This window comes from Patagioenas fasciata, chromosome 3, assembly GCF_037038585.1.
Source record: "Patagioenas fasciata isolate bPatFas1 chromosome 3, bPatFas1.hap1, whole genome shotgun sequence".
NCBI classification, from domain to species: domain Eukaryota; kingdom Metazoa; phylum Chordata; class Aves; order Columbiformes; family Columbidae; genus Patagioenas; species Patagioenas fasciata.
The window spans coordinates 9676649-9780960 of record NC_092522.1 but is presented as its reverse complement, the minus strand read 5'-3'; the positions used below and the strand labels follow the sequence as shown (position 1 = coordinate 9780960).

At 45.3% G+C, this 104312-nt stretch overlaps 1 protein-coding gene across 11 annotated transcripts; it reads right to left on the bottom strand.

Moving 5' to 3' along the window:
• Positions 1 to 13576: 13576 nt before the first annotated feature.
• SERTAD2 (SERTA domain containing 2) lies at positions 13577 to 98150 on the bottom strand. 11 transcript variants are annotated; one of them, XM_071805722.1, is made up of 6 exons: positions 97658 to 97758; positions 40800 to 41196; positions 39633 to 40003; positions 38954 to 39061; positions 36857 to 37016; positions 13577 to 19133 (listed from the first exon to the last, which is right to left on the bottom strand). In XM_071805722.1, the coding sequence occupies exons 4-6, from the start codon at positions 38958 to 38960 to the stop codon at positions 18185 to 18187; spliced, it is 1116 nt and encodes a 371-aa protein (XP_071661823.1). In that variant the 5' UTR covers positions 38961 to 39061; positions 39633 to 40003; positions 40800 to 41196; positions 97658 to 97758; the 3' UTR covers positions 13577 to 18184. The 11 variants fall into 11 exon arrangements, 10 of the variants coding, with proteins under 10 accessions (XP_071661823.1, XP_071661822.1, XP_065690861.1 ...); XM_071805721.1 differs by lacking the exon at positions 97658 to 97758 and having other exon boundaries at positions 39735 to 40003; positions 40800 to 41172; XM_065834789.2 differs by lacking the exons at positions 36857 to 37016; positions 39633 to 40003; positions 40800 to 41196 and adding an exon at positions 70712 to 70824 and having other exon boundaries at positions 97658 to 97785.
• Between the last annotated feature and the right edge of the window lie 6162 nt (positions 98151 to 104312).

Here is a 104312-nt window from a genome sequence, read left to right as displayed (position 1 = left end):
TAGCAAGAAAATCCCCTCAGAATACAAGGTTTCTTACCAGGATTGTTACCATTGTGTGAGCTTTGCCTCCTGTATTTAAAGCAGTGAAGGTATTAAATGGGGAGGGAGGGGAGTCGGGGGGGAGTTTCATCTCAGCAGCCTTTTCCGTGCCTTTGTCCCTGCTTTTCCAATGAAATGGGCTTCAATTGCTTTTAAATCTTTAAGCAGTAAAACACTTGGCGCTTGTTTCCCTCAGACAGAACTGCAGTGAGGGCAGCTTACTGAAGCCAGGTGTGGTTTTCAAGACAGCCTTAATCTTCCAAACGGCAGGAAGTGTTGTCTCACCTGAGCTGCTCTTCGGAAAGCATTACAAGGGGAGAAAAGCAAGTTCTTTGGATCCGACTTTAATCTGTTGACTGGCCTCCAGCTGCTCAGGATGACTCCTAGGAAGAGCTCAGGTAGTTGTGACCTCCTGCCACCACAAACCTGGTTGTGGTACAAGCCCTGAAGACCACCGTGGTGTTCAGCTCCGTCCTAAGGAGCCGTGCTGTGTTGGAGCAGGCCTGGCACTGCAGAGGGGTAAGGCTTCTGGACTCAAGTTGTGTCTTTAGGAGAACAAGCCCTCCCATCCCACACCAACCACTTTTGGTGTCATTGTTAAGGCACCTCACACATCTTTGGGGAATTTATCTGTAACAGGGTCCAGCTCTAGTAGAAAAAGGAACAGACAAATTGGCTTCTCCAGGGCTAGTCCTGGTGGTATTTCTCATTGTTAACGGCAGCCTGTTTGTGTAAATATCCAAAAGAACACGCTAGGCAGGATCTGCCCTGTTAATTGGGATAGCAACAAGTCTTGGCCACAGTGGCACAGGGAAAGGGAAGCCAGTCCTGCTGTTCCTGCCCCACAACTTCATCCCGGTGTGCTTTTCCAAAGTCAGTGGACAGCTGTGTGGTCAGAGGAGCAAGCTGATGTGTGGTGGGATGTGCAGAAGATGTGTGTGGCCATGGCAGACCTGGCTCTGCCTGCTGTTCGTGCTGGTGTCCTCTCTGGCTGTCACTTGGGTCTGCAGAGCTGTGATATTGGCTGAATTGTAATTTTTGCTGTGGTTGGAGCTGGTTTTTCAGGTCTTTTTCAGCTAAGGAAAAGAAGGGTGTCAGGAGACTGTCTGGAAAGAACAAGTGAACACTGTCAGTTGTGTTCAGACACAGAGTAGTTGGGCTGCTGATTTTCTTACTCTCTTATGCTCAGCAGTCCAAGGAGTTTACGGAAGATGAGGCAACAAATTCTGCTGGATCTCTTCCTAAAGGCACCCCAGCTCCCCACAGCAGCCTTGGAGAAGAGTCTGGGAGCAGCTTCCAGAGGAGTGCAGAGCACAGTGTCTAACAGGCTCCTTCAAAAAAGCAAAGATTGGCTCTTAAACTGCAGGAGTCTTAGCACAAATACAAAAGTGTGGCTGTTTTGGAAACAAATCAAAAGCAGACATGAAGTGTCACACACGCCCCTTCAAACCGTTCCTTTTCCCTTCCCTCTCCAAGCCCCAAATCTCATCAAATGTTTTGTCCAAATCTCAGCAAGTTGGACATGAAGCCTGTTTGCACGTGAATTCTACTACCAGAAAGGGTTTTTTCATTGCTGTGTTATTTTACTGAGCGCAGGGACTGTGTTTTCATTAGGAGCACTAAAGCCTCTTGTCATGTAGTTAATGCTGGAGTGTGTTAAGAATCAACATGCAGCTGGTGACGGGCGTTTGCAGCTGTTAGGAGTGTACAGGTTACTCTGCTTTCTCTTGGACGGAGCTGCCTCTCTCTGACAATGGCAAAATGAGCAGTGCTATGACTGCTTTGTACTCTTAAGGGTACAATTTTCCCTCCTTTTCCATTTTGAGGGGGTGTCCTCTCCCTTTCTCTCTATCCTTGTCCACCTAGATGAAGCCTGTTCTGGCAACGTTCCTCCTCGTGCGGCCGGGAAGGAGGAAGCAAGGTGGAATGGGAGAAACAAACAGCTGTCCTTTAGGTTTCCAATCGATGCAGCTGCTTAGCAGGCTGGCAGTGTGAGCTCAGTCATTAGGAAAGCTGCTCTTTCATTCAGGAGGCAGCCTGAGCCAAATCTCCCCCAGTCCAGGACCAAAGAGGTGGGGAGTTTGGCCCTTTCCAGCTTGCAGGACCATTGTAGCTGGCACAGGCTCCTGTTCCCAGTGTCTCATTCATGTAGTGCACTGGAGGGCTACACTGGTGCTTTGGAGCTTAGCCTTTCTCAGAAAACTAGTGAAATATTGTGCTGTGCATGCTTAAATTCCCTCCCCTTCATGAAACCCACCTTCCCCTGAGACTGGGAGTGAATGCAAGGAGGAGATCTGGATTTTCCAACTGAACCCTGCTTGACTTAGACCTCTGAGTTGAGCAGGTTGTAATAAAACGAGATGGATGGGATCAGCCCCTTGGGTGCTATTAGTCCTGTAGTCCCCCATGGCCTGCATGGGCCAGGGGTCCTGCATGCAGGGACAGGGATAGTTAATACCAGAAGCTCCAGGTGATACCTGCAGGACGTGGAGGCTTTACCTCAGTCCTGGCAAGAAAGATGGCATTTGCCTTTGCATTCCAAAATGTGTGCTGATCCTTTTGCAGGTTTTTTTGTAAACTGCATATGGAACTGGTATGTTACGTGTTGGGTTGTCTCGTGCCATTTATATGTGCTGGAAAATATACTGAACCCCTAGGAAAAAATAGACCAGAGTTGGACTGATGCACACTTAGACTAGCACTGGTGAGGTTTAGTGCTGCCCAGGCCAGGCTAATGGCACAGCAGCATTAGGGGGGATAGTTCGGGACTTGCTCCCAAGCTGATCCTAAGTGTTCTGATCTGTGAGGTGTGTTTTGATCTCGGAGAAGTGAGTGGGGAGGTGAAACCTCTTTAGCAAATAATAGGCCTTGTGTGCTGAATTCTGCCTTGCTGACATCTTGATCTTATTCTGCCACTTCTCATCAGCACAGCTGAAAACTCACTCTTGTTTTGCAAGTGTGAACACAGCGTCACTGTCCGTGTTTACAAGTGATGGTGGAAAGAGCTGTGTGCAGCACCAAGGGGGATTTTAGCATGTTTGCAGGAGGAATTTTACGGATCTCCTAGTGTTGCTGCTGTGGAACTTCATTTTTTTTGAGGGAGACAGAAAGTGCTGTCTACAACTACAGGCCTGGAAAAATAAACACGCCTGTAGTAAGGCAGCAGATCTCATTTAGCTACAGAAAGGTTGGCTAGTGGAAAAACTACTTCTTTTTTAGGTGCTCTGTTGTTTTCTCCGTTAATTTGGGTGTCTAATACCCTTTTGCCACCTGGCACACTGCTAAGCGATCCCTAAATCTGAGAGTTCGTGAAGTGATGGCATTGCTACTGGCAACAGATGAAAACGAAGTAACGCTGTGCTCTGCTCCCCCAAATTAAATATTTCTATCTTCAAAAGAGTGGGCCTACTCTCCCAATTTTAAAGAAAGCTTTCGAGATGCTGTTGTGCTGCAGACAGGGACATATTTGCGGTGTGTTTGAACAGCACAATGCACGCGAAGAACTCTAGACCATACCTCAGCACATGCGTCCCGAGGTAAAGCGACAGGAGAAGCTGTACAGCCGTGGAATTGCATCACATTATATATACGTGCATATGATTTTTCTGGCCGTGCAAGCTTCCTGGTCTTCTGTGCTTGGGAAAGTTACGCTGCGAGAAGATAAATATCAATAATGCCATCAGCTCCAGGTCGGCTTTCCTTGAATTTGCAGGGTTGTAAGTGAAGGTGAATTCTGCAGATGCTGAGGTTAGCAGGGTGGTTCTGATTGCAAGGAAGTCCTCTCAGCAGCTCTCCAGAAGTATGGGGTGGGTTTTTTAACCTAAATAAATAAATAAATAAATATATGTATGTATATATACATATATATGTATAAGTGGGGGGAAAAAAAGCCTGTGCATTGCTCTGTGTGGGCTGCATTGGTTCCGCAGTGACAGTGGTGTGACAGGCAGAATACAGCAAAGATGCAGTAAGGGTTTCTCTCAGCCTGCTTCCCTGCAGGAGCCTAGCTGACTTTCTTGAAACAGAAGTATTAAGGTAAAGCTAAAGCGTGGGGAGGCGGGGAAAGACTTTGATTTATGCGCTAGTAGGGTCTGTTCGATCTTTGGTCTGCCTTGTGCTCTCATTTTCTGTCTGCGTTGCTTGTTTTCGTCTCCCTGGGTACTTCTCCCAAGACTTCTTAGCTCATTTGTGTTTAATCTTCCTGATTTGTCTACAGCCTGGGTTGCTCTAATCTCTGCAGGTCACTGTGCAGTTTGCATGTTTGTTACTCTTTGGCTGTTTGCTGCGATCAGCACATTTGATCATGGTTGAATTTACATCAAAGAAACACCTGACAAAGAGGCAAGCCTGATAATGGGCTCTAGTTTCTTCTCAGCAACCCAAGCAGGTAGAGGCGGATGAGGGAGCGCTGGCAGGATCACAAGGGAGTTCATGCTCTACTTTCAACGCGGTTCGCTTTGCTCTCCTGCCTGGCAGAGCACTGCAGACCCCGCTGCTGCTGTACGCTCCCCAAAAATAGAGCTGGGAAAGAGGAAAACAAGACAGCGGTAGGCCTTGCTCTTCTCCTGCAGAACAAACCCACACCGGGGAAATTCTAATTAACTAGAGACGGGGAGGAAAAGGCTCTCCTGAAGTTGCTCTTGTAGCTGCAGAAGTGCAGCTTGTGAATTGCAGGTGACCTTTCCCTGCAAGGAGAGTTGGTTCAAATGCCAGGGCCAAGAGAGATGCTGCAGCCACAGCGTGATTGTCACCTGCTGCTTCGAAGCTGGTCAAAGAAGACACTGATAAAATCAAGACTGGCTTCTCTAGCGAAACACTTCAACTTAAGTGTCTAAATAGGGATTTTGCATTTACTTTTGTTCGTATAATTTATGCTACCCAGACCATTTACCGTTTTCCATTAGGAGCTGATTTCATATAATGACCACATATAGTTACATACAGTTACACAATACACCAATAGATACACAGATACGTGTGACATTTGATGCAGTTGGGATTATTCTGTGAGGTACTGGATGCAATTCAGGTAGGTGCCAGGATCTGGTGCAGAGATATTTCGTGCTCAGGGTTTTGCAGCACATGGGAGCGGCTCATTTTCAGTGTCACAGTGGTGTTTGGGGTGCTTACAGAACCTCAGCCTCTGGCCCCGCTGTGCCCTGTGCTCATAGCCAGCTGTCCAGGGATTAAAAGTGCTAGTTCAAAAATAATAATAATAAATCAAACCTGCCTGCAGTGTTTTGAAGGGACTCCAGTATTCAAATCAACTCATAATAAATGGAGGTACTGGCTCATTTAATATTGCTTTGGAGTTGGTCCTTGGAAGGCTGCATTTTCATAGTGTAGTTGTGATTTGAGATGGGCCAAGTTCTGCTTTGTTTTGTAGTGGTGTTCTTTTTTTTTTTATTTATATATTCTTTTTCTTCCAAGGATTTCTCTGGGTTCGAAGCCACTTTCAGCTGTGAGCTGTTAAAACAATTGCCAGCAAACTGTTGCTGCCCATCCTTGTGTGTTTATGAAATGGAAAAACCACTTCTATCTTGTTTTCTACTGTTTTAAAACCAGGCTTGGGTGTGACATTTGGAATATCCGCCCTTTGCTTTCTGCCATTTCCAGTGAGGAGCACGGTGGGATGTCCGGAAGCTGTGAATTACGAAGGCAGGCAGTGCTAAAGCCTGGCTTAATTTAAAAATACAGCAGGTAGAAAAACACATCACCTCACTCCCGCTTCTTCCCCGGCATGTGAAGCAATTGCATTCTGAATGAAAATGTGGAGAAATCTGGATAAACCCTATCTATTGCTTTGGTCCCACATGAAAGGCGCCACTCCTGTCCCAGCTGTGTCCCCACTCGAGGCATCACAGCCATCCAGCAGCCTGGACTAAACTCCCAGAAAAAGGCAAAACAGGAGGGGTGAGGCCATCCTGCTTTCTGGGAGTGTGCATGGATGGACGGACGGACGGACAGACAGATGTTAGATGCCTTCTCCACCTCTGTATCCCAAGGGTTTAACTCCTGCCTGCCCTGGGTCCTGCTGCAGAGGTAGGTGCCGCTCCAGAGCACAAATAAAGCAGAGGCTTCAAATAAAACAAATCAGGGAAACGAAATTAGAACCTCACAGCGGCGTGGCGTTAAATCCTTGAATTGTGTTAGTCCGAGTGGAAAGTCAGGAACCTGCATCCCAGCGATTACAAATAACACCGCCTTAATGAGAGCAGCGAGAACGCCCGTGATTTGTTGGTCTACAGGAGAAAAGCAGAAACACGCTGAAAAATTGGCTCACAATAGCCATTGCTGTATCATAATCTCCTGGTTCTGTTCTTGCCTTGCTAATAAGAAGTAAGACTAATTTAATTTTTACAACATCCCAAATCTGTGGCTATACAATTCAGGGACTTAATAAGATTCTCCTGCCAAGCCAAGAAGAGCTTAGTGGTTTTTAGCTCACTTTCTTCTTCTGGGTTTCAGTTTCGGGACATTTGTACAGTGGCTGAGGCCTTTTTTCTTTTAAACCTATATTTCATCAGGATTACTAATGTCTCTGTGTAAGTTGTTATAGGTGTAAATTGGTTTTGTGGGAGCTGGGCAAAATCTTGAGCAAAAAAGGCAAATTTTGACAAAATGAAAACATTTTATGAGTTGTTTTGATTTGCCAAACTTTTTTAAGGGGGGTGGTGGGAAAACTTATTTTGTTTCAGCGTTTTCCAAATGAAAGGCTTTGAAATTTTTTCCTCTTTGAAGCAACTTTTCCTTTTGAATGATCTTCAGAGGTAACTTTTGTAAAGGGCTGAAGAGTCAAAGTGAAACTTTTGTTTCAGTCGACCCCAAATGGTTATTTATTTTTTTTTAACCTTTTTTTCAGGATTGCCAGCGAACCGAAAAATCAGTTATTCACCCAGCTTTATATACCATATACTGATAGAAACTTCAGAGCACCCCAGTGACTGTTTATGTAGTGCAGCTGCTGCTAAGCCCTCCATTTATACATTGGTAAATTATTATGCTTCTCAGGGTTGTGTGAGATAGTAAACCATGAGTAAGCGCCTGTTTTTTCTCCCCAGGGTTAGCAAGGAGGCAATGCTTTACAAAATACATTTCTAACTTTATTCCCATTGTGTGGCAGGTATTAACTTTGGCTGATGTACAGTTGCAGGACCTGTTTTGTGCAGAAGACACAAGTTAAGCTCTTTGGAGACTTGGCTGTGTTAGGAGAAGGCGTCGCGTTAGGAACTATTTTAAAGCAGCAGGAGTTGAGCTTGGCTTTGGGGATAGCTGTACTGCAAAAAGATGAGTATAATAATAATAATAATAAAATAAAGTCCCTAATTTCAGGGTTAACCACAGTTAAAAACCACATTTAAAATGTACTTGTCCTATGGTTACTCTGGGCAATAGATTATATATCAGATGAAGCTATTTATTTAAAACTGGTTGTTTTAACCCTTTTCCACAGGATGCATTCTCTCTGTATAAAGATTTGTCTGCAGAGGGCATTTTGGAACAACAGGGCCAAATTGCCAGTCTTACTGAAGCTAATGGCAAAAAAGTTTAGATTAATTCCTGCAGAACAGACACCGTAACCAGAAATTGTTGGTTCTTCCCTGGTACGGATTGCAAGTCTGCCAGAGAGAAAGAAGTCACAATGAATAGGTTCTTCTTGCTGTTCCGCTTAAATCTTAATTGAAGCTTAAATCTTGATATTTCTCAGTTGAAGGCCTTTAGCATTTAGAGCGGAGCAAGGAAACGGGCTTGGTGTGTTAACTGCTCCTGAGGCTGCAGTTTTTCCTTCGTGCCGCTGTCCCACCAAGGACTTACCAGCCAGCCGGGGTGCATTCCAGCGCCCAGCCGTAAGGCATAAAGCCAGGCTTAGCTAGGCGCGGGTGCTGGGCAGGCCGGAGCTGCCGTGCACGCTCTGAACCTGGCAAGTAGGGCCAGGAAGGCACCAGCTAGGTGGGGATTAACTTGAGAGGGGCACTCTTTATTTTTAAATCATCATTTTTTTAATCGCTTTGGAGAGCACTGATCCTGGCTCAAGGTCAAAGCACAAATGAAGTCAGTGGGAGCCGAGCGGATTCGCTACCCCCCAGGACTAGCCTGTGAACTGTGGAAAGGTCAGTTCTCCTTCCCTGGTCTCATTGACTTCATCCCCAACACCTCCTCTCCTCCTGGAGACCTGTTTTTTAGGCTCCCGTTTGCCCTCCAGGTGCCAGGTCCAGCCTGGAGGCAGCGGCAGCCATACCGGGGCGGGGAAGGTCACGGCAGGAGCATGGAGTGGGAGGAGAGGCAGGAATAGGAGTTTCTGGCAGGAGGGAGCAAGCTGGGACTTGTTGAGCCCACCCTCAGGGCCAGGTCGGAGAGCCGTCCCTCCTGCCCGGCACGTTTCTCTCCCCATCTCCCCCACTCCTTCGGCGGGGATTACACAGTCCCGGGGTGTCTTTGCTTTCGGGTGTGGGACTTAAAACTGGTTGAACCGATTCGTAGTGGATGATTCACGGGATCCGTTTCGGCCCTCGCGTGGTTCCCGCAGCGTCTGTCAGCAGCTTGCAATTTTTACAGGCGTGCTGGATGTTGTTCTGTATCGCTGCTGGCCCAGGAGCCCCCGCCATGCACCAGGCGCTGCCCCATCGCACAGCAGGGATGTACAAACCATAATCGTACTCCTTTCTGCAAGTAATTCTGTGTGTCCTGATGATCCCTGACACATTAAGTCGAAGCTTTTCAGTAACAGAATTTGAGTGGCAGAGGTGATTAGGTGATTTTTTTAAATTTTTTTTTCCTTTTGGTTGCATTAGGGTTATTCACTTAAACTGGATAAACCTAACTATCCAGAACTCAGTTTATAGCACTCCGGTGAGACTGGCAAAGCCACACTGTGTTTGAGGAGTAATCTGTAGCACTGGAGGGATGGAGGTGGTGTTTTGAACTCTGCTTAGAGCTGCTTCTGCTCTCTATATTTGAGCCTGTTGCCAAATGGTGGAGAGGGCCATCTAAACAGGGGGGGCCTCTGTGCCAGCATCGCTTCTGCCAGAGCTGTCGCCTGCATCTGAGACCTCAAAACGAGCAAACTGCAAGCTCAGCTCTTCCCCAAGTCCCCTGCCCTGCTGCTTCCCTGAATCCTTTTCCTTTCCTCGGCGGGAGCAACCGGCTACCAGAGCAGCAAAATCCAGTTTTCCCTCCCTGGCTAAGGCAGCTGTGAGTCAGTGCGCTCGCGAGGTTCGCCAGCAGGAGGAACTGGTCTGGAGGGACTGTGGTGACCGTGACGCTGTTGGAGCACGGCCAGCTCGGCCCCGTGCTGGTGCTGTACCGTGGGCTTTGCTTTCTCGCAGCGTCCGAGGGCAGGAGACAGAGCAGCTGCTGCTTGTGGAGGCCACTGGGATCCACAGGTAACCCCCAAAGGCTTTAGAGATCCTGGAGTTGAGTTGCTCCCGTCCTGACCTCCAAGCCCCTCCTTGGACAAGAGCTCCACAGCTGGCATCAAGCCTTGCTGCTGGAGCTGGATTATTCCTGGGCTGCGCTGGCCAAGCCCCTCTGTGGTTTTTGGGTATTGCTGCTGCTTCCATTTGAATGTATTTCCTCCTGGGGAGATGATCTGAGTCCAGAGCCCACTCTTGCTTTCATCCAGTACAAGCTGAGGAGTTACATGCAGGGCAGATGTTCCCCAAATGGAGAACAGGTGCTCCTCAGCCCTGGAATTAGAGCATTAACTTGTCTGTGTTCTCTTGCTGGGGGCAGCCATCAGTGGCAGAGTTGACCCTCAGTCCCATTCAGGGTGGCAGAAGCACCTTCTTCACGTTTGCTGGAGGCGGGAGGTGTGAAAGCAGAGCGCTGTACTGAAAAATGGCTAATGAAATCAGTAGCCACTCGTGTCCATGTTCCGAGCCAGCTGCTTGGAAACGCTGCTGTCTACTAAAGCAGGCAGGACTCCAAGCCCCCCTCATCCACAGTCCCCAGATTCGTGGGCCCTAATGCTGAATTTCTCTGGATTTTTCCCAGTGGGGTCTCCTGCTTCCCTACACCCCTCCCTTAATTTAAGGTGATATTAGGCAGATCTCTTCACCAAGCTTTCCCACCGAGAGGGCAGGCAGGGGAAGAGATGCAGAGCACTAAGAGGTACAGCGCTGAAGGATTTAGGACAGGGGTGTCAAACTCATTTTCACCAGGGGCCACATCAGCCTCACGGTTGCTTTCAAAGGGCCGAATGTAATTTTAGAACTGTATAATTTATATATGGTTTAGGAGGAAACCCTTGATTGAAGGAAGGTGCCACCTTGGCTGCAATGATATTAACCCCTGGCAGGCCCGAGGCAGGAAAAAGGCAGCGGTAAGCGATGACATTAGGGCAGAGGGAAGGGTGTTTCACCCCTCTGTGCCTCCCAGCCCAGTGCAGACCCCCCCAGCAGGCAGGAGCGGGCAGCAGTAGCTGCCTGCCCACCTCAGCTCTGCCGAGGAACTGCGAGTGATACAATAAACGCTGGTTGGAGCAGCCTGAAAATCCCTTCCCCACACAAGGCAGCATGCAAAGAAACTGAGAGTGATGTTTCAGTGTTGTCCTGTAGCAAACTTCGGGATTTTGTGGGGTTTTTTTCCCCTTCTCTCTCTAATAAGTGCAGAGCTTGGTGCAAGCGTAAAATCCATGTCATTCCCACTCACACCAGGAAGGGAGAAGCAAAGGCAGCGAGTAACAAAGGCTGTAGGACAAACTGCACAAGGGAGAGAAAGCAAGGGGAGGAACAGGAGGAGGGGGAGGAAGCCCAGTGAATAGGGGGAAAAGGAGAGGAAACGTGAGCGGAAACAGTCTGGGGAGAGTAGCATGAGGTGGGTAAGGCAGGGCCAGAAGAATGGAAGGAAATCCTTGCAGAAATGGGCAATTTAAAACCTGTTCCTTCTGTGCCCTGTGATGTGCCTTCCCTGGCAGATGCTCTAGATCTGGAGATGTCTGGAGAGGAGCTGCTTGGCTTTGGGGTGCATGTTGGTTGGAAATGGGAATCCCGAGAGGACCTGAAACTTCCCTGCCCCTGAACCCAAAGCAGCTGGTGTACCTGGAGCGTTGTCCCTTCCCGCTGCTGTGGTCCATAGGGATGCTGGCTCCTGGTCTCACAGATCTTTCCCCCTCCCTGGTCGTCTCGTTATTTGGAGGAGAGGGGGAGTGGGAGGAAAAACCCATGATCTTGCTGGCCTGCTGCCAGTTGCTAAGGCAGTTTCTTCAAAAGAGAGAGGAGCTGTGGAAGGCGGGAGCTGCCTGGAGAGAAGGCAGACGATGCACACAGTGAACCTGCAGTGATGGAGACAAATGGGACTGTGGGCTCAGCTGGAGTGGAGGTGGAGGAGCCCAGAGGAAAGGGGTGAAGTGGAAAGGGGCATGAGGGGTGACGAGAAACAGCTCTGCCGTGGAGCCAGCATCCCTACGGACCTGTCTCAGCTGATCAATTAGCTGTGGTTCAGAACAGCTCTACGAAGCATTGCCTGTGGCTGGAGGCATTTTGTTGGTTTTTTTCCCAATGGCTTTACCCCTCTGTGGTTTCTCTGGCGAGTATGAGATGGTCCAGGGAAGCCAGCTCTGCTGTGCAGGCTGGGGGGTCACTGCTGTTGCCAACAAGGGGAGGAATGCACGTCCCTCCGGCCTGGGTTGGACACCAGGTTGGAGGCAGGGAGCATTATCCCCCCAAGGCAAGGGCACCAGGAGTGAGTGCCTTTTGCTGTCCCCTCCTCGCCTCAGTGCTGCGTTTGAGTGTGGTTTTGTCCACATGGCACATGCTTGAGCAAGGTTTATGAAAGCCAGTGACTCTGCCTGGCTGCGACACTCCAGTCTTAGTGGCTGTCATCGGCTGTGGAGTTGCCGCACTGGCTTGACGTGATACGGAGCAGCAGCAGAGCTGGGCCAGCTCCAGGCCATCGATCTCAGCAAGGAGCTGCTGCTCCGTGCTGGGGTGGCTCCTCTGCCTGGAGACCCCACTTCTGGGACACATCAGCCTTGTGCATCTGGGAGAGGGAGGGACTGTCCCTCAGTCCTGAGGGCACCCCAGACTTCTGTCACCCCAAGAAACAAGGTAAGTGTCGTTCTCCTCTGTGGCATCAGTATGAGCTACCTCGGGCCTGAACCTCGTCCACTGCAGACCCCAAACCTGCTTTCTCGTGCCCCCGCATAGGTGAGCTCAGAGAAGGGGCTGGTTGTGGAGAAGTGCCTGGCAGCAGCTGGGGAGCCCTCTGGCCCAGAGCAGGTACGAGAGGGAGGTGCAGCTCATCAGCTCCGAGCACAGGTACCCCATTTAAAAAGCCCAGAGCAAGGGCTTGCCCTTGCTGGACTGGGAAACTAAAAGGTTGGAGCAGGTGGGAAGTCACTCGCTGAAGAAAGGGCTAAGCAGGACTCCACCTGCAGCCATGGCGTTTTGGGCTGGAGGTATCTCTTACTAACAAGTCCCAAGTGAGAAAACGAGATCTTAAAAGGTAAGTTGCAGCAAAACTGGAGCACCTTTAGGAACCCAACAGTGGCATCTCCACATGTCCTGCATCAGGTTGTTGCAGTGACAATTGGAAATGTCTGTAGGGGAGATGGCAGTCGGTTGGTGCAGGGTGAGCACCGTAGTAGCCTCGGAAGGCAGGGAGCTGCTGGGGCAAGCGTTCAGTCCGCAGTCCCGGTTGTGTTTCACCCCTTTGAGCTTGCTGAGCAGACAGAAATTCAATCCCTGGGCTGGTTTTAATTCTTGCACTTCTCCTTTCTTTGCGTTTCTTGTGCCTCGTGTCCCCGCAGCCATTTGTCCCCGAGCGGCAGCTGGTGCGCAGGGCTCTGTGCCGCGCCGGTAACATGAGCCAGTTCGCTGCAGCCGAGATGCTATGCGCGGCATGTCGGGACAGGGAAAACTTGCCGCTTTTCTGTCTGGTTTTTGGTTCGCCGTAAATGCAAAATGGAGCAGTCGTGTTCCTATGGGTGTGGGAGGCCGGGTGAAGCGTGCGCTGGGGGGGCGGGAGGGGGGTGACTCATGCACTGTGCACCACAGCCGGGGCCAGCCCAAACTGCGGCCGGCCCCAGCGGCTCTCCCCGGCTACACTCACCGCTTTAGTGACACAAAAGGCTTGAGCCAAAGGCGGGGGTGAGATCTCCCTCCTGGCTGGCCCTGGAAGCAAACACCAGTCACCTGAGGTGCGGGGGGTCGGCACTGCTCGGTGAAGCAGCGATTTGAGGTATCAGGTGTTTCCTGCTGCGATTTAGTGCCCCGAAGGACAGCGCGTTGTATCTATTAAAAGCTGAGGGATTGTGCTCCCGGCTGGCCCAGCGGCACCCGCTGAGCTGCAAACACAGCCCAGCGCAGCATCCTCAGCATCCTCGTAGCCCAACATCAGCCACAGAAGGATGCGGCCACCGAGGGCACGCATCGGTGTCGGGGACGAGAGCCCCACACCAAGAACAGGCCTCGCACAAGGTGACTTTTCTCTTGTTCTGTCCCCAACTTGTCCCCTGCCACCTCCCGCAGGCTGCTGACTTGTGGGGTCCATCTCTCCCTTACCGTCCCATTTTGTGGAGGGAAAGAACAAAGCCAGGTTTTATTTTTAATTGTTTATTGTATAATATAAAACTACAAAAGTAAGACTGCTCATTTCCATGTACATTTGTCCAATTGGTTTTTGATTACAGCCCATACCTACAAGTGAATACAGTAATCTGGTTTCAGATGTATATGTCTGTAATATTGCATAGAAAAGGCACAGCTCTAAGGTCTGTGGGAGGGGAGGGGAAATACAGCCTTTTTTCTTATTTTTTCCTTATTTTTTCATTTTTTTCTTTGTTTTTTCTTTTTTTTTTTTTACAATAACAAGCCCTGTTCGAACAACCATGCACTGAACATGTCACACTATTTACACCTTTTCCAGAATTTGGCCTTTACAGGCGCTAGTATGGATTATGCTCAGAACTAGACAGGAGTTGAGGTCAGGATTTTTTATCTGCAACGTGTGTTTTCAAAGAGGTTCCAGAACTTACATGAGGCTAATTTTCAGGAAAAAGAAAAAGTGCTTATAAAAATAAGTAATTTATTCAAAAATGTTCAGTCTCATTAATTAACAGAAGCACTGAAAGCGACTTGCACAGAAGCAGGATACTGAAACCTGATGGAGGGAAGAAAAACAAAAACAAACCCTAAACCAAAACCAGAAGAAACCCTGTAACAAAGTTCACAATATGCCAGACTGAATTAAACCGTTTGTCAGACAGGGCCCATTACGATTTACTCAATTTAACGGTGCTAAGAGTGTAAACTTTGGATTCAAAACATCGGTTTTAAACAACCCAGGTTATTACCACACAGCGTTGAGGAAAAACCAAATTACCTTTCACAAGGTCCAGATTTATTCTTCCAGTGATTGCTTCAGAGGGCGGCTTTACCGCCTTGCTGCTCTGGCGGGCTCAAGGAGGTGCCAGATGGATGCATCAGAACATGAAGTCGCTCAGGATGTTCTCTTGAAGTTCCCCTTCCTTTGGACAGGGCTGTGGGGTCCCATTGGGCTCTGGAAGGGACCTGTGGTGGCCAAGGACCAGGTGGAGGGACACACAGACCAGTGCAGGGAGTTGGAACCCTCCGCAAAGTGTGCTCCTGACTTCTTGCTTGGCCTTACCTTCTGGCAATGAGGTGGTGTCAGCTCTGTCGTCACAACTTCAGGGGCTGGAGGTGACATCCTGCAACCTTATTCAGCCCTCCAGCCCCAGGCTGGGCTTCCCGTGTGTGTTTAAAAATATTAAATAATAATAAAAAAATCACCTTTTTCAAACATTTAGCAGGCCAGCAGGCTGGAGGCCATTGCGTTTGCTCCTGGCTCTGGTCACAGATTCCAGCAGAGCGCCAGGGGAGGCCCCGTCTCGAGAAGCTGACAGGGTTAGGAGCCGGGCTAGGACTGATTTTGAACATAAAACTGCCCCTTATCCATACCTTTTTTTGCATATTTCAAACAACCAGACCCATATTAGAAAAAAAGGGAGGGAGAGGAGGGGAGGTCATGTGAACCATGCATATCCTGACTGGAACTCAATTCATTTTCTCTGAATCTGGCTCCCATACCCTTTTTCATACAGATTTACATTCCTACAAGAGAATACATTCCTACCATACATTCTGTACATGTTACAATCCAGATGTTGTTAGCTTCACAATAAAATAAATATATTTACAGAAGAAAAAAAAAAAAAGAATAAATAATTTATGAAAAACAAAACCAAACAAAAAAAATCACTTCAAATCCAAAGCTCTTATTCTGCTCCCATCTTGTCACTTCATTGCACATTTAATGTCAATCTCCACCCCTGGCGCAGGTCTCGGAGCAATGCCACGCGTGGCTGCTGTTGGGACCATGGCGGAGGCCACGCTGGTGACAGTGAGTGACGGTGTGGGGACAAAGCCACAGCTGGGCCCTTCTGCTGCGGTTCCAGACCAGCACCACTTGCTGTTGGGAACGTTTGTGTCCCATGGGATTCCCGTACGGCCGCTGCCCCGGGACACAGATGATACACAGAGTCTTCCCAGGGGTAAAGGGGATTTAGAGCACATCTCCTGTTCTGCAGATGATACAAAAACTTCAACTAATCCCACCTAACAGCGTAGCTCTCCAAAAATGGCATTGATGTGAACTTTTCCTTAGCATACAGTATTTGTTTAAATGCATTAATTCCCCCCCCCCCCCCCATAAAAAGGGCAGCTTTAGCATACTGCAAACTAGTTTTTAACCATGGTAAGGCAAGCGTTTACCAAGTTACCATGTGAAACTGCTGATGTTACCGTGTGCGGACAGACACACAAACATCTTCCCGGTTACAAGAGCGCAGGGCACGGCAGGGCTGCTGGTTTTCCTACGAGGACTGAGCAACGTCCCACGGCTGCCGCGGTGAGACGGAGCAGCCCCCTCCTCCCCACCCCCTGCTTCTGATGGTCCCTAAAGCTACACTTGGTCAATGGTTTTCTGTATGAAGCAATGACTTTTTAAATTTATTTTTTTTTTTTAAATCTGTTTAAGGAAACAACTGCAAATCCATCAGCATCCTGCTGCTTCACTGAGTTCAGCTTGGAAAAGAAAAAACAAGCAAACAAACGCACTCCCTCAGCCAGTTCCTCCCTCCCCCAGCCCCACGTCTCACCCTGGCAGATGAATTAGGAGCCAGAAGCGCATTTCGTAATTGTACATGTTGCATGTCATTTCGGTGAGGAGTTCCTTCATTGCAAAAGACGTATTTGCTTTTATATTGTGTCTGTGTGCATATCTATGTTACATCTCTCTATCTACATACTAATAAATATATATATATGGCCTGTTTTAAAGTGCCAATTTATAAAAAGCTGCCTCCTGAAAAAAGGCAGACAAGACCCAATTTCATCCATGACAAGAAGGGAGCAGAACTGACTGAATATTGCCAAATGACGTAAAACATAATTTAAAATTTCTTAAATAAATATAAAAGTTATTCCTAAAGAAGCCATAGGCATGTCAACAATATAGGTTGTAACCGGCGCTCAACAGCTAAAGTACCATTGAAAAGAAACTAAAATGCCATAGCAACTTCAGCAATAGGCATGATACATTGCAAATATTTTTTTTTTTCTTTTTTAAATTAAATGTACACCGCAATGAACTTAAAAAAATGCTATTGGTGCAGTAATGAGAAGACTTCTCGGGTGTTACGGGGAATGGGACCATGCATAGAAAGCTGTGTCTGTATATTCGTTGTAGAACAGGTCTATAAAGTGTAAAGCAGGTAACACAGTTGATACAAGAAACCAACCCTATACGAGATGCCAAGTGATGTAACACGACTAGCTCCAGTTTCCACAGCAATGGATATTAAAGCGAGTCCATCCAGTGCAGGTCAGAGATGAGCTTCACTGCAGTAATACTGAAGTTGCCATTTTTTCAGCACTTAGCACAGTGAGGTGTGGGAGACGGGAGGAGAAATGCTCCAAGAAAGGCTCGTGGGCGCTGTCACGGCTCCTGCCCACTCGCACACGCACCCATCGGGGGGAAGGTTGACACGAGAGGTTGGTTCTGGGTGAGTGATGGGCACATCCCCCCTCAAAACCCTTCCCAGGAGCTGGGGGCGAAGCGCTGATCCACACCGCTCCACGTCGCGCGGGATGGACGGGCCCGGGGACGCTGCAGCCGCGGTGGCACTTGGGACCTCTTGGGGTGAAGTTCCACAACTGTTTCCTGCCAACTGCTTCACGTAGGTGTTGGAAAAGGACATGGCTCTAAGTTTCAGGAATCACAGTAGTGTGCAGTGGGTACAGCAGGGAGCAAACACTTGTGAAACTCCTACAGAAGCAGCTCCCAGCCCTTTCTTAAAGCACTTTTTTGTTTGTTTGTTTGTTTGTTTGCACTCAGGGAAACCGACTGCAGGCTTATTTGATCCAATTTTCTCTTTGCACCATACACATATAAAACATTACAACTCTGTATAAAAGTACAAGTGGTTCTTGTACATCTGAATTATGCAGGAACTATGTGAGCAAATCCTATCAAAATAGCTATTTTTTGTGTGTATAAACAGCATTTGTTTTTTAGAAAAAACAATATCATAAACTGCAGAATCTGTACAAAAATATAAAATAAATTTGGGCAGCAGTTTCTAAACAGCCATGTAAATGCAACACTTAAAGAGGAGCAGGTTAATGCCTCCAAAAGGCTGAATTGCTAAGTCAACCTATACAGGGCTAAAATGGTATTGAGATTATCTAAATAATAAAATTTTTTACCTCTTGCAATAAAACTTATAGAAAAAATAGACAAATATGCACATGCAATTTACAGCTTTCCCCAACATAATCCTTGTGCTTAGCTTTTACTTTTTTTTTTCTTTTTTTTTGTAATAACATAACATTGTCTACAATACATATTCTTTTCCTATACCAGGATATTCAGTCTTCCTTGAGGAACCACTTTAAAAAAAATACATTAGAAGTGGTCATACATGGATGAAGGCACTCCAACTCTGCTTGAAGCAAAAACTAGTGTGATCCTTTTCTTTTCAAAAAAGGCAAGCAAGGACGCATGCACAGTGCTGTGAATTGGGGGTGGGAGGGACTACGGAAATACTACCAAGTGTATACTACCAAGTACTGGTATTTAAAATTTAAAAAAAAAAAAAAAAAGAAGGTTGCTATATTTCTATATTTTAAGACCCAACAAGCACCTCCATGATGTGATCCAGTTCTGTGAGGTCCATTTTGAAAGGCTGATTTGGAGTTACTGGTTGACTGCTGTACGGAGCTAGAGTTTTTAGGAGCTCATCTGCTGAGACGGGAGCCATTTTTGAGGCAGCCCCCGTGGCAGATGTGCAGGGGTCAAAATCATACATGGACGTATCAATGTCAGCAAATAGGATATCATCCAGGGTCAAGTCTGTGAGGAAACCTGTGGAAGTTGTTATCTCAAAGTTGCCGGGTAGCGAGTCCATGAGTTTCGAGTCGGCCGTTCTGCTATCGGGGAAGCCCTCGGGCTTCTGAACACTGGACTCACTGGGGTGGTCTTTAGAGTCATCGGCTGCTGTTTCGGCTGCTACTGCCTCTGCGGAGGTAGGTGCTGGACAAAGCTCCTCGATTTCATCCAAGGCTGAGGAGAAGCTGTCCTTTACTGGTTGGAGAGCAGGAGGTGGTGGTTTCGTCGGACCATCATGCTGGACAGTCGGGGAAGTGCAAAAAGTGTCGTCCTCGAGCAAAGAGGCCGGGGTGAGGCAGGACTCCAGGGGCGTAGTGCTTATGAAGTCGGCGGGGAGAAGGGGCTGGGAGGCGAGATGGCTGAACGCCGGCTGGGCCTCGCGGAAGTTGTCGCTGAGAGGGTCAGCAGGCTGCGAAGCGGTCACGAACACGGGCCTCAAGCTGCCTTCTTGTTTGAGTTCTTCCTGGATTCGCCTCAGCATGTTGTTGATTAAAACTGTCTTTTGCAAGCTCGGCTCGGTTAATGGCCTGTGGTTATAGAGTTTCATAAGGGAAATGTTGAAGATAGTCTGACGCTGTAAGGTGTAAGACACCTTAGAGGGACCATCAGTGGGAGACACCACTTTGCCTTCCAACCCATCTTCATGCTCGTCAAACTTCCGCTTTCCTCCTTTCCCCAACATATATCTGAAAGGAAAGAAAAGAGGCTGATGAAGCCGGCAAAGCCTGGAACCTGTTCTTCCCACCTCAATCGCCACCCCCCGTCCACCATCTCCCTTGCACAGGTGCTGTGGACAGATCGGCCACTCTGTCCCCTCCTTGCTCACCCCAAACATTCACAAGTGGAAATCTGTCCACGTAAGTAACTCACTCCAGGCCCACGGTAGCATGATGAGGAGGCAGAAGCCGCCTTAACGGAGTGTTCTGGTCCCTTGTGCTTAAGCACAGCTACACTGGTAAATTCCAAGCAGGAATTCCATGTAAAACTCAAGCTCTTGCACCCTTGGTGGCGAATTTCACTGTTGCATATGTTAAGCGTATGGTTCCCAAATATCTGTGCATTAGGTGGACAAACTACAGATACTATTTAAACGTTCCTTTAAATTTCCTGACTGATGCACTACTATGTCTGGCAATACAGATGTAATACACCAAAGTTCTTACAACTAATCACCCTTTTTATTTGAAAGTGTGTTCACAAGGGGAAGGGCAGCGAGGCTCAAGCAACTGTATATGGCAAGAAAGCTCACGAAGTCAGGAGATTCAACCCTCTGGCACACCAGCATATATGCATATCTGACCCTGTGGGTTTATTTAACTGATCACATAAAGGCTAAACTACTAGAGCAGGAAATTCAATTATTACACTCAGAATTAGATAAATTACAGATGAAGAAGATCCGTCAGGTCTTTTAGTCTAATCTCCAAGACCATTCTCTGCACTGCACTCTGCTGCTGCAGCCAGGGCCTTCAATCCTGACAGTGCTTGGTTCTCCATCTGAGGATGGAGACATCTGCCTAGGAAAGCTCCAAAGGAGTCTGCTGTCTCCTGAAGCATTCAGCATCTCGCTCCAGGAACCAGGCCCCCCGCAACACCCCCAGCCCCACACCCTGAATCCACATGGGAGCAGGGGCTGTGCCTGCCCCTTGCACTAGGGGAGGATGTGCTGCATCCCACCTGTGCTGCTGCCCCGCTGTGCTGCATCCCCCCTGCACCGCATCCCCACCTGCACATGCCCCCCTGTTCTTCTTGGTATGGGAAGCATTTTCACAAGGCAGTGTTTGAAATCTTCAACTCCTGCCTGGCTAAGGCGATGCCAGCAGCCTTTGCCTCCTCTGGTAACAGTTTCAGGAGCCTGCCAGCCACAGCAGAAAAGCTTTTGCACCAGAGCAAGGATGCATCACTCCAGATGCACCATTTGTAATTCGCTTCTCCCCCATCAGAAGTGTGGTCCTCACTCAGGACTAAGTCTATGTCAGGTTTCATTTGAGAACAAAAGAATGCCGTAGGGCTTTCTAAAGAACAAAAGTCGGCATAAATTCATGTGATTTTCTCCTGGTTAGATGGCAGATTTTGAAGATGGAAACAAAGAGAATTTTATCAAACTTGCCCTGCGTCATAAATCATTTTTGAGCTAAGAGTAAGTAGGGCAGTTGAATCCCTGGTGCTGTCTCTTCCAGGATGTTTCAGAGCGCCTGAATATGTTCCTCTACACAGCACAGTCCCAGCCTCATTTTGTCACCATTATTTCTGTAACATGAAGATCCCTCCAAACGTAAAGGAACGAAGCAATTGCTGCGCTGTGACAGAGGCGCGACCCAACATTAGGGGGAGGGCATTAAGGTCAGAAACCCTCTGCCCCACACTACCATCCATCTTTGGCCAACAGGCAGGGTTCGGTTTGTTGAAATATCCGTGATTACTTGGGTGAGACAGCACGGTCCCCGTGACAGGCACTTCTTTCGGTGCCTGCGAGATGGCAGGTTCCCTCTGACTCTCTCCACTGCTACCTGCATGGACTGAGTTCACCAGACAGGGTGTTCCATCACATCTACATCTAAACCAAAAAGGAGCAGAGGCCGTCACTACACTTGACTCGCCTTTCCAATGGGCTGCGTCAAATCAGATGAGGTAAAGTCCTGCAGAGACAGGGGTAGGATTGCAGAGCAGCACCCTGTGTGTCTTCCACGTCTTAGGGCTGCTTGGGTACAGTGGCGAGGTGCTGGAGCACTAATCCAGTCACCTTTTTAATAGGATCACAGCTCCCTGTTCATCCCTGCATCCCTCCCTCCTTTTAAGAAAACATGAATGAAATGGCATGAAGAAAAAAAAGAAGTAGACAATGCTTTCCAGCCCCACCTACCCAGAGAGAAGCTGTAACAGGCATATAGATTTTTAACCCCAAACCTGACTCCTCTCATACAAGCTTTATTATGCAGCTATTGCCTAGCTATTGTCTACAAGACAAAACTCACCTTTCTTATTTGAGTACAATTCCCAGTTCTCCCAATGGGACCTACCCCTGTGAAATGCCTGCAGCAGGCAGGTCTAACACCAATTTTATCATCGCATGCCAGTTCCCCAGTGGCTAAGAACTTGCAAACATCCCAAAGAATGCCTGACAAACATTTAAAAGCAAAGAGCCCTTGAGAAGCAGGAGAGGGGGCAAAAGAAGTCAAGGTGTCAACGCAAAAAGAGCTTCAGAAAGCATTTGCTGGATGTTAAATCCAAAATCAGATTGGGTGAAGTGAGCCTCTTCTGGTTAAAAATAAGTCCCCAAATCCAGATCATTTTCTAGCATATTATGCAATTAAAAAAAGAAAGGCAGTAGGGAGGGAGCAAGCTGAGCAGAGCTGAGGAACGGGCAGGCTGCCATCCAAGCTCCTTGGCCAGCTACCAGCGATCCCCGCGCCTGGAATCTCGGGTGAACAAAACCTCTGAAATTTAGCACTACTGATGAAGTCTGGTTTTTCTCTGCTCCCTGGTGTCACTTCCATGGACTACTCCAGAGCTTTGCACGTGGGTTTGGGGTGCGAGGGGGGGGTTTGCTGTTCAAGTGCTCACGACAGACACGCTTCCTTCCACTTCGGACAGACAGAGCAAAAAAGGGAGGACCGGGCTGGCAAGGATCGAAACCCCTGCCCAAGTCCAGCGCGTTTTCACAGCATCGATGGGTTAGGAGGAGAACTAGCAGCTTTCTGTCCCTTCCTACTATCTCCTACCCCTGAAAAAAGACAGACTCTGTCCTAAAGACATACCAATGCTTCTTCCGCAACGCTCTATTTAAAGAAGAAATTTTTAAATGGCTTGTGGACTAGGAGAGTTTTGAAGTTTGTCAGGCTCTGCAAGGAATGTATAAAAATATTCACTGCACACAGAAAACCTCCTTCCCCGTGATAAAGAAAACAGCCCATTCGGGTGGCCACGCTCTGCTCCCTGCACTTGATTATGAATTGTCAAGAGACGCCAGCAGGCATTTCGAATTAACCCAATTGAGCCCATTTGCATTCAAGACTGAGGTGCTCGTAGTTAAAACATTTTTTCAAGCTGATCGGTAAAGGCTACAGGATCATCATTAGTAAACACAACTCACTACGTCATTTTCCAGGAAGCTCAGAAATGATTCAAGGTTTCCTGTATGTATGACTGTCAAGCTTTCACCTCTCACTTGATCTTCACGTAGTGTGGTTCAGAGCTTGTTCTTTTAAAAGATAAAATAGATCAGGCAACTTCCAATTTCACCCACTAGCTTTTCAGCGCAGCTTTCGGTTTCCTTTTCCCCAGCAATTCTCCCTGAAGCAAGTTTAACCATTAAAGTGGCAAACAAGGATGCTAACCTAACCAAGCAGATTTTATTCCCCAATACAGGGGGATCAAGTGAACACCTCCAGATTCTCAGCTTTATAGAGTTTTATTTTATCCCCTTCTCCTCTGGCATGCTAACTGGAATTGTAAAAACATTTTCCTCCAGTTTCCATAAATCACTTTGTTCATTTTAAGCAAAGCAGAGAGGCAGTATCTTTTTAGGCCAACTGATAGAGTTGGTAAAAACAAGACAGGCTTTTGGGCTTGCAAGCCTTTCTCTGGATCTCCATACAGGAATTTTATAGCTTCTGACTGCCACAGCTTCAGACAACATTGCCTGATTGTTCTTTACAGCTCAGACCAAATCAACAGTTTCATGCCTACATTAAAGAGATTGATTTTGTACATCTCAAGATACTAAACAACATTAAAGAAAAAAGGCGCAAGCTGTACAATGCCGACATTTGATCTGGTTCAGTTCTGTTCATCTCAAGCCTTTCCAGACAAAGCTTCTGCTGGGAAAAGCTTAGAAATCGGGTTGGCCAAAGATGAGTATGAGATGAGATATACTCGCACCCTCCCAAACTGGCCAACTAAGTCATACGGCCGTACCGGGGACAGCCAGACAACAGCAACCCACCAAAACACCAGACTGGACAAGACATGCCAAAGGATCACATCTGTGGACGGTCTTTTGTGCATCTATTTTGGCTGAGCAACAATCCCAGCCAGATGTATTTCTGCTGCAATCCTATTCGCCTGCCAGCAAACGTCATTTTGGGGCCAAGTGCTAAGAGTTGAGATGAGATGTCACTTTGGTTTTGTTGTTTCAATAAAGGGTGTTTTGATATACAAGTGAGTTTTCAATGTTACTTAGGTACGCGGAACCAGAACGCTGAAGAAAGGCAATGGAAAAACTGCATTTATTCAGGGACTGGGGTGGGGGGAGTTACTTGGAGATGTTCCCCAATTTTATCCACCAGTTGGCTTCAGCTCTGGAAGACCCAGACCCAAAAGCTGAACCATTGTTGCTCAGAAAGATTCGACTTGCTTTTTTGCCCATTTAGGGTGATTGCACGCGCCTCAGAGCCAGAGAAACCCCAGCATTGTCTGGGAGTTGGCTTTTCTTAATTGAAAAACAAAAGTAATATATATTTTTTTCATTTGCATGCCGTTTAGCTTCCTTTTATTGGCTCTGCATGCTCTTCAGACAGAGCTGGAAGAAAATGCAGTTGGGGCTCAGCAGAAGAGATAATCAGCCTGGAGCGGGTGGTTCTCTGGAGTCAACCATCATCGATTAAACACAAAAAAGCTTGTGCAATGCCTGACTATGTCTCTGAGCCCACTCAGTGACGAATCCTTCGCTCTCGAGAGGACAGAGGTACGTTCACATTGTGAGAGAAGCATTTATCGATTGTACTTGGGACGTTATACCTTGTCACTGTTGGACTGTTTCTGGTGTCTTTAATAATTGGGAGCCTGGCATAGGGAAGCGCTGGATTTATAACAATGGAGGAAAATAAGTGATCTGTTATCTCACTAATAATAAAAATACCTCTTAATGTTAATTCTCAAAGGCTTTTAACAGTTTAGTTTAAAACATCTCTCAAGACTAAGGGCTCTTCCTGGAAATCAATTCCACAACCCACTAGGTCCCTCCCCACTCATCGAGGCAGACAGGAGAGAAAAAAAGAGGAACCAAACACCAAGAGGGACGGCGGAAAGGGATCTCTAAGAAGTTAATTTTCACTCACGTATTTACACCACCGTTTCAGTTGGTCATGGGGTTGAACAGCTTAATACAGCGAGGTTCACTTTTAGAACAAACGCCACATTGCTCAAAAAAGGTAAAAGCATCAAACCCCAGAGTCCACAGGCAACAATTCCTCTCCACGCAGTCGAAAGCCAAAGGACAGATGTGAACCGCAGGGACTTGTGCAAAAAGCGGAGTTTAAAGCAGGACCGGTTACGTTCTGATTTCTTGGGTAATTAAAACCACAGGAGGGAAAAAAAGGAGAGAGAAAAAAAAGGCAACTTGGGGGAATTAAAAAGAACCACTACTTCACACACACACGTGTACAGAAAACAAAACAAACAAACAAACACGACAGAAGCTCCCCAAAACAAGAGAGTACTCAATTTGCACATTTCATGCCCAAAACCAAGTTTCCAAACCTCAGGTGTAAATGAACCTTACCAGGGCTTCTTGGAGACTCTATCCAGTACATTACGCAAGCGCTCTGTGTCACTTCTGGCACATGAAATATTATTTTCCTCTCCTCCATCCCTCACTCCTCATCCTTGAGGGTTGCATTGGTTGTATCCTGGCCCAACGGTAGTCAATGAGTGTTTTGTTACTGACTTCAGCAGGATCAGGATTTGGCATAGATAGCTGCAGGACCAAAATAAAAAGGCCTTTTGTGCCAACTGGGTTCAACTGGCAAGACAGGGCTAGATCCTCTGAGCTAGCAGAGGTGGCCCGGGTTGCCACGAGGCATTTCAGTGCCGCTGGGTCCAGCCTGAGGGACCACCTGAACTTGTAGCCAGTCCCCATGACTTCAAAGCATCTGTACCCTAGAGCTAGGGAGGCAAACAGGTATGCGTCTCTCTCCCCATCTTTGTTTCTGCATCCCTAAGGCCACAGCAGAGAGAGGGAGAGCAGTCACATCTTGAGAAGACCCCTCGGGGCATGACCATAGGCTCATCGGCCACAGAACAATGTTCCTTGTCCTGCAGGATCCTGGCAAAGCGGAGCAAACCTGCCCTGTGAACTGGGAGTCAGTCAGCCTGCCCTCTGAGAGTACAGGCAACCTCCTCCCGCTTAAAGCTGGAAAGGAAGGGAAACAGAGGAGGGGAACGCCAGTATAAATCTGGCACCCTCTCCCAGCCTCACAATAAACAAGGAAGAAAGTCGAAGAGCCCAGGTGTCCAGGTTTAAACTCCGGGACTGGAACAAATAAGTAATGTGGACTTTCAGAGCCGACAGCCACTGTGTGATGAAAATCATCCCTCCTTGAAGAGTTCACCCATTGACACCAGGGTTTTTAAATCCTGGCACGGCAGCATCTCTGGGAGCTAGTACAGCATGTACCACGCAGTAACACACGGCTACGTTCAATATGCTGCAGCTGGCTCACGATTTGTACGCTGATGGGTGGCATGGGGTTGTCTGTTTTTTGGGTTTTTTTTCCCTCTTGCAAGGCTGCCTCTCGGGCTCTGATGCAGATTTTACTTGTTCAAGGGTAATGTGCCCATGTTGCCTCACTAGAGAGGGCTCCTGACAACTGCTGCCTGCTAAGAGCTGGGTCTCACATCATGCGAGTTAGAAAGCAAAACCCCCCCCACCCTAGACAAGAGATACAGGGAACAGAGCAGTGCTGGGGTTTCTGCCCTCTCCAGACACAGTGCTAGACATTACCTATTTACGAGGTTTATTTTGCCTGACACTTACATTTTACACTAATTCTGGCTGCCTTTTTTTTTCTTTTAACTGAGTGAGGTTTAATAAGCACTTACAAAACTCTCCTTTAGAGCTGTATCAAAAAATTGGCCTCCTGGGTAGCTCTGTGCTTCCAGAGAGTACAGGGAATTGTTTTTATGTTTGCAAGCCTTCGCTGCAAGGCTGTCAGTGCCAGCAGTAGCTCTGGCAGGTATTTTTCACATATACTTTATAGGGCTCTAACTCTTCCCATTCTCCTGTGGTGGACGGGTGAACCTCGGCTCTTCCAGAAGAAGCACAGAGGCAAGCAGAGCCACTTGGCACCCTGTTGGGAAGCCCCCCACTCCCCACATTTAACAAGAAAGGTGCCCCCCACACACACTCGGAAACGCAGCTTTAGGCATCCACAAGTAAAGACTGGGGGAGAGCAATCAGCAAGCTGACAGTGATCTTTTCTAGCCCCAAGCTAAAATTGAAATAAGAGGGGAAAGCATAGTGGGTGACTTTCAGAGGCTAATCTAAGCAATAATGAGGTAGCTACTGCACAAGGAAACCTCCGGACAAACAGGAGACAAGAAATCCAGGGAAACTCGCTCTCATTCGAACAGCATCTGAAGTCACGCAGTTCTTGAGGGGTTTGACTTTGGTACTCCAGGTCCCTGAAGAAACGTCCATGTTAATCAGAGAGTAAGGTGAAGCCTTCCCTAGCAAATAAGCAATGCAATTATAAAGTCAGTCAATAGTGTAACGCCAGCCAACGTGTTCCAGCGATATTTTGAAACTGTAATCTGATCCTACTGTTTCCATCCTCGTGCCTTGCCTGCTCTCCCTTGTTGCATACTGTACTATTTGAGGCCCAGAGGGCAAAGCAAGCTCTTGCTGTTTGTTAATGATCAGAAACTGCGTTTCGAGCGAGAGCTCTACGTGCGCCGCCCACGCTGCTTTCTTGATAGTTTCTTAAAACTTGCAGCCCATCGAAGCCTTGCTAGAAGGCTCTCTGAAAAACAAAAGCCAGCAAAACAACCAAAAACACGGCTACAAACTCCACTTCTGCCTTCAGTTTCCAGCTCCTTTTTATCTTGCTCAAAAAAGGCAAAGCCGCAGTCTAAGGCAATCTCCGACTCTGTAGTGTGTTAAGTCTTGCAGGAAACATATGCTTCTATTAAATTGGAAACAGTTTCTAATGCTGTCAGTTTGCTAAATGTAACATGTTCTCTTGGAAGAAGTGGAACAGTTTTAATGTTTTTGACTAACTGCACACACCAAGCAGAGTACGTCTGATAAAGCTGGAATGGGCTCCTATAAATATAGCTTATAATAAATTACTGCCTCATTAAGTAATTGTTTGGAAAAAAGAGAGCAGGTTTGCTAGATTATAGGTGTGTTATTAAGGGTGTTTATAATATTAGGAATTCTATCAGGGTAGCAGAACATAATGCAAGTTTAAATCAGACGAGCACTTATTAGCTCGTTAAACCATTAAAGACTACCCTGGCAGAATTAGGTGGTGAACAAGACTGCACAGGTTCTGTGCGTGGAAAGCTGGTTAGGCGGATTTCAAACCGCCTGCAAGGCTGAAGTCAAGAGCAAAAGCTCTGAGCAACTCTGACAACTTTTCAGTACGAAGCAAGGGGGGTGATATAGCTTTGTAACACACAGAGGCTAGAAAACATTTATTCAAAATAGGTTTTATTCATGTACAGGAAAGCAGTCATCTTCAGTGGAAGGTTTGGATTGCCCAGCAGAAGTCATTTCTACCTCATTTCTACCTCAAAAGGTCTCTCACAGCCAAAATGTCAGTTCTCACACATTCTGCTTCAGACACAACTTCCCATCAGCATCCTTACAACAGCACCCAGCAGATGCAAACAAGACGCCAGCTTGCTCCTTTTTGGCCCTGTCCTTAACTGGAAGCTTTACGAAACAAGCTTTCCACAATTGCTAATGTCACCTCAGCTCTTTGCAGGCCTGGTGCAGACGTGGCCCCGCTGACCACCAACCCCAGCAGCAGCTGCTTTGAGCCTGACTAGGATGTAGGATTCCCCCTTCTCACTACCAGGAGCTGTCTCGTCGGGTTTAGTCACTGGAGGAGAGAGATTTTCAGCAAGACGGCAAAGCTGCCTTCTCCTCAGGTCACCTCTGTGCCGAATCCTCTTTACAACCTTCTCCAGAATGGTCATACGCACCATCTACTCCCAACAGTGCCCGTGCCACTGCACAGGAGCCTCCTCACTCAGGATGAGCTTGGCTGAGACTCTGGGCTTCAAAGAGCCACCCAGAAGAGCTGGGGTGAGGTTATTCCAAAATTTGTGTCTCCACGTGGCAGCACTAAGGAAGCAGCCAGGCTTGCCAAGCGTGAATCAAATTACACTGTGCTGTGTACACACAGGCTGAGCAACTCCGCTGCCAATCTCAAAAGCTCAAGGACTGCGAGCTGCGTTACACACCTGGGCATCTGTAGTAGGAAATCAGAGCTGCAGTAAATAAAACCAGGCACAGCACTAGGCCAGCTCCTCAGACTTTACTACGTGATTAGCTGGTTATTCAGCAGACTCTGCTTGCTGTCACCTGAAAAATATGCAAGGGTTTCTACGCACAAGCCTCCCCGGGATCAGCCAAGAAGCTCCCCCTGCTCCACACCATGGTTTCGCTTCACGAGTCCGGCACTCCGGGCCTCCCTGGAGAGAAGCAAGAGATACCAGTGCTGCAAGCAGGACCACGGCACAATGAAATCTCCACACCAGTGGGCAAGGAGCCCACGGCACGCAGCTCCGCGCTGGGAGAACGAGGGATATCATTGCTTCAAGCCGGGGAGCAGCAGCAATTAAGGCAGCTGTGCACCGCTCCAGGGCCCAGCTCAGCCAAGGGCTGACTGCTTCCATTTTTTCCCGCTGCAGAGCCGGCAGGCATCGGCACAGCAGAAGCAGTGGCCAAAAAAAGAGGCAACTTACTTGTAAATCACAATTCAAAACAATCCGAAAAAGCTAGTGCGGTCACACAGGCTAGTGACCACAGTCTCCATTTCACTGCTAAAATCACACGCCTGCAATGACAAGATGCTACTGGTCAGACTGTAAGGGAGAATGATGAAATGGCAAGAGCGGCTATACATCCCTCCCTCCCTCCAATGTCGCTCTGAACAATAGATTACGGCAATATTGTGTTAGATTGTACAAGACATCTCTGTTTGCACACACGTGTCGTGGTCTAGCTGATATTTTTAGCATACTTAGGGACTGACTACTGTAGACCCATCTTCACTGGATGTGTATAATTCCTACAAAGGTTAATGAGAAATGTGCGTGCATCCAAGGGAGATGAGACCCCTTTGTGTATAATGAGTTTTTCTTGTGTATGTATAATTACTTGGATTGAATCTTTGCTTTCAAGCGTATCGTGGCATCTTTTCCCCAAAGATACCTTGTTTTTCCCCCTGTTGTAGACCCTTAATAAACACATGGGGAAAAAAATATACCCATGCTACTGTGGAAAGAACTGAATGGTTTGCCAAAAAGTAGGTTATTGCTCTGAAAACAGTGTTGAATAAATTATCACAGTCAAACTGAAAAGCAGTAAATGGCAGCGCGAAGAAGAAAATAAGGGAAAAAAAAACACCTCCAAAGAAATGTATACTGCAAAATGTAACATACATCCCAGCAATGACAAGCCATTTTAGTTTCTTGCCTGCAGGTTTTATTTGCTAACCAGTTTCTTGCTACTGAGAGTTAAGAAAGGAGGCAAGAAAAAGGTGTTTCCCTGGCATTTATTCAAGCAGCTATACAGCATGAATAGTTTTCAACATTTTTGCTTAAACGAACTAAACACAGCCCTGTAAACATATCTGTTTCGTGAAAAAGCATCCGCTCACCCCCAAGTTTCTCTTAAAGAGGTGAAAAAGTTCCACCAGCAGTGAAAACAAACAAACAAAAGTAGTTAAAGTTTGACATGAAAAGTTTGCTAAGATGGCATTAAGTGATGTTAGACGAGATGATAACTGTTGGCCTTGCCATCCAGTGTACTAAAGCTCTTGCTTTGAAATACAGCATTTGTTTTCATGAAGGAGCCTTCCGAAAACTGATAAAGGGAACTTTGGCCAGCCTTGAACTATTCTCAACCTGTAACAGCTCTGAGTTTGAGATGAAAGAGATACCATTTTTCATGGCACCCGCTTTATTTCACAATAAAAACTACTACACCAAAGTGATACCCTTTAAAACAGACACCATGGGATTCACATAACTTTTATGTGTAGTAATTCAAGCATTCTCAAATAAATCATTTTAACTTATATGGAGACACCTTTTTAATAGCACATTTTAAGAACATGCATAATAAACCTGTATTTTGAAGCAGGCTTAGTACAGGGTCAATTAACATGGAACAAACACACTTAACCACAAACTAAGCCTTTGGAAATTGGGAGTGGAAAACACAGGAGAAGAGATCAGGAAACTGAAACTCAGCGTGTTAAACTTCATTTCATATTCAGTCAGGCACAACCCACTCAGCTCACCCAAGATACTATTACACTGATTTTCCCCACAATGTTAAAAAAAAGCATTAGAGCACACACATATCACGTACGTTCCACTGCCAGCGAGGGGCGGCACAGCAGCAACAGGAAGCTTTGCGCTATATGTGGCACACACACAAAATATTCTCTTCTCCTCTACTTGTTCGCAAGCTGTTTCTGGAATACTTTAGCTAGGGGAGGAAAGGGTTGTTTAGAAACGCCGATTTTGCCAAACAGACGGAGTAGGAGGGGAAGGGAGACTCTGAGCTCGACCACAGGAGGGTAACCTAAGCAGGTTATTGCACCCCTGGGACAGCCAGAAGGAAAGTAGTCCTGATCAAAATCCCGTTGGCCGCAGCACAGACTATTAAAGTGTACGTCGCTCCTCCTATACAGGGACAGATGAAGGTACAAGAACCAAGCGGCAACAAACCATGCTATAGAAAAAAAAAAGCTTAAATAGAGTAGCGTCTTACATGCACACATATACACAGAGCAATAAGAAAGGAAAATGTTACCACTGTTCAAAAAAAACACTGTGGTTTTTGCATGAATGCCAGGCTCCTATCTTGATTAAATGTATATTTGAAAAATACGCAAATGATATGCATGCACGTGTACATGTATCTATTAAACACTTCTTCTAAGACTGAAAGACTGCCTGTGAAAACACGTGAAAAGTAAAGAGTTTGTGCAGGCACCGGAAGATGATGATGTATTTCTGAATTAGGTTCTAAAACTTCACTTTGCAGCTACTTGAAGTCAAGACAAAGCTGCCTTCAGGCATCTCAAACTAGTCAGACCTGCTGTAGCAGTTGCACAGTCTGCTTCAAATATGCCCTCCACGCTCCTTTCAACCTCCACCCCAACATATATCCGCATAGTTTACCTCCAATCACGGGTGGTTCTTTCTATAGCACAGTTCACTCAATCTTATTGCCTGCCTGGCACGACAGGAGTTTTTAACAGAATAAATGTTACAGGCTACTGTAAGAACCTGTAAGAAAACAGTCGATAATCGTCACGTTTCCATTAAAGGTGAGTGTGACTCAAACACCACAAGGGTTTCCTGCAGGGGACTGAAAATCCGGGATCAAGAAAACACTTTTATTCGCTAGAGATCTTCAGAGTAAGTTTTAGGGTGGATTCAGATCTTTCCACCAACCCAGCATTCCTCTGAAAAGGGAACTACTTCTGCTAGTTCCACATAGCGCCCAGTTTTAAAAATAACATTAAACAACCCACGTTTGCACTTTTCTCTTTGTATTCTACTATATCAGTAATACAATTTTTATCCTAACTTCATGGAAACACAAGCTATCAGATGAAATTCAATATATCTTACTGGTGTGAAAGCAAAGTAAACAGGCTTTGGCTCCTAATAATTACACAGACTGAGACCCATGTCATTCAACACCACTTAAAGCTCAATTCCAGAGTGATATTAATGAGAAATTCCTCTTTAAGCCCACTGCTCCTCAAGACACTGATCATGTCATATAGGTTGGGAACTTCAGATGTTATATGGCAACAGCTCCGGTTTTAGGTACCAAGCAGCCCCTTATTTGGAAGAATAATGGCTTGAACTCGCCTAAGACAGAACTCGAGTGCGGTTTTAGTATCACTGCAGCAGCCTGAGTCCACAGTCATTCTGATGTGGTGGTGGCTGCTGTCTCACTTGAGTCAGCTGAGCCGCCACCCTCAAAGAAGGGATACGTGTAAACCAAAAATCTGCTCTCCGGTGACTTGACAGCTTCTTTGGTCCTGTCAAGCCATCTTGCTCCTCACCAAAGCCATTTCCAAAGACCCATGAGGCTGTACTGCCAGCTGCCCCATGCCAATGGAGATGGGTCCTACTCTCCCACGTCCTGGCCACTTTGCAATGACACCCAGCATCTGACACATTCATCTGGAGCCACCAGCAAAGCAAACGTCGCCATGCACTTTCTATTCTACACAACACCACACCATTTAATACCCATGCGACCATGAGACAGAGGGCAGGGACCTGCTGTGATGGGTGCTGTACAGACTCAGGACATACAGGCCTATTTCTTCCACAATATCTGTGCTGTCTCCCAGAAACACATTTGCTTTGGACTCTGTTTTGCCCAACCCAACAACAAAGTGAGCACTGCATTTACAAGGCTTTCTTTCCCTACTTGCGTTGAATAATCAGCATTGCTATTTTTTGTTATCTAGTGTTTGCCCTGGTAATGCCTAACAAACCTGAAGCCTCCACTACAGCAAACACAAAAAATGAGTTTGTTTATAAAAATGAAACAACTAACACATGTTGAGGGTCTCTCTCCATTTACAGAGAACATGCACTTCTTCATGACAGCACAGTTTCTCTGACTGATCGAAGTTTAGAAATAAAACAAGTGGCAGAAAACATGTAATTATACCTCCCCGAAGAAAAGGAGAACTGTTCTCAGACTGACAAACGCCATTTTCTACAAACTATTAATTAGCAAGAGATTCATCTACACTAAAGATCTGTGCTTACTGCCAACCTGCTTACATTTAAGCTGGACCTTGCTCTCTCCTTTGGAACACTCCTGATCTTTGGACTTGGTAACTGAAAGCTGCCGCTTCTGGCACACATTTGTGTGCGTGTGAAGGAACCATTGCAACTGGAGCTGCCTCATTATGAACTGGTTACACATACAAAGCTGAGTTAAAAGATGGTGTCTCTCTTGCTACTCAGCCCTCATAGAAAGTAGATCACCAGAAGACTACTTACACTTTCAAAGTACTGCATTCTCCTTGCTTGACAGATTACACTTTAAGATGTTACATAAAAGCAAAAATAGTCACAAGTATTTTGGATCACCTGTCTAGTGTTAGCACTGCTGGAGATGAACTGTGCCAGGAGTGTTTTACATCAGTGTGAAAAAAGTCAGAGTTCCTAAAAAAGATCTTTTTCCCTATGAATTATTTATTGGAAAAATAAAAGCAGCTTGTGGAAATGATGGCAAAATCCTTCAAACTAGATATTGCATAAGATCTGTTGTACTTCATGGAAGCTAAAAAAAAAATTGAATATTAAATGTGAGGTTTTCCTTGATATTAGGGCATTATCTCAAACTCCTTGATGCTACTCAGGTAGACAATTACAGTGCTTGGATTATTTATATTATTATTTCTACCAAAACACTGAGAAACTGTCATTTTTTCATCTTTCGCATTAAAAAGAGCAGGTGTATAAAGGAATACAATTACAATTCTTAACAACCAGCACCTACAGACATATTTAATGCTCTTTAAGACTGCTTCATCTACAGACAAAATCTGAAGTACCTATGGCTAGCAAGTTTATTTTTGTTTGTTTCTAATCAGCTTCAGAGAGAAAGAAATCAGCTTGACATGAAAATCAAAGTGGTGTTTTAATATGCACGAAGTCTAGCTTCCTTCGTTAGCAGTCCTATCCGGTTCCTGCAGAAAAGGAGTGGGTGGTTTTTGCTACCAACTTAAATGGAAGCAGGATCGGTCACAAAAGGAGGAAGAGCTACAGCTGTTTCATTAGATGCTGCAGTACTTGCCTGGACAATGGGAGTATTCCCTAGAACACGCTCTCAGATACCTGTCTGGCAGCACAAACTGCTAATCCTCCTCCTATCTCTACCACCACCACTAGCTCATTATGTTAAATCAGATTCCAAAGATACCATCTTATGATGTAAAAACGTATGCATTTTAACTTCAGGCAGAAAGGGATACTCTCAATTTATCCTGCTTAATCAACTGCTTCATTTCTACAGCAATTTAAGTACATGAAGCAGCAATTTTTAGGAAAACACAATTTCTACAGTTTGTTTTACCATATGAAAGCCTCCCATCCACTTAGATGGAAACTGAGGTGCCCGTGTCAATTTTGTACCCTGCGAGAAGCCTGTAAGACACAATCACCTTAATTTTGGATTGAGTATTTTATGCAGGTGAATCCCTAAAAATCAGAATAAAAAGGAAGCATCATTTCAACTCTCACAAGTAGAAACAGTCTACTCCATTTGAGAAGACACAAGCAAAAAAAGTGATGTTAGGGGGCAGCCAAGCCCTCTACCACCACTGTTTGAGCAATATCTACAGTGGTCAAATCCAGCACCCACTGATGGCAGCAAGAGCCACCCTGTTGACTTCACCCGGCATCAGCTGAAAAAGCCTGGACTTTCCTGATCCCGAGACTTGTCTGGACACAGACTGCCACACGCAACAGCTCCGGCGAGTTGTGCTGAAGCTCGGCTAAAGGGGCTGACAGCCCCCCCAGACAGAGATGAAATGGGCACATTCGCTTTATTTTACACTGGCAGCTGACCCGCAGCTGTAAATCAGCCACCAAGAGTCCCAAGGGGACAGAACACAAACCCCTCCATAGATTTTCAACAAAAGTGGCCCTGGGTTTTCCAGCTGTGCTTCACCAAATGCAAGAAGTGACAGCAGGTAACTGCACTCCTATTTTCAAGCTTAAGGAGAACTTATCTTTCCAGATCCTGACACGCCGACATGAGTGAAGTAGCAAACGCTCTAAATGAAACTAGCATCGCAAAATGAGTTTTTTCAAGCCTTCGCTCACTCTGAAGAAAATCCCAATAAACACTTTTTTTCTCTTTTTGCCATGGCTTCCAAAAGATGAACCACCCTGCTCACAAAAGCCCCCCAAACGCCTGTTCCTCCGTGCTGGCGGTGCTCCCAAGGAAGACGCAAGTGCGGTACTGCTCAGGGAAAAGACCAGCTAATCCCCTGCCCTGCTGCCGCCCTAACACCAGCCCCTGGAAAGGTCCAGCAGCGGAGCCAGCCGGGTCCTGCCCAGCCATATGTCAGCTTCGCTCCACCGGAGTGAAAGTCTCCCCCAGGCCCTCTGAGCTCCCCCGGCACCACCGCACGCACTTTTAGGGATACCCTGAAGTCGCCGCTCTGGCTGAGAAAACGGAGCAAGGCTGTAGCCTCCCGCTTTAAGGGCCCCCCCGGCGCACACGCTGACTTACCGGGGTGAAGCCGTTTTCTTCGAGTGGGATGGAGCGTGGCTCTTGAGAGCACAACCGCCCGCACTATCGGCACAGCAGCCCCAATAAAAAGTATTACAACTACACACACGCACCTGCTCCGGCCCGGGATCCCCGCGCATCGGCGTTGGGGTGGGGGAGGTATTTTAAGAGCAACTCTGCCGCTCTCCCTCCTCTGCTCATCTGAAGCACGATCTGCCCCCAGAGAGGGGGAGGACACCCGCCCCGAGATCCTCTGCCCAGGCACAAATTTAAAGGTAGAGATAGACCAAGCCCCGGTGACTCGCAAAGCCGAGGCGGGGGGAGTGGGTGCCGCGGTCCCCCCACCCCCCTCGGAGCCGCCCGCCCCTGCCCCCCAGCCCCACTCACCACATGCAGCTCCACCTGAGAACTAACGCATGGAGGGGGGGAGGTCGCAAACTCTCGCCCTAGAGCAGCTCCATATGTCGCTCCCTCGCCGCGCCGCTCCGGGGAGGGGCCGGGTGGGATGCGGAGGAGGAGGAAGAGGTGGAGGAGGCAGGCGCAAGCGGCGTGAGGATTTAAGCCTCTGCTGTGCCCCGGCGGCTGTGATCACGCAGCATTATACAATGGAGGAGGAGAGGGGAGGAGGCACCAGCCCCGGCTCCCAGCACTTGCCGCCAGCACTGACGACAGGGGCGGCTCCGGCGAGCTCCTCGCCCTCCGCCCCGCGTCAACGCTCCGCCTCGCCCCGGCCTGCCTTCCTCCCCCGCCCCCCACCCCCGCTGCTGCTCCTTCTCCTCCCCCAGCTCCGCGGCTGCCGGCGCGGCTCCCCTGGCTGCCCACGCCAGCCTGTGCCCCGGGCGGGCGGCGCGGCCCCCGCAGCGCGGCCGCCGCCGGGGGTTCCCCGGGGAGCGCCGGGCCCCGCGCCGGGACAAAGGCGGGTGCCAACGCGCCCCGACCGCAAATATGACAAGTATCCCTGCTATCCGGCGGCGAGGACCCGGCCGGGGGACGGGGCTCGGCTGCCCCCCGCCAGCCCTGCTTCCCCGCGGGCCTGGCCCCCGGGTCACCCCGAATCCCGCCCCCCACCCCGGGCCAGCCCCCGGCCGGGCCAAGCAGAGCGGGTGTTGGGGGGCTGGAGAAAACCCGGGGCGCTGCCGGCCGCCCCCCGCCCCGGGAGCTCACCTGGGAGCCGAGGCAGGCGGCAGATCCCCCTCTGTGGGATCCTCGCTGCTAATTTGGGATGTGCAGATACCACCGAAGCACAAAAATGAGGCCAAACGGAGATGTTGGAGCGCACGAAGACTTGGGGGAAGGGAGGGGAGAGCTGGGCGCCAGGCGCTATCTGGAAAGAAGACGATTATTTTAAGTTACCTCAAATCCCTGTGTTTCGAAAGGGTCTGTAATCCCAGCCAGCGCTGTAAAAGGCGATTCAAACACCTTACAGTTTTGGCTGCAGCCCCAGGAGCATCTCGAATCATTCCAGCCTTTCATGTTCCACTAAACCGGTTGTACTTCGGGACAATAAAGCTTTAAGACCTAACATAAAGGCGATTATTAGTCATTAATACCACGACTCGTTTAGGTATTATGCTCGAAATGGTTCGTAATGATTTGCGATCAATCAAGCTGATGGTCTTGTTAGAAGGTAAGTTCCATTTTCAGCTAGAAAACAGAAAAGCGGGATACTTTTAGAGGGAAGATTTCTTTAACCTGGAAGTTTTATGTCAAAAAATCCACAAAGGAGAAAAAAAAAAAAGGTGAATCTGCCAAAACAGAAGATTAAATAGATGATTTTTAAAAATTCTTATACTTTAAAAGACCCCACCTAATTGGGGTTTAACACCAAGACTGGTATTTCAGGTGATACTTTGCTGAAGCCACTAAAACAGGATAAATGAGCATCAAGAGCTAAAGACTGGTGTTTGATTTGGCCAGTTCTGGAGGCCTCGGCACACCTTCCCCTGCCACCCGCGCTACCAGAGCAGGGTGTTGGATCTCTGACGAGATCCAAACTCCCTCATCCTCTGTCTGCAGTACAGAGGTAGCCCCGAACCCGACCTGCAAAGCAATTCACAGCCGTCGACTGAATTTTGACGAGTGACTTGTGAACTGCTCAGGAGCTGTCAAAAATTAAAACCAGAATTTCCCCTGGCTAGATACTTTCCAGCAGCCAGGCGCTGAAATTTGGTCCTTCTACTCGGGAAAACAAGCCTCCTCTTGAAATTACAGGAGTCTTTTTTTTTTTTTTTTTGCATGGCAGATCCACCAAATTTCAGGACCACATTCTGCCCTCCCTGACACCAGATTTCTAACGCAGCAGGATCTGGCCTTGCGTAATTGTGCTGTGGATGCATCCAGCTGAGCAGCGCCTGCCTTCCGGAGCTCAAAGTCCACAGCAGGTTTACAGTCCCTGTGCCTGGGTGTGTGCACGCTATCGCCAGCACCATAGGCATAACCACAAACATTTGCTAAATAAGCAGCTGGGCTCCAGTCCGATATCCATGGCCCCAGTCTTGCCGTGTTATACTCAGCAGTAAAAGGCTTGAGCCTATATCGTCTGAGTTTTAAATGCTTTTGACTTTGTTAGGTTGCTCCAATTTTACACTAGCGCAAGAGAAAACTCACCGCCCCTCTGTTTCCTACTGTAACTCCCCTGGGCCTTTCTTGGCAGGAGTTTATAGTCACGCTGTAACTCAGATTGTTCCTCTGAACACAACTAGTACAACCTGCATCCACACTCAGAAGCACTCTCAGCTGAGCACAGGTCATGATACAAATCGATAAAAGCAGAGCTCCTTCCTATGCTTTGCCCACAGCAGAGGCTCCATTGTGGTGGGACGACGTTAGGCTGTGCAACATGAATAATTTGACCACTTCTCACATTGCCTCACACCTGATTTAAGGAGACCTTTCTGGCCATAGCAACTCTGCTCTGCAGCCCCAGAGCAATCTGACCAGAAGGTGTCTGCAAGGCCCAAACGTGTTGGTAAGTGCAGAGAAACAGCCTGCAACTGAGCCACAAAACACTGTATGAGGAAGTGGGTCAGCACAGGCTTCCAGACCCTGCAGGAGCGAGGGAGAAGTCTGTGTCTGCAACAAGGAGCCACCCGAAGTGCATCCCATTTTGGAACAGGTGCACACAAGGGCTTCCCAAGGAGCAGTAGCGCACATGTAATTGTGTAGTCATAGCTTTGACACAGGCCATCCAACTGCTCACACATGACGACAATGTGCTAAAGGTGAAGGAACCAAACTGCATTTTTCTACAGTGGTACTGACCTGACATGGGCCACAGGCATAGCCTGAGTGCAGCCTTCTCTTTGAGCAAGGATGGTCAAAGCTTGCCTGATTGAGGCCAGGTCTCTCGTAGATCATTCAAAAACCCTCCTGTGTTAAAGATAAATAAATGAACAAACAAAAATCAAAGATTGGGATGGGGGAAACAGACACCAGACTTCATAGGGCAATTGCCTGTCAACACATGCGCTAATTAGAAAAGAGAGGCAACATTTAGTGTGCTGGAACATTGGCATCCCTCATGTTTTTCAAAAAAAGAGGCAGTGAACTGCTTCCTATGTTTCTAATTGCATCGTTAGCCTTTTTCTTTCTAATTGCAGTACAGGTTAATACTGTGAGATTTCATCTGGTAATTGTACGACATCTCCATTTTCTCCCTGAATGTTTTTGCTTCAGTGCGTGCAGAAGCTTGCAGGCAAATACCTAATACTGCGCCCAGAGCAGGCACGTTTTTTGCAAAGAAAGACCCCATCAGCACCAATAACTTGGCAAAAGCTAAAGGAAGGGCCAAAGGTGCTCATTCCGCTAGAGCAGCACTCCCCACCAAGCAACCTGGGTCTCATGGGTAGGGAAGTAAGCATGCTACAAGCAAAGGCGTGATTAAACACTGCTAAGACCTCATGCCATCTCCATTCAGGCCACCTCAGGGATCAATACTGACCTTCCACTGCGAGGCCCTTCTCACGTGAGGCTCAGCCGCAAATAAAAGCAAGCCCCTCAAAAAACAATTGGGGTGCTGCAGTACTGTAGTCTGCACCTGTACCTTGGCAGGGAGGGAGCTGCACCTGTGAGCTGGGCTCCTTTCCTTGAGATTTCAATTGCCTTTTCCCCTCTTTTGCTGGTGCAACTCTTCACTGTAACAAGGCTGCCACACACATCCCAAGGCACAGAGGAACCGGTGAAAACCGAATGAAGGAATGCTCCCTCCCTTTTCGTTCCAGTTTTAGCTTTTCTTTTCCTTCCTTCATTTTCTGCTTTAGCTCATGTTTTTCTCCTTTAATGTTTTTGTGGCAGTAGGAGAAACACCGTTCCCTAGAATGCATAATATGCTTAATTATCATTCTCTGTTAGTTCTCTAGGAAAAAAAAAAAAAACCTACAGGAGAAATCAGTTTAATTAATGAGTATGACCAAATGCAGCCTTAGTTCTAATGCAGTATCATATATTATATGTCCAGTTGGGCAGTTGTTCTTACTTGGGTAAAATGAACAGAGAGGCAAAAAACCATGGAGCTCATGAATCAATATTCTGAGTGCAACTATCCCCTTTTGTATAGTTATTCTAAGCCTTCCTACAGATTTCGATGCCAACGTCTGTTCCCAAATAACTGCTTTTGGCTTCAGTAATGCAGGATCGGGCCCATACAGTCTAGTAATAGAAAGCTGTTGCTTGGCAGTACCAAGGGTTGTGCCACATGGTAAATTCATTAAGTAATTAAGAAAAAAAAAAAAACAACCTTAATGCCAAGATAGTACTCAAACAGTCGTGCCCGTTAAAAATCCCCAGCGCGTGTCAAGGACAAGGGTGGCAAGATTTCATCTGAAAGTCAGACTTGGTGATTTAGATGCTTTTCAAAAGAGCTACTCTTCACATACTAAATTATTAAGGAAATATTATGGAACAGGATTATCAGGAAAGAAAAAAAACGCAGCGTGCATTAGCTGGCTTAGTCAGAGGAGGTTTTGCTGCATTCCTCCCTCATGCACGGAGATGACTCCCTCCCTCTGTAATTCCCTGTGCACTCCCAGTCCTCTGGAGACTGCTGGTGTGCATCATCCTCGCTCCAGCTGAAACACTCTGTCCTAAAGCAGACATTCGGGCTGCCTACCATTGTTGCAGATCTTCTCACATCGTTTTTGCCTTTTTGTAAACATCCATGTTCTTTCCCAAATCCCATTCAGGCTGTATCACCTGCAAGATGTGCTTCATTTTTGACCCAGGCCAGGCTGTTCACACTGACAGTCTGTACAGCACACAGGCTCCTAAAACAGTCTCTCCTCTCCACTCTTGCTTCTTGAGACGCAGTGGATTGTACCTTGCATTGAGCAGAGTTTTAAACAATTTTAGGCTGCTTTTCTTTCCCTTTCAGTGCTCCCTCTGCAGTCTCTATCAAAAGCACAAGTCATTCTTTTCTGGAACATTTGGTTACTTTTTTGAAGAGAGGCTTTGCTGGTGTCCTGATATTCATCTCATCCTGGGGCCAGTGGATTAAGAAAGAAAAAAATCTGCAGATAAAACCAAAGGCTCTGTTTTACAACCAAGGAGGGAATACTGTTCTTAAAGAAAAAAGCACAGGAACAGTGGGGAAAAATACAGAGAGATGGCCAGTCTTCAGGCCTAATTAACCATTGGTGTAAATAGATGTCACTGCAATCAAGCCAGAAGACTTCAGCCACCCACTAGTCTTGAGCACGAACCCAACATGAGCCTGAAAATCCTAACAATATGGGGCTGTGAAACATGCTGGCCACACAGGCGCTTCAGCACAAAGGTCGTCACCATCTCCCTTACGACGATGGACTAACTGCTCCTGGTTCTCCAGGGGAGAGCGGCTCTGCTAATGTGGCTTACCACGTGCACTGCACATATTACAACCCTTTTCTGAAGCAAAGCTGCTCTAACAGAGCTCTCCATGAATCCATACGTTTCTGGAGCGCAGATGCCCCCCGCCACACTCTTCTTAAACACTCCTGAAACCTGGAAGAGGCCTGGCTGCATAGGCAAGTTGGAGTACGTTCGGCACTGCTCAACCCTGCTGAGATGCCAAAGGCCTGACAGACCAAACAGGGCCGCCAGCAGGGTTACTGGAGGCTTCTAGAAGTAGATGTTCCTCCTCAGATTTGTTGCATTGAAACATTGTACAGCAGTAGCAATGTGTTCGAGGCTGGGAGGGCAAAGCCAAAATGGTGGTGTGGCTATTGTGTTGATATAGGGAGTTATGTAGCATCGCAATATGTTACATAGTACTTAAAACCATGTAACTAGAGTTAAATGCATTCATGCGCAGATGAATTAAAGGGGGACGGGGCAGGGGGAACACAACAAACCCCCCCCACCACCACACCACTATTTCAATCCTTGTTTATACAGAAACATGAGTTAATACATTGACATCCAAATGAATGCACCCACCTCTAGCATTTTTGCTGGCTGAAATACAACCTGTAGAGCATATTAATGCTTCTACTCCTTTTGGGGGGCTTGGGTATTTTGTTTAAAACTAGTTTCTGCAGCTGCTTAGAACCACTAGATTCAAGCAATGCTTACCAAGTAAGATAGAGCCTTTTTCAAGGTAATTCAAAGTTGCAATGACTGTCCCAGGTGCAAAATTCTTTACAGACGAGGTTTATCTGTACAGAGAGAGGTTCCTGAGAGTCTAATTTTAAGTAAACAGTGAGTGACCTACACAACTTCTTTAAAAAAAAACAACCCCACACAATAAAGCAGAAGTTGAATCTGCAGGGCCAAATTTAGAAGAAGGGGAAAAAAATTAAGCTGGCAAAAATCTTGCACAAGAACATCAAATGTAGCATAAACTCCCACTGCCATTCTGTTCTACTACAAATAAATGAAGATCATCTAGAACTGAACTCATTGAGTCAATGCAGTGAATGCACAAGTCTTTCTGTTTTAACCCTTCGCAAAATGTGTGATTTCTTAGATTATGTGCAGAGATTAAAAAAAAATAAAGATTGAATGAGTACATCAGATGCTTTTCCTGACTGCGCCTGTGGTGATGATTCATTTTGCTTCTCTACATTCCCTAGTGCTAGCACAGCTAAGAGTCAGCAAATGCTCGTACTGTACGTGCAGGTAAACAGACCGTGGGTGAAGTCTGTATTTGTTAACTTTACCTGAAACCACCCCTGTAACGGTCAGAAACGCATTTTAGCTTTCTGAAGAAAAAGGGAACTGTACAAGTTAATTTAGGTTCTCCTCTCATCTTTTTTATGCTCTTGCACTTTAAAGGAAGCTGTTCATTCATAGTAACCATTAACGAAAGGCTAAAAGAGGTTCACACCTAATTAGTGTTCCCAAGCAAAGATGAAACACTAAGTCACTGCAAACCCACCCAGTATTTAGGATCTACCACCAGGACAAAGAAAAAGCTGAGAATCAACCGCTGATCATCACAGTCCATATATCTCTGCCTTCCTTTCACACCTCTTATGCTCTCTTTCTTCCTCCATCAGTGGCTTTGGGGTGCTAATGTCCTTGAAATCTGGGAGGGGTTCTCTCTTGTACCACAGCATGGGTGGAGGGGGAAAAGAAGACATGTGAGCACAAGCAGGATGGCACTGAGCTAGGGAAGCAGATCCCACATGTGGCATACTGCTGCCTAAAGCCAGGAGTGGATTTCTGAGATAGCCATAAGTACCTCAAACAGTAATAATCCTCCTTTTTTAAAAATTTTAGCCTTGGTGAGAGAGCAAAACAGAGATATGATAGAAGTACAGAGGGGAAAGGGCAGAGGGAAATTAGTAGACCCAAGAAACAAAGGGGAAGAGCTGCATCCCCATTGATGTGGCTGCTACTGAGTTCGAGGCGTTCTCTGGTTTCATCTCTGGACAGCAGCAGGAGAAGAAAACACCAGGAGGAGTATCACTGAGGCTCCCCCTGTTTCTTCTCCCAGCACAAAGGGATGGGCAGAAGTCTCCCAGATCCCTCTCTCTTTTACGAAGAGTGCCTTTTTTCCTGCAGAGATCCAGCTTTACAAAGCGGCTATCAGTTTGATGTGTGGAAGGAAAGATGTGAGTGGCTGTCCTGACCCATAACTCTTGTCCTACAACCTGCCCGGGTACTCCCAGAAAGGCCTATTTGGAATAGCTGGGCAGGAACAGGCACCCCCCCAAGAGGCTCACAGCCAGCCAGGGGCCAGCCCAGTCAAGGAGGGATGATTGTCCATCTGCTCCACCTCATGCCCCAGGGCATTTTCTAATCATCCACATGCAAGGGACATTCCTAGTGTGAGTCCTGCTAAGCAAAAAAGGCCTAATAAACCCCCAGTTACTTTGTTTGCTTACCTACGCCTGTAGTCCAGCAAGATTTAACCTCCAGGCTAAATATTTTTATTAATTAATTTCCTATGCAACCTGGTCTTCTGCTAACTTTCCTTAACTCTTAATGGGACGTTCAGCCCCTGTCATGAGAGCAAAAGAAGTTGTTAAGCAGATGTCAAGGTGCTGATAATTTGACTACACACACACACAAACACCACTATTCCCATGCAGGTCAGCAGACAGAACCCCTTTTTTGCTGGTTGTGCTCTTCAAAGGAAACTCTCTCTCATCTGAGCAGCTGGGAAAGTGCAAGTGCCCACTCCTACTCTAGTTGTGGGGTTCTTAGAAAGAGATGCGCCCCCTCCCAAAAACACCAGTGTGTTACTCTTACCAAGCAAGAAGGGAGGCCTGGCATTTGATGGGTTTGTTTTGGTTTCAAAACCAGAACCACCTAAAACAAACCACCTCTGTTACAGAAACGACGTCTTCCATGAGTTGTTCAGGTGAAAGACCTCAGACTCCCAACATATTTTTGCTACCTGTCACAGCTGATGCGGGTGAAATCATGAGAAGGAAATGCATTTGTTGTTTTGAACTTTTTTCTTTCATTTAGCAAAGATTACTCTTAAATAAATGGAAGCGGGGAGATCTTGAAATAAGCCTTAGCAAGTTTTAATCACACTTTTTCTTCTTGCAAGCGAGCCGTCATTCAGTAGCTAAGGTGGTTCTAAATAAAGAACTCTCGTCAACAACAGGAAATAACTCCCACAGAAAAAAAAGAGCAGAATACAAACTCTCAGCAACTCTCGTACATAGCTTACAACGGCCTTTTGTTCCATGCACATTAAGTCTAAAATCTTTACTTTTCTGAACATGTTCTTGGTCTAAGTAATTAAAACTTTTTGCTTTTCACAAATATGGATACCTTCCTTGCCTTTCTCCCAAAACAGTCACATGTAAGAACTGGAAAATCATAAGCTATTCCCATTTCATTTAGTAAGTAAGGACATTCTAGGAACACCACAGGACCAGGATATTCAAAAGTTATTGATTGGTTTTTGCTTTTTTCTTTTTACCTTTTTTTTGGGAGGAGGGAGGACGTACGCTATTGTGTCTTCAGCTGTGAACAGTCTACATCCTTCTTAACGTTCGGAAACCACTTCATGTTCAGAAAGTAAAGAGCACCTGGTCTGTGGGGAGGGGCGTAAAGGAGAAACCATGTATCTCTAGCCACTTTGAAAAAAAAAATGAAGCTAGTGTCTAGAATCATCAGCTTTGAAGTGATAGAAGACTCACGGGCAAACATTACCAGCAAAGACCACCTGTCTTCTGCATAGTCTTCCCAAATTCCGCAGAACAGTTGGGCACCAGGATCTGACCCAGCCATAAGATGAGTGCCACACATGGGAAGCACCAGCTGCATTTTGTGGAGGAAACATTTTCAAGCACAACCTCAGGATTTCTGGAGTTTTGACAGTTCAGATTAACCCTGCTGGGCTGACAGGCCACTCTTGCCTTCACTGTATGGAGCAGGCAGATAGGACCACAGCATTCCCACTTGATCCCCCTCCTCAGTTCTCTCCCTCCCCCCAGCCTGTGGTTCATCCTCTCAGTAGGAACAGTCCTAGTGCCCAGCTATGGGAGAGAGCTGAGGTGTTAGCAAAGCTGGTTGGAGCTGAATGTCTTCAGCTTCTTCAGGCAGGAGAGTGTGAGAAGATGCACCTTGCTCTGCTCAAGAGGAGGTGTTCTGACACGGTCCAGGAGGAAATCCTGTGTAGTGTGGATTCAGGCAGAAGGGTGAGTAGGGTAAAAGCCTACTCACGGGACAAAAGCAGCACAGACCACCCTGGAACAGTATATAAACCTCTAGTTAAAGTTAGCTATACCAGTACTGGATGGATGAGAAACTAAGGGAATATAAACAGGAAGAAAAACAAACAAAACCCAGACACAACAAAACACAACAAGAGTTTGGTCTGGTTAAACCTCAGGCTGTGCAATAGCATCTAAAGCTGCTTTCACAGGAGCCTATAGTGCCCACAATAGATACACAAACAGTTCTATATTCTTGTAATGGGGCTCTGAGGAAAACCAGCATGAACAATCTGTTGGTTTTGTTGTTGTTTTGCTTTCTAATTTCTTAAGGTTTTCACTTGTAGTCTGGTGGTGTCAACAAGCAAGCTCTTCCCTTAAGTGTCATTTGGGAACACACCTCAGTCCTACCATAGCTTGCAGTTTATGTTGAACAAAGATGATCCCAGACTTCAAGAAAGGGTAAATCCCCCTTTTTCACCCTCAAAGAAACTTAAATGCAATCCCTTTAAGAGAGGTAAGATTGCCTTCTCACTGGAGAAGTACAACTCCAAAACATGTATATTGCAGACTCAGGCCAGATTCTCTCATCTCTGTTAGGATGCAAACACACCTTAGTTTATAAGAAATGGGAGGAGACTATCGCTATAAAAACCTGTCAGTATTGGATCAGAAGACAGAAGCACCAGGCAATCTGATTGATAGTCTACAAATGGGCCCCTTTGCTTTACTGAAGAAGTAGCAGAGTTAGGGTTTGTAAAAGAAAATTCAGATTGCAGGACTGAGCAAAACATACAAAAACACACAACCAAAATTCTGAAAGAATACAGCAGTTGACTCCATCTGAGGTCTGATGTGCTAGGGTAGGGATTTTTCAGGTGGCTTCTGCTTGTTAGCTGCCACGGACAGGTCTCTGCAGAAGGAGGGAGAGCTTCTTTAGGAACGTTGCAATTATTTACGGTGTCTTCTGGAGTACGAACGTGTAAACAGCAGATTTTAGTAGTCAGCTGTTTGCAGCATCTCTCCATCAAATCACCTGATGTGGCTCTGTCACACTACAACCTGTGAAACCAATTTCCATTTTAGAAATAAGCCATGTTTCAATGGTGCAGCTGCAAGAATCAAGGTTACAGATCCAGACTAGATTTTTGTGGCTGCAATATGTTAACTGGCTTGGTGTGCACGTGGGTGTGCCTGTGTGTTCATGTGCGTGTACACCTTCAAAAGTTTACAGGAAGAGTAAATCAAGTTTGCTTCCTAATGCAAAATGAACACGCAAGCCCACATTCAAATCTAGCCCAGAATAAATCTTGGTGGTTGTATTATAAAGTCCTCGAAAGTGGGTTCAAACCTGAACTTGCAATTATAGCCTTTTTCTTGTTTAGGAAATAGATGAGAGGTCCAGACTCCGCTTGAACTTTCAGAAAGGAAGAAAAATCAACATAGCAAAGTATTCTACAGCAGCTGTCCCACCATTTCCCAGCTCTCACCCATTAGGTTAAATACTACAATTTCAGTGGGACCAGCACACTTTAAAAGATGTAGTCGCTCTGTCTTTTTCTCTCTCTCACTGAATGATATTTCTGCCCACATGCACTGACACATACAGTGTCTAACAAGGCTGTGATTCATTTTCAGTTCTAGTCATGCTCACAAGTGATGTAGCACACTCGCTGTGCCTTCAGGATCTGCGTAATTTAGCTTCATTTTCTCTGCCCCCACCCTGCATTAAGTGAAGTTCCAACAAAGCCAAGTCATCTCCCACCAACTCACCCTCCCACCTGCTTGGGGGATGTGTACAGCAGGAATCTGAATAATAATAATAATAATGAAATTAAATTAATTTTTTTTTTTTAAGAGAGAGAAGGGATGAGAGCTTAAGAGATACTGTGAATTGTTAGAAAGCTTTCTAACATCTACGGGGAGTGAAGAATAATAATAATGAGATGTATACTACCAGATCACTGAAGAAGCTGTTTCAATCCTGAATCATCTCTCCTAATGTGTTAAAAGCAGCCATGTGTCTTGCATGGTGAATATCATGCATGTTCATGCTAAAAAATGATTGACATTAAGTCTGAATTCCTGATTTATAAAGGAGAACACCTCCTCAGCCTCTCCCCCACAGTAAGCTTGTAGTGACCATTCACTTCTCCTCTATCCTGTGGCAGCGACTCTGACCAAGCACAAACGTCAGCGAACGCCGTTAGCACATCCTAACTGCAAACCTCTCGTATCCAGTGGCTACCATCCATCACGAATTACACACGGTGGTTTTGTGATACAAATTACAAACGGCTTCTGAGCTAAACTCCATGTATTTGAGGCATGAGGCCAGGCTTGAACAAAGTGAAAGACAGGCTTTTTATTTGATAAATCTCATTATCTCGCTGGCATTCAAAATTCATCTCAGACACAGAAACGCATCACAAAGTAGTTCTCTAGTTACTTGGAAGAGCCAAGATGCTTTAACATGCAAGTTAAAAGGTGTTTACACCCCCATCACACTAACATTTCTAGTTCTCCCCCACCTTCAACCTGGAACTGTGTTTTGATGGAACAAAAATCTTGATTTGAAAAGAAAAACAAGTCAACTGCATTTCTTCAGCAAATGTCCCCAGACAAAAGTGAGTCACTGCAGACTCCTTCAAGCAGATCTTAGTGATCTGCAATATTTCCTTAATCCCTAACCAACAACACAGGGAAAGAAGAATTAGCCCTGAAAGCTAGAAGGTACTTCAACATTACGGATAAAATACTGAGGGTTGCTGTCACCACAGAGCTACAGCAAACTCAGAGGACATATACAGTCTTTCTCCATTTACATGAAACACGTGTACAAGGCTCCCCACCATGTAAGACACACACACCCCCCTCAGCTAAGCAGCCTCTCCTGTTGTTGACCCCCATTTACGACCAACACAAGCAAGCTGGAGCAGAGATTAAATTCCCTACCTGCTGAAGGGATCCATTGCTTCCTCCTCCTCACTCACTAAATGCTTACTCAGTCTGGCTGCACTATTGGTCAGCCCACTTACTTACATGTCCCCAGTTTGGGCACACTTAACCATCCTGCAAAGGCAGAGGCAAGAGGACATCAGAGGTTTGGGCCCCCCCAAGTCTGTCCAAACCTAATGGCTGGTGAAGCTGGAGTTCCTTTCTCTGCCTTCCCACCAACCTCCTCTTTTCCACCAGGACAAGCGTGGGCTAATCAGGAGTTGAAGAAATACACTGAATTTTCTTCACAATCATTTGTTCCTGATCTCTTCTCCCCCTCAGAAGCTCTCAGCTCTGCCAAAGAAATGGAGGACTGATCATAGCCAGGAAGGGGTTGAGGTACATTTCCGATGTATACCACACATGACTAGGAAGGAACTGGATCATCTCACTGGTCTGAGGTTACAAAGGGCCCTGGGAGCTCTGAAACATTTGGAGGAGGGTAGTTCCTGGGGCTGGATACTTGTTGGGAGTAACGGGTCAGGCAAAGAAATCAGCAGACTGTCATTTCAGCAGACGGACTACTGCCTCATTTTGCAAATTGAAGAAATGAAGCACAGGGAAACTATGGGATGGCCTATTGTAGAAATGAAAGACAAGCCCATGCATTTTGATTTCCAGAGCACTCAAGACAAGTCCAGCCTTCCTCATCTGCAAAGTCACATTATAAATATCCTCAGGGCAGGGCCTGCACCTCTCATTTGCTTCACGTCTGTGGCTTCCAGTCCTTCCTCATTTGCAGATCCCTTCACGCTTTCCAACAGAGCTGTGCGTTTAAACCTGCTGACAGCAGGCTTGCTTTCCCTGGCTTTCCTGCACATCTTACACGTAGCCTGTGGATCTCCGGGAGCCTAAAACCACAGTCAGTTCTCCGTGCGTGCCACAGTCAGATTCCTGTGCACCCCTCTCTGCCCACTGATCCCTGTACACCGCAAGAGTCAGCAGCAGGCGTTTGCAAAGTAGCCCCAACTCGGTCCAGTTGCCCTAATTCAAGACGAAAGCGCAGAGCTTCCCTGTCATTTCAGAGTTTCCCATCTCAAGGTATGGGAGCTGTTGATCTCCCACATGAAAATGCATTATGCTGTCAGCCCAGCCTAAGGGCTGTTATTTAATTTACTTGAGGAGGTAAGTGAAAGCCCCTTCATGCAAATGCTTACAATGTGATCTGGAAAACAGCAGGCGTAATTAGATAAAATGGCAGCAAAGCCCACCAGGGAAATAATGTTAATTCATGAGGATTTTCCTCTCTACCTCCCTCTCAGCAAGACTTGAAGCCAAGGAGGGGAAAAAAAAAAAATCAGAATGCACCTCAATGATCTCTCTCTTGGTGAAGCAGAAAAACAGGACAGCAACAAGTGGGGTCTGGCAAGATTGGTAGCCCACGCTCCTGAGTGGTGAAGCACTGAAAGCAAAAATTGCTCTGTCACTGTCATAAGTTAACCCAAAGAGACACAATGAGCCAACATACCTAAACTTCCCACCATCTCCTGACCAAGGCCTAACCAGGCGATGGAGATTTGTCACATGATAATGTCCTCAATGCAAACCCCTACCCCCAGTGATATTAAAACCATCACCCTTTTGCAAGTCTTGAGAGCAGATCTGGCAGTTCCAACCCACTCACAAATTCTTTCCCTTTTCCAGGAAAGGGTTTTGACCCAAAACCCCTCACAGCATTATCAGTAAAGGAAAGGGCAGCGATGCTCTCATGGTGGCCTCGGGAAGCCGTAGCTCTTTGGTTCAGTTTCTGCCGGCTTCTCCCTCCCACCTAGAAGCCAGCCAGGAAAGTCACCTCCTGATTGCTGACCTGCCACCACCAAAATGGATTCAAATTAGCCAACTCACTCACAGCTATTAGGAAAGAGAGACATTTTTTGTTGTTGAGTAATTACTCCTCATGAAATGGCTTACATCCCTAGTTGATTAGGTCACAACACACTGTGAACAAACTGATGTAACAGAGATATCTTTAACCTGCTAAATTAAGGCATAGTTGCTCGATATAGAAAGCTTAATTGAAGCCATGCATGGGGTACTTACCAAAGGCATCTAGATACAGAATTGTAACATTCACAAACAACCAACAGTTGAGACTGAAAGACAACATCCAACTTGCATATTAATTAGAAAAAAAAAAGCTGGTTTGTTTGCTTACTGTGCAAATAACTCAAAGTGAACAGAGTAGTTTGACATCAGCAGTTAAATAAGTAAGGGCAATATTCAGGTGGCACATATGAAAGGAAAGAGATTTTTTTGTTTGTTTCCCTATATACTTTTCCTTGACTAATGGAGAGAAAACGTCTTCCGCTAATCAGGGATTCACTTGTTAAAGCAATCAGAAATACCCCAAATAACCACATAGTAAGTGTGCCACAGCGAGGGTTCCAAAAACACAGCCCACAAAGCACCCCAGAAGAATCTTTAACTACAGTCAGCCTGGGTTGTATTGCAAATAAGTCTTACAACATTTTTTTCTCCCTTCACAAAATCCTAACTTTTTGTGTCCCTTCATATGGGAAAGAACAAGAACAGCAGCTTCACCGCCATTTCTGTTAAGTCATCCACCATAGTACACTGGTTTACTTAAAACCAAACCCAATGCCCCAAGCCTGTAAATATCGATGACTTCCTGATTTTGGGGACTTGCCCATCCATTAAAAAGGAAGCTGTTTGCTTTACGGACCGCGGCTCTAATCTTTCAAACAGTTAGGCCTGTGCTTAGCAGAAGCACACGAGCACTTCAGTCCAATATAAGCATTTGTCAAAGTGAGGCCAATATTTCCTGTTGCAGTTAAAAACACATTATACAGTTAGGATGGAAAAATATAACTGCGACACACAATCAACTCTTCCCATTTTAGGGCTGGGGGGGTGGGGAAGCACTCGCAATGTAAACATATGTGACAAGGGCCTGGATAGAGTGAGTGCCATGAACAGCTTTATACCCTGTTGGCTTCCTAAGTAGGGAAACCGACTGGGTGTCATTTAATCTCCTAGATTAAAATCACTTAGCGAATATTGTATTGTTTCACTGTTCTCGCTGTCATTTCAGCGTTTGGGGCCTCGCCGGAGCTCTGCTGCTGGCTAACTCGCTGCTAATGAAACTTCACGCAGGAGCAGCTGCCGGAATCTGTGTCAAACTGCATCTGGCACCCATCTATCTTCCAGCCATCTAAATTCACCTCTGAAATCATACAAAAGCAGCCGCAGAGCTCCCTGCAGCCACTCCAACACACCAGTCTTTGTCTCATCAAGCCTGTTAAGCAATTTAAAGCAATTTATTTTTCTAATTCGTCTTGTATTTTACAGTGGCAGCTTTTTCAAAAGAAGCAACCAAGTTAAGAAAAAACAGGGGGTGGGGGGGAGAAGAGAAAAAAGTGCCTTTTTTTTTTGTTCTTTTTCTTTTTTTTTTTTTTTTTTAAGCCTGTCAAGCTCTCAGTAGACTATCATTAAACCAGTTTTGGCTGAAACTGTATGTTTAGGGGTTTTCCAATGGAGACACTCTGGTGCCTGCAACACTCAGACAGGGAGGGGAGGCTGCTATACAATTGTTGAATTGTTGTCATGGCTATTAAATATGCTGTAGCACAAATACCCAACAAGGCTGAAGGTTTGCAGTGTATTGGCTCTGGAGAGGTATCAAAAATACTGGTATTAACTAGCAGATAACTGAGTTATACAAACACTGAATAAAAGATTAAGTCAAAAGTTGTAAAAGGTTTATTAACTTCCCTCCAATCCCTTCCCCCCTTCCTCCTCTCACCACCCACTTGGGGCTTAAAGTACCCTGTAAATTCAAAATATTTGACATTTATTGTACAATTAATTTGACTGAGCCTCCTCTAACATTTGGGGTAAAATTGCTTCTTTGCTCTTTGCATTTTCTGCAGAGGACAGGAGTTTTGCTCCACCATCTCGCTTGGCTTACGAGCGGCAGTTTGAGGGTGGCACAGTAAAGCCATGACTTGCTGACTAAAACAGGTTAATGAAAAACAGGCTACTGACTGAAATTGAAACTTCTCATTTCTCTCAAGAAAAGGGTGTATTGTCAAGATAGAGTCTAGCGTGTCTATTAAGTGACTTTCAGAGAAGTGCTGCTCAAAGCGCCAGAGGAGGGGATGCAGCCCTGACCCCAGCGCCTGGCCAGGCCCCGTTGGCAGAGACACCGTCCCCTCTACACCAAAACCAGCCAGTGCTGGGAAGAAGTGTTAAAGAACACGATGTGTGGAGGGCATGGGACATGTTGGGCTGCTCTCCCAGGGCCAAACAGGCCACACACTGGGTCTTGGTGACAACCAGCTGTACAGCACAGAGGACCATGGGTGCACGTGTCAGGCCTTCTGTAAGGGCATCAGTGGGCAAATTCAGGAGGTGTTTCCTAGACCGAACGCTGCTAACTGTGGAAGGAGCAGGAGAAACAGTATATGTCAACCCATCTAATTAAGGGGAATTTTCCTCACGCAGACTCACACACGCCTCTCCAGGTTATAGGGCCCTCATTTCTTGCCTCAACCCAAAACAAACTGAACGTATTTTGCATTTCGATGACAATTTGTTATCAGCACTTCTCAGGAAGGAGAAGCACAGTGTATGTGTCCTAAGAAAAAGTTTGGACACTCGCAGACACCTCCATCTCTGCTGCCAATTGTGCCCATCCCCTTTGCAGCTAATTTGTTCCAGCAACTGGCCCTGTCACTCCACGTGAACCCCACTAGAAAAGACCTGAAAGCATGCTCCTCTCATGCGAGCTTCCCAAAGTAACCACGCAGACCAGAAATCACTTTCTTGCACAAAGGCTGCAAGTCCAAGCTGTGGGCGTTGCTGCTCTTCTACCTGTTAAGTAAAAAGATTTGTTTATGTCCTCCATAGGGTCACATTGTAAAGATGCCTAAAATGAAATCAGCAGTATGGAGAGGCTGAGTGGTTATCCTGGACAGCCCCCTCCAGCCCCCAGTTGAGCTCTGCAGTAGGACTGACAACAGCCCCAGTACCGTGGCCGCTCGGAAAAGCAACATAGATCAACAACTCATTTTTTACAGGCCAACGGGCCGACCTCTGGGCAGCATTGGAACGAGTCAGCATAAAGGTGACAAAGCTCTGTATATCACTATAAATCATCCAAACCAGCCAGCAGAAAATCCATGTGCTGATGGAGTTAGCTTACACTTTTTTAAAATTTTATTTTCCCTTAGTAAACGGAGTTCTGTCCCGTCATCAACGCCCATATGGCAGGTATCACGAGGGGTGTTCTCTCCGAGAAGGCTGGTCCTGCAAACAGAGCGTTCATACAACACACTCTGCATCTCGGCAGACATCACACCGACAGATGACGCAAGCAATGCCTCTTGTCCAGGTGCTGGTGTGTGACCTATTTCTGGGCTACAGAAGTTTGGTTTGAGAGGACTGTGCGATGTCTAGTGACAGGGAGGAGGGGAACAGGAGTGAATCATAAGAAAGGCAGGAATGAATCCTAAATCTTGTGTGCCAGCCCTGTGTTGTCAGGGGGAAGGTAAGAGGTCAAACTGAAGGCACCGTGTCACTGTCTTGGGACCTCACCACCAATCTGGAGGAGAAAGCATCCCCACTGTGTGAAGCAGAAACTTTTGCTGCCTATAGCACCCATGTTCCCAAATAGCTGATTTCCTTAACGGCACATGGCATCACAAAGGCAAAATATAATAATAATAAAATAATAATATAACACTTTAAAAACATTGGAAATTCCCTTCTCCCCAGCCTTCCAGTGAGCCAGTTCATTAAAAAACTGTCTGCTTCCCCACCTGAACAGAAACAGACAGTACCTGCCCAGCACCACTACCACATGTCCCAGGTTTTATGCATGTATAAGTTGTCCTTAACTGGGGCAGATGTATTCTCTGTTCATTTACCAGGTGAAGTATTTCTTCCATCGCTCCTCTCTGATGTGACATACACAACTAGATGAGCTCTGTAGCAACAGGGTAAATTTTCATGGCCAACTCTCCCTCTTGCAGGATTTTCTTTTCTTGGCATGGGTTGAAGCATGGTTGGTTTTCTTGTCACTTGACAATTTTGCCATATTTTAGAGCAGCTCCTCCAACCCAAAAGGACACCAGCACTATCCTACACATACAAACAATATTTACAAATTCACACTCTTGACCTAAGTCACAATCCAGAGGTTGTGAAGAAAAGGGGAGCAAAAGACGTTGATTTCTACAGGGCATAGCACTCCTTCAATTAAAGGAGACTGTTGCTTGGTCTGCATTTACTTTCTTGAAATCTTCGGGGCCTTCCAGCCCTCCCAACCTGCCGTTATCTTCAACCACAGGGAAGTCTGTGTAGATCCCGGTAGATAAGCTGTCCTGGCGCTTCGGTCTGTGCACACAACCCCTACAGAGCTGTCGTTGGTTTGTACTATGTCGCACATGCACACTGCCTATCCAGAGAAACCTAATACAATAAACAGAAAAAGCTGGCTCCAAAATACCCTATTCCTTCTATTGATTACGGAAAAGCAGACAAGCCTTTGTCACAGTATCACAGTATGTTTGGGATTGGAAGGGACCTTGAAAGATCATCTAGTCCAATCCCCCTGCTGGAGCAGGAACGCCTAGGTGAGGTCACACAGGAATGTGTCCAGGCGGGCTTTGAATGTTTCCAGGGAAGGAGACTCCATGGACCCCCCTGGGCAGCCTGGAAGTTTTTTTGATGGGGAAAACTAGAGACCTGAATAGGCCTGGTTTTGTATCAGCTGCTGTATTCATTTCATGAGTTTTTCTGCAGTGTAATAGTTGTCAGAACAGGGCAACCAAGAATTCCTTCTTCAGTTATCTATAAATCAGGGCTGGAGAGAGAAGAAACAGTCCCAGAGTGTGGTATGCATCAGTCTGAGCAATCACTCCAGCAAGTCATGCAGGTAAACAGCTACACAGCCCCAATTAGCAAAGAAAGGGTCACCTACAAATCGAGTACAGAAAATAAAGCTTACAACTCTGCCAACCATCCACGCTTATCTGTTTAAACGGGGGAAAAGGCAGCTACCCCCCAGTAGGCGCTGCTCAAGACAAGCAGAGAAGCCACGTTCCACTGAATGAGTTTCAATCGCAAAAGGAACACCAGAGATGGGGATGAAAAACATTTAGCAAGGCAGTTGTCATGTCCTGACCTCACTCTTCTATGAGCTGTGCAAATGCTCTGGCCGCAGGGCCAGTACCTTCATGATATGCTTGATCCATACCTCAAGTGGTAGGGGTCACCAGAAGAAGGCACAGAGATCAGAGCACGGAGCAGTATGGATGGAGCATGGGAGTAAAGTATCTGAATAGAAATAAGACCTAAAAGCTGGGCAGAGGGCTTGCAGGCAAATATCAGATCAAATAAAAATACATATACACAGCTGCAAACTGACGCAGGAAGAGCTCCAAAGCAAGGAGGTGAGGAGGGAAAGGCAAAGAGAAGTGCAGGATATAGACCTAACTATGACAGAATGAAACAGTTTTGGTGCTTTGTTCCCCCCCCCCCCACATTCATTTGGATAAAAATAACGACTGATGTGTGAGTCCAAGAGGCCAAGGATGGGAAAATGTTCTAAATTAGGAGAAGAAAATGACCCAGTTTGGATGAGAGGTTTAAGCAGAGGGAAATCAAGAGGAGAGAAGGAAGTTTGAAAACTTGTGTAGAGAAGATAACAGCAGGATTTAGCAGCCATCAGGAATGGGAGGGGGATGGGTAAGGAGAAGGGAGTTAAAAACAACAGAGTTGCAAGCTAGATTTCATGGCACTAATTCAGCAAAGAAACAGCCTCAAATTGGTGTAAACAATGGACTATTCATTAGGGGTTTCATTCCCTGCAACCCAGCAAACTATTGTCTACAAGTTTTAAATACTCCCTTCACACACACATTAAATTACAGAAAATGTGAAACATCAGATAATCTCAACAACTTGCCTCACAATCACTGCCCTCAAGCATGCACCACGCTCGGCGGGCTCTTCTTCCGACCATCTGCCAACACGTGTAGGAAAATAAAAGATTCAGACTCCAACGCAGCAGTTCCGTAGGGGTCCGAAAGCAAAAACCACTCGGCAAACATCTGAACAATGCACATAACGTTTGCGAAGCTTAAAACGCAATTCTGGTATTGCCTGCTCGCAACCATCTCTCCCTCATGTTTAAAGTAGGAGGTGGCTGTTCCATGTGTCCTGTCCCATGGCCACAACACCACCAGAAATCTTTGCAGGGCCAGAGCTGGCTGGCCTCCTGCAGCTGTGCCCTACCTGCCATCTCCAGCACAGCTAACTGCTCTCCTAAGTGCTCTGTTTTGCATTAACACTACCTGACACACTGGGGGCAATGGGGAGCAAAACCCGGCCTGCAAAGCCTGCAAGCCAGGCTCAGGCCTAGGGAAAGACACTGCGGTGCTTAGGTTGCTTATGGACACTGATACTTCACAAAAGTAGTTAGGATCAGGATTTTAGTTGGTAAGCCAAGTACTGTTGGTGCAGAAATCATCAAGAGGTAGCACAGAGGAAATCTGATGGTGTTATTTCCATTTGGCCATTAGAAAGGTAAACTTTGTGAATCTGGGGTCAGGCTGTGAGCTACAGCAGCCAACCTGAAACTTATGCACGGCTTCGCATGAATAAAGGACGGGCAGTGACTAACAGCACAGGTAGATGAGCTCTGCAGAGCCTTCTTAAGCTGTCTCACCTCAAGCATCCTTCCCACGTCACAACAGGAACCTCCCACAGTGACGGAAGACAACACATGCTCGTATCTCACACTATCCATCTGACACAACAACTAAACCAGCAATTTGGAGTTTGGGGCTATGTTTTCAGTTACAGAAGGTACAGATGCACATTTCCTTCTGATACCTCTGTTATGGTAAGGGGCAGCATGGATAGCTAGAGAATGTTTGACATCTCTATTTGCTCATCTGAGCTTTGTCTGTTACAGGTTTCTAGTAACATCCCTTCCTGAGCACCAGGGTGCATGACGGGGCATGACAGTGCCATCCACATATCCTCCTCTCATTCTCAAAGGTGACTTGGCTTTTCAGGCTGCCCTAGTGCAAGCACTCACCAGTCCCAGTCCACAGCCCCTTGGAGGGATGGGTCTTGTGCTTCTCAGTAACAGGCTAGCAACCATGGGAAGCATTTGTAGAGCAAGACAGAAGAAGGGGCAGATTATTTAGGCTTCCTTTTTCCTCACCTATATGAAGGCACCTGCATAACGGATGTTTCACAGTGCATCCTTCCTGTATTCATGGGCAAAGGCTCAAAGGACCTATCTAGCCTGCAGGCCTGCAGAGCATAGGCTGTACAGCCTCACTCCATGTCTTTCATGTCTGGCAGGATATGACCTGTCTATCAGGAATACAGCCAGCCTGCCTGGAGGACTGCAGGGAAAAGCTGCTGACAAGAGGTTGTCTCACAGCATTTCTTCCTCTTGTCCAGGTCCAAAGTTAGGCAAGCACAGTGCCTCTGCTCAGTCCTACATCACATCACTCCCACCGTGACTTAGACATAAGAAGAGCTCAGACTCCCTTGAGTCAACTTCTTCAATCTCTGGCTCCTTGTGCTGAAGGTCTGTGGAGAGGAGGAAGGGAAGAGACAACAAGTCTTTTCTTATCCTTGGTCTTCGGCGCATGCATAACAACAAAGCACCTAATTCTGTTTTGTCTGTTATCCAGAAGCGCTGCATGTTTCATTGAGCTCTGGAAGCACGCAAGCAACAACACACAGCCCACACAGGAAAAAAAAATGGCTTGGAAGAGTGGCAGGAGGAGGAGAAGAACTGGACAGTTTTAGTTCAATTTCTGTCTTTAATATTGCACGGACACTCTTTGTTCATGTTACGCAGCACACAAATGACACACACGCAACAAATCACTGTCTGCTACACTGGGAAAAATAAAGACAGATAGGCTGAAAATACACAGATTCATTTACGTTTCCCCTCTCATCTCAGCATGCTTTTACATATTTGGTTTGCATTTAGGGTTCACGTAGTTCACAAAGTATCTCAATACAGCAATCACACACTCACAACTGCTACAGTTTAGGGGCACCTTCACAACTGCCAACATAAGCAGCAGGAAGCAAAATGCTTGTGTACAACACTGACATTCTCCTTTTCAGCTCTTTGAAGAGCCCCCGAGTCGAGTATAAGGCGGCCTTTGGGGCTGTAGATGCGTCCCAGGGCTCCTGCAGCTCTGTACATGTTTTAATTTTAACCTAAGCTTTAAATGTGAAAGGGAACACAATTACTACCGCTTTTCAGGGTGAAGATAGCCACCAAAATGTGAACTGAAGGTTGGGCAGAAAAACTGAGGAAACACAGAGTGGGCATTGTAACTCACATGTGGTCTCCAGCATATGGGTAACAGTCACACTTAAACAAGGAAATCAAATGTCAGTCCACTACTACCCTTTCCAAAATCAATCTCAACTGACTCCTAAGAATATCCAGCTTCAAAGGCTGAGTGCCTGCTCACAGGAACAGGCAGACAGTAGAAAATACAGGGAAATAACTTGAGCTTGCTCTGCTCCTCTCTTAGCCAAAGTCCTTTTTGTTAAGCATTTTTTCACTTAGCTCTACAAGAAAGAGAAGCAGGAGAGGAAGGCAGCAGTGGGAGGAGGGAAGGGGGAAATATGGCATTTCCCATCAGCTCTACCGGAGGAAAGGCAAGGTGGGGAAATGGTAGAGGAGTTGGCTGCAGATCTCTTCCAGCCAGACAAGTACATCTGAGAAACAAAAAGAAGTAACACATGGAGATCAGCGAAAGGAAAACCAACGAGGAAACAAATGCTAGCAAGGAGGTGGAAAAATGGCAATGAGAAGGGAAAAACAGAATACGGGCGTTTGGTTTTCTTTTACACATTGAAATCTTCGCTCAAGCTCATGTCTAACTTCAAGACGAGAGTCTCAAATCTCAGTTTCAGCAGAAGAGATCCAAGCTTGATTTGGTCAGCCCATAACATGGGGTGTCAAACTCATTTTCACCAGAGGCCACATCAGCCTCGCAGTTGCCTTCAAAGGGCCGAATGTACATTTATATGGTCCTAAAATTACATTCGGTCCTTTGAAGGCAACCGTGAGGCTGATGTGGCCCCCAGCAAAAATGAGTTTGACACCCCTGCCATAAAGGATATTTTGTCACCACCTCTAGTCAGCCTCCTGTGACAACCAAGGACATGGCAAATATCTGAAGTAGACTCAGTTTAAAAGTTAAAACAGTACCAGTAATAGTAACAATTCCTGGCTGAGTCACATTTTAATTTAAAACTACACACATGAGCCATTCAAAGGATTTAATTTGAAAATTGTTATTGTTGAAACTTTTCTTTTAGTAGCTTAGATGAGTAGGAACAACATTTCCTGTACTATGGATGAGATGCTTTTTTGAACATTACAGGGTTTTTTCTTCCTCCTCTTCCCAGCCTTCACACACCTCTATTTGTAGGAACTTTCCTTGCAGACACTGTCCTTCTCAAGGACAGACTTGGAGAAAAGATGATTTCCTTTACACAGTTTTAACACTGACTTGGGGGCTGGTGAAAATGGTCGCTTGGGTGCACTGTGTGCGCCGGTGAAGCTGCAACCAAATGTCCTCACTCTTTCTCTTGTAATTTGATACCTGGCTTTAGCGATCCCTCCAGCTCTTGAATTAGGAATGGAAAATATGAGAGCTCTGTTTCATGGCAAAGGGTTAGAGACAAGGAACAAAAAGAGACACATTTTGGGGCTACTTGTAATGGTATTTGCTTTACACTGGACTTTAACACCTGACAGGAACACCCCATGCAGGCTCTGTGTACCCACACATCCTACCCATGTCCGTGCTACACAGCACTGCTCAGCCATGTCAGAGCTGGTGGTTTGAAGCCTGATTTCTAACGCCATCCCCTTCATCTTAAACCTCTCAGTTCCAACTGCTGTGGGTGCAAATAATGACATTTAAAAGCAAACAGCTACCACTAGCTGCTGAGGGAATGAGACATTAAAAATGCCAATAGCTGCTTTCTGCATAAGTGCAGTTTGTTGGAAGAGTAAAACAGGACGCCAGGCTGAAGGCTTTATAAAAATGTCCCTAATCGTCATGCTCATCTTTCCGAGTCCTTTGAAAAGACGGTTTTAAAGCATCTCTCTAGTTATATGTCATTACATGCTCTCAGCCACGCAAGCGGCAAATTTCAAATCCCAAACCAGAATACAAGCAATGCCACACAAACGCAGCAATCCTAGCAGTTTGCAGCATGCCCTCCTGCACCAGGGGAGGGTACCGTGCATTCGCACACTCACATGGCAAAACCTTCTCCCTGAGCACTGTGGCTCAGCCATTCCAGTGACACAATTACAGCATTTGCCAAGTAGCTTGCATCATGTAACACGCTGTGAGGCTTTTCACGGCAACACGACTCTCAAGCTTCCCTTCAGGGGCCCATCCCCAAAAGCCCTGCTGCAAAGCGCTGCAACTCCCGACACCCGGGAGCTTCTCCCACTTCTGTGCCAACGGTAGCAGGAACTCTGCACCTCTCGTTCTCCTTTCTGTAGGAAGGCCAGCCTTGCTGAGTTCAGTTTAATGCTGGCTTCCAGTGTTTACAGGCAAAGATAACTCTGTCACCTTTCAGAACATCACCAGAGTCGTCTTCACAAGAAGGTTTTGATGTAAATCAGGTGGGAAAGCGACAGAGAACCAGCAAAATACTTTCGCTGCGTTCTCAGGCATATGACTTTGTGGTAGCACTGGTGGTTTGACAGAGGTCAGATTTTAGTTAATGCAGGATTAAACCCTGTCCTTAGAGCCACATGGTAACACTGGTAGGTAATGTTGAAGATCCAGGCAGAAACAAAGTTTAAATTTGCTTTCTTTCACTGTAGCATAGGAGCACTCCGTTTTACAGACTGGCTACAAGATTTCTAAAAAAAAAGCAAGCCATAGCTATGAGATTACATGTATCAATAATGCTATGGCTTTGTCAGGATGCTGAGAAACAAGAAGTGTGCAGTGCAAACTAAATAGTACAGAAACACAGTGAATTAAGCAGTTGGTTCCTGAGCTGAGGTTTGTAGAGATCTGGTGAGCTGCAGGATATTGGCTCTCCCATCTTGCTTCCAGCTGCTTATACAGATGTCCGGGCTCCTCATTGCCAAGAAGAGCTAGGAGGCTGGTGAAAGCAGCTGGAGGAGAAGGAGGTGGAGGAGGAGTCAGGCTTGCTGCTGCTGGGGAGGGCACAAAGACGAGGAGAGGGAAGCAGGCACTGCCCACACGTGCTCCATAACTTCAGCTGAAGGTGCTGACCACTAGGAAAAGAAATAATGTCTAGGGAGAGGGGAATGAGACACTGGACACTTCAGAATATATTTTTCATTTTTCCCTTCTTTTTTTCTTTCTTTTTTTTTTTTTTTTCTTTTTAAGGGAGCTATGGGAGAGAATCAGGTCATTGAGTAGCATCTCTGCAAGAAGCCGGGAGCAAGAAAGAATCAACAAGGAGAGGGAGAGAGGCAGGGAGAGAAATAAAGTGATCAAATATTAGTGGTGTATGCAAGAGCAGGGGAATCACTGAGCAGATGGGAGGAGGGAAGAAGAAATGATTAATAGAGAGTATGAGGCCCTTCCCCCTCCTTCAAGCAGGACTAATCACGCGGAAGACAGCTAAAATGTTACTTCCTAATATTGCTCTGCTGCGGTAGCTGCCACATGATGGAGGAGAGCGAGCCTGTCCCCAAGACAAAAATCTCCCTAAAAGATGGGAACAAACCCCTTACAACAACACGACCGCCACCCTTTGACCGCTGGTGCTAAAGGGTCATCTACCAGGGCACGTCTGTCATACCCTGAGAGCTTGTAGCCGTGTGCTCTTAGCACCAAGTCCTGCAGCAAGCCTAAAGCAGCATTCTTGCTTTCCCCCAGTCAACTCCCCTGCCTTCAGCCTCCTGGAGAAAAAGGACTGGCCTTCTCGTGCAAGCCAAACTTCCACACATTAGGAGCCAAAAATCTCGCTGCCTGATGTCAGAGCATACCTCTGACCAAGCATTTGTGGAGCCACACCTGGATACTAATCCGCTGCCTTCTCAGCACAGCGCGAGCTTTGCCATGGCACGTATCGATCAGAGGTGCATGTCAGCGGCTCTCCCGTCATTGGAAGCACAGGATCCCTTTGCACCACATATTCCTGACCACCGCACAACAGAGCGGGAGCAGGGACATTGCCACAGAAACACAGACCCAGAGAAATACATTCGGTAAAAGAGAAAGAGTCTTATCTGGATTTTTGGTGACAGCCGGTCAGGGGGACAGCTCTGCACAAAGCTCCCCTGAGACACAAGAATACAGACCTGTTTCCAGCATCTGTGCTGAACAGTTTATTCCTTCCTACATTTTACAGGTGCTATCATGCCCATCCATCCCCTCAGTTTTTTCTTCCATGGACTGAACAACCCCAATACCTTCCTTTTCTCCTCAGAGGTCATGTCTGCTGAATCATTCACTCATGCTATTTTCCTCTAGCTTGTTGGGGGTTTTTTTGGCCCACTTTTGAGTTGTATGTATCGCTGGTTTTGACAGCTGCGAGCAGAAAATTGGTTCAAGACTCAGGCTGAGACCTCACCGAGCTCAGCTGAGTAAAAGGTTTGTTGCACCTTCTTCCTTATAAACCCCAGCTTACCTTTTTCATGAGTGTACAAGCCTTGTGACTCATGGTCAGCCTGGAATCCACCACCAACTCCAGCCCCTTTCTGCAGTGCTGCTGCTCAGCCGTCTCCCATTCTGTATCTGGGCAGCCCCTTATTCTCACCCAAGTTTACAACTTTGTGCTCATCCTTTTCTGAATCACTTTTTATTTTCTTCAGGTGATTTCTCTACTTGGTCAACATTTTGAATCCTAAACCTGTTCTCTAGAAAGCTCAAAGCTCCTCCCATGTCAGTATCATTTGCAAGTGTTAATTTGCATAAGTAGCAGAAAAATCCCCACTGTGTGTCACTTCTGGGGAAGACACGCAGAAATTGACCACCTTGGACACAGACTGATCCTGGTGTGTTCATGACATTGCTCCCCACAACAGCCAGTCCTCAGAATTTCCCCTGCAAGTAACCTGAGAGCCACAATAAAGTGCGGAAGATGAGGGTGTCAAGTGTGTCACACAAACATGCTCTGCTCGCAAGTGACCACTGTCTTCTGACATAGGACACAAAAATAATTCAGATCACGTGTCACGCTGCTATTCAACCTACTGTGAGGGAGATAACTACAGTCAATTAAAAAAAAATTTAAAAAAAAAAAAGAAAAAAGGTGCAAAATCCTCAGCAACACAAAAATTAAAAGGAGCATTTGCCTGATCGCAATGGTGGAACATCCAGAACTGCGACGTCCCCTGCCAAGAAACAGTCAGGGTCCCCTAAAAAATTTCACCAGCAACCATCACTCCTTCTGCAGTATTCAAAGCCATTTAAGTCCACACAAGACGTTTTTTCTGCCAGGCACTGTTTCTCTCCAGGGCTTTGACACTGCACTACCAGGGCTGCTATCTTCAGACAGATACAAAATGAGCAGAAATTGAACTGTGGCTAAAGGAGGCAAAGGTAGGCAGAAGGGGTAGCCATGTTTGCATCAGAGAACTGATCTGGAAGAAGTGACCTGAGGGCATTTCATATACAAACTACCCCCTTCAGCCTTCCTCTCCTCCCTGTGAAAGCAGCAAACATGCCCTGGGCTGCAGGAGTGTCTGGTCAGCATTCTTAGCTCATGGGCAATATGGTGAAGGGCACTTTGATCCCACACAGTGTTTCAGGGCAGCAAATTTCAGGTGTCCTACAGGACACTGCTTATTAATCTTGTATACATAGTGCTGGGCTATAAATTCCATTAATTGCCCACTGTTTAAATAAATTAGTTTTCTTAGGAACAGGTGCATGCTGGGACCAGTTATGAACACACATGACTCAAATCCATCCGATCTCTCCCCCAGTTATGTGGCTAGAAAGACTCTGACTTTACACTGGGGAAAAATGATGTTCAAAATTTGACAAGTCCTTTTACTCCCAGTGTCCATGCTTAACAGAAAAGCAAAGAGCAAAATCCAGCTTGTGTCTATTTCTATGATTTGAATCAGCAAGCACACGGGACAAGCCTAAATGCCACCAAAGTAAGGAAATCCTGGATCTTACAGACCTCCAGCAGAAAAGTAGCTGGTCATAATGCCAGTGGGGGCTCCAACATTTTCCATATGAATAAAAAGCCTCCGTTAGCATGGTATATGGCAGTTAAATTGCCAAGAGATTATCATAATCAGCAGCACTGCAAACCTTTGCTTTGGACTGTTTGCAGAATGACCTCTGAGGCCAGACGGTGTAACCACTGGCAAACTAAACACTGCCCACGGCATTTCATAAGATGACGATGACAGTCTAGAAAGGCACTGTGAGTGGACCACTTAAAACAATGAGAATGTATTTTATTTATTCCTTTGTGCCAAATCATTTAAAAATTGCTGCAGGAGATTGCAGTAGAGACAAACTTAGATTTTTGTTTGTTTGTTTCTACTTAGGGTAGAGCAGCCTCACCAAATGAAGTTTACACAGTATGGGAAGGAAAAAAAAAAGTTCAATACTCTTTGTTTTATTAGGATTTCTTTCCTAAGTTTGACAAAGCTTTGTAGTTTTTCTAGCTCCGTACACCACATGAGTCTCCTGATCCTGCAAGATTTACTACATTCGGAAGTCCTGGGTGGAGTGCTCCAGCAGAACTGGACCACTGCTACAGAAGGATTTAAAATAAAAGTGATGTCAGGAAATGGGTGGGGGCAGGGAAGGGGAGCACAGCAAATGACATAGCCCACGATCAGGAAACTCACTTGGCAAGATATGTGGAAAACCGGAGGTATACAGGAGTAAAGCTCCACAAAGCAGTGCTCCGGCTGCTCCCACCGCTAATCTGTTCCCGTTAACGGAGCTCAAAGAAAAGAGGACAGTTGCCAGCTCTGGAGAATTGGGAACAGTGCCAGCTGACGACAGGCTGCGATCTGCAGCCGCTTGGGTCTGGGTGAGGCCTGCAATCATGTGATGTGCACTTGATAGCGAGGGAACAGCAGACGAAAGCACCGGCTACAGAAAACACCTACTCCCTGGTTATTGAATAAAAGTAAGAAGGATGCAGCAGGGAAAAAAAGAAGGCATCCTGCAGCTGTAAGTCAGACACAGCACATTACTACTACAGAGGTCTTTTTCCCAGAGATGGCAAAGGCCAGGAGGCTTCACAGCAGCAGGCAGATTAGGCAACGTCACCCTGAGCCAGATGCAGCTGCAGTGCTCCAACGCTTTCAGAGGGAAATCTGTCGAGACAGAAGTGAAGTAGCAAAGCCTTTTAACACCTGCAGACCGGCCAGCAAATCCCCTAAACCTCACCAGAAAAAGGGTAACAGCAAAGTCACCCTGATGGGTCTGGTTAATGGAGTTTGGGACTCCTGGATAATCAGTGCTGTGCCTCCTCAGACCATGTGTGTAATATGGGACAAAGTGATTACGAAGCCTCAGGGAAGGAGATGACTGAATGTGGCAGGATGCTCCTGTACTGCATCCAGCTCTGGAGCCCTCAGCACAGGACAGACATGGACCTGCTGGAGAGGGGCCAGAGGAGCCACAGAAATGATCAGAGGCTGGAACAGCTCTGCTGGGAGGACAGGCTGAGAGAGTTGGGGTTGTTCAGCCTGGAAAAGAAAAGGCTCCAAGGAGACCTTATTGTGGCCTTTCAGTATTTAAAAGGGGCCTGTAAGAAAGGTGGGGACAGACTTTTTAGCAGGGCCTGTTGTGATACGACAAGGGGTAAAGGCTTTAAACTAAAAGAGGGAAGATTAAGACTAGACATAAAGAATACATTTTTTTACACTGAGGGTGGTGAAACACTGTCCCAGGTTGCCCAGAGAGGTGGTGGATGCCCCATCCCTGTGGAGACATCCCAGGCCAGGCTGGACAGGGCTTTGAGCAACCTGATCTGGCTGAAGATGTCCCTGCTCATGGCAGGGGGGTTGGACTAGATGAGCTTTGAAGGTCCCTTCCAACCCAAACTATTCTATGATTCTATGGTTGTATGTGCTGCAGCAACTTGCAGAGTGTGTTTTTCTTGCTCCTACACTGAGGAGTTACCTAGAGACAAGCAACCTCAAATGCAAGAGCTCACAAGGCGGGAATATAATCATGTCAGCAGCAGGATGGTAACGCAGTCACTGCTGTCCTCTCCCTGAGCTGGGAGATTCACTGGGGTCCTGCTCTGCACACACATCCATGCCTGGACACACAGTTCTGTGCCACACATCTCAGAAGCTAAACAGATATGTCAGAGGGATGGGGAAAGGAAATACAATCATTAGAAATTAAACACAGCAAAGGAAATAGCAAATGCAACTGAGCAAAGGGAATGTTTAAGGGGTGGGCACTGAACATAGCTCTTCTGAGTTGCCCTCCCATTCTGCACACCACCTGCTCTCCTCTCGTGTATTCCAGTCCACTGGGAGACACTTGTTTTGGGGGGATTTTTAAAAAATTATTGTGCAAAGCATCTACATTACTTGGTAGGTTCAGTATTAACCAAAAAAATTCCCCCTCTAAAGAAACTGTGAAACCCAAATGAAAAAACAACACAAGCCAGCTTTGAAAGCCAAAAAGGTATTCGCATAGCCTAATTGTGACAAATGTGGGGCAGCAAAGATGGAAAGCCGTGTAACAGGTGAGAGTTAAAGCAAACACATCTGAAAAGAGAATAATTCAAAGGGATTGAAGTCTCTGAAGTCATCGATATTCTCATAACAGTTTGTAGTCATAAAACATTAGGTACCAAACAATAAAAATTAGGTGTTTCATTTAAGAGCACCTCAGCCTGGAAAGACACTTCTCTTGGCACGAGCTGGTTTTTGATGAAGGAACAGGAGTGCAAGATGCACAAACAACACTCTGCTGCAGGCAGAGACTCAAAGCTACACGTTAGCAGATCTAAGAGCTCATCCAGGTTAGAAACGAGAGGATCACAGATGGAAGTTTTACCTATAGCACATCTGGCTTTTCACCAAGGACCATATTAAAAAAAAAAAGGCACTACGGCTATGCATCCCTTGGAACACCCTACACACTATGTCAAGGTTTTGTATTTCAGATGCACAGTACCCGTCAAAATGGAATGTTTTTCCTGACTTCATTTGACTACCCAGTAGTTATTCACTGAAAACACAGGGCTGAGCCTCCTCAGGTTATTCTGCTGGGCAAAATACATTTTGCTGCTTCCTTCCTCCATCATACTCACACAGAGAATTGGAAGCTTTACTTTCCATAGCTGATTTTTCTCATACGCTAACACAGACATGCACATCTAAGAAGTAAGGGCCCAATTAACACTTCGGTGCTGGTACTTGTTGATAACACCCAGAAATTTCCCCTTCTAAGCCAGTCATCCCAGGCAGCCATCCAGCGTGCTCACAGGACAACCCAGTCCTGCACGTTCACGACAGATATCACTTCTGGTTTGGCAACCCAATGTCAGGCAGGCAGATGATTTAATACCACGTTATCTGACTTTCCAAGAGACAGAAAATACTTGGATATGCTTAGTGAAAACGCAGCTAATGCTGGGATTGTGTTCTGTTTGCGACTGTTTAACTAGGCCATGAGTCACACATGATAGAACTTGCAGTGCAGCTTGGAGAGAATCAGGCTTTACTCATGACTGCAAGATAGTGGGGTTTGGTCCCTTGGCCTAGAATAATCTGTTTTTCCCACTGATCAAAAGAAGTCAAAATTAGAGGTACAAAATCAATCAATTGTGGCTGTCTGAGCGGTACTTGGAAGGCTATTGCTAGCACTATAACCTAATGCTCCCTGTATATAGTGTCTCTCTCATGCGAAACCAGTACAGTCACTACCTGAAACCAGAACCACCAGTTTGGTTTAATTTTTTTATGTCTACTTATTGGTAAGTCTCTTTCTCTTTAGGTGTCTGTGCTCCTGCTAAATTACTCCAAGTCTTTGCCCCTGGGCAGTGGCAACTCTTACAGTCACACACCCATATCTTCAGTTATGTGAAGGAAAATATATTCTACTCTCTTTACACACAGTGTCCAAACCCTTTAAAAAAGGTCAGCAAGGGACACTGACTCCATTACCGTCAGTAGCAGCTGACTTTCCAGGGCCCAAGCTTCATACCAACTGTTCACCTGACTCCCAAAAACATTATCATCTCTTTGGAGTAATCAGCATGTTTTAATGGCTGGTGGCTTCAAAAGCTTCACTAACTTCAGCAGCATTAGAAGTACCAGACTTCCTTTTTGCTTTGCATTGCAATTTGAGTTTTCTTCAGTTCTGAACACAAAGCTGCTCAGTTTTGCTTGGTTTAACTTTGAAATCATGCACAAATACTGAATTTTGTGACACTTATGCCTAATTCTGTGTCAGGCTCATTGAAATCACTGCTGAAATTTGCCCCGGTTCACCCCAGGAAATGTTAAGGTAAGGGAAAATTTTTGAAAAAAAAAAATAATCTGAAGTCAAACCAATCTTTGACCAGTCAGTTTCTGCAACAGAAAGAGGGAAAACAGAAGATAAACATTTTTGGTCTGTACAACCAAACAAAACAAATGCTTTAAGAAGAGTATGTACTTCAAGTGGGAACACACATCACTAAAAATATTTCTGTTCTCACATATACCTGAACACAAAGGACCACATTATACCTTGAGTTATACCTCAAAACCAGCCCTAGTAAACCCATCAGCACTGTCTGATCATAACTAAGGAAAGATCTGACCTGTTACGCAAAATCAAATCAACTGAAAAAAAGCTGAAACGTGAACTCACTGTCAGAGAGTGGCAGCTCAAGGGACTAGACTGAAACTACAAACCAAAGCCCAAGCCAAAATAACCAAAATCCAAAGACATTTTCTTCTCCTTTGAACCTACGCACACATGGCTTTCCTTTGGTGAATTCAGAGGTAATTCTTGTCACTGCAAACTCTTTGGTACACCACTCACCAGAAGTCTTGCTAACAGCATAAACAGCAGCAGCAGCCACAGCAAGAAAAAATTCAGAGCCTGGGCTCCTCGTGCCCCTCCGGAATGAGGTCACTTCAGTTTAAGGCTGAATGATCCTGTCAGAAAATCATGAGAGAATTCTGCCCTTATTCATGCCCATCCTGAATAAGGAGAACGCTTTAGAAACGGTTTAATTGAGGGGGTTTGGCCTTTTTTTTTTTTTTAAACATGTAGTTTTCAGACAATTGTTAAATATGTTCTACTGATAACAGATGAAAAGAGAAATGCATGAATGTTTTGGCTTCAGCGTTCACTAAGAACACATCGAGCAGTATAAGGCTTCCTGCTCATTGATACAATCAGTGTCAGACCCTACGCTTTCATGCCTACAGCCATACCACCTTTAGCTGTGATCTAGGCAGTTCCTGCAAGGCAAGCAGGGTCAGGTTGGGTCAACACGCAATGGAGAGGCCCCCAGGGAAAAATTCAAGTGCTGCAGATACTAGAGGTGGTGTTGAGGCAGGGGCACTGCTCTTCTCTCTCACGGACTGCCTACCCCCAGGGAAGCTGCTTTACTGCATATCTACGGCACGGTATCTTACAGCCTAACAGCCCTCTGTGTAGATACCGAAGGAGGCTTATGCAACACGGATAACTGCACTTTAAAAGCAGATACCACGCTATCCGTATAGGTAGGGATAAGGCAGAACACCTTGCGCATCACTTTGTGTAGCCCATGCCTTGGCTCACTAACTGCCCTGTAACCAAGCCTGGAGTAAGTAAAGTTGAACCAGAAAATGAGCAGGTTTTCATACCTCGGGGAAAAACAAAACAAAACAACACAACAGTATGCACTTTGCAGAGAAATGAAACTTCTCCATCAGCCAACTGTTAAATCCTCATGTCCTGATCAGCTTCTAATTTTGGGTTACCTTAAATTCTTCATAGTTTCTATGGGTCACAGCGGAGTTCTCCTACTTCTCGTCCCAATGCCGCATCTACTGTCATGCTGTCAAACAGCTGCTGCGTTCCACCCCACGCCAGGCTGTGTCAGAGAGGAGAGGAAGAGTTCCCATGTTCAAGTATATATCACTTGCAAAGTGCATTAGGATCTTCTGTAAGTCAATTAGAAGTGTGCACTGTTATTTTTGTTAGCATTATTAATGCAATAAGGGGAAAAAGGTGTCCGAAAAGCACAGAAACTCTTCTTCATCATTTATTTGTGAACAAGTTGGAGAAAGTTTACAGGAACCTTTAGGATCAATTAATAACCTCATTGGATTTATATGTCGAGACTACACATAGTAATTCCTATCACCCCTGTCAATTAGCCTTGATTGCAGATAATATAAACTGAGGGACAAGTTTTGCAAGTAACTGTGCAATCATCGCAACAAAGACCACAGAAAGGAAGCTGTAAGGGTGAGATGAGGAAAATCCCCAGAACTCTCAAATATCTACACCTCACAGTCAAGGTGATTTCAGAGTCACTCAGCTTTAATAATGGGACTTCCTCAGGGACACAGTATTGAACATTTAGAAGAAGCATTTGAAGAGAAACTGTATTATCAACTTATTTCTAATCTTCTCACTTCCAGCTACTTAGAGGTAGTTCAGGGTTACTCCTAAATTATGCAAAGTGGCTACGCTCAGCATTCTGCAGGGGGATGACACTGAGTGTCTCCTCTCATTAATATTTCCTATAGATAAAGTTCAGATTTTCATTTTTATCGATTGGCATTTTTAATTTCTCAGTCCACTGAGTTGTTTTTAACATTAAGAACAGTGCCTTTGATTGAGCGCCGTATGAAAACCAAAAGAATTAACAAAACAAGCCCCAAAACACAGTTTCACTTTCCACTGATCTTGCAGTAAACAGTCCATCAGAAACTCAGCCTTCTGAAAAACATATATGAAAATGGAGGGAAAGGAAGAGAAAGCAAAAGCAAACCACGCAAGTCCTTTTGTGTTGCAGCTGCCTGCAGACTCCAGGATCATCGCTGCACACACTTGGTGTGTGCTCAGAAGGAAGGAACAACTGGTTTATTGTATAAGGCTGTTCTGTGTGAAGTACAGGATAGTACAACTTCAGGCTGCATCTTGCTCTTAGAAGAAAGTCTCCAGATAAATCATTACAAGAGTCTTTAAAACTTCTCACCATCAGGAAATTGCACATAAAATAACGTCGGGAAATCACCTCCTTCCCTCCCCCCACAAAATGGATCTAAAGCACAGCATTGCATTACTGCCTGTTTTTCCTCTGTGTATCACAGGCACTGTACAACCCAAGTGCAAGCAGTAAGATCACTACTTGCTAGCAGCTGACAAGTCTGAGGTAAATTTGACTCTTAGATGCACTTTTTTTTCTCCACTGTTTTCACACATGACATAAAATAGACAAAATCCCCACATATTCCTTTAGGGTTTTGGTTGTGTTTTTTGTTTTAAATTGAAAAATTAAAAGTAACCAACCAGTCTTAGGAGGCAGCAGAGAAATCTATGCCTTACTTCAAAAAAGCAAAGCAAACCAAAATACTTTTTGTCCCATCCTTCCAAAGGGAAACCCAGCCAACTCTGGAGCAAACAAATAATAAATAAAGCAGGGCCTGCATCTGTCTTTACAGTCTGCTTATTTTCTTGTGACTTTATAGATGCCATGTCCCTGCTAAAATATATACAGATATATTTCCCCTCCCAGTTGCTCTGGGAAATACTGCCACCATCAAGGAAACTTGACAGAGCAAAGAAAGAAAACTAGTCACTCACAAAACATTGTTGAAAGGCAGAAACAAGTTAAAGAATGGATTGTGAAAGAAGTGTGTTCTCTGTAATATCTATCATTTATAGTAACTCTCAAAGTCAAAGCTAACAGAAAATGGTTTCGGATTCACATGTTGATCTGTTTAGCCCTCTTGGCTATTTTGCTTAAAATAACATTCATTATTCAAAAAGAAAATAAGAAAAAAAATAAATCTGCCACTTCTGAGCATCGGGGTCTAATAAACTACCACAAGATAAGCAGCGCCCTGCCAGTCGTGCCAAGCCAGCGCTGCGGCTACGGCAGACGAGGTTCTGATGAAGGCTTTGGTTGGCAAAGCCACCCTGGGTGCTTGGCACAGGGTGTCCGGGGCTCCTGGCCCCTCCACGCAGCCCTGCCAGAGAGCGGAGCTGCAGAAAGACGCAAGCTGAGGCCAGCAGATGTTACTGACACTTACGCCTGTCACCAACAGAAAGGACGAGAAAAAAAATCTTGAAGAGGCAGCAACTTGCTTTCTTTGTCAAGATTTGGGAGATGGGGCACCCCTCAGGATTGCTACTCATTCAGAGCTGTCTTTGTCAGTGTGCCATTGCTTGACTGCTATTGCTACCAAAAAGAAAAATAAAATCAGTATTATAATTAAAGTCTTCGGTCATTTTAATTCAACATATTATTGTAGAACTGATAAAATTGAGTTTTTAGCGGTAGAAACAGGCATTTTGGCTGCAAGACTTTTTTTTGGTTGGTTGGGGTGGGTTTTTTTGCTTGCTTGTTGTGTTTGTGGTTTTTTTTTTAAACCATACTGTGTTATCCAGGGCATTTGCAAAGGTAAAGCTGGGGAGGCCTCAACAGGGAGCAACAGTACCATCGAGCTGAACAGAGGGCTGTGTACTTTACCTGACTGTCCAAATAACGCACAAATCCCTGTTTTGCTCTCTGTAGATCCATAAAAGTCAGATTCCTCCCCCTCACCAGTTTACTTCACCCTCTGCTCTGGTTTTCTTGACATCTTCCTCCCTGTTGGGGTTTTATGACATTGCCAACAAGAACAAATCAGTAAGTTTTATGTGCTTAATACTGCCCTTAGAAAGACCAATAAGGAATAGAACCTTTCCAGTCTGAGAAAAAGGCTATGGGGAGTTTTGGGATCCCTCTGGGTGGGACTGGTCTCCTGTTTGATGAGTTATGAGCAAGGGAGGGACTGTGAAGGTGCCACATGCCTCACAGAAGCCTGTGCCTTCTAGGGGGAAAATAATAATAATAAAGAAGAAAAAAAAATAAAAAAAAAAAAAAGGAACAGGTCATGGTGGCTATCTCTAAGCTATGAAGCAAGATCATTGTGGCTCCCCCTGTTTTTGCTCCTGCTGGTCTCCATAAGTTGGAACCCAGACTTTATGCCAACAAGCTGTGATGACCTGGCCAAGGTATGAAACCAAATCTGCAAATTTTGAGTTTAGATGGAGCCAACGTGAGTTGCAGATTTATTCTGCTCCTTCAACTTTGTAGGAGTGTCTTAAACAAGAAAATACCAAATCCACAACATCTACTGGGGACTGACCTTCACCTTAGTAAACTCACTGATGTGAGTGCTGGAGCAGACACAGGACAAGTCAGGGAACAGCTCTGGCCTTATAAAGCAGCAAAGCTCCAGCAGTAAATGCTGGTAAGAACCCTCCCTTGGTCTTGCCCAGAGCTGTTTGTGCAGTTTGCTCCCACCTCACATCATGATCAAGCATGGGGAAAGGCCATCCTTACGATGATTATTCACTATTCAGAAAAGTTGTAACCAATAGAGAAGCACAGAAGGGGCAAAGGCAGGAGCGTGCAGTGTTGCCAAGTACTGTGAAGTGATTAAATAAAAACCTTTTGTTTTTTTAGCCCCTTAGATTAGATTGAAAATATAAACCTGCAAGTATAAAAAAAAATAACCTGAGAACAAAAAGAAGTACTCAGCATCATTCCTTTGGAAGCCTCACAACATTACTTTGATGGGGCTGACCACAAGATTTTTCTGAATCTTTCTGGAAGGATAATTCCTTTTAAGATGCATGACAAAATTGTACCAAAATTACACCTTGATAGCAGACCAGCCTATTTAGGAGCCTTTTTAGGACTATCTCTATAAAACCAGAAGCAAATTCAAGATTTTTTGCAACTGGTTAAAATTCTGTATTATTGGATCCCTGGCCACATTAAAGGTAAACTTAATGCTCCACTCAGTACAAAGTGAACCATAACCTCAACCACCATCCAGTAACTTTTGTTACATGAAGAAAAGGGCCAAGTAGGGCTGGCTATCGAAAAGGCCATTCTGCAGGTTCCCAGCAAGTGGACACATGCTGTAACGCATCTCTGACTTGTGGTTTAGCTCAAGGCCAGTGCAAGAAGCTCTGGGTAAGTCTTATCACTGGCAGCAAATGCAAATGTTACCCACTTGGAGGGAAAGGCAAAGTGGACAGGTATTTCCCACCAGCTCATAGCCCTGCTTAGAGTAGTAGCAGGCTGGCTGGACAAGATGAGAGACAGTAAAGGAAGGGGAAAAAAAAAAAAAGGAACTTTCCTACTGCACATCTGCTCCCATTCATGGCATTACAGACCTTCAGTGAGGCTGCAGCTGAGAGATTAACTGCATTTGCGAGTTGCTGGTATGGTTTTTGGAAGGGAAAGTTCTGCTGAGGGGTGTGGCAAGCCCTGTGCAACACACAATACTGTTGAAGTGACCTGGGATGAGATCCCTTTTCAGCTAAGTCCACTGTAAGAGTTTCACAGTCCTACAAATCAGAGTTTCACCCTGCCCAGGCACAAGGGAGACCCCAGAAAATGTGACAGCCTCACAGTTGAGCAGCCTGACTCCAGACCACAGAGAAGGAAAAAGATAATCAACAGACCTTAGGCAACCTGCTCCAAACTTTGTGCACAGGTAACACTGTCCTGCCTGTGTCACACTGCCTGGGAAGGACAACTGAAGAGGCCTTTCTCCTACACAGAATCACACAGAATGTTAGGGATTGGAAAGGACCTCAAAAGATTGTCCAGTCCAATCCCCCTGCCAGAGTAGGAACATCTAGATGAGACTACACAGGAAGGTGTCCAGGCAGGTCTTGAATGCCTTCAGAGTAGGGGACTCCACAACCTCCCTGGGCAGCCTGTTCCAGTGTCTGTCACCCTCACTGAGAAGAAGTTTCTTCTCAAATTCAAGTGGAACCTTTTGTGTTCCAGTTTGAACCCATTACCCCTTGTCCTATCATTGGTTGTCACCGAGAAGAACCTGGCTCCATCCTCATGACACTCACCCTTTTATATTTATAAACATTAATGAGGTCACTCCTCAGTCTCCTCTTCTCCAAGCTAAAGAGACCCAGCTCCCTCAGCCTTTCCTCATAAGGGAGATGCTACACTCCCTTAATCATCTCCGTTGCCCTGCGCTGGACTCACCGGACACACTGGCAAGTTCACATTTGCATGGGGCCCAAGTTGTGATGCTGGAGTTGCCCGTGGACCCTGAAGTGTAAGAAGTCTGCAGCTGGGGGAAGGTCACCTCCCCACCCACCTGAAACATCTGCCCTGCAGCAGAGCTTCAGTGCTGCCCACAGCCAGTTGTTAACTCACCTATGGCCAGCCCAGCTGCTTAGCCTGAGATTTTGGAAAGTTTCGCTCTAGCCAATTCCTCTTGAACAAGTTCCTTACCTGAGCTGTTAACTCTTGTGCTACGGCAAGCTCTCAAGCAGACACTCTTCAACAGCTTGGTTTCTGGTCTCTTGTCTTAAATCACGAACAGTCAGGCCCTGCCACATGCCAGCCCCTCTGGGGAGCAGGATGCTAAGCAGTCACACAAGTCTCCAAGGTCAGTCAGACTCGTGGAAAGTCAAGACTTTCCTGGTTTTGAAAGAGCTGCTGTTCACCCTTTCATTCCCCTCTGCAAGATCAGCAATCCCAGTTGTATCATTCTCTTAACAAGATGCCCAGATCTATCCTGCATTTGCTTTTGATCTCAATGAATTCATTAAGAAGTATGGGCTCAGACAGATCCTTGCCTTGTTGCCCACTTTCACAGAAGCTGTGAATCTTAGGGACTTGTGCATCTTCATCAGGTTTGGTCAAAAGGCTAAAAAGCTACTAACAGGACAGACACCATCCTAGAAAAAGTCCAATTTTCCTTTGTCTCTTGGATTCTTCTCCCTCCCCACTAAAAGAGATTTTATTATTAACCTAGTCTGAATATACCCCAAAAACAGATGTAAAAATTTGTACATTAGAAAATGTTAATATTGGCAGTTATTCACATTCCCTTCCAGGACTTCACAAAACTCTGTAAATCCCTCATGACAGGACATAAATGGAATATCAACTTTTTGCTATCTTTGCAGCAGTAGAAGAAACAAAGCAAAAGTCAATGCACTATTCTTTATATCCTTGAAATATTTGCTGAGAAGTGCCATTGATTCAAGAATAGCCCATCAAATAGTTATTCTGGTAGATTTATCAGCTTCTTTTACTTTAATATTCTGATACTCTGTCACACAACACAATGATTTTCGTGTTTGTTTTGTCTTGTTACCAGAGCAAACCATTCATTTTTAACTGTTGGTTTTGGCATAAGAATACTGTAAGTTCATAATGGAAATGTGTTTTCAGCGGTAGTACTGAACAATAGAAAAGTCTCTTTCAACTGTTGGGTTATGAGGAGAACCATCTGTTATTAAATTTAAGTCACAGTGGCTCTGTTTCAGAAATGCAATGGAGGCTCCACTAACTTTGCAGTCAAGGCACTTGCAGCATTGCAGGAAAACAGTCACTTTTCTAAAGGCCTGACACCAACACCACAAAATGGTACCTTTATTCTAGCCTAAGTTGATAATGACGAATAACAAAGTATTTTTGAAGTAAACTTTTTCTGAACGTTGTCATCGCAATTTAGGGCCTCAAAAACTTACCTACTTATATGCCAGTAATAAAAATCAAATATACAGAAACTAGTAAAAATCTTAGCATCACTGGGCTCAGTTCTTTGAACTATATCTACAGATGAATAAAGCAAACATCAGGAATTAAAATCATAATGAAAGTGATTAATTCAACACAATAGGAAAGTCAAATTTCATCATCTGCTTGATTGACTGTTATACCGTACTTTAATTGTTCTCTGACTTCCAACACAGAACAAATGTGAATTATACAGAGCAGCCAGGATTTCAAAACCTGGAATAACACTGGAGAGAACAACTACAGCTGACAAGGTGGGAATCAAAACACCCTTTGGTGTAACACTTAAAAATCACCTCTCCACTCCGCATGAAGTTATCAGGAATTGCTCTATTATTTCTGTCACTAACCAACCATTCCTTCCCCCACCTTTGCACCGATTCCTCTCAAGTGCAGCCAGAGATTATCAAACCCAGCGATAGCCTTTCAACAGCTTGGCCAGTTGAAAAAAAATCTCTCAAGTTTTCCTGCTATCGCCACTGCGTGAGCTGACGTCAGGCCGTTGTTTACTGGAGATGGGATGGTGCCAAGTTCCACGGAGCCGAAGACAGCCGTGTCCGGCCTCTTCTGCCTGCGCACAGGCAAGACGAAACTCCTTCTGTGTGCTCGCATGCATGCACACATGTGGGAGAGAAAAGACTCTGCACGTGTGTTTATTTGTGGTCACACAAAAATGTGGGGGAAAAGCCACTTGCCTTTTTCTTTTTTTCCCCCACTGCAATATCAGGAGTGAAAACAACAACATACTGTCTTCTCAGAAACTGCAAAGGAGAGAAAGGGAAGCACTGACAGTTTATTGAAAGAACTATCAGAGTATGGATGAAAATAACCATGAAAACATAATGGAGTAAAAGAAAGCTTGGGATACCCCTAAAACTCCTACAAAGAAGCTCACACAGTTAAATAATTAAGAAAAGAACGCCTGTCCATCAATAAAAGGACGGAGGTGAAAATTTGAATACTCAACAGCATAGAGAAAATAGTTAAGTTTTACTAGGACTATTTAAGTTTTCAGAATAACTGCACTGCCTTCCTCTTCTAAGATTAGGAAAGCCCCCAGTCACTGTAAAGTAACATTACTTAATTAAAATTTGCTGTATGAAAATATGCTAAAACATATTAAGAGTCTGCGGGGAGGGAGGGAATAAAATCAGCCAAGTCTGACTTTTTCACACCTTTTGTTCATTTATGTTATTCCTGGTAAAAAGGCAGACTTCATTTGTGAGTGAATGCGTGCAGATGGGAAGGGACAGGAGATAGACGACAGCATTAAGTCCTGTTTTCAAGCACAACTTTTACACATTAAAAATATCATTATCTTGGTAAGGACCCATTTGAAGCTTGAAGTGCTACACTATTATTTTTACCTGGAAAAACACTCCAGCATATTTGACTTTGAGGAATACAAAATGCAATTATTTGCACCTCAAGTGAAATTTCCAGCATTTGCATCCAAGCATGGACCACCACTATTATCTGAGTGAAAGAAATAACTGCACTGAAGATTTTTGGTTCCACTTAATGGCTTCTTCCCCTCAGCATCTAAATACACACTCCTCTGCTTTCTTACTTCCCACAAATACACCACAAGAGAATCTTCATACGTACACCAACTTGCCTTCCTGATGATTTTAACTCTGTGTTATCCTGTCTTCTCATGGAACTTCTTTCAAATTCAAATAGTTTCTCAAAATTTTCTATTGAGTCTGCTATCCAAAGAGGTTTTACATACCATTAATACTGCTGTGTAGGTTAATGACAAACATCATAAATAATTGTTTTCCTCCTCATTTAAGGGAATCGCTGAGTTTGAGATCCACCCCCCCCAACATCAGTGGCACAGCACAAAAAATATGCAAAACTGGGGGAACTTTATTTGAACTACTGGAAACAGAGACTATAATCCCTTAGGTTCAATATCCTCTATTTACATTCATCAAGTCACCTATGAAAAACAAAAGCTAGGTAGGAACCAGCATATCCATCCCAACCCCCAAGAAAACATGAAAGAAGCCAAAATATTTAACCTTTAACATAAAATGTATGAAGAAGGCACACTGGCTACAGCATGCAAGTTAGTCAAGACCTTGCAGATCACCTTTGCAAGAACATTTTCCATCACTGCTGGCTAGTGGTATTAAATTCATACACACTGCTTTTCTAGTCTGTGACAAATTTTGAGGGCTGGTGACAATTTTCAATATGAAAGTTAGGGAACTTTTACTCTGAAATGATACATGGCATCTTCTTGTGTTACTGTTTCCTTCTCTCGGTCACTTATTTCTCCTCCATACAGGCTCAAAGATACCAAACAGGATATCACCACCTCAAACAAAAATGAGAACTGGCATTTTGAAGTCTAGACACGATTTCCTCTTTTGGAAGTCTTCTCATCTCTGTACCTTTCTCATGTAACCACACTGGGGTAAAGAGTTCTCAAGGTGGCCTCATTTAGGCCTTCTGTACACAGATAACAGTTAAAAATAGCATTTATTTCTTTAAACCAGAACCATATGCTAATAAATTGGTTGATAACTACATTCAATCAGCAACACTTATTTGTAAAACTTTCACCTTTTGCTTCATGTCTCAAGGACAAGGGGGTTGCAGTATGGATCATATACACTGTTAGGATGCAAGGGCCCCTATCAGTATCTCACACAACTTCCTTAATCCACTCTTCCTTGAAATGCCTTTTGTATTCTTTGAAAACTCTTCTCAGTGCATAAATTTATAAAAACGTGTTTGCAGAGTGTTTCCAATCAGGCTCATGAGACTTTCTGTTCCATAACAAAGCACTACTGAATAGTATCAAACTTTATACAGACCTGCCAACACAGGCTTTGCCACATGGGCTGACCTTGTGCCCAGCAGCTCAATCTGAGGGGGCTTATTTTTTCGATTTTGTAAGGCACAAATCCTTTCTGTATTCATGCCTTTGAAATTTCACTGGACTTAGATTCAGCATCTATCTGGAAATTCACTTTCTGTGAATTTGCTTGCCTGTGTATTGTAAAGCCTTAAAGGGTTGCTTTAAACAAAGCAACCCCCAAGGAACACAGTTTCTGTGGTGATCTTGGTATTATGTTCTCCAGCTATGTCTTTTTGACCTCCTATGCGCATTCTGTGCTCTGCAATTTGTTCTGATGACAGGCTTTCAGAACGTATGATTGCATATATTATCTACATATATGTGTATTATCTATGCACAGTAATATTTCTTGGGCTGGCCACCTTCATTTTATACTGCACTCTATGTACTGCAAAAAGGTTTAGTATCTGTTTGCATTCAGTCTAACACGATTTGAGCTTTGTTTAGCTGTGCTCTTCAGCTCTTTTACTGCTTTTTCGTTAGGGAATAATTTTCACTTGCCTTCCACATGCATACCACTCTTCAGGAAAAACAAACAAACAAACCCAAACAAACAAAACCCCTCTATTTCTCACTCTGACTTTCAGTTTTATCTGTCTTTTATGTTGGGAAGTTTTCTGGTCTCAGGAATTATTTCAAGGATGTGCACAGCACTCTCTGAATAAGGGAGTTGAACAGTTGTGATTGCACTTCCTTGATATAGGAGATATTCAAGTTGCTAATGTAGTGAGTAGCTGGGAGGACAACTCCCTTTCCCTCTGCAGGTGAATCTGTCCCACATGATGTTCAGCAAAATGCGGATTCAGGAGCACTGAAATAAATCTTTATTCGATGAACGGCCCTTAAGATTCCTGTTTCTCTAAAACTAGAAAATGGTTTTCAATCATTTACTCTTAAACCTGAAGAATTTTAGGCAATCCAAAATACTTAGCTTTATGATTACCCAAAATCTTAATTTTTTATGCTAGCAAAAGAATTTTTTCATCTTTCAGTTCAAATCACTCCATATTTTTGGTTCAGCCACAAAATCAAAAGCAACACAGTTAATCACGGCTCTGATCACTTCTATCACTACTCTTTAATTTGCTAACTATTCAAAAATAAAAATCCCATGACTGAGTTTTACGCTACTGTGAAATGCTAGAGTAAATGCTCTCAGCTGACCCCTGGTTCCCTCTAAAGAAGGAGGAATACCTCTTTCCCAAGTGGTATTCCTCACGCAAGTACACACAGCATCCAAACGACATTCTGGGAGTTTCCGATCCTCTCCATTTCTCCCATTCACTCCCACTGGAGCCTACAGTAAATCTCAGTTATGACGTGTGCCAGGTTCAGAACCAACACTGAGGATTTCAGCCTCTCCAGCTCCCCGACACAACATCACTCAGGCCAGAATGATGTGCAATGCTGCAGCCAACATCTCCTCTGCCAGGCGGTTCCACACACTCACCAACTCCAGCAGTTTCATTTACTCTATTTTTTTCCTGGTGTAAGATGCAGTTTACTCTCAACATTGGTTATTGAAAATCAGCACCTTACATGCACATGTAGGAGATGGTTTCCCACTTCTGGCCACCTGACAGGCTATTCCCTCCTCTTCAGGCACATGTAAGACTAAAAAGCAAGCCAGCAGCAAACAAAAAACCCACCCCGGTACAACGTGTGAACATTACAGCAGATCATAGCCAATTACTGCAAGACTTTCGATCATAAGCTCAAGCCAATTCACTTACAGGTTTCCAGCATATTTGTTTTTTCTTTCACCAATTAAACCAACTTGTATTGCGTTCTTTACTTTACCCATCCCCCCCCTTTCTGTTGGTCACAGGTTGGCAACCTTTAGTGTAAAAAGAGAAATCCAGCCCCTGATCCCTGGAGTCTCAGGAGACATGGATCACTGCTGTGTCAGAGGGCCTTGGTGCTGCCAAGGATACAATTTCCCTACTTGGTCTTCTTCAAGATTCGAAGTTTTTGAGATTCACAGGTTTTATTTTGTCTGGCAGAACATACTTAAGAATGGCTTCTAGCAATATCAAAGAAACAAAACACTTTTGGTAGGTGAGCACACCAGCTGCATCCCCTGATACACAGGCAGCATCCAAAAGCATGGAGCCCTTAGTGGTGGTGAGAATTCAGCACATCAAAATCTATACCACTGCCCCATGCAGAGCCATATAAAAATTGATAGCAAGGTGAGCCTGAGGAGGAGGCAGGCCTGAGATCTCAACTAACAGACCTCTGGATTCCATCAGGAGATCCCATGGAAGGTTAGGGTCTACTTTGATACCAAAGAAATCTCTTTCAAAAGACCCAAGGCATGAAGGAAGACTGCTGGCTTCATTCTCCAGCCTGCACGCAGCCTTGGCATCATTCTAGGTCAAGAAAGCCAACTTTCTTTTTGTCACGGTCAGCAACACAAGATAGAAAATGGCTCCCACTGCCAACCTCTCTTTCCACAGGCATCAAAACACCAAAACGACTCTGTGGACTTGTTGACTGTTTAGTCAGAAGCTTGTCAGAACTTCCTGGAAGAAGGAGGACACAGGGGGCCTTTGCACATTCAGTGGTTCTTGGTTAAGTCAGAGACACAGGTCATAAGCCCACTGCAGTGGAGTTACACAATTAAATGTTGTACTGAGCACCCAGTCTCCTCCTCTGTACTGTGCTCCCTCTTACACATAAATGTGGTGGGAAAATCCACTCCAACCAGTTCCAGAGATCCCTCAGTAACCCAAATGTCTGGTCCTCCATCAAAAAGGAAAGGCTTTTATTTGTGCTACACCGTAGCATCTTGAGGGGCAAGAGGCTCAAGGTCATTGAAGGCCTCAACTCAGAAGAACAGCACAACTTATCTTCCCGTGGGCTGTCCCGCTTCATGCGCTGTGGCCGCATTGGAAGGAGACACAAGCAGAAGAGGTCTGTCAGAAGCAGCAGGCTCAGCACAGACGTGACACTGGCCCCACACACAGCTTCTGCTGCCTGGGCTTGTGAAGGTGCCAGGGCTGGATACAATAATATACCCCAGGGTGAGGGGAAAGCCCCAGTGGTTTTCAAGCCACAGCTGCTACACCATTTGTACAGTGGAGAAAAGCCTTTAGTAGGTAGAGAGGCGCAGAAGGAGCTGGCAAAGGATTACAAGTTTTCCTTTTCTGTCCTTTTTCTAGGCAATGGCAGATGACTTTGCTGTGGAGTCTCAGGTGTCCTAAACAATAGCTGTGGAGCCAGTCCCTATTTTGGTGGTAGAAAAGAAACTGGCTTTCTGGGGAGAGACAGAGACGAGTCAGGCCAGTTCCAGACTGTCATTTTTCCGACTGGCTCATTCTGCTCAAATCACAAGCTGGAAAAACTGGAAAGGTAAGCAGTCCAAATTAATGAGAACATCAAGTGAGCTGGTTTGTTTATGTATTGGTTTAACTGGAACGGGAAGCATAATTCCAGTTTTGGGCACTAGCTTTGTAGACATTCCCTTAGCTTACTACCTTCTACCCGAGAAAGCCATGTGCAGGCCTGACTTATTCCTGGTCTGTGCTCAAAACACATCCCGGTCTCTTGAAGCTTCATGCTTGCATGGCACCCATGACCACAATTCTTATAATGGGATGGCAACATTCATATGCTACCAGCTCATTCTTCCAACTCCATGTAATTAGGAAGGGGAAAAAAAAAATAAAATAAATCAGAAACAACACAGAGCAGGAAGCTGTCTTTTTCCTCGCACCTCTCCTCATGTGCTATTGCTGCCACATCTTACCCATAGCATAGCATTTGCCCAAACTCGTTTTTCTTATGGAAGGAGAAAAAGCAAGTTTTAGAAGTCCTACAACTGGTAGGAAATAAACAATTTAAGCCTAACAATTAAAAAATCCTCAGGTATAAATTTATAGTTAACTTCTACCATAGCAGACTTTCCCAGATGCTCAATTGCATGTCATTCTTAAGAGCAAACAAGGGCTCCTGCAGACCAGACCTTTCCAGCAGAGCTGCTGCAGATGGGCCAGTCGCGGTGTCCTGCTAACTACAACTGAGACCACAGTCATACAATGATTCTACTTACTAAAGGCAATAAATTAAAGTAAGCACAACAAATTCTTTATAAACTGCAGGATGGACTCGTTCTGCAGACACGGAAATTCAAGCATAGTGGCTTTGTTATAAAGCCCAGTGAAAGAACAAGTGCCTAATAGCCCTGTACACCATGGCTGGTTATCCCCACCTCCAACCCATATGATCAGCAAGCCCAGAAGTCATCATCTTCTGTGTGAACATTAAAGACCTGAATAAGAACATAAATGAGTCAAACTGTCTTGCAGAGTTTAAAACTACAGCATGACATAACTGCAAGTCATCGCGATTAAAAGTCAAATAAAAAAGTCAATACCTGCCAAATACAGCTCCATTGTCCACTGTTGAGTTCTAATGACAACTGCTGCATCTTGGAAAGCTGTTCAATAATAACGCACTACATTTCCCCTCCAGGAGCAGTCATCAGGTACTGTCACTTATCTACATAGAAGGCACACGGGAAAATATCCCACAGCTATGTGGCTCACACAGCAATCAAAAATCTTGGATACTCTTTGCACACAGAAATTTGCTCTTATTGCAATATATTCCAGTTGGTTAGCATGCTAAAAATCTCCACTCATGATTTCTGGCTTTTCCAATTAAGCTTACAGGCAAAAAGTCTTTTTTCCTTTAATGACATTGTCATTTATTGCAAAGCTATGATGAGTTCTTATCTCATTGTGGTGCCCCATGATAACTCATTATTCACTGAACTTCGCTTTTTGATGTATGAGGAACAGCAACATATACTTAAATAGCTCTATTTAAACTGGGCCTATAGTTGAAACAAATCATTCCAAGAACAGCACTACATTACAGTCAGAACTGCTCAAAAGCTTAGGATATGATATTCTTCAGTATTCACAGAGCTTAATATCTTCAAACAGAAATTACTCAAGCTGATGTATCTCTCATTATTATTAAGTCAAAGTTCTTCCAAATGAGAAGAGGATGATTGATAGTCAGAGATTACCAGGGCCAACATAGTGAGAGATCACACTCTTTGTGGCCACAGGTAAGCCTGGGAGGGCTCAGTTCCCCCACCACCAAGCATGCTGGAAATGCTGCAAAGCACCCTCAGCACCCCATGTCTGAGAGCCCAAGAGTCTTCCTCATTCAACACCAGGATCTGGTGCTGACATGTAACAGCCTTTTCTAGTCTTTCTAGGCCACAGGTGCAGAACCCACAAAAAAACTACCACCTCCCCCAGAGCCAGAATACAACACATGCACTAGCATAGCTCCAGGCCTCTCCCCCAGCCCTGTAGTTACCCTCTAGAAGGTAAACGCTGTGAGATGTCTGGATCTTCCCAGGAATAAGCAACACTGCTTGGATCAGGTTCTTTGCTCTGTCTAACACTGATGGGATTGGCTTAAGAATTCAAATTGGACCTGGGTTAGAGGTGGGGACTCCAGTTTGGTATGTCTAGAAACACTTCTGAAAGTGAAGATACAGTCATTGGCCTGGCCTGTTCACTACAAGCTTCCTACACCAGATGCTTATGGCACACTGGTATCACAGGAGAGGAGACAGATTCACATGCCCTAGATTGCACCTAAGTCTCTGTATCTTTTATTTCCTTCCAGCTGACTCCTGGCCTTCAAGCACAGAGCCTAAGGTGGAATTTAGGCCATGGGAACCTGGTTTTCAGCCTCTCAGCAAGTGGAAATAGCCACAGCTGACTCAAGCTGGAGAACATACACCCGCTGAGCATACACATACAAACACACATGCATACACAACCATTCCGCCTCAGGGGTCCCCAGACTTCGAACTCCGACCTGTCACAAATTTATATACACAGAGCATGTTGCAAGTGGACACAGCAGGTGAAGTGTGCAATGTGAACAATCTCCAACTGCCAACCATGCTCTGCAGGATCCAGAAGACAGTTTGCAAAGCAAGACAAAGCATGTCACCCCTCATTCCTATCACCACTGCACTGCTTACCGAAGTCAAGCTACTGAAATGTTTCCAAGAGCATAAGGAGTGGTACTTCCTTTCCATAGCTGTTACATATCAAGAAAGATTGCAAGCAGATAATATCTCAGGCACAGGTAGGAAAGATGGCAGAGTTAATGTATACAAATCTTTTTCACACACAAGCACACACCTTGAAATAAGGTAGACATGGTAATTGTGTTTATTACACTATAGTATAAACATCAATCATGAAGCTAAATAAAGTAACAAAACATACCTACCTGAAGGGTCTTCTCCAGGCTATTATGTATCAAGGAAAGATAAAAGCAGAAGCTTGAGTCATCGTGAAAGAAAAGCTCTCCCCAGATACAAAGTCCAGTACTGAGCCCCAATATGCAGGAGTATGTCACTTTCCAGGGCAGAGGGGCTTTCTACTACACCATTTTGCACCCCAGCCCCTGAGCATCCTCCCAAAAGCGCTTTGGGAGAGAGCAGATAGCCTCTCGCAAACAGTGTCCAGCTTCAGAGCCATAGGATGGCTTCACAGTCCCTGCCTGCTGCCACAACAACTCCAAAGGACGTGGCATAGCTCTTATCACCCCAGAACATTAACTCCACTGCAGAAAGCCTACAGGCCACATCAGCCATCTCTCTCTTACCCAAACGCAAAGTACGCTAGGGAACAACAGGCCAGTACTTCGCACCCCTGAGATCAGCATATCGCTGTCTAGAGTCAGCTAATAAGAGACATTAAGAACAGGGCTGCATCTTAAACCCATCCATTACAAAAAACTAGAAAAGAGATTCCTCCATTCATACACTAAGACAGGAACCTGTCCTTCAAAAAGCTGAAGTTCCTCACTTCATATACAAGACAGCAGCAGCAGCAGCCACAAGTCTGTATCCTCCATGCAGCAGAGCAGGATTTAGCTCCTTCAGGTGAGGCAGGCTGATGGATTTCGTCCCTGCCATTCCCAGCTCAACCTAAGCTGGCTGAGGTCTTGCAAAGAACAGTGCCCTAAACCTGCAGACTATCTGGTGGACGATGGGGAGACGACTCTCAGCTCCTGCAGCACTAATGAGCCTGCCTTGCAGAACAGACACTGGTTAAAATGCAGAGATGAGAAGGGGAGCAGAGAGGCTCTTACTGTTTGCACAGGCACTCCCCAGGGAGAAAGAGCCACTGGTCCCAGCTCTATGAACAACCAGTGCAAACACCAGCTCATTAAATGCACCAAAGGCCCTGGGGGCAGGCAGCACATCCTGGACTCTCCCCCACCTCATCACCAACTGTCCTTCAAAAGAAGGAAGCAATGAAGACACGTCCAATCCCACAGGCATGCATTCAGTGAGTTTCAAGAGTGCCTCACGAAGCTTCAGCAGAACATCCAGCTTCTACATGTAGATTTGAACTGCATATTGAGTTCATCACTGGTGCAAGATGAGATGTCAAGGTACACTCAGCAACAGAGAAAGGTAAAAAGATTTGTTAAAGCAGAGTATTAAGGGGGCCTTCTTTCTACTGCCTATTCTGACACCACCTTAAACACCCCTCTAGAAAATCCCAGGCAATAAAATTCTTTCTTGACACCACAGGAACATTTGAGACTCAGTTAATTGAATTAGGGCCTTAGTCTTCTTGCAAATCAAGTGAAGGACAGAACATATATATATATATAAAAGGTAGTCCGTTTACACGAATAACATATGACATTTAATAAAGAAATTAATAGTTTTTTCCTTGCGCACTCAATACTACTAAATTTTGTCCTGTCCTGTGAAAAGCATACAAGGCTAAAAGCAAAACAGGGTCTTGTGCCACACTTGATGTTACACTGGCAGTGCTAGATCCCTTGCTGCTCCTCTTCCCACACCTGGGGATGTCCTACAAGTACCCCACTGTTCCCATTCACTCCACGTCACATTCTAATAGCAAAACAGTTCATCGCTGTTACTCCCGCTTCTTAGTTCTGGGGTCACCAAGGAGGCACCATAAACAAAAGCGAACAACATGCAACTGCTCCGTTTGTGTGTCCTGAGGACTGGCTCTGCATGCTGGTGCCTGAAGAACAAGCACATTGCAAAAGCATTATGTTTCCAGTGGCAAGATGGATGGGAAAAGCGCCAGCCACTAGCTGTAACCTTTTTGTCATGCCAATTGCTGGCTGCTATGAGGATGTACGTTAGATACCTCCTTAGAAGAGCTCTGCATCTCATCCTTCCAGATGGAGGAGGAATGATTCATACACACATAAACAATGCCAGAATGATGGATGGAGAGAAAACATTTTCTTTTTGTTTTCTGTTTGTATTACAGACATGCTCAGTGGCCTTAATTGCAGCAAAAACTGAATTGAAGACGATGACACTTTGTGCCCCAAGGAATGCATGTGCAAAACCCCAGTGCTGGCCTTGTCAAGCCTCATGTTGCACACACACACCTCACGTGCCTTATTCCCCCATTTTCTCATTTTGACAGCATTTCTCTGCACAGAACACGACAGAATAACTCCACTTACACAGCCATCACATCGCACAATGACAAATACAGGGGAAAGCGTCCAAGAGACAGATCAGGTGTCAGGGGCTCTAAACTGACCAAGGTCTGACTTGTAATGCAGAAGAAAAGCAAAGGATCTCTTTTCTTTCCAGGCACACTAGGGACCAAAATGCACACATTTACTAGGCCTAGATAGCTGATAAATGCAGAACAGACAGAAGGCTCAGCAGCCAGAGCACTTGTCTGCATGGTGCCCATTTCTTTCAAGGAGGGCACCACATGTGTACTCCTCCCCACCTCACCTGCACAGTTCCTTTGCCGCACACTCACACTCCTCTCAAGGGCCCCACATCCTATGAATCTCATTCTGTTTCTCCATATTAACTGCTGTAAATTCCTACCTCTTTACTCTCCCCTGGCCCTTCTCAGATTTGTTAAGTCCTTGGAGCAGAGAACATCCATAAGCACTGTGAAACTGCCTGGAATATCCCGAGTCCTACTGCAAGTAAATAAACAGCAATGCATAAGCACACAATCTGTATTAACATTTTAAGCCAAGCATATAGCAGTCATCTCTGACAAGAAAAGTGATGGCAGTAGCTTCTTCCTACAGACAGTATAGAAAATCTACATGTTGGGGTACATCCACTGACCAGGAAAAACTTTCAGATTTACATCCCCTGCCACTCACTTCCCTCCTTCCCCCATCACACTATCCATTTCTGAAATCCACTTTTTATTATAAATTATTCTAATCAGTTTTGTGGCATGGCAGCAATCCAGCATAACCTTCAGAAATATGTGTGCATGCACTAGCTATAGAACTTCTTCATTTCATAGGAGTCTTTCATAACAACCTGATGCAGAATTTGGGAGGATTTGGCAACCTTTCTTAACAGCACTCCTGTGGTGGCGGCCCTTTCCCAAAGGGTGCTAAACGCATTCACCTACACTACTTCTCTTTCTAAAAGAAGGATTTTTCCTTAATCTCTCATTAAAGCCAGTAGAAGTGTTCAAGAAGGATTTTTTTCCTCTGCTGTTTTGCAGGTTAAAGAAATGTGACCTGTGGGTGGCAAAAGGGCTAGAGAGAACACCTGTAGTCCAACACAGACCTTTCTCATCCTACTCTCTTCTGAATGGAAAGATACAAGACAAGCTGGGTAATTGCTCCCACTCCTCTAGAATCAGAGTTCAAGGGGGGAAGAAAAGGAAAGAAAAAATACAAACCAAACCAACGAACAACACCAAAACCCCAGAGTTCATAACAATTCTTAACTTTTCTTGGGTAAGGAGCACAGGCTACTTTCACAGCTCTTCAAAGAACCCCTACGCAGTTTGCTCACTCGTGCTGCAACAGCTCCTGAAGGAATATGGATTCGTGGCTTTCCCATAAAACCAATAAGGTCTGAACCCCACATTGGGAAAGGAGAATTAAAAAACAAACAAACAAAAACAAACACAAAACAAACAAAAAACCCACATACAACAAGAAGCAATTTAAACACAGCACACTACCATCTTGTTAAATAACATGTTGAGAACTCATACACAAGTCTGTCTTGGCCAATGAGGGACATAAATCAGGAAGATATAGTAACGCTCACTAGCATGCAATTAGTCACTGCTGTAAGCACTTTAAGTCTGGATTTCTTGGATTATAAAATTTCAAACAATGTTGTTTTACAGGAGTGATATGATAGCTGTCCAAGTGCCACAATCAAATTATGCTACCAGGACATTTGGGCAATGGATTATCACAGTAAAGGAAATCGATTATCACAGCTTTTATTCAGAACAAGGAAAGACTATTTCAGTTCGAACATGGCAGGGGGGAGAGTAGAAGAAGATACCCGAGATTTGAACTCCCTCCCCTTTGGACTTTCCAAGGTAGGAATGCCACAAAAATCTGCCAATCTGAAAGGACAGGAACTGCCCATCCCTAGAACCTGCACTGAAATAATAACAGGGAATAAATAAAAAATATTCCAAATCAAAGGGCAGTTAAAACAGTCTCCTTGCGTTGGCTGGATGCTGGAAGGATGCCCTGTTCCTGGGCATTTTCCCATTGCATATCTGGCTACTACATCTTTCACTTGATATCAGGCAACAACCATCACCAGCACCAGGCCTAGAGACTTCACCTCTTTTTAGAAACTTTACTGTCCCATATGTTCCCTATCACAAGAAGGAGGGCCACTTAACTTCCAAAACCTTCAAATTAGCAGGTTCAGCAAAGGACTGCTGTGTTCCTTAAAGACTTAATAATTTAAAGGTTCTCTTAAAAAGGCTGCACCTTTTACCTTTACATCACCCCAGAAAACCTACTGCATTTTATATTTTGGTTCTCATATTGCATCACAAACAGCACATTAGATTTTTAATGTCACAATTTATTTTTTTAAGAGTATTTTGATACCTTTAATGCATACATAGGTACTTTTTGGCACATGGTACTTAAGAGGTCCTGATTCTGACCTCAATTTCTTCGGCAACAGCCAAATATTCCAGCGCAGGATGAGGGAAAACCCATTAAGTCTTATTTACATCCCTGTGCTGCAGTCTGAGAGATCACTAGTAGCCATGACATATTAAAGACAAAAAAAAAAAAAAAAAAAAGACCAAAACTAGAGAAGACAGCCAAATAAATAGAAGCAGAAGGATGAAAAAAAATATAGAAACCAGCTCCACAAACCATAGGAGAAGTAAAAAACTAACTTTGTTACAGGCCAGGGCATGTGTCTGAAGCTGATGACACCTGGGTATTATTCCTGGCTGTGGTCCTGACTCCTTCTGGGTGACTGTACCAGCTCATGTCACACCTCCAACAGGCTCTCCCTTCACATTTTCCTTTCGGACTAAGGGTCAGCATTGGTGAACCGTTTCCTTGCCAAGAGCAGAGGACACTAAATATTGCTGGCATCCCATACCTCAACACGTGCCTTAGCACTGCACGACAGCAGCACAACCACTCTCCATACCAAAACCAAGAAGTGTAGGCCACGAAAAACAGGAGTTGGATGTCAGTCCCCCAGATTTCACATTCCCACTGTAAGCTTTTTAAGGAAGTATTGGTTGCTATTTATTTGTACCCTGTGTAGAGCACTGTTATTCAGAGCTGTTAATGTGATTCTATAAGAAAGCAGCAACACCAGTAGTTGATTAAGACTGGAAAGAACAACAACAAACAGGGAAAAAATTGCTGGAAAGAAGTGGAGGGAATCAAAAATAATGACAGAAAAGGAATTCAGGAAGACAGAAAGAAGAAGAGTGGGCAATGAAAAGACAGTCAGAAGAGAGGAAACAAACAAACAAAACCCAAACGTGAAAAAGGCATCCACAGGAATATTTTACTTCATTTCAACAAAAAACAGGGTGCATGTTTTTCTCTTAATAAGAACAGCGAATTTGCATAATCAAACAAGCAGTATTTTATTCTCCTCCACAGAAAACATACAAATGTAGACTTCTAAATTTTAAAGAGGAAGAATCCAAACTATCAACACACTTGTTCTCAGAACCAATGCTTTAACTACATTAGTAACAGCTTACAAAAAGACAGTAAAGTGACTACAATTCTCTATCTAGAAGCTACTTTTCAGAGTCACCATCACTACTGTAATTTTACAGCTACAAAAGACTTTATCCTTGTTATTTCTTGGGACCTTCCTCCCTATTTAACATGGTAGGAGCTAAAAAGGTTCTGTCCAGGTTCAACTGATATTTCTTCATCCCTGTTTTTTCAGTTTTGTTTTGTTTGTTTGTTTTTCCATTTCTGTGTTCTTAAACTGCCCTTAACTGGACACCCACGGTAATACCAGAGATATGAAGTACTGTGGATCGCTACAACTACAGGCAAATATTTTAGCAAATCAGGAATTTACTTGCATGCTATGTTACTCCAACTCCCCTGCCCTTCCTGGGACTTCACCTGCTCATGATGACTAGAAAGCAGAGTGTCATCTCTAAGCTGCAGTCGAGGACTAAAAACACCATGCTGGCCCTCACTAGCTCTATTTAATTAGAGATTAGCAGAAACAATAAAGCACAGGGAGAATATAAACATGATGTTGCCAGTTTCTCAGTAAAAAGGTTTGGGTTACCAAAGAGATAAGAGGAAGGCTGCCTATTTATCTGTGCTGTCGGACTGACGAGCTTACACGCCCCCATCAGAATTCCCTCTAAAATGTCAACACGAACCATATTATTAATTTTCCAAGTTGCTGACCTTTACTGTGGCCTGCATCATAAACCCAGCATTTTGAACTGTTTCTATTCATACAAGAACATGCTCCGCACGCTTCGTGGTATCTGAACTCCATACATGCACTGCTCACATGTCACAAAACAGATGCTCGTTGCCGCATCCCTGAAGAAGCTGTCAAGTTGCACCTTCAAAGTTCCATAAAGTCCCCTGGATCACAGTCAGTTCTGCTATCCACCAGCCAAGTTTCCCATGTTCCCCTAAACCCCTTAGTGCATCTTCGCTTTAATAGAACATTTCAGAGTATTTTATCAAGGGTCATAGCATGAAGACTTTTAAATATAAAATAATTTGAACATGAACTTAAGTTTAATTTCAATCAGGAAGAATTAAAAGCAAACAAACAACAAGGTCCTTGGATTAGAAGACAGCTGTTCCCATTTACTATTCCTCTCAATTAAAATGTTTTCTATAGATCATGAGAACTTAATGTATCATACACATTACACAGTGCTCAACACAAGGCTGTCGATCTGTCATTTCTCTATAAGCGCTTAATGTGATGAATGATCTGGTTACTTGTCTTTCTGGTATAAAAGCAGGAGAAGCTTTGAGACAAAGAAATAAAGGCCAATGCATATTACAGATTTCACAGTGATTAATATCAGTCCTCCTGACTCATATCTCTGAAAACAGTTAAGGTCACCATTTCTCTTTTATTTTTAGCGCGGATTTCAGTACATCTCATCAGAACCGTACAAACACTTGAGATACTCTAATTTAAAGCAGAAACAGGAATGTCAGGAACATACAGGATTTGGTCTACAACAAACAATGCCACACCAGCATGTCATAAGAAAAAGAAGTGACCTTCACTCTTGCCTCTGCTGACAAACAGACACACTTGAAGCAACTTGCAGGCCAGGATGTTAGTGTGATTTCTGGAAGACAATCTAATAAAGATTGAAAAGAGTTAAAATAATCTGACTATTTATTTTCTGAACTGAAAAACCTGCCTTTCCGAATCAACTAATGGTTTGGCATGTCTACATGAAAGGCAGATGAACAAATAGCATCTTCCTTTTAACATGGAATCTGCAATAAGAAATCAGCATTTTATTGATTTCCATAATACCATCTCTACAGCTTAACAAACTCACTCAGCTGCTAATGCTAATTCACTGATGCTATGGAGCCTTCCCATATAATTATACACCCTCCACTTCGCTGAGCCCCAGGGCGCTGTTTCTAACTTTCCAGAGGACCACTGAACCAAAAGTAGAAACAAAAAACCTCTCTTTCATTACCCAAAGCAAACTGCAACCCAAATTCTGCTTATTTAAATGGGAAATTAGACAGACTTAATTTTTAAGGCAGGGAATTATCTGCTAGTCTGCATAGATTTTCAGATATTGTGACAACAAATCCTTGTTTCAGCTCTTCTCCCTATCCCTATTTGCTTTTTCTTCCTTAAGAGTACACAACTATACAACATATAAATATTGCAACAATTACAATTTCTAGGGAGAGATTCTGAAGTCCTTCTCAGCTCAGAAGTGTTTCAAGAGGGTGATTCGGAATCATAGAGACTCTTGTGAATGTCACTATAATTAACATTATAAAAAAATTGTACAATGTTACCATTGCTATAGGGAATATTTTATAAGTGAATGTATATTTCAAAGATTTTTTTAATAAGTTTTTCTTTAAAAAGAAACCTGGAACACCTTCTAAACCAAATTAAAGGAAGATATCTTCTCTGAGTCTAAAATCCAAAATGCCCTAAATAATTCATGAAGTAAACTCTGCCATTTTTCTCCATTTCTCAAACAAATCCAGCAGTCCACAACCAAGCAGACAGCTCCAGGATACTTCAGCAAAAGTTTTGCTGAATTAGGGACTGCAGAATCTGGCCCAACTAATCCAGTACTGTCTATCTGGAAAGAATGTGGAGGAACTCTGCAGTATAAGCCTCCCCAAATGGCTGTACACAAGTTCCTTTTCTTGCTCCCCTCCATTTACCCTGCCATGATGTTTCAGATCCAACCATACTGTATTCAGCACCTCCATCAAGATTCATTATGCAGTTTGAGGAAAAACGGCTTAATTTTGCTGTGGTTTCCCATGCATATATTGATCTGGAACCAGTTAACGTATTTCCTCTGAGAATGGTGAAATGTTTGGATTTTTGTTCAACAAACAAGTTGACAGTATCAATACAGATCTGGAGAGCCTCTAAAAACAATCTAGTTTGCTTAATTAATGGTAATTACAATAACATCTCAATCAGTGACACAAAAGCTTAGCAATGAACACAGTCATACAAGGAAGTAAAAACATGAAACAAACACGAAAGAAGTGTGTCTTGTTCTGAAAGAGTACCAAGCAAACTTTCAAGAGAGTTATAAATAAGAACATAAAGGCAGAAGACAGTTCTGCTTTATTAGACATATTTTCTTTACAAGCTGCTTAGCAGGGAGCTTTCTTCTGAGACTGTAAGACAGTGGATCTGAGCTGTGGACGCACCAGATAATATTATCTTTCTACAACATCATGTCCAAGCCATTATCAACTGCTTTAAAGAAAAACAACTGAGGGCCTGATCCTGCTGCCAGTGATTTCGATAGCAAACATTTAAACAATGTGATGTGAATGTTTAGGGGGGTTCTGGAGGAGAGGAATTAAAAAAACAAAACCCAACCCTAACTTGAATACCACATGTAGGTATGGGTTCCCTCAGGCACAGAGAAATTTCAGGACAAGATAACGAACTTCTCAACAATCTTTTTCCTACTTCCCACAGCAACAAGGGAAAGCTAAACACACAGAAAACTTACCTGCCCCTTTTCACTGGAGGCACAGATCTCGGGGTGTTTTTTTTTTTTTGTATAGTCACTTAACAGAGCAGCTTTACATTTAATCCTCAGTTTTCTTCACAACCCCAATAAAATAGTTATCCAATAAGTTCTTATTTCAAGGGAAGGGAAAAAATAGTTATAAAAAAATAAGCGCCATTACCTCACCCAGATTGGTACTGTAGTACACAAGTAGTCATACAAGCATCGCAAGGAGCTCTTGCGCAGTAAAGTACCACTCGGTGTGAGTAAGGGTGGTGTAATTGGGTCTGATGAGAGAATGAATCAGAGCTTGTCACATCACTACTATAGGGGCCTTTCTGAAAACATGGGTTTCTCGATTACTTTTCACATGAATGCAAATCTGGTCCGTTAAAATTAACGAAGTTACACTGGTGCTAAAAGTGGTACCAGAGGAGAAGCAGGTCCTCTTCATATTGACTTAACAGGCCACAGCTCAAGGACCCCCCCGTAAAGGCAAAATAACAGACATTTAGGAAGTTTCTGGGTTACATTGAGCAAGTCACCCTTTGGGATAAAGGCTGATTTACTGTTTCGTAAAAATCTCAGGGCTGATTTTTTTTTTTCCCTCCCTCTCTTTATAGATAGAAGCAAGATAAGTTTTGTTAAAGATTTCCTCTAGAAATTTATTGATCTTAAGCATACTTAAAACTACAATTAAGTAGTCACTGACTTAAAGCCATACTTTTCTACTTCTCATTTACAAGAGAATTTGCCTTTCATCTTAACAGAAGTTCAGTAGATTTATTTTTTAGATGTCTAAGAAAGATGATTTTGGAGTGCTGTGAGGTTTGGTAAACCTTCAATTCAGCAATTACTTTCCGTATGATATGAATTACAAAGACCAAGCAATTAATATTAATAACTAAACCCAGTAAAGTACTAAGGCTTCAGATGCCCTGTGTATGGAAATGCTGCTGTGCTTGCTGGGGTTTTCCATGTATCTGTTTTATTTTAGCTACTCTGAACGTACAGCACATGAGAACATACACCACATTCACATTTCTGAAAATACATTAAGAAGGGGGAAAAAAAATTAATAGCAATGAAACAGAGACAAAACCATTTTACATTTAGTGCTCCCAATATCAACTCAAGCCACCAATAGTCCCTACTGTGGACCATGGCTTCACCCTACGGTACCACGGATTGTCCTGCCAAGCCAAGTCAAGCCCACCTAATACTGAAACATGACAAGGTGGGGAGGAGGATGGTGCACCTGGAAATAAAAAAAAGGTGGGTTTCCCTACTCTTCAGAGAGGGACAGTAGCCCAGGCCGGAGAGCATCCTTCAGGAGCCCCTTGCCCCTCACATCAACCTTCAACGCAGCCTCAATCGTGCTTTCAACCAGAGAAAAAATAACATAAAAATTACAATCAAATGTGTCACCAGCAGCATGACACGCATTTGTAGTCGGCAACGACGCCAGGTTTTTTTTTCCTTTTATTATTTTTTTTCTTCCCCCCTTTTCTTTTCCAGTCCGAAGGTGGAAAGTATCGCCCCGGCCGGTGCCAGGCTGCGCTGCAAGGCGAATGCCCCCAACTTTCCAACAGTTGGCAGCGGACAGAAACACCCGGACCCGCCGCCGCGCTCCCCCAGCCCGCCCCGCCGTCCACCCCTCACCCCCCCACCACCACGCACCCCCCAGTCCCAGCAGGCAGAAAGGAGCGAGCCCGGGAAGGCCGTGCCCGGCACTCACCCGCTCCGGGGGGCTCCGCGGCGAGGGCTGTGGAGAACCGCTGAGAGAAGCGCTGAGGGGAGCGGGGGGCGGCCGAATTGGGGGCGGGAAAAAGAGTCAACGGAGAGGGGACGCTGCGGGGGGGTGAGGAGACAGTTGGGGGGACTGGAGGGAGAGGGGGACACGGGTGAAGAATTTAAACCGGATGGGTGAATTAATTTAAAATGAGCGTGCGGCGAGGCGCCGGGGTGCGCGGCGGAGGAGACGGCGGCCAGGCGCTGAGGCGGCTGTGCTCTATCCCATGCCGCTGCGGTGGCCCCGGGCAGCGGTTGCAGCCGAGCTGAGGGGGAAGTTGGGGCCGCAGCCGGCGGGGAGGATGTGACACCGTGACAAGTACGGCCCGCCAGCCATGTACCGCAGGAGGAGGCGGGGGAGGCGGCGGCCCGCGCGCAGGGGGCCGGGGCAGCCCAGGCAGCGCCGCCCGCCCGCACACGGCATTTAACGGCGCTGACGGGCCGCGCCGTGACTCACACACGGGAGTTAGTCACAGGGCGGGACCGGAGAGAGGGGGGAGGCCGCCCCGCCCCACCCCCCGGGACACCCGCCAGCCTACGGGGCGCCGCGGCCCGGCGGATTGGCGCGGCGGCCGGCCAATGGGCACACGGATCTGCCGCCAGCGCTGGAGCGGCCCCTTCGGCCCAATGAGTCTTCTGAGGACACTGCCGCGAAGTGTTGGGGAGGGCTGGAGGGACCACCGCGGGGCGGGAGCTGCGCTCTGGCCTGCAGCCGCGGCCAACCAGCATGGAAGATTGGGTTGATAGGCAGTCCGGTCCGGCCCAATCAAAAGGGTGCGGGGGAAGAGGAAGGAGGGGGGAGAAGTATTTCCTCCCGCCCCCTCCGCGGGAGTTGGTCACGCAGAGAGTGGAGGGCGGGGGAGGGAGCGTGACTGACTGGAGCCAGCGGGCGGGCGGCCCGACCCGGGGGAGGGGCGTGGGCATCCAGCTGGCCCCGAGGGCGGCGGGCGGGGGCGCCGAGCCGGCTCCGGTGTGAGAGCGTGGGCGGGGGTTACCTCAGCGAGCGGCGGGGGCGGGCACTGAGCCGTCCGGGGCGGGGGTTACCTCAGAGAGTGGACGGAGGGTGGCACCGAGCCGGCGGTTACCTCAGCAAGCGGGGACACCGAGTTGGCTGAGCCGGGGGTTACCTCAGAGATGGGGGGACACCGAGATGGCCGAGGCGGGAGTTACCTCAGTGAACGGGGACACCGAGCCGGCCAGGGCGGGGGTTACCTCAGTGAATGGGGACACCGAGTCGGCCGTTACCTCAGCGAGGGGGGGGACACCGAGCTGGCCAGGGCGGGGGTTACTTCAGCGAGGCGGGGGACACCGAGCCGGCCAGAGCGGGGGTTACCTCAGCGAGGGGGGACACCGAGCTGGCTGAGCCGGGGGTTACCTCAGCGAACGGGGGCACCCAGCTCGCCGAGGCGGGAGTTGCCTCAGTGAGCGAGGCGGAGTCGGGCGGGGCGGAGGGAGCGGGCGCGGCTCCTCCGCGACGCCGGGGTGGGGAATGGCTCCCCCCGGGGCTGCGTGCGGAACGGGGCCGGCGGCCGGGAGGTGTCCGGGGCGGAGTGGGCTCGCCCCAGGACAGGGCGGCGAAGCCAAGGTCGTTTCCCGCGAGAGGAAGGAGACTGGGGCTGGGGCCTGAGCCAGGGGAAGGCGGTGTGGCTCCGCCGGCACCGGGCGGGGAAGGGCCAGGCGGGCGCCGGCTGAGGGGTAAAAAGCCTGGGGGGGGGCTGACTGCAGCCAGCTAGGCTGTGACAGCCTCGGCTTCCCCCACTCCCAAAGAACCCCGGGGTTTCGAATTAAGAAGTTGGGGTTTGCTTGTGTTGGACAGGTGTCACAGCTCAAGGTCTGAGTATTTCCACGTCCCTCCCCCACCTTATCTTTTCCTTTTTTTTTTTTTTTTTTTCCTGACAGAACAAAGCACATCTCAGGTTCCGGCGTGATGTCAGAATTTGACCAGATGAATGAAAAAGTAAAAGTAATAGCACTGACAGCTGACAAAGAGCAATTCCTCTTGTGCTGCTGAAGGGAATTGACAGAGAGGAACAGTATCGGTGGTGTAAAAAAGTAACGCTGTTTTCACAAATGATTACTATTGGAAGAATTTATTTCTAGTAGGGTGAGGAAGTAATGCCTGCTAGGAGTTTCCAACAAGTGCTGGAGCCTTACCAAAAATATAATGCTTGTGAAGGAAATGAGATACTTGGATTGTGTTTTACCTCTTCGTCTCTACATACAAACTTTTATACTAAAGCTTGGTTTTGCACTAAAAGCATAAAATAACTGATAGACTTCTGTAACATAGAGAGATAATGCTATAGAAATAGGGGACTACACTGGTGTTTTCCCAGGCTGCAAAAATACACAATTTTGTTTGCTTTACATCTTGTTTCCTGGACAGAGTGCCATAAAGATTTTTTTTTTTTCTTATTTTGACATCCACAGTAACTGAAGAGCTGAAAAACTATAACCTGCAATAATTTGTTCTTGTTTTTCAGTTTAGAAGTAGTGGGATTAATTACAGCTTTTTCCTGCTTGCTCTTATCAAGATCCAGGGAGATGGAGTGAAGATTTCACAGTTCCTCATTTGAAACAGGAATGTTAAATCACACACCGAAAAAATGCCCTTCTGAGTTGTCTGAGTTGTCTCTGAGCATCCAAGGCACGATCCTGCCAGCTGTCCTATAGTCCATAGTGTTTTGCAAGAAATCCCAGATGGACAGTAGTCAAATTGCTCTGCTATGAACAGGAAAGAAAAACAAGACCAGTGAGGCCAACATGTCGGGGTGGGGTGAGGAGGAAAAAAGAAAGTGGTGGCTTACAGATGTAGGTTTTGAGTGGAATTTTTTGTTTCATCAAGGAAAGATCAGAAGTGGGGTCTTATGCCTTCCTGAGTATCTAGTGCTGGCACACAGTGAATTTTAAGAAATGAGTTATAATTTTTGATGCTCTGAGTTTACCCCCAAACACTATGAAACATACCTGATTTTATGCTTTACAGTGTTGCTTGCAAACACTTTCTCAATCATGCTGAGGGTCCAGGGAGTTTCTTACATGCAGAATTCTTTGGGCAGTGGCACTGCTCTGCTCATCGGCTGCATAATGCCATAAACCTTTCAATTCTAACATAATATTGGGAAAATAGTTAATAACTACCACGTCTTCCCTGTTTCTTTACTCCACTTCAAAAACATCTGAAGGCTTCTCCACCCTGACTGGCACGTTCATAAAACTTTGAGGATTTGTTGATTAATATTTCCTTTTCTGTTGGAATCTGCTGAGCTCTGCTATTGTAAATGCTCTTGCTTTAACTGCTCTTGGATTAGAATAAACTGAATCCTCCCTATTGTTATTTTATTGCGTTTTATCTTACACGTACTGTATTTTGCTCTTCTTTGGAGTGATTGGCTGTTTGCATTAAAACTTATTCATAAGAACATGCATTTTGTTCAGCACAGGCCTGTTTCTTTTGAAACCCAGGAGGGTTACCTTGGTGTAAGGGATTCATTTCAGCTAATCATTTGGAATAGCAAAGGATTTCCATAAGTGGTGCCCGTATTTTAATAACAAAAGCAGAGAATTTAAGATCTGTTGTCTTTTTTTTTTTTTTTCTGTCTTTTTTTTCTTGCCATGGTAAGAGGTTAAAACACTTGGAAGGTTCTACAACCTTCAGCAATGCTGATTGGCACTTAGCAACTTGTGAATGCTGCACGAAAGAGGGCTTTGCATCAGATTCCATGCAATTTGGCAAATAAAATGAAGAACAGAATATTTACCTTTCAATTATATATATATGTACACACCCCACCTCTTCGAAGAACTGAAAGGGATGGGACTTTCTGAGTAGATTGCCTTTTTTTGTATTAATAGTTGTATCTTTTTTAACAGCAATATTCTAACAGAACTGAGACAGAAATTCAGCTGGTGATTTTAGGCATGATTGCTTCTGGAGGGTGAAAGTCTATAAGCAATCATCCTGCTTCGCTGCTACAACCTACTACAAGGGCTTTGTGCGTGCATGCTCCCAGGGACATCAGCTGAGGTAATATTTCATATCATTGCAGTGCTGCAGCTTTCCCAATGTACAGCAGTTTTTCTTCAGGGCCAGTGCTGGTGAGGAGGCAATTATAAGATGATCTTGGCTTTTACTTTTAAAATCTCAATTTCACAGTTACAGATAAAAGTTTGGAAGTGCGACCCACTGCTACAAGGCAATTTCTGATTGAAGTGCTTTGTTTTGGGTTTTTTGGTGAGTTGTTGCCTTTTTTTTTTTTTTTTGTGAGTTTGGTTGTTTGGGATCAGTTGTTCAGGGAGCATGTTTGCTTCAGCTGAGCTGAGCCAAGCTACTCTTCAGTTAAGACTGGGTTTAGAAGTTAGAGCGTTTCTAGCAAACTGCTTCGAATCTGCTTACGGTTAAACTAGTGCCACTTAGGCAAGGATCAGCTCAGCAGCGGTGGTTGCCGTCCCTGGCTTGGAAATTCAGTAGCTCTCCCTCCGCAATTTGTGTGTGGTGCAAAACTCTGGAGGAATGTCCTGCATCTTGTGTTTGGCTCCAGCTTTACCTGTAGGTTTCCACAGCTGTTGCTGCAGAAGTCGTTAAAGAAACAAACCACAAAACCAGAAGTAAAAGGAGCTGAGGCAACCGGGTCTGCTTGAGGTTCACAGTGTGCCTGGAGCCGCGGTAGCTCCCAGGAGCTTGATGCAGCTCTCCCATCCTTCTGAATAGGGAGGAATTCCCCTGAAGCCCATGGATTTGAGGTTTCAAAGCCCAAATCCAAGTCTGGCAAGAGAGGCTTGATTTTTCCCCATTCATGTCCATGCACATCTGGAGCAGTCAGAAATCTTTGTTCCTTGTGCAGGTGCCTTGGTGACATAAACTTCATGTTCAGCTACATCTTCCACGAAGCATCAAAAGGTGTGTATTGTGTTCAGGGGAACGCTTGCTAAAAATATTTATTCTCTTGAGTGTAACTGAGATGATTTGGTAGATAGTTTGAAGCAAAGACCTCAGAGCCTGGCTATTTTACTGCACCATAGTTGTTTACAAAATAAGGTGGTTTAGTTAGTTATTGACCTCAGGGAATACCTTTAAAATCTGCAAATACTCACTTATATGTGAATAAAAGCAGTGAATTTCCTTCAGCTGTGTTTGCTTTTTGAAAATATTCCAGTCAATTAGATTAGCGGCTAGAAATGTTTATGGAAAGAATTTTAAGCCCATTTTAGAGGGTATTCATGGAAAGCAAAATTTTATCTCAGGAATGCAGTCATCTTACTGGGTGTTAATTTGTGTTCATCAACTTAGGGAACGCAAACCAGTATTATATGTATGATTTGTTCAGGTCGTGTATCTCTCCTGTTCATCCAGTCTCATCTGTTTTTTTGCTGTGCTGCTGTGCCAGGGATGGAAAATATAACATTTTATTTCTTTGCTTCACACCTTCTGTGTTTCTCTCTGCACAGAGGGCTCCTTTCTTGAGCAACAGTGAAAGTAAACCGCTATCACAAAGCAAACTTGGGGCCCTGCAATATAAAACCGCTCCCTGCAATATTTAAATTCCTTTGAAAACCATCCTCTGCCATATGTCTGTAAACACTGTCCAGCTGCAACGAGCTCATAGATTCTTGGACACCATCTGAATTTAGCAAAAAAATAACAATACTGAGTGCTGAGATGGAGTCTATTGCAATTTTAATAATTTCATGTAGATCTTCAGATATTTTTTTATTCTTTCTCTGTTTGCAATTGTTAGGTAGAACTGGAAACAAAGGTATACCAATGTAGCATACTTACTTTTCTTAAATCAGGTTCGTCTTTCTAAATAGTTATATGAAAATTACCAGGTTTATTACAGGACATACAGTATAATTGTGCAGCTTAAAAGACTGAGATTTAAGTTTAAAGTCATTACTCCCATCACATAATTAGGTTAATGTGCATGCTCCTGCACTTTAGCATCACATTCCCAATCCCTTTGCTTAGCAAATGCCCAAGTGAAAAGATCCAGAGCTCTGGTTGCGAGAAAACAGACCCTCTTTTACCTAAAAAGAAAAAAAATCTGTAGTGGTTTTTATCCCTAAAGCATGCCATTTACACACGTGTTTGTAAGCTGCTCATACACCTCATACCGTGCTGCTTCTGTTGGTCAACAGTTTCTGCTGTCCAGTGTCACTGTGTTCCCAGACAACACTGTCAAACACCAACTTTCTATGTAACTTTAAAACCCAAATTATTTCACTAATAGATTGTAAGTACTTCTGCTCAAACAGCTTTATTACCTAGTTCACAAACATTTCTGATCTAATACAAGAAAGTATAATGTGCTGAGTTACTTGTATTACTCCATTACCAGAAACCACATCACACTTTTTATATTAAAATACAATATTGAACACTTCACTCTTAAGTCCGAACCACAGTTTAAATATGTTCTTTTATTTTTTCCCCCAACATTTATCATAAAAACTAGCATAACTTTTACACAGGCTTCTTAAATGCTTGAAGGGTATTTGTTTGCAAACTTCCACAGCCAAGTGTGCCAGAAGGTTTAAAATTACCTGCAGCACCTCAGTGCCTCCAGTTGTCATCTGACTGCAGCCTGTTCAGGGCAGGGGCC

Bases quoted from the DNA above. Each gene is read 5' to 3' on its own strand.
- SERTAD2 (XM_071805722.1), bottom strand. The intron at 19,134-36,856 runs GTGAGCTCCCGG...CTTTCCTTTCAG, and splicing joins CCGCCTGCCTCGGCTCCCAG to ATATATGTTGGGGAAAGGAG.